We start from the raw sequence: 144,179 nt of genomic DNA on the forward strand, positions 1-144,179 counted from the left end.
CAAGGCTTTTCGCCACCGGGCCTTGAAACCCAAAAATTTCATCAAAAAGTGTGGATTATAGCCTTCAATTTTGTAATTTTTTGACCTTCTTTCGCACGGAACTAAAAATTGCCAAGATGTTTACCATGGTCCCTAATACCCTCCGGGAGTACAATTGGGTCAGTGGAACCATCCAATATGCCCTTAAACGGTCATTTTAACCGTTCAAAACTTGCAGTGATTTCGTAAACTCAAGCCTACCACGGACGTTAATGACAACATGTAATGATCATATGTGGTTTCAAACGGAATTATATGACCCTGAGATGTATCCCTAGGGGTTTCAAGGTTTTACGCCACCGGGCCCCGAAACCTCAAAATTCCTCAAAAAGCGTGGGTTATAGCCTTCAATTTTGTAGTTTTTTTTTTAACTTTTTTCGCCAGAAATTGAAAATTGTCGAGATGTTTACAATAGTCCATACTCCCTAATATCCTCCAGAGTCAAATGGGGTCGGTGGAGCTGTTCAATATGCCCTTAAACGGTCATTTTACCCATTCACAACTTGAAATGATTTCGTAAACTCAAGCCTACCCAGACGTTTCTGACAACTTATATTGATCATATGTGGTTTCAAACGGAATTATATGTCCCCGAAATGTATCCCTTAGGGTCTCAAGGCTTTTCGCCACCGGACCCCGAAACCTCAAAATTTCCTCAAAAAGCGTGGATTATAGCCTTCAATTTTGTTATTTTTTGACTTTTTTCGCCCGGAACTAAAAATTGTCAAGATGTTTACCATAGTCCCTAATATCCTCCGGGTGCCAAATTGGGTCGGTGGAACCGTCCAATATGCCCTTAAACGGTCATTTTACCCGTTCAAAACTTGAAGTGATTTCGTAAACTCAAGCGTATCACGTACATTTATGACAACATATATTGATCATATATTGTTTCAAACGGCGTTTTATGACACCGAGATATATTCTCTAGGGTCTCAACACTTTTCGCCACTGGACCCAAAAACCTCAAAATTTCTTAAAAAAGCATGGATTATAGCCTTCAATATTGTAATTTTTTGACCATTTTTTTTCGCCCGGAAATAATAATTGCTAAGATGTTTACCATGGGCTCTAATACCCTCCAAGAATCCAATTGGGTCGGTGGAACCATCCAATATGTCTTTAAACGGTTATTTTACCCGTTCACAACTTGTAGTGATTTCGTAAAATCAAGCCTACCACGGACGTTTATGACAACTAATAATGATCATATGTGGTTTCAAACGGAATAATATGACCCTGAGATGTATCCCTTAAGGTCTCAAAGCTCTTCGCCACCGGGCCTTGAAAGCTCAAAATTCCTCAAAAAGCGTGGACTATAGCCTTCAATTTTGTAATTTTTTTACTTTTTTCGCCCGGAAATAATAATTGCTGAAATGTATACCATGGTCCCTAATATCCTCCGGGAGTCAAATTGGGTCGGTGGAATCATCTAATATGCCCTTAAACGGTCATTTTACTCGTTCACAACTTTAAGTCGTGATTTCATAAACTCAAGCCTACCACGGACGTTTATGACAGCATAAAATGATCATATATGGTTTCAAACGGCATTATATAACCCCGAGTTGTATCCCTTTTGGTTTCAAGACTTTTCGCCACCGGGCTCTGTAACATCAATATTGCTCAAAAAGCGTGGATTATAGGCTTCAATTTTGTGATTTTTTTTATCTTTTTTCGCCCGGAAATAAAAATTGCCAAGATGTTTACTATGCTCCCTAATATCCTCCGGGAGTACAATTAGGTCGGTGGAATCATCCAATATGCCCTTAAATGATCATTTTACCTATTCACAACTTGAAGTTATTTCGTAAACTCAAGATTACCACGGACGTTTATGACAACATATAATAATTGTAAATGGTTTCTAACGGCATTATATAAACCCGAAATGTATCCCTTAGGGTCTTAAGGCTTTTCGCCAGCGGTCTCAAGGCCTCGCCACCGGACCCCAAAACCTCAAAATTTCCTAAAAAAGCGTGGATTATAGCCTTCAATTTTGTTATTTTTTGACTTGGAAATAAAAATTGCCGAAATGTTTACCATGGTCCCCAATATCCTCCGGGTGCCAAATTGGGTCGGTGGAACTGTCCAATATGCCCTTAAATCGTCATTTTATTCGTTTACAACTTGAAGTGATTTTGTAAACTCAAGCGTATCACGTACGTTTATGACAACATATACTGATTATATATTGTTTCAAACGGCGTTATATGACACCGAGATATATTCTCTAGGGTCTCAACACTTTTCGCCACTAAACCCAAAAACCTCAAAATTTCTTAAAAAAGCATGGATTATAGACTTCAATATTGTAATTTTTTGACCATTTTATTTCGCCCGGAAATAAAAATTGCTGAGATGTTTACCATGGGCCCTAATACCCTCCAAGAGTCCAATTGGGTCGGTGGAACCATCCAATATGCCCTTAAACGGTCATTTTACCCGTTCACAACTTGAAGTGATTTCATAAACTCAAGCCTACCACGGACGTTTATGACAACATGTAATGATCATATGTGGTTTCAAAAGGAATTATTTTATCCCGAGATGTATCCCTTAGGGTTTCAAGGCTTTTCGCCACCGGGCCCCGAAATCTCAAAATTCTCAAAAAGCGTGGATTATAGCCTTGAATTTTGTAAATTTTTTTACCTTTTTTCGCAAGAAATTATAACTTGTCGAGATGTTTACCATGGTCCCTAATATCCTCCGGGAGTCAAATGGGGTTAGTGGAACCATCCAATATTCCCTTAAATAGTAATTTTACCCGTTCAAAACTTGAAATGGGGTTGGTAGAACGATCCAATATGCGCTTAAACGGTTTTTTTACCGGTTCGCAACTTGCATCGATTTTGTAAACTTTAGCCTACCATGGACGTTTATGAGAACATATAATGATCATATATGGTTTCAAACGGCATTATATGACCCCAAGATGTATTCCTTAGGGGCTTAGGGTCTCAATGCTTTTCACCACAGGCCGCTAAACCTCAAAAGTTCTTCAAAAAGCGCAGATTATAGCCTTCAATTTTGTAATTTTTTGACCTTTTTTCGCCCGAAAATAAAAATTGCCGAGATGTTTACCATGGTCCCTAATATCCTCTAGGAGTCCAATTGAGTCGGTGGAAACATCCAAAATGCCCTTAAACGGTCGTTTTACCCGTTCACAACTTGTAGTGATTTCGTAAACTCAAGCCTGCCACGGACGTTTATGACAACATATGATGATCATATATGGTTTCAAACGACATAATATGATCCCTAAATGTATCCCCTAAGGTCTCAACACTTTTTGCCACCGTGCCCCGAAACCTCAAAATTTCCTCAAAAAGTGTGGATTATAGCTAAATCTGTCAAAAACTGACCCAACCCGAGAACCCGACCTAAATGGTCTGAACCCAACCTGTACTCGAACAATGGGGTGAAACAAGTGACCTGTTACCTGACTTGATCTTAACCGAAAACCAATTTGATCCAATACTTTATGGCCTGAACTCGAACCTGCCCCCGACCTAAAAGTAACCATCAACCGATTTAATCCGACCCGAAAACAATCTGAACCTGAACTAGTACCCGACCCAATTAAGACATGAACCCGAGTCATGGAAGGTTTAATAAAATTTTAAATATCTTTTATTCAGCTTATATACTGGTATAATTATGTAAACCCTCAATCTGATTTAATAAAATATTTTGTTGAGCTTATATAACTTTTGTTCTCTATTATTCGTATAGTTTTAATAAAATCTTGATGATGCTTGCTCAAATTATGGAAGGCGTAATTATATAGTTCAATTTGGCCACATCGATATTTATTAGAATTATTAAACTTGAACCAGAACCCGACTCAACACTAACCCGAACCCGAATGTACCATCTTGTTAACCCATCCAAACCCGACTCAACACAACCCAAATCTGAAATTGAACCCGATCTGATTTTAAATCGAATTGAACTCAACCTATATCCGAAAAGGTGAATGACCCGTGATAACTTGAACTGAAATTGACCCGACCTGAACCTGAATCTGATATGAAGCTACATTGACCCGACATAGCCTGATCCTGATTTAACCCGAGACCTAATATGACCCGATCCAAACCCGACTTAAATACCCGAATTGACAGCTCTACTGTCGTAATTGATAATTTACCGAGCAATGTTCCCAGCCATTTTAATCTTAAGAAGAAAAGACAAATGATTCAGATATCGCATTTGTGCACTTTACACAGAAAGCTCCACCAACTCCTCAATATTCTCTCTCCTCTTTTCTCCACTTTCTTCCACCACCTTCTCTTCTTCCTCATCTCATCAATTTTTCATTCGATTGCGATTGAAAACCTTAATAACTTCAATTAAACGAAGAATTAACCTTCAGAAATTGTTTCGTGATTATCATTTTCTATCATCTCATTTATCGATAGATTCCCACCACCATGGCAGGTGATTTTGCTGTTTTTTTTAATTATTTTTTTTTTTTTGAATTTGTAGTTTCTAATTATACAAGTTTGAATTTACTCTGAAATACTCTTGCAATGGTGATGCTATAGTATATATTAGTATTATTGCTATTGCAAATTATGTGTTTGTTATATTAACATTGTGGAGTTTATTATAGTTTACATTTTTGTGATGATTGAATTATGTTTTCATTTTTTTGATGCAAAATAATTGGATTAAATGGTCCGACAATACCGAGTAGATAAAATAATTGCCCTGTTTTCAATCCAGGCTATTTGTTTATTAAGGGAGTTGTGTTGTTAATGTTGATGGATTAGTATTAATCTCGTCATTGATGTGCTTCAAATGAGTTAGATTTGGATGTGTCGTGCAGCCGTGCTTGTAAATATGAGAGGGTGTAAAATTAAACGGTTACACGACTTACACCCGAGTGTAGGATAGAAATCGTATTGTGTTTGTAGGTGTTTTTATAATGTAGTCAGAAGGGACTCATAAGAGTTTATTTGCGATTTGATATTGAGTTTAATTATATTATCTGCCGCCATATTTTATAATAAGAAAGAAGTATACTCGTGATGGTTAGCTAAAATGAGGAGAACAAAATAAGGAGGATAATAGACAGAAATCAAAATCGTTTATTACTAATTCTCTGCATTTTGACTGCATAAAAATGGAATTAATTCACTGTAGATTAGTGATTTCGATATTAACAGAATTGGCACCTTTAACGCATAATCTGGTACACTTGGAATCTTGGATCTTGTGGGACTTTTCTTGTTTGTAGCAATCAAATGTTAAATCTACATTTCTACTGGAATCATACTGGTTTATAACCATCTCTGGCTCAATTTGATAATAGACCAAGTCCCATACGGCATGTCAAGTTCATAAAATGTACAGGATTTAAGAATAACATAGAAAACAAAGGATCTGCCACAGTCATTATCGAAGGTTTAGAGTTCTAATTCTGATACGAATTGTAAATTTTCATGCAGCGGTGTCAGGGAAGATTTTTCAAAATGTTTCTGTAGCACACCACTGCCAACAAAATAGACAATTCCACAGCCAATGCAGTAGAGACTCTTTTACTTCAAACTTGCGCAACTTCCTTCCATTAAAGGGAAGGAAGTCAGCATGGAATGGTATATTGGCCATGCAGTTGCGCACTTTGTCAATGTATCAGAACAATATTGTTAATCGAGGAAGTATTTGCTGCAATGGTCTGTTCTAGACTCTCATTACCAAGATTGCTATCTAGTGCGACCGTAGCGCTCTGGCAATCTTTTTAATTTTTTTTTGGGTTTTTTTCTTGTTATTGGTTTGACTTGTTCCATTATATTACCAATTTATTTTTTTTTCCCAGTTTTTTGGCTGCTTTCTTGCTTTTGAATACTAAAATTACTCGCACTTCATCTAGATTCACAATTTGTTATGCTCTTGCAGCTGCTTCATCTTCCACAGCAGTTCGATCCCTAGAAAAGAGTGACTTTCTTAAACTTCAAAATGGCAGGTAAGAGAACATTATGCATCATTTGGGCTGTATTCTTCCGACTTATCAGTCTACTTGAAATCAAGCTAAGAAATATTATACTTAACAACTTCTTAGATGATGTCATTTATCTATATTTATGACTTTGCAAATTTGAGGTGTATGGTTCCTTGTTTTTATATTTGAAGGTGAACAACTTTGAAATAGAAAAATTTCGTATGCTTAACTGGTAGCTTGTTTGGACCTTGAGTTCATTTTTCTTCTTTAAGTACATTTTTGTATAGTCAGTTTTTTATCAAATTTCAGAAATGATTGATATTTATGTTGCTAGCACGAGTTTTTGAAATATATGGTGCATTTTGCACCGTAGCATGACAAGCTACACCAGAACTTAACTTTTTCATGTCCAAAATCCTTTCATTTATCACAGTATCACACCTTGATGTCATACTTCACACCCTGATGAAACCAGATTTAACAATTAGCTCTAAGCAAGAAACTGAAAGACTTTAGCCCTGGCACTATATGTATTTATAATAAACAATTAGGGTTTTACACCAAAGTACAATGTCACCCTTAATATTACTCTATCCGATTTCATACCTACAGAATGGTTGCAAATTCACAATTTTAGGAGGTGTAGTGCTTTTTTTTTTTAAATTTTTTTTTTTTCCTTTAAATTTTTTTTTAATGTGTTAAATTGGTTTTTCTTTCATATCTTGATCGTTTATTTATATAGATATAGAAGTATTGCGAAATTGAGACTTAATGAGACACTGTTAAGTTGTGGAACTATAGTAGAGGTTAGAGGATAGTATCAGAAGTTAAAATATTGGTATTATAATGAGTGTAGATATACCGTAGCAATATGGCATAATGTTGAATGCTAGGTTAATTTGTTATTAGCTTATTTAGTAATGTATTAGTCTATCTTTAATTATTTGAGGATTAATATAAGCAGTGCAAACACTAATTCTTGTAAAAGGGTAAAGGCTAAGTATTGAAGAGAAACAATAATAGCTAATAGGTTGTAGCAGTCTTATTCAACCTACTAATTACGCCTGCAATCTTATACAAAAGAGCATAACATCGGGGTATGTTGTAGACTTTAACGGTGTTATGTTTACATTTTGGGAGGCGGCTACAATTACATAAGTCTCCTTTATTTGGGAGACAGCCAATTACGTAAGTATACATAATTAAAATAGATAATTTTACAGTTATGCCCCTTTCCTTTGGGATGGAGATGGCGAAATTCCAATTCCCCATTAAGAAAATAAGAAGCCTTTTTTTTTTTTTTTTTTTTTTTTTAAATTTTACTTGGGCAAAAGGGGTTTGCATCGCATAGATCTCGTTGGGACACCCAATTTGAAAAAATAAAATATAATCGGCCAGATTGGAACCTAGGAGCAAAGTCATGACCTCCTGAAGTTTTCCCTCAACATTTCTGAATTCGAGCCTCGGGAACCAATAAAGACCCATGCCTGCCTAGTAATTAGTAGTGGCCTTTTTTTGTCCGTCAGGAGTGTTGGAGTTTATCTCATGTTATTTTGAAGTGATGCCACTTTGATTTCTGGGCTTTGGAAGAATGAAAAAGAAGATGTAGTAGACTACAGCTTTTTATGGCGATTCTCTAGTCCTTATAAGTGCAGGATGCTCGTGTTTTCTCGGGGATTGTGCTAAACTCTGCTGACTAGTAAAATGCTTTGGGATAGAACAACTTATCTAGCATTTTTTGTCGGCTTTGGGAGCGGGGGCTTTTAGCAGTTAGTTTGGAAGATTCAAAGATACTTGTGTAAGTTCTAAAGTGTTCTTGTTGCTAGGAGGACACCTTGTCTTAACTTTTAGTAATCTGTATCTGCTGCTCCAATTTTTTCTTTGTCAATATAATGCAATTTGGAACTACCACTTTTCCAATATAAGCTTTAAAGACAAATACTACCTCCGTCCCCTTTTGATAGTCCCTTATGGACAAATTTTAGTCCCAAAATGTTCACCCCATTTGCTTTTTCCAACAACTATTAATATTAATTTTTTACCAAAACTTTCTCCAATTTGCAACAATATATGTGCAAATTTAACTTTAATTTTGTTTTCCCATGTACTTTTATTACTTTCTCTCTCTACTTTTTTGCATACCCAATGTCAATTTACTTTTTTCAATGTACTTTAGCTATTCATTTTTGTGTTTATTAATTCCCGTGAAAAATGCCCATAAGGGACTATCAAAAGGGGACGGAGGGAGTATCATTTTTAATGTGCTGGATATATTAGACCAATGAAGTTTAAGAAACTCATTTGCGCATGATCTGCCACTATTATAGTAAATATGAATAAAGTAAAGCATTTTGTAATCATTTTGTTGGCAAATTACTTTCCTATCCTAGTAGACAGAATTGGCTGAGTGCAAAAATTCTGTATCTTGTACTGCCTGCACTTCTTTCTTTTATCAGCATAATGGAAAAACAAAAGACAAGGACCAGAAAGATAAATGGTTGTTTGTAGAAGATCAAAGTATCAAATATTGTGAAGATTGCAGTCATATTGCTTCAGGGAATTGGGTTATCATGCTTTGGAGGCTGGAGATATATTTTGTAGATTTTGTCACTTGGATTAGTTTTGGTTAAAATATAAACTAATTTGAAAGGTGCATTTTACTAATGGCCAACTTATGGTTTGCTGATCAACAACCATTACTCATCTTTTGTTTATAAAAATGGCAGCATTTGTTTTACTAATGTGCTTGATTTTACTGCTGGAGTGGGGACTATGTAATTTTTCCTTATTACTAAAATTTTGGTTCTGTACACGTGTTTTCGTTTTTGATACAGTGATATCCGAGGGGTTGCTGTTGCTGGTGTTGATGGCGAACCTGTTACACTTACAGAACCAGTATCAGAGGCAATAGCTGTTGCATTTGCTGCATGGCTTTCTGATAAAAAGAAAGTTGACGCTTCTACACCCATGAGTGTTTCCATTGGTCATGATTCTCGAATTTCAGCCTCAATGCTTCAGGTAAATTACTGGATCTTAAATAAATATGTAACTACTTTCTTTATATCTCATAGGAACAATTAGGCAATTGTTTGGTTTGATAAGATGCTGAAAATCTTGCAAAATGTGTTTTGACTACTCATCTCTCTATTGGTTTGGAGTCTTTTGATTATGGTACAACACATGAGTATCAAGAGTTTGCTGAGTATGTTTGATAATAAAGAGTGTCAAAGTTTTAGAGAAACTCTCTTTTCCTGACAACATTGTTAAATTTATGATTGGTCTCTGAATTGTTTATCGAAAGATCATCTTGAATGTGAAGCTATGCTCCAAAAGCCACCTTATAAATGACTAGTCGAGAAATGTTGACATACTTGCAGAAAAAGGCTCATGGAGGGCACTTTTACTGTTCTAAATTTTTTATTGTGTCCTACTTTAGATAAGAATTACAATGCCTAAGGGAACCGAGAAAGTGTAGCCTCATCCTTAATATCTTTTGAATTAAAAGCTAGAGGTGTCTGGAAATTTACCACTATACTACTATAGCGATGTTGTGTTTGATCCATCGATGTCATCTCTTCCTATTATTGTGAAGCTGAATTCACTAATTGTTGGATTTTTCACCCACTAGTAAGGTATTATATCTTGGTTTAAATCTTATTACCCAACCAATGTCTCAATGGTAAATCAACCTAGTATGAGAGGAATTGTTGATTCACAAAGTTGGTCATCACATTTGGTTGCAGAGCTAGTGAGTTCGCTTCCTTATCCATTAAGATTCAAACCTATGTTTATTCGATTTATCCTCCACCTTATCCGTATAAACAATTATATTTGTCTAAACAAGTGTAGGATTGTGCCTTGGTTGATGAAATAATTACTAAGTGTGTGAGCATAGTCTAACTACATGGGGGCCTCCTTGAACATAGGGTATGGGCCAAAAGCACAAGCACTAGGATAAAGCAAAAAAACACCTCGCCTTAGGGGCATTTTTCGGAGAGGCATGACATCAACTAGAGCCAAGCCAAGGAATGAGCAAGAGGCAAGGCAAGGCGTGGTTAAGACATCTTAAGACTTGATTATAAGGGGTGCAAAGTCATGGGCCAAGACATGAATTAGGTGGCTCCAGACACCATATAGGCCTTTTGAGGTTCTTTACACCTCGATGATTGCTGTGAGTAGACTATATTTGAAGGCTATAATCCACAAAATCAGACAAAATGTCATAGATTTTGAGAGCCAGTGTAGAAACTCAAGTGATGGCGGGGGATGCATCCTAAAGTCAAAATATGTTGTTTGGAACCACATGCCCACTAGTTGATCACATAAAAGCATAGGGTGTATGGAGTTTATAATGGAAGATGTGTCCTTAAGTGGCTAAACTGATAGCTAAGAGTCAAAGTAGGCAACTTAAACCACACAAGTGGCCTCCAGGGGTTTCGTGGGGTCCATGAGAAGCGCTTTGTCCTCCTTCCTTTTTGCCTTGAAAAGTAAAAAATTCTCTACGATTGAAGGCTTTAATCCATGTTGTCAAACAGTTTAGGAAAACATTATTAATTGTGTGTGTGTTTGTTTGTTTGTTTATTTATTTATTTATTTTTTTTTTTTGGGGGGGGGGGGGGGTTGTCTCATGGGGATATAAAAAGTGGGTTTGGATCCATAATCATCCTACCAATAGGTTTACATTGTCCTAATAATGATATTTGGTTCAATAATATGGCTATCTCAAATATTTGTTATAGTGGGGTAATTAATAGCTGCAACAAATAGTTATAATCACCAACTAGGCATCCGGTGTCCTAGTAAGGTGTCGATAATACATCACTAGGTTATTACACCCACCCACCTTTGTTGATTTTGGTTATTTACCATTGTTCTTAGTAAAGTCTTTGTGAAAGAATCCAAAAAGGGATATTATGGAACTTTATGGTTGGTAAATCAGTATGGATGGAAATCATTACACTTGTTTTTCCCTATTTTATCAAATAAATTGCATACATAGTATTAAATTTTATAAATAAATAATGTTTTATAAACGCTAGCTTGTATTCAATGCCCTTCATCACCAAAACAAATAACCCATGAACCGCTACCATACCAAAATTTCCATGCCCAATTCAATACAAGCCCCAAAACCCCAAAAATGAGCTCTTCTTGACCCCATGGGACCCCTAGGAGATCCCAAAGTGTGAAATTCCCGTCCCAATATCTTTCACAAAGTTTTCTTATATTTAGGATTTTTTTTCTCACATTTTTCGTATTGTCCCCCTTTTTACCCTATATCTCCCATTTTTTCTCCTTCAGCCTTTTGATCAAAGTTGCCAATTAAAAGCTGAAGAGCACTACTCCATACTCTATCAGAGTATGTGCATTTAAAATTATCGGTTGACAGATTAAGTTGCATCAGAAAATAAAACACAAATGTGAAGTAGTAACATTCCATGCCTTCGTTTTATCATTAGTTGCCAATTTAATGCAGCCTATGCAGGCCCTCAGAGTTTTTAGCTGAATTTTAATTTGATACAGCTTTCTTGTTCAGAAAAATGTAATTTTTTGACACATCTTTTGCTTAAGAAATTTAATGTGACTGACATATGTGCTTATCTTTGTCAATTTAGATTTCAAATGATAAGTTTCCTGTGAGTTATCTTTGACATTTTATTGCCCCCCCCCCCCCCCCCCACCCCAAAAAAAAAAAAAAAAGTTTTTTATTAAGCAATAACGATACTATCTTTCTGAGTTGCTTCCTGCTGCATTGTATTATGTTGAATTTTCCTTACAAACTCTGTAATCCTATACTAAATGCTGTATCCCATGTTATGAAGTATGGCTTCCTCTCCACAAAATTGTAGAGCAATTTCAGCCTTCCATTTGCGCTGTTTAGCTGATAATAAATTGTTGACATTCTATTGTTAGGATGCTGTGTCTCGAGGCCTGATGAGTTCTGGTGTCAGTGTTTTGCACTTTGGGTAAGCTATCTCTATTCATCTTATTTTGCTTTCATTACAATATTTTGTTTATGCTAGACTAGATTGCCTTCTCACCTATCTCTATCTTTTCCATAAAGAATCTAACAAAGGAATACTAATACTCGGTTGAATCTTCTCTTGGAAAACTAATTCCATAAAAAGTTGTTTTCAGTTAAACATGTCTTTTGTTCAACCAAACGAAGCCTTAATATTTTTCTCCGTATGAAATAAATTAATCATTAATCATTTTGATATCTTGTCTTTATAAATAAAAGACTATTGAGAAGTTATTATACTCCTCTGTATTGTAATTAGGTGATGTGGGAATGATGCATTCAATTATAGTATTGATTCACAACTTTTGTTTGTTTTAAACAATTACTTGTTTCTCAGGGTGTATACTTGGATTTAAAAGTTCTTGGAGATAAGTTAAATCCATGAATATGATGGTTCATATATAATTGAGGAAATTTATATCAAGTCTTAAAACATCTTGATCTCATTGTAAAAAGACATTATGTTATCCTTATTGACGAAGTATCAGATAGGTAGCTATCTTGTTTCCATTCCTGTTTCTTGAATTGAAAACCATGTATGGATCCTAGCAATATACTCTTTTTAGATTTCTCATGTGCACACTATGGTTCTGTTAATGATTTGAAATGAGGTTTTTTTTTTTTTTTTTTTTTTTTTTTTTTGACAAACTTCAGATATTACATGCAGGCTAGCTTCCACACCTGCAATGTTTAATAGCACTCTCACTGAAAATGAGGAGATCAGGTGTCCAGTTGATGGAGCTATCATGATAACAGGTAGTCAATCATTTGTATGTTAATGGCATTAATGATTAATAATTTCGCTGGTGTAGTGTTGGATCTTGGCAAGATGGAAGTAATACTGATCCACTTTTTAGAACTTGTCCTAAAGTCCAGTTACTATAGTTGCATACTGAACTAATGCCTTGTCATATCAGCTAGTCATCTTCCTTACAACAGAAATGGGTTCAAATTTTTTACCAATGCTGGAGGTCTTGGTAAAGCAGACATCAAAGATATTCTGGAGCGTGCTTCTGATATATACAACAAAGTAACTGATGATGGTCTCCAAGACTCACAGGGAGCATCTTCTGCATCTGTTAGAAGTGTAGATTACATGGCTATTTATGCATCTGATCTTGTGCATGCCGTTCGAAAAGCAGCTGGAAATATAGGTGATCTTGCACTTTTGTGTCTCAATTCTTCACGTGTGTGTGTGTGTGTGTGCATGCGCGCACGCGTGTGCATGTGAGTGTGCTTGTGTCTGCATTTGTGTGTATCAGTTATTTATGCAGGTTTAATAACTAGGGCTGAACATGGGTAGGTACCCGAACAATAATGTTATCAGGTCAGGTGCTTGATAACTAATAAAACCATGAATTATGCCCGCGAACCGAACTGATAGTATTGTATACCTAAAATTGTCCTTTTAAATTTTTGTTTATTAATAATTAATTTATATCACAGACAGCTACAGTGATGTATTTTATGACTTTTTTTTTCTTGTTGAGAAAAACTAATTATTCCACTTTCCACCAAGAGTTTTATAGCCTTAACTTTTAGAATGAGAACAATAGCATCAGCATCTTCGACTAATAAACTAAGCACATGTGACAAAATTCCTTAAAAATATTTCTTCATTTCCTTTTATATATCAAGTAGGTCATGGCAATTTAATCCAAATTATGGGTGTTATAATGAAACTATTTTAGTGTAGAGAGTAGACATATCTATTTTTAGGTTATTTGTTGTGGAAAGAGCTCATATTTGCTCTCTTAGTATCCCCTTATTAGTTAGAACCTTGGACTTCTTTTTCTGCTTCGGAAATGTTTGATATTTTATTATAAGACCAGCAAAGATATGCATGTTGTCATTTTCTACTGTCATCTGTTTCTTCTTTAATTTTCTTATTCTCATTCCTTTTTTTTTTTTTCCCCCTTTTTTTCTTGTATCAGAGAAGCCTCTAGAGGGCTTTCATATAGTTGTTGATGCTGGCAATGGAGCTGGAGGCTTTTTTGTTGTAAGTATTCTATTGTTATGCGGTATCCGTTCTTGACTAAACATCCATTTATCTATCTGTCTATATTGAAACTTGAAAGTGTGTCTTCTTCTCTAATTGTATCTTAATGTCAAATTTAGGAACAACATGACTTCTATTCCTTGTTTTAAGTACTCTTCTTTTGTTGGACTAACAAGTGATATCAACTATATTCTATTGTCTATACTTGTACTGTTTACCTTCAATTTTTTAAAAATTTTATCTGAGGATATAATTTCCTATCATTGCCGAGCTTAGTGCTTGGAGAAAAATATCCCCACTTCATATTATTGTATCATATTCTCTCTTCTTCACAATAATGCTCATGATCTTTGCGAGGCTTTTATGGTCTACCATATTAAGATGGGTTATAAATGAGGCTTGATTTTTCCCTTCATGCCACAATACAATAACCTGCAGAGTTCTCTAACTTCTCTCTATCAAATTGATAGATCTAAATGGTGTGGTGTTGTTTTAATTCATCTTCATAATTAACAATGAATTTTGATAAAGGCATGGTGCTTCTGATTTCTCGATACTCATCTGCTCAATAACCTTTCCCATTAGCGTTTTCACTGGAGATGACTGAGGTCCATTGGCTTAACCAATGCTTTGCCTTCAATCTTTTCCCTGCCATCACAAGGAGCTCTTTGGTATACAGTATTGGAAGGTAGCTCTGTTATAGCCTTCCCTTATTAGATAGTCTTTGATACTCTGATGCGGTTCAGAAGGGCTTTACTATGCTGTTAACAATCCTACATGGGATATCCTGCTAATGGGTGGGTCTTAGCAAAGGATTTGGCTCTACAACACTTTTTTTTGCAATTATAAGATATTTGAGATCTAAGACTTGGATTGAAAAACATACTTTTGTATTAAAAAAGACCATTCACAACATACTTACTTAGGGGCTATTATTCTTCAACGTGATGTGACCCAAATAGCCAAGTTATGAATTTGTACTGATGATCACTGCTCACTGGTGCACCTTTTGGAATTACATTATTTCCTTTTTCTGATATCATTGAAAATTATTGGCGAAACAAACCATGTTACACCTTTATATCATAGATTTTGAAGATTTTAATCATCAAAAAATTATGAGAAACAAGTCTTAGTGAATCACCTTATGATAAAATTTGTTGGAGCCCCAATGATGATTTTTGCTAAAATTAATCATAGTAAGGAGAGAATATTACAGGAAAATTAGTTGTGAAAGCTTTTTTGTTTGCCAGTTTTCTATAATAATATCGATGACCTTTTCTTGTGAAATGAAGTCGGGCTGGGTATTAAACCGTAATAATGGCAGATATTTTATGTGGTATATTAATTCTGCAACATCTACTCTAATTGGATTTTCATATCTAAATGTTAAGGTTTGGTCTTCTTTTGAATTACTTCTAGGACAAGGTGCTTGAGCCTCTGGGTGCTGTCACTAGCGGCAGTCAATTCTTGGAGCCAGATGGTAATTCATGGTATTGTTGACTTGTTCAAGCGAGGTTCCTGATGCTTTTCTGACTACTTTTATTTGCTTTAGGTATGTTTCCTAATCATATCCCAAACCCAGAAGATAAGGCTGCAATGAGAGCAATCACTGAGGCAGTTCTTGATAACGAAGCAGACTTGGGCATCATTTTCGATACTGATGTGGATAGGTAATAATTTTCTTATGAAATGTTCTTGCAGTTTAATGTGTTTAGTTATAATATATTCCTTTTGCAGGTCTGCTGCTGTAGATTCTACTGGCAGCGAGCTCAATCAAAATCGTTTGATTGCTCTAATTTCTGCAATAGTCCTTGAAGAAGTAAGAATTTCTGCTTGTACGCTTACCAATTTCTGTTTTATACAGAATGTATTGTCTAGTAGAATGAACTTCTAACTTCATTTTTTTTCCTACAATATATCTACATTAGCATCCAGGGACAACAATTGTCACCGACAGTGTGACTTCAGATGGTCTTACTCTATTTATTGAAAAGAAACTTGGTGAGTTCAAGTCCAGCCATCGATCAACTTAATGTTCCACATTGGATTTGATCTGATTTTCTTTATTGGTATTTACTCTGAGGACTTGTAATTGATTCTGTATGCATAGGAGGAAAGCATCACAGATTCAAAAGAGGGTATAAAAACGTAATCGATGAAGCTATTCGGCTGGTAAAATTTATGTTTATCATTCGATAGATTTTTAGATGCTAGCAAATATATATAGAAAATGGTACTATATTTTATCATTTCATCTGTCCATTATGTTGACCCCTTTTATTTATTTTATTTATTTATTTATTTATTTTTACCTTATGTTTCCTTGATTCATTTCATAAGGTTTGCATATACTGCATATGTTTTTGTTACATATTAGAGCTTGAACTTTGATTTCCTTTTCTTTGCAAGTTATTATAGTCGCGTTTCAGTTGGTATAGATCTTGAACCATGTAATACGATCCTTTTTTTCCTCATTTGTGGCATTGGATCAGATATGGAACATCATTTTTCTATTAAAAATACATACTCAACCTGTAGTGCTTTCTTGATAGAACTCTATTGGAGAAGAGTCACATTTGGCCATTGAGACCAGTGGCCACGGTGCCCTCAAAGAAAATCACTGGCTTGATGATGGAGCTTACCTCATGGTAGCCAATTTCTCTAACTACTGCCTTACCTTTTTATTTTTCATTTCGATTTGTTTATTCTGTAAGTTAAGTATGCCTTTTGCAGGTTAAGCTCCTAAATAAGCTTGCTTCTGCCAGGGCATCAGGAATTAAAGGTGGCAGCAAAGTGTTGACTGATTTGGTGGAAGGCCTGCAAGAAGCAGCTGTTACTACTGAATTGAGATTGAAAATTGATCAGAATCATGTAGATCTGAAAGGAGGGTGAGCAATGGTGCCTTGACTTGCTTAGCATCTGTTCACTTTGAATTGGGTTTCATGTCATGACCTATTATCAATACATATGGGCAGATCCTTTCGGGACTATGGAGAGGCTGTGCTGAAGCACTTGGAAAACGTAGTGGATTCAGATCCTAAGCTCATAAAGGCCCCAGTTAACTATGAAGGCGTAAGTTTTCTATAGCTTCATCCACATGAATGATATCTTAGTCGTAAACAGGCTCCATATCAAGTACATTTTTTTTTTCTTCTGCTTTCACTTCTTTAATTTAATCTCATATGAGAGTTCGCTTACCTTATATCTCTTCCTGAATCTTTCTGTTCTGGTGGCATTTTAAGTCGTCACTATCAAATGCTATTTCTACCTTAGCAATGTTAGTATGCCACTCTAAACCTCTAGTTGGTTTCCAGCAATGTATGCTTGAAAATAAAATAAACTAGTTGTATCCATGGATAGCTCACACAATGAATTAAATTGCTCACGTAGCATATGTTGAACAAATGCTGGATGTAATATCCTTAAGTATCCACTTTACTGCTACTGATAAATAAATTTGAATAAATTCTATTGACAATGTATAATAGTATATAGTCTTTACTTTTCAAGAGCATAGTGCTTGTTTTTGTCCATAAAATAGTAAAAGAATCACATGGATAACTTTTTCATATAAGCAATCAGGAATGGTCTTTTGAAAGCTAAACTTCACAAAAAAAAAAAAAAAAAGTCTCAACTAGTATTCTTATTGATACGGTTGGATTGTCTTAATCAACTAATATTGAGATATATTCCCAGTATAGCTTCTAGCCTTCTACTCCCTCCAATCCATATTGTCATTCAGTTTATTTTATTTGACCCAAATTAATTGCTGTTTTAGGCTTCTAATGCAATGTTGAATGTCCCTACACAGTATCCATAAATAACATTATAAGTAAGTTTACAATGTGGATCAGGAAGAATCATATAAAATTAATTTCTTCTCTGTACTGTCTGGATGTCGTCTGATACAGATGATCTTAGGAAATTTTGGAGGTTCTTATGGTCCTGGATTTTACAAGTTTATCCTTTTCAATTTTAATCTGTTTTTCTTTCTTTTTTATATGTACTTCCTTTGTTTCTTTTTAGCTGACATATTTACTTAGCCGTGTTTTCCAATGCACAAATCAAATCATTAATATCTTTAATGTCCAATATGTACGAAGTATTTAGGTTTATGCAAGGCAATCTTTTCTATACCCCTCCCTGTACAGGAATATTTACCAAGCTTGTGTTTTCTCTCACGAACAGGTTAGAGTTTCTGGTTTTGGTGGCTGGTTTCTGTTACGACTCTCACTTCATGATCCTGTTCTACCACTTAACATTGAGGTAGATAAAATCTTAACTTTTTGAGGCACCCATTAATATTGTTAAATATGCTGTTTATATATAAAGGATTATTGTAGGCACCAAGCAACGATGCAGCAGTGAAACTTGCTCTTGTTGTGCATGAAGCTGTCCGAGAGTTTCGAGCTTTGGATACATCATCATTGGATAAGTTAATCCATGGCAATTGAGTTTACTCTACTGAGGATGTTCCTCCCAGGCACTACATTGGTGGTCTCTTGGACTCCAGCTTCAGAGAGCTGAATACTGAATACTGATCATAGTGCCTATGTGCTTGCGGAAAAAGGGAAGAAATTACCCGAGAGGTACAAGGATTTGAACAATTGAAAATTTCAGAGTAAGGTAAACATGTTAAGGCAAGCAAGGTTAACAATTTCATATAAACTTATTACTTCTTGTATCAGGTTGTAAATTATGAAAAATTTGAAGTTTTGAGATATATAAATTGAGAAGTTACTGATATCCCAGTTTCTTTGAGAATTTTTGAAATGGTAAGGAGTACACATGTTTTATCTTAACGACAGTCTGCTAATTTTTGAGTCTTGTCAAAATCTTCACCAAAGGTGGTAGATGGTGAAGCTAGCCTATATACTAATATACCAAAACCGAACACACCATGGCTCAAACTGGGTTGTGTTGTGGTTACATACTACATCCCAGTAGAAAACCAAGTTGTCGGGCTAAAATTCTAAATCGTAGAGACTGCCAGGGAATTCTGAAACATTTATATGCTTTACTTGGCCTCCACTGGGGAATGGTTATGGTTAGGTCACCATTTCTGCGGTCACTAGTGTTGAACGCGATCTGAAGAAATGGTGAAGATAACAATCATTTCTACTACAATAGAAATGTGCTATAAGAAATCAACAATATTAAGGGAAAACAAAATCAAAGAAAAACACATTTATCCATGTTCCTCTAACCATTTTTGTTTCAATATTTCTTACTCTCTATAGCTTTCATCCTAATTTTGAAGAACTCAAACAACCAAATCTCAAGCATAGCAATGCCCTCAGTAAAATTACTTGGACCCTGATAGATTATTTCACAAACACAAGTGATTATGTAAACGCAAAATTACTTGTACAACACAGTCTTACATTATTATATGTTGCTACATATTACTCACAAATTACAAGTTTTAAGATACATGTAGTATGAAGAGGTTTATATGTAAAGAATACAAGGATAGCAACTCTCACAATCAACCACCACCTCCGCCACCACACCCTGCACCTCCTCCGCAGCCACCGGAATTGAATCCACCTCTACCATGATTACGACCATAACCTTTACGATGTTTTTTCTGTTTATCTTTACCATCATCAGCACACGAAAATACGAGCATGGATATAACTGAAATGGACATGACAATCAAACCAAGCAACACCATCATACCTCCAAGACTTCCGAGCAGCTCGAAACCGCCAACTCCATATGGAATATGCCGAACAGACCTCAATAACCTCATTACTTTACCCTCCTCTCTTTCCCTTAAGCTCCTTTCTGATGACTTTTTGCTCCAAGAATTTCAGGGTCTCCTCAAAGCAAAAGGTCAAAGTATTTGTAGTATATATATAAGTACAAGTATTAATCATTCATCTCATCAAGTTGTTGTTATAAGTTAATTGATGATATTATTTTTAAAATTATTTAAGCATAGTTTGTTTACTTAGCGACGTGCTCATCAATACATTTTGTCTTTTGACAAGCTTCTAAACAGATACTTCATACTTGTATATTTTAGTGTTGATTATCTTGACTTTTCAAGAATAAACAATTTTAGTGGAGGAATACCTTTTAATTTCTTCTTGTAAGATTTTTTTTTTTAAAATTTTTTTTTTTATTTTTTAAAACACATATATACATGTATGATGGCATTGCATAAGTCTTAAGAAGAGCTATTGACTTATCTACAAGGAAATTGCCGGTGTAAAGTACCAAAATAATTTATTCACACTTTCTTTTGATCATCTTTTGGGGGAAATTTCCGGTTTCTCGTGGTGTTGTTTCTCATAATGACATTTTCATGAATAAATCAACAACTTTTTCATTATTGTGGGCTCCACAATTGAATAAAGTTCCACAATTGAATAAAGTTCCACAATTGAATAAAGTTGTTGATTTATTTACAAAAATGCCATCTTTTGTTATGTACTTATGTACATGTAAAAAAAAATGTATAATCATGTGAGATTTTGTTAGTTTCACCTTGATATGTTATTTCAAGATATCAAATTTTATCAGGAGTATAAAGTATATAATACAAAACACCTTTCAAAAAAAAAAAAAAAAAAACTAAAAAAACCGAGACAGTATTATAATTACACATTGTATACACAATATTTTTTTTTTCACACTGCAAAATCACTTATACAACACATAGACTTAAGTTGCTACATGGTACAAATGATATTGCTCACAATAATCACAAAGTACAAGTTTTACAAGACACATAGTAGGAGTATAAATGAAGAGGTATTAGAAGGAACAAGGAACAAATGCAAAGAACTCTCATGAAAAGTGACGAAGATCAATACTTTAGCATAAATATGTACGTTTAACAACCACCGCCTCCGCCTCCGCCCCCACACCCACCTCCACCTCCATAACCACCATAAACGAATCCACCACCACTAATATGACTACGACCACCACTCTTACCATGTTTTTTTGGTTTATTTTCACCATCATCACCACACGCAAATACGAGCATGGAAATAATTGAAACGGACATAACCATCAAACCGAGAAATGCCAACATACCACCAACACTTCCGACCAGCTCGAAACCGCCAACTCCATGCGAAACATGCTGAACAGAACTCAATAACCTCATCACTTTAGTTCTTTAATTTTCTTTCGATTTTTCTTTCTAAAAGAATTTCAGGGTCTCCTCTAGCAGGCAAAGGGTACATGTATGTATCTGTAGGAAAAGTCTTAACGTACCATTCTTAAAATCAAGTTGTTATTAATTATTATTACTTGTACGATTACATTTCTCAAGTAATTAAGTATAGTTTGTTTAGCGACGTGTGCACCAATAAAAATCTACTTAGACTGAGGCAGGGTTGATTTTCCACAGATTATATATAGTGTTTCGGATAATTTCAAAATGCCGCGTTGAAGGCATGGATGCTTGTGGTTCTTGAGTCCGGGTTATATATAAATGGTTTCATCAAAATGAATTATGAGTGAGCCTCTAATGCCCAAGTTAATGCCTAAACAATAGATATTTAGAGGGAAAGGGTATAAACGTTTAAGGGCATATTGGTGGTTCCACAGACCCAATGGTACTTCCCGAGGGTATTAGGGGCCATGGTAAAAATTTTGGCTATTGTTAGTTTCAGGCGAAAGAAGGTTAAAAAATTACAAAATGAAAGGCTACAATCCATGCATTTTGAGGTTTCGGACACGGTTGAGAAAAGCCATGAGACCCTAAGGAATACATCTCGAGGTCATATATTTTTGGTTGAAACCACATATGATCATTATATGTTGTCTGTAAGATTGTAACGTACGTGGTAGGCTTGATTTTACGAAATCAGTTCTAGTTGTGAACGGGTAAAATAACCGTTTAAGGGCATGTTGGATGGTTCCACCGACCCAATTGGACTTTTAAAAGGGTATTAGGGACTATGATAAACATCTCGGCAATTTTTATTTTCGGACGAAAAAGGTAAAAAATTACAATATTGAAGGCTATAATCCACGCTTTTTGAGGAAACTTTGAGGTTTCGGGGCACGGTGGCGAAAAGCCTTGAAACCCTAAAAGATACATCCCAGGGTTGTATAATGCCGTTTGAAACCATATATGATGATTATGATCATTATATGTTGTCATAAATGTCCGTGGTAGGCTTGAGTTTACGAAATCACCACAAGTTGTGAATGGGTAAAATGACCGTTTAAGGGCATATTGGATGGTTCCACCGACCCAATTGTACTCCCGGAGGATATTAGGGACTATGGTAAACATCTTGGCAATTTTTAGTTCTGGTCAAAAGAAGGTCAAAAAATTACAAAATTGAAGGCTATAATCCACACTTTTTGGGGAAATTTTGAGGTTTCGGGGCCTAGTTGCGAAAAGCCTTGAAACCCTAAGGGAGATACATCTCTAGGTTATATAATGCCGTTTGAAACCATATATGATCATTGTATGTTGTCATATACGCCTGTGGTAGGCTTAAGTTTACGAAATCACTGCAAGTTATGAATGAGTAAAATGACCATTCAAGGGCATATTGGATGGTTACACCGACCCAATCAGACTCTTGGAGGGTATTATCGACCATGGTAAACATCTCAGCAATTTTTATTTTCCGGCGAAAACAGGTTAAATAATTACAAAATTAAAGGCTATAATCCACGCTTTTTGATGAAATTTTGAGGTTACGAGGCCCGGTGGAGAAAAGGCCTTGAGCCCTTAAAGATACATCTCGGGGTAATATTATGTCGTTTGAAACCATATATGATCATCATATGTTGTCATAAACGTCCGTGGTAGGCTTGAGTTTACGAAATCACTGCAAGTTGTGAACGGGTATGTAAGATGACCGTCTAAGGGCATGTTGGACGGTTCCACCGACCCAATTGGACTTTTGGAGGGTATTAGGGACCATGATAAACATCTCGGCAATTTTTATTTCCGGGCAAAAAAAGGTCAAAAAATTACAAAATTGAAGGCTATAATCCACGCTTTTTAAGGAAATTTTGAGGTTTCGGGGCATGGTAGCGAAAAGCCTCGAAACCATAAGGAATACATCGCAGGGTCATATAATGCCGTTTGAAACCATATATGATCATTATATGTTGTCATAAACGTCCGTGTTAGGGTTGAGTTAGTCATGTGGGATTTAGTTTGATTCAACTTGGTGACCAGATTATTAATATCTAACTTTTATAATTTTTGCTAATGTTAGTTTAAAGATATTTGTGGTCAAAGATGGGTAAAAATTTGCATCGATTTACGAAACAGAAACATCATTTTGAAACGGAGGGAGTATAATATTGTGAGTGGGCGAATAATTTATTATACTAAAAGTAAGATGGGAACAATGAAAGAAAAAACAATGTGAGGGATAGAGCCACTTGTTGCCAAGTTTGAGCTTTAGCTGTGTATCTCCTATAATTTCTTTCTATCCACAAGGCATAAACAGAAAAAACAAAACATAAAGCAACTAGAGGAGGCTCCTGGTCAACCCGCCGAGGTCGGGGAACCGGAAGCACCAACTTGTAGATATTTTTATTATATAAGTGGAGACCATAGAAGAAAGAGAAATAATTAAATAATTTAAGTGGGTTTAAAGTAAGAGAAAGAAATGATAAATTAAAGTGTAGTATAAAGTTCAAAAAAAAATAAAAAGTATAGTGTAAAGTTGCCAAATAAGGAAGTGATGTATATAAAAAAAAACACCCATAAAAAGGAAGTGATGCATTTAAAAAAACAGAGGGAGTATAAATTACTACTCCCTCCGTTTTTAAATACTTGCTCCGCTTTCCTTTTTCGACGTTTTCAAATACTTGCTCCATTTCCTTATTTAAATAACTTTTACAATATTTAATTCATTACTCTCACCTAGTGGCTGGACCCAACATAAATTACATTTTATTAATATCACATTTTCTGTACTTCAATTCTCTCAACTACTTTTGCTTTTTTTTTTTTTTATATTTTTTTTTATTCTTCCCCTCTCCCTCTATATATTATTACTTCTTCCAATTTCTCCTAAAACTCTACACATTATGAAACGGAGCAAATATTTCAAAACGGAGGGAGTATATAATAAAAGAAAACCTTTCAAAAATATAATAATGTCAACTAATATAACCGAGAAAGTATTATCACATTCACACATATATTGTTAAGAATGTTAACTTATACACAATATTTTTTTTTTCACACTACAAAATCACGTACACAACACATAGACTTAAATTGCTACATGGTACAATTGATATTCCTCACAATAGTCACAAATTACAAGTTTTACAACACACATAATAATGTAGAGGTAAAGAAGAACTCTCATGAAAATACTTTAGCATGAATATGTACATTTAACAACCACCGCCTCCGCCTCCGCCTCCGCCTCCGCCACCGCCTCCGTCTCCACCAAAGAAAAATCCACCACTAGTACGATTACGACCACCACTTTTACGATGTTTTCCCCGGCTATCTTCACCATCATCCGCACACGCAAAAACGAGCATGGAAATAATTGAAACGGACATAACCATCAAACCGAGCAACGCCACCATACCACCAACACTTCCAAGCAGCTCGAAACCGCCAACCCCATACGGGACATGCTGAAAAGAACTCAATAGCCTCATCACTTTACCTTCCCCTCTTTCCCTTTAGTTCTTTTCTGTTGCTTTTTCTTCTTTAAAGAACTTAAGGGTACATGTATTTGTAGCAAAAGTATTAGTCATTCATAAAACCAAGTAGTTATTAATTATTACTTGATTACATTTCTTAAGGAATTAAGTATAGTTTGTTTAGCGACGTGTGCACCAACAAAAATCTACTTAGACTGAGGCAGGGTTGATCTTTTCACAGATTATACTGTTTCGGATAATTTCAGAATGCCGCGTAGAATTTTTGAACGTTTAAAAGATTTTGTCCATTTATAGAATGTACGCCACCTTTAATCCGTTCGCCTAGGTGGAAAATTCTGGCTCCGTCATTGGCTCCAATCCTAGTATTTGGACTAAAATGAATAGGTTCATTTTGGCACCCCAAACATGTATGATGGCGAGCAGAATTAGCAAGGAAAACTACTGACAAATATTAATAACCTGTATTAACTTCTAGCCTTTTTTGAGGAATTTACTAAGTCAGATTGAAGTACAAATTTACATAGAATTTCCAAGTTTGATTATGTAACACATGGTTAGGAATAATGACTTTTTCTAAGAGCTTAAGGACCTGTTCACATTTACTTAATTTCAGTTCAGTTCAGTTCAATTCTGCTCCAATCAGTTCACTTCAGTTCAGTTCAGCTCTTAATTTCCCTCTCACATAAAATATTCATTTCAGCTCAATTCAATTCAGTTCAGCTCCAATCAATTTAGTTCAGTTCACAACTCCAATCAGTTCAGTTCAGTTGAGCTCAATTTAGTAAATGTAAACAGACCCTAAAATAACTACATATATTGACATATGGACCATGTAATTATTAATTAATTAATATTGCAGTTTACTTTTATCTCAATGACCAACAAATAAACATAACTTTGAATCTGAACAATAAATAACACAACTTCAATAAAATCAACAACCATCTTTCACAAAAAAAAAAAAAAAAAAAAAAAAAAAAAAAAAAAAAAAAAAAAAAGTCTTGGAGGTTATCTTTACTAATGAATATGTTAGTATAAAATAGAGGATACAACAATATTATTCGTAATATGTATAACTTTTCAATTATAATGTCGACCAATTATGAATGTCGATTCATGCAAGACGAGTTCTGAGTCTCTATTCTAGCGCGTAAGTTATGAACATATAAAATTAAGAACATATACAAAGTTAAATTATATCTTTCCATATCATAGAGCTATAACATAAATTTATCATAATTTATATTAGTATTGTCATATTATTACACACATTAATTTTTATACATACAAAATCTTGATTGAGGCACACCAAACAAAATAAAAATTAACCTTAATAACATTTTGATGACTTAACATGTAGCAACCACCACCTTACAAACACTTCCACACAAACCCAAACAAAGTATTTATTGATGTATCCAAAGTAAGTGCAAAGAAAGGTTTATCCAAAGTGGCTCCAATCACTCGAACTTGTAACTTCAAAATCACAATGTGAGACCCCATTAACTCTACCAAACTTTACTTGGTGTATTTGGATCGGACTAATATGAATAGGTTTATTATGGAACTCAAACATGTATGATGGCGACTTAGTTTCGCAAGAAAAACTATTGACAATTCTCGATAACTTCTAGCTTTTTTGGGGAGATAACTAAGTCAGAATGAATTAAAATTTACATAGAATTTCCAAGTTTGATAATGTAACACATGGTTATCTTCCATTTCTTTGTTATTGAATGAATTGGAATAATGACCTTTTCTAAGAACTTATGATAACTACAACTATGGACCATGGAATTATTCATTAAAAATGCAGTAGTTTACTTTTTCTCAATGACCAACTTACATAACTTTGAACCTGAACAGTCAACAACGCAACCTTCACAAAAATGATTTGCCTGTCAAAAAAAAAAAAAAAAAAAAAAAAAAAAAAAAAAAAAAAGATTTGGAGGTCATTTTTACTAATGAATGCGTTATTATAAAATAAAAGATACGGAGTAATATTTACTCACATTCATAATATGTATAATTTTTCAATTACAATGTCGATTCATGCAAGACGAATACTGAGTCTTTATACTAGTGCGTAAATTATGAATATATACGGTTAAACTATCATATTTCCATATCAAAAAGCTATAACATAAATTTATAATAATTTATATTTTTATTGTCATATTATGACACACATTAATTTTTTATACATACGATAAGTTGAAGCACACCAAACAAAATAAAAATAAACCTTAATAACGTTTTGACAACTTAGCATGTAGCAACCACCACCTTACAAACACTTCCACACAAACCCAAACAAAGTATTTATTGATATACCTAAAGTAAGTGCAAATAAAGGTTTATAGAAAAGAAACTTATTCTTGTTGACTTGTTGAGTCTAAGTTTGATGTTTAATACTTTTAGCAACTGCCACCTCCACCTCCGCCACATCCTCCACCTCCACCCCCGCCACATCCTCCACCACCACCCCCACCACCACAGCCTCCACCTCCACCTCCTCCGCCTCCGCCACAACCACAACCTCCGCCTCCTCCTCCGCTGCCTCCACCACATCCACTGCCACTTACACCACTAGTAATGAATCCAGCACTGGTAAAGGTACCACCAACATAACCACTACGTTTTTTTCTAGGTTCATCACCACCATCAGCAGTTTCAGCACACACAAACACAAGCATGGATATAATTGAAATGGACACAACCATCAAGCATAGCAACACCAACACACCTTGGGCGCTTTCAAATAACTCGAAACCACCACCCCCAGACGGTATAAGATCACCATTTAGAGAACTAAAAAGTCTCATCACTTCACTCTAGTAGTGAGAACTGCCAAATTTACAAGAGTGATACACTTGGTGTTGTGGTTACTTGGTTTACTTGTTAAAAAAAAAAAGGTTTGCAAAGCTAGGAGGATGTACACTTCTTACAAAATATATAATAAGGGAATGTCACAATAATACGCAAATTCTGTGTCTTGTTTATCCCGGAAGTATCATAGGATCCCCTAGAAAATTAAAAGAAACAGGGAACTATAGAATAAATCAACAATACTATTTTGGACCAGTCTCATTAATTGTACTCCTATTTAGTGTTACAGTGTATGTAGAAAAAAGGTTGCTTTCTTAATAAATGTCAAGGGAATCATATAAGTTCAGAGCAAGAAATTTCCCTAATTGCTAATTTTTTAATCTAAAGACAGTAAAAACTTTAAACCGTACCCTCTATGTCTCTAATTATTTGTTCCATGCCTAAATAGAGTAAATGTCATGTGAAATGAACTTAAAAGAAAAGTGGAGTACGTAAAACTCTCCTTTGTTTCTAGACACTAAAGAAAAGTCTCCCTAGCACATTACTTAGCAGAAGATGTTGAAGTTGAAGTTTACTGATCATATCCTAGGTTTTTGGACTGTATCTTGCTTCTACATACATCAATCATTTTCATAAATATCCTATTGCAATCTCAAAAGAACTTTGAGCATAACTTTCAAAGTATTTGCATCAATGATCAAACCCCTAACAAAAATGATGCAAAAAATCTCAAGAAGTGAAGACTCGAACAACACCATATAAGCAGAACACCCAAAATGATTTTGACATATCAATCATGCATTACAGGCACATGCTCAAGCATAAGACACTCGTGAGCGAATTAACACACACAGACATATGTAGCAATCTGAATTCTGATTCATTTTCACTGTTCATAATAACTTAATAAGATGCTATCAGGTAGATGATCATAGCAGGCAATTTCATCCATATTTCGTTAGGACATAACAGCAATTTCAGGAACAAAATACGTACGAAGTACTCGTAGTACTTAAACTGCATGCATAGTTCAATCAACTTATATTCATTTTCCTTTGGATACTTATAACAGCATTCTACAACATGCTTACATATAACAGGATTAACAGCTACTGCAACAACTTACACTTAACACATTAAGAGTTACACTGCATAACTCATGCAACATAATTTCATTTTCTTTTGTCTGCTTGCAGCATTCTACATACAGTGCATATATAACAGTTACTGCAGCACACATTTTTCCAACTTAATACATAATTATATAAAAGTGTAAAGCAGTTGAAGATGCCATGATCATTATGCCTAGTAGGCTATTAGTACACCCACCGGCGTAAGAAAGTTAAAAGTCGCTAAAATAGATGGAAGCAGGCTTGAAACCAGGCCAAGGTATGTTTATAAAGAAGGAATGATCACTACCTGCAAAGATGCAACGTTCTTAATCTAGTGATTTTAGTCTTTCCAGACGTGCAGAGGTGAGTTTCCATATCATCAATCCATCTATCAAAGACGGATAGGTTTCTAACTAGACAATGATAGATTCTGTAAACCTTTCTTTTCTACATGAGGTTTCAATCATATTTTTTCTTAAGAACTAAGAAAATATATTTTTCAATGCTCTTATATATTTTTTTGACAATTAATATATTTCTTCAATCATATTATTGTTATTAAAGATTTTCAACTTTGACCTCATAATTGTTAATAGGTAGGAAAAATTCTGAGAAGCGGACAAGCTATAAATAAACTTAGCATATTATACAATGTAGGTCGTTATTACATTACTCTGTCAAATTGTCAACTATAATTATAAGTCAAAAAAAATTCACACCAATACTTTTGTGTTTTTTTTTTTTTTTGAAGCAATACTTTTGTAATTTATACTCGTATCTTTTACTTTGTCAAACAATGAACAATGATCGTGCACATATCATGTATCACTCACAAAACTAAAAGATAACATATTATAATATACATAATATTATTATACACAATAATTTTTATTTACAGTAATCCCCCTATCCTATGGCTTATAGCTCAATATATTTTTCAGATCTTCATATTCAGAAATGGGCACCCAGCAAGTAGCAGCAGCCACCTTACACACAACATTCGCGCAAACACAAACAAACTACTCTTATGCTAGTATGTTACAATGAATATGATGGTTCAAAGAATGGGAGCTTTGGATATAAACTCTTCTTAGAAATTAAATAGATGTTTTAAGACTACTCAGTCATAATCGATGTATTACTATACATTAACAACCTCATCCACCGCCACCACATCCTCCACCACCACCACATCCTCCGCCTCCTCCACCACATCCTCCACCTCCTACTCCACCGCCACCAGCAAAGAATCCACCACTAGTATAGGTACCACCACCACTGCGACTACTTCCAGATTCACCATCATCAGCACACGCAAATACAATCATAGACATAATTGATATGGACATAACCATCAAACATAGCAGCACCAACATACCTTGGGTGCTTTCAAGTAACTCAAAACCACCACCACCCCCATACGGAATATGCTCACCATTGAAAGAACTCAAAAGCCTCATCTCTTAAACCTGTTAGCAAGGACTACGAACTTTATAATTGTGATTTACTCTAAACGAATGTCACAAAGGTGTTTACTATAAAAAAAAGTTAAGGGAATCAAAATAGAGGACAATGAATTGCTATATATAGGAATAATAGGATAAGTAAATATCTCAATGAGGTCACCAAGTTATTTTTATATTTTCTGAAGGACATACTATAATCATAAATTCGATCAGCTTATGGATCAGGCTCACAACAAGTTTCTATTATTGACTTTTCACACCTTAGACTGCGTACAGATTGTTTTATTGACTTTACAAACGAAGTTGCACCTCACGGCAAGAAATCTTCTTAATCACTAACTTTGTAAGAAAATTTATTTAAACTCTGTTTTTTCACTTTAAGCCTAAATGAGACTATTATTAAGACGGACCCAACAGAAAAAAGTGGAGCAGAAAACTAGAATTAGGAAAAGTCTCCTTGCCTCAATCTTTAGTGAATGTTGAAAACCAACACTTTTGGACAGTATCTTGGTTCAAAATTCATTTGGTTCATATATTCTGACAGTAATATCTAAAGAACTTCCAACATAAAAATTGCATCAAACCATAAACAAACATGACAAAAAAAAAAGCCATCAAGAGTCAGACATCAAACAATTTCGACAAACCACAAGTTTCCAACGTAAAAATTGCATCAAACCATAACCAAACAGTACGTGTTGTGCATTAGTGCATTGGTGGTCACAGGCATACGCGCTCAAGCACAAATGCAGGTAGACAATCATCACAGGTTTTTACATCATTTGCCTAATAAGACAGAAGTTTTTATTTGGTAACAGAAGATTTTGATTGCATAGTTCATTAGTTCTGCCACTAATATCCGTTCTTCTTTGTGTACATGCAGAATACTAAACATTCTACATGTTGAAACTAAACACACTACAAAAGTTATATCCAGTTCACACTTCCTAAGCATAGTCTGTTTAGCGACGTGTGCAGCAATTAATGGTGCTTTCAACAAAACTTAGACTGATGCAGGATTGATTTTTCTGACCTTTCAAGACTAATAAACATATTTGTGGGAATGTGTTCAGGATAAAATTCAGGGTGACACATTGATGGTATGGACGATTGTAGTTGAGTCTGGGTTACTAATGGTTTCTGCAAGACGAATTTTAAGCCTCTGACGTCCAAGCTAATGCCTAAATTGTTGTATTAATCTGAAATTCTGAAGTCTGAACTATATTTGTTTCTGTTATGTTCTGAGAACTATAGTTGCTAGATCATAGAAAAGGAACCTAGCTTAGGGCTACGTTCACTTCTCCAAAAAAATAATTAAAAAAAAAAACGAGTAATTTTATTATGTCAACTAATGAAAAGATACTATTACTTCATACGGAATATCACATTTCCAAATAGAAATTTTATTGTAGTTTATATCCATACTTTCATATCATACATAATACTAGTAATTATTTACATAATAATGCTTAGTGTGCACAAAAATAAAATAAAATTAATAAATATAATAACGTTTGCAAGCCTAGCAAGTAGCAACCACCACCTTGCAAACAGTTTCACACATATAAAACTCATAAAACAAAGTACATACTTATATGTTACAATATACTCCGTACTTGGTATATTTACTTAAAAAAAAGTGCAAAAAATGGGAGTTTATAAAAAAGGAACGAATGATTATTATTGATGTTTAACTACGACTTAAACAACCGGGAGTTCAAAGAAAAGGAACGGACAATTATTGAGTCGAAGATTGATGTTAATATATATACTTTAACAACCACCTCCACCACCGCCACATCCTCCACCTCCACCTCCACCCCCGCCACATCCTCCACCTCCACCCCCGCCACATCCTCCTCCTCCACCCCCGCCACATCCTCCTCCTCCAATGCCTCCTCCGCATCCACCACCACCAGTATAGGTACCACCATTATAGCGGCTATGCATTTTTCCAGGATTGCCACCATCAGCACATGCAAATACAAGCATGGATATAATTGAAATGGACATAACCATCAAACATAGCAACACCAACATACCTTGGGTGCTTCCAATTAACTCAAAACTACCGCCCCCATACGGAATATGATCACCATTTAGAGAACTCAAAAGCCTCATCTCTTCACTCTAAGAGCTGCCAAATTTACAAGAGTAATAAACTTAATATAGGAGAATGTCACAATGGGTGTTTGGTTACGCAGAGTACCTATAAAAAATGGTTTGTGAATTTAAGAGGATATATATAATAGAGGAATGTCACAATGACACGTAAAATTTGTGTCACTGTCACTACTACAAACTCGGAATTTTCCTTCATATTTGTTTCTAACTTTCTACTTTCTAGACAATAAAGAAAAGTCTCCTTACGAGGAAGACGTACATAGATGTTGAAGCTAACCGATTTTCTTCTAAATACATTATATTCCTATACTTCCTATCGTAATCTCTGAAGAACTTTGAACATAATATTCAAAGAATTTGCATCACAACCACTAACAACATGATGCAAAAAATCTCAAGAATTTAAGACTCGGAAAACACTATAAAAGCAGAGCACCCAACGCAATTTTGACACATCAATTTTACATTACAGGTACATATGCTCATCAAGCATAAGACGTTGGTGAGCAAACACACAGACAAATAAGCAATCTGAAATTCTCATACATTTTCACTGATCTTCCATCATAACTTCATAAGATGCTATCAAGTAGATGATCATGACAGGCAACTTCAATTATGATATGTTAAGGACAGCAATTTCAAGAACAAAATATATTGTACCTAAACTGCATAGAAATCATTCTCCTTTTTGTACATGTAGAGCATTCTACATGCATTACATACAACAGTTACTGAAACACTTATCACAGTTCAAACACATTGCGGAAGTGAATTTCAAATAATTCCAGTCCATACTTCCTAAGTTCATATGTCAAATTGCCAATAGTTGACCATCGAAATTATTATTATGTAAATAAGGGTCATTGATATATGTTGACCAAAAAAGTACGCCCAAATCAATTGTCAATATCAATGGCCCTTATTTACATAATAATAACTTTAACCTTGTGTTTTAATGGGAAGAATTCTAAGAACCGGAGGATTTATAAACTTAACACATTATTATATAATATAGGTTGTCACTATTACGCTACTATGTCCATTATTTAAAACTTACAGGACATACTCATACTAATAATTTGTGGAATTCAACATTTACTATGTCAAACAAAGAACAAAAAATCAAACACATAATATCTTTCCGTGTCAAATAACTAAAAAATTACATATGTTATAGTTTACAAACTGTCAAATTATACACACTAATTTTTTTCACTTACTCTCAAATTATACACAATAGTTTTTTCAAACAGTAAGGTTTGGGCACCTGTAATAATCCCCTTATCCCATGGCTGATGGCTTAATATTTTTTTGACGCGGTATTCACAATCTTTTAAGGAATGTTTCAAGTATACACAAGAAATATGACATGTTACAATGAATCTTGTAGTAGTTTAAAGAAAGGGAAACTCATAGTAAAGAAACTCTTCATCAGAAACTGATCATGTCTTTTAAGGCTACTGAGATGTAGATTGATGTTTTATTATAATTAACAACCTCCTCCTCCACCACCTCCGCCGCCGCCACCACCTCCTCCACCACCACATCCTCCACCTCCACCGCCACTAAATCCTCCCCCACTACTATCGAAAAAACCACCACCACCAATTCCTCCACCGCTACTAGTAAAAAATCCACCTCCACCATAACTGCTACGATTTTTTCCAGGCTCACCATCATCAGCACACGCAAATACAATCATGGACATAATTGATATAGACATAACCATCAAACAGAGCAGCACCAACATACCTTGGGTGCTTTCAAGTAACTCAAAACCACCACCCCCATATGGAACATGCTCACCATTAAAAGAACTCAAAAGCCTCATCACTTAAACCTGTTAGCAAGGGCTACGAAATTTATATATGTAATATACTTAAAAAGAATGTCACAAAGGTAACATGGAAACTCAGGGAACCTATAAATAAGGTTGGGATAGGGAATTTAAGGGGATAGTAGGGTAAAATATCTGGGATAATGGTGAATTTGTGTATCACTATTATAAACTTGGAATATCTCCTCTTCACCCTTTTCTTTCTCACTTTTTTGTTTTTCCCCTCAAGATCGAAGTTCAGGGTTGGGTATTTGTAGGATCGGATAAGTAACATCTCATAAAATGAGGTCATCATGTTATATTTATATTTTCTGAAGGACACATATATACTACTCATAAAGTCAGCTTATGAACCAGTCTCACAACTAGTTTTTAGTGTTAGACTGAGTACATATTGCTTTAATGACTTTACAAAGGAAGTTACTCCTTACAAAAGAAATCTCCCAAATTGTCTACTTAGCCATTTTCTTAGTGGGTTTTGAAATCTCCCTAATTGTCTCCTTTACAAAGGCTAAGTCTCTATCTTAGTGGGTTTTAAAGTTAAACCTTACCGATTGTCCTACGCTTTTGGACAGTATCGTGCTTCAATTTTCTTTTTGTTCCTAATTTCCTATCGTAATCACTAAAGAGCATTCAACATGAAAATTGCATAAACCGTACCCTGATCGACAAATATAACACAAAATCCATTAAAAATCAGACTGGTCAGACATCAAACAATATCGACAAATCACAAGTTTATTAGATCATTCTTCAAGGTTGACAACTAATCTGCATTGGGATGCTGTGTTGTGCATTGGTGGTCACAATCATACGTTCTCAAGCGCATAAAGACAAAGAACTTTAGCAATCTGAAAATTTTATTCTTTTTTGCAGCTCTTCCATCCAAAGATGTCATTAGGTAGGTCATCATCCCAGGTTTTACATAGGACAGAAATTTTGGTAACTAAAGATTTTAATTGCATTACTGCAATTAAATCCATTCTCCTTTGTGTACTTACATCATTCTTATTGAAACACTTAACACAGTTTAAACACACTGCAAAAATTGATTTTTATATTTCCAGTCCATACTTCCTATGTGTAATATATGGGTTTGGGCCGCACCTATCATCAAGCTAGGGAGAGAGAAAGAGAAAGTGTCCACTTCACAGGTCTAAGAAGATTCCTTAGCCAAAGCCATATGGCAATAAGAGGAGTATCCCCTTAGCTTTATACAGTCTTAAAAGTGTTTTTACTGTTTCTTCCATTATAAATGTGGGATACTTACATGTGTTGTTTCGGAAGGCTATACTTCAACAATATGTCAATTATAATTTGGCCAGTAACACATACCTGCAAATAGACAAGCATACTATGCTCCTCATCAAAACCATCATCCCAAGACCGCCTTTCCTGTTCATACGCATGCATGTTTCTCTGTAGAATGTAAATGAAAAGATAGGTTTAATAAGCTAGCTATGTTGGAGGAAGAGGTGCTGCAGTCAGAAAATGATTGAATTTTAGTCAGTTGAGAATCTGTACCATAGCTGTCATAAAACCCAGTGCAAGGTAGTTTAAACTAGCACAAAATCATTGTATGTGTAAGCTAAAGTTTGAGCTTTAATACAGACAACATATATACATAAAAAGATATACTGAGCTCAATATAACAGAATTTAAGTCAATCAAGTTCATCTGAAATAAATGTAAGTCATGAAAATATATATGCTAACCTATCATCCAGAAACACAGCTTAAGAAATCATTAGATATTTGAAGTTTTCTCTCCACGGCTCTGATATTAATATCAGCAGAGTTCTAACAAGGAGAAATACTTAGAATTCCATTCAAAACAAACTAGTTCACTGCATTAGATTGATTTTCAATATCTGTCATAATCTGAAACTCCTCCTTTAGTCTCTCCTCTCGCCGCTCATACGCCTCCTTCCAGTTAGTTGCTTATTGGGAGATCGAAATCGGTCTCTATAATAGCTTTTTCTAAGATTTTTTCCATCACCCTATGGTCCATAAGATTTAGGCCACCGCACCAGGAAATTACAAGATACAAGGAAAACTAACTACAAGACAAAACACAAGTTCATAAAGGGTACCTGTGGATTTTCTTTTTTTTGGATGTGAAGTTCGCAGTTGACCAATATATACATGTTACAGACTTACAATGGAATTCCGATTCCATGTGGTCTAAATGGCTACCTTAGTATTCTCAATAAGGGTAAAATGTGATATCATTTGGGTCCTATCTGAGGAGTATTTGATGCCTGGCAGAGGAAAAACTATCCCAGAACGTGGGGGGAGGGTGAATTCTGATAGAAATAAAGGTTTGCTATAGTGTTCCTTTGATTAAAATTTCATTGAAATATCTCATGGTGATCTTATCTTCTTGCCCTTACATGAATTTTTCTTCCTCTCTTTGAATAGACAAATACTGCCAAAATTTCTCAAGGACAGACCAAACTAATCGTGGCATGAATCATCAATGATCATTTTACTCTAAAAGCATTATCATGGATAATTAAGTTATGACTCCTTTCTAGTGTAAAGAATATGCAGCTTTGAAACATGATACTCATCTCAAATGAAGGGGTAGGAAAGAGTAGATTACAAAAGGAAAGAACTCCTATCACTATCAAATCATCACTCATTTAATAAATGGAATATAGCGTCTATAATAAGGAGAATATAAGAGGTATAAATTTAAGCCAGATTGTAGGATGGAAATAGCTAAAAATTAAAGTTTAGAAAAACACCACATCTAATCCATGGAAATTTAGAAACTAGCATAGATAATTACAAATGCTGACATAATACAATGCAAGTGCTTATATTGCAGCTTAGTCAATTATCAGCCACTAGCAGAAATACATTCTATCTTGTAAATAGAATTCCCACTGCAATTAATGTAGGCTTACAGCTATTAAGTACTCAGGTTTTTATGAAGTACTCAAGTATAATATAAATAGAGAAACTTATATAGTTTCTATACAAGACAAACTATGCATGTTTTATTTATTGCTAGATTCTAATAGCAAATTCTAGACTAAATCACAGAGGTATATATGCACAACATCGTGTACACTCACATAACACACATATAGACGTATATACTATGAGGGTATACCGCACAAATTACAACAAAGCTAAAGGTTTAAGAGGGGAAAGAATACATAAAGGAAACTTATATCAATATTTTACAACATTTTAACATATGCCTCCACCACCACCCCCACACCCTCCACCACCTCCACCCCCACACCCTCCACCTCCTCCATCACCGCCCCCACACCCTGCACCTCCAGAGCGATGTTTTTTAGGTTTACCATCATCGGCACACGCAAAAACGAGCATGGATATGACTGAAATTGACATGATAATCATACACAGGAGCACCAACATAACCCCAAGACTTCCAAATAACTCGAAACCATCATTCCCGTATGGAATCTGCTGAACAGAACTCATTAACCTCATCACTAATTCACTATACCCTCCCTTCCGTGTCTTCAGTTCTTTTTTTTCCTTTCTTATCGTGTTTCTCCTCAAGAATTTCAAGGTCCCTAGGAAATAGATAAGTCACATGAAACATGTATTTGTAGGATAAGCATAGGTCATCATGTTGTAATTAGATGATGCAAATTTGTAAAGTAAATGCAACTTCTTACTTAGCATTTTGTGCAGCAATTCTGCGGTTGACAAGTGTCACAACAGATATTTTAGTTTTGAATTTGAACTTAGACTGAAAAAAGTTGTTTTCTTGACTTTGCAAGGCTAGTAACTTCACAGAAACTTCACATCAGCTATTTGCTTATTTGCTACTACATCTATTACATAATGTAAGGCAAACATGGTTGTGCAATTTCTTTGACCACTAATATCTCTTCAAATAGGTTGAGACAACCATGTCATTGATCTCTAGCAACATGTTTCTTAAATCAATTGCTTCCTAAAATATCTCTTACGTTCTTGGAGTTAACTAGCAGCATAGAATATCATTTTGTCTGAAATTACATAAATCATTGCACATGTTCCCACACATGAAAACAAACACATAGAAACATGTGGCAGTCAAAATTTCTCTTTCATTTTACATTTCTGCTATCATAAGTTGCCATCAGATAGGTGATTCATGCAACAGGTTTTTCCATCTATAAGTTGCCATTAGATAGGTGATTCATGCAACAGGTTTTTCCATCTATACCTAGAACAAAAAGCAGACTCAAAATCCAACCTCCTTTGTTTAGTTACAAAGTTCTAACTTCTGTATTTAGAGTAAGTTTCAGATGCAGAAACCACACAATTCAATTACAAAGCACACACACACATTAAGAAGTATAGTATCCCCTGGAATATATTATGACAAATGAATGATTAAGTCTTCTCTTAATCAGAAAAGTTATGTGTAATTATGAGAACTAAAAATGAAAGTATAACCTAATAATAAAGTAATGAAGGAAGATAGGTGCAACAGTTCAAGAGATGAATTGCACTAAGATAAAAAATACCTGTTCCATAGATTCTTGCAGCCATTACAACGTAAGCTTAATTCCAAAATCTGGACAAAAGAATATGGAAATTTAAGTCAAAAAATACAGACAACAGATACAAAGTCCTTGCTCAACCTATAAATTTTCAAATCAATCAAATTCATTTGACCACAATGAAAGCATGCCAACCTATGAGCTTATCACCATCCAGAGCTTCAAACATATCCTTAGATGTCCAATTCTTTCCACAGCTCTGACCTTTAATTAATGTTCATGGGAGGTAGACAGAACTCCATAAAATCAGCAGAATTTAATTAGGAGTAATAAATCCAATGCCATTCAAAGCAGGAACTTCATCAGGCTGCACTGATCATCAATCCCTGTGAAAAACACCATAGAACTTGGACAGGACTATCTAGAAGCCAGTTACCTCAACTTCATTCAAAATCAAGGTAAAATTAAGTACATGCCTACAGGCACTAAACATAAGTTTAATACGGGTCGAAAAGTAAACACACTGACATGAAAAGGATGAAAGCTCACATTTTTACTGATTATATTTGTTTTAATAGTCTAAACAATCTGACATGACCAAAAAAATTTCCACAAACTTGTAAATGTCAAGGTAGTCCTTGCAATGCACAAAATACCTAGGACATGATCCAATATCAGAAACACAACAAATACTGGTACAATATATGGTGATCAAGTACCATATTCAAAAGGCTGATAAAGGCTATCACTTTAATATCTAATTTCCCTCAAATTAACTTATTTTCTTTCAATATCATATAATCAATGGACACCGCTCACAAAATTACAAGCACCTAAAACAAAAGAATACTTAAATTTGTACAAACCTACAATTCAACATGGTACTGAAACAAAAATACCAAAAATCAAACAAGTTTCAATCAAATTCAATGATCGCATCAAAAATCCAAAATTTCCTGAGAAAAAGTGATCTATAGAAAAACTAGAAGAAACCCCAGATCTTAAATTCAATAATCTATCAAACAATTCATCAATCAATTTAAATTCTATGCATAAGGAATCATCAATCAAATCCATCGTTGAATAAATCAGCGAATCAATCAAATTAGGGTTTGAGCAAAGATCTGGGGTAAAATCAAATCAAATCAAATTGTTAAAAGAATAAATCAACTAAAACAGAATATATAATTGACAGATTGAAATTGCAAACCTTCTGTAATCTTTGAGATATGAATATGCCCGATAAAAGTGAGCTTGGTGGGAGTGGAGAGAGATTGTTGCCTTAGTTTTATTGGGGGAAAATCAAGCAACAATCTCTCTCCACTTCCAACACGCTCTCTCAAGCAATAATCTTGGTAATAATCAACCATCAAACAAGAATTGCACCAAAACCTAATGAATGATGAAGAATTTTTTTCAGATTTGCAGATTTGATATGAACTGGTAGAAATTGAATGTAGGAGTTGAGAGTGGGTGACGGGGTAAATAAGAGACTTCCAAAGTGTATCACTTCATGAGTTGGGCTTTCATAGTGTAGACTGTAGCAGTGTATGATCCATTCACTTAAATGGAGTTAAACTAGGTCGTGCAAAAAGTACGAGCAAGTGATAAAATACGGAGAAATAAGATAACAAATAGAACCTCTTTTAATAGTTACGTACTTCTGGTCAAAAAAAAAAAAAGTTACGTCCTAGATGTAAGCTCGTGCGATGCACGGTTTTTAAATATTTCATTTTGTGTATTTTTTTTTGTAATTTCTTAATATTTTTTGTTTTTATTTTCTATTCTATTATTTTAACATTAATTTAGGGTAAAATATTTTTGTTAAGTTTTAAATTATTCTTATTTAAATTTTAAGTATATATAACTTGAATTTATAAATTGAAACAAACATTATCTCATTCGGATAGTTAGATAAAATCATTAAATCAAAATCTATTTTTTAATTTCTAATTATTTGTTAAAATAATATTAATCCTAATGTAAAAGATAATATAAAAGATAATTTTTGTTTTTTTTTTTCACAATTTAAATCTTAAATTACTATTTTTTTGTTTTCAATTCTCAAATTTCATTTATTAATTTTTTTTTGTAAATGGCGAATGAAAATTTAAATTCTAAATTAATGTATAAATCTAAATTTTTATTGATCGAAATATTACTTTTGCTTATGTGGCGTGCGATGCATGAATTTTTATATACATTTTGTATATAAATATTTTTTTTGGTGATCTCTTAATTTTTTTCTTGCCTTATAAGTTTTGAAATTTTGTATGAAATTATCATATCATCAGATATTTACATAAAACCATTAACATCAAATGATAATTTATAATTTTTAAATATCAAAATATAGTTTTAGTTTTTTAAATAATATAAATCCTAATATCTAAAGATAATTTTTAGTTTTGTAACAAACAAAAATGATAAAATTTAGTGTTTATAAATAATTAAAATCCTAATAAATTACTATTCGTCTTTTTTACCTACGTGGCAAAAATTTAAAATTTCATTCGTCACTTTTGTTTAAGTGGCGAGCGATTTTTTTAATTCTAAAATAAAATAGAAATCTAATTTTTCATTGGTCGAAAATATACCTTTTCTTATGTGGCGCTCTCAATGTTCTCGAAAAATGCCTACTTTATTTATATAAATATATATATTAGATTTTTTTTACGGTGAACTTTTTAATTTTTATCGTTTGGGTACTCAACTCCATTTATAAAGTCTCAAGTCTCAACCAACCCCGCACAAACCCCATTACTCTGATATCTCACACGCCCAAATACACTTTCATGTATGTAACATAACCGAAGAAGGGATTCATACCATTATAAATTGTAAGTCTTCTTAATAGTTGTGCATCTCTTTCAATTTCCAATATTGTTACAAATTTTGCTAATTAAATTGTTTTAACGAGAGATTTTTCTTTTAATCAAGCGATTTGTAATTTTTCTTTGTCATTGATAGAATTTTGTTTTAATTCATTCTCTATTCCTTCTTCTTTGAATTATGATCATCCAAATAAATCTGTCAGGCAATCAACTAAGTTAATTGTTAAGTTTTGGAGATGATATTCGAGATTTAGGAGCCTTACTTCATTATAGGAAGGTTAATTGATCATATAAGTACAGGCATTGATTAATGGAGATCATATATTGTCTTGTTATTCCCTACTAGAACACAAATACCGTAGTACATAATTTTTTTATTAAAAAAAAAAAAGTTAACTAATTATATATATATTTTGTCACTAATAATTCACTGGTAACATAATTATTCTACTAAAATTTCGATATCACTACTTTGATCTGAAGCTGTTATTATACTAAGGGTCTGTTCACATTTACTTAATTTCAGTTCAATTCAGTTCCAATCAGTTCAGTTCAGCTTTTAATTTCCCTCTCACATAAAATATTTATTTCAGCTCAATTCAGTTCAGTTCCAATCAGTTCAGTTCAGTTCCAATCAGTTCAGCTCAGTTCAGTAAATATGAACAGGCCCTAAGCTAATCTCATCATACAGACGAGATTGCGAACGATTTTATATCCATGTTTCTAATCTATTGTGTTATGATGGTGGTATATTAGTTATCAATCAAACATCAGTGATTCAACATGAAGAGACGACGTAATCTAAGGTGCTCGAAGAACAAGAAGTGTAAACTAAGAGGAGGAATAGACAAGATTAGCGATTTGCCAGATCATTTATTGGGTAATATCCTCTCTTTGCTTCCTATAGAAGATGCAGTTAAAACATGTGTTTTGTCATCGAGATGGAGAATATTATGGACGACTTTAGTAACTAATCTGGAACTTATTTGGATCGAAAAGAAAGGGTTAAAGAAGTTTGAGGGATTGGTGGATCATGTTCTTCGCCATTGCAGATCAACATACTTAGAAAAGTTTCATTTGTTTTTTCCCGAAATAAAAGACAACCTTATTACCCGTATCAATGGATGGATATCTTCTGCACTTAATAGGAAACCGAAACAACTGATTTTGGAGATGGGTAGCAATGTTATAGATTTCGGAGTTACTAATGTTGTTCCTACATACCCTGAATGCATTCTCAATTATAACACAATGGTAGTCCTTAAATTGAAGTCACATTTCAAAGTCGAGATCATTGACTCCATAGTTTCTTTCCCATGCCTTAAGACTCTTCATTTTACGGGGTGGTTTCCTTATCATCGCTCTGTCGTACACAAACTCGTCTCCTCTAGTCCTGCTTTAGAGGTACTACACCTTAGAGGAAACCTTGAACCACAAATCTATTTAACCTTTAACATCTCTGTTCCCACTTTGAAAGTGTTGCATTTGGAATTGAGAACGGGTGATAATGAAGTTCATGAGCACTACTTCACCATTGATACACCGAAACTTGAAGATCTTTGTATCAAAGATGAAACACTCGCGTGCTATTCCTTAAAGAACTTGGATTCAATAGTTAGTGTTCGTGTTGATTATGATGTTTGTTGTATGGAAGATTTAGATGAACTTGTACATATCAACCGGCTGTTTGCACTTCATAAAAAAATTTCTTCAACCAAACACTTGTCATTATCAGCTAATTCTGTTTTAGTAAGTTCTTTATTCCTGAGACTATCTATTATGATAAATTATCTATAAGATTTAGGTAAAGTTTTCATGCAATTCATTGAAATTGTTTGTCTTGTGTATTTTAGATTCTTAATTTAGCAGTGAATTTACCTTGGCCAACATTTTCTCAACTGAAAAGCTTGGCATTGGGGGCAAGTATATATTTCGATTGGACATTGCTCGTGAAATTTTCTCAATAATTCACCTAAACTAGAGCATCTTGCATTACACAAGGTAAACTGTGTTAGGTGTTGTGTGCACCTTAATCTTATTGGACTTCTTAAAATTGTAATGTGGTGATTGATTTAGAGACTTTAATTTGTTTATAGGAGGATGCATGTAATTCCGAAGACTATGCCTTGGAAAACCAATTTATGTGGAATCCACCGAAGAATGTTCCTGATTGTTTGAAGCTAAGCTTGAAGTACGTCAAATTTGATTCATTTAAGGGACGACAAGATGAGCTTCAACTAGTAGAGTATCCGTTGAACAATGCTCAAGTGTTAGACGTTATGGAGATCATTACTCACCCCTATCCTCTGGCAGACGAGTTGGCAGAGAAGATAGAGACGTTTGTTACAGCTTCTAACACTTGTAAAGTCTACCTTTACGTAAAGGATAAGAGGAAGATCTCTGGAAAAGATATGGAAAAAATGGTTGATTGAGATATTATTTGTTTTTTTTTTTTTTCATAACAACCTATATAATCTTACAATTTTATAAGTAATATTAGACATGTTCTTTGGATTTGAACAATCTTCTTTGTTCTCTAATGTTCTTAAGGAAAGGCGTCAGGCGTCAAGTTTTATGTTTTGGAACTGTCTTTTAAATAAGGAGCATGCACTATGCAGCAAGCGTTGTACTAGTATACATATCTATTTATCAACAATTTTTTTTCGACTCAAATTATACAATTCTTATTGTATAGATTAGTGAGAATGAGGGGTGCACATTTCCACATTGACATTGTAATATATACAAGTATTGTTTATATATAGTGGCTGTGATATTCCAGCCTTCCAAAGTCAATGAGCTGAAAAGGCCATCAGAATTCAGAGCTAACAATACTCCACATCTAATAATGATTATGAAATTGAATGACACACAATAATGATACACAAAAAAAAAAAATTAATTTAAGAAAGGTACCTGTAAAAAAATTCTGAAAAGAGATCACCAGTCTACCTAGAAATGTGGTCTGGAAAAACGGCCATCTTGGTGTTGGCTGTGGTGGTGGTGCTGATGTCACGGGTATCGACGCAAGCACAAACTTCTACAGATCCAGGGACACCAATAAGCAAGTCTTGCATTAAGGCGTTGACTCCTTGTGCTAAATATTTAAACCCATCCCCTGAGTCTGATCTAGCCTGCTGTGTTTTTGCGCACTCAGACAATTCATCATGCATCTGTGAAGAACAATTTGCTGATATCAATAGCTGTTGTAGCGCTGATCTTCTAGATAGTTTGGCTTGCATTTGTGACGCGTCTCAAAAGCCGGCCCTTGCTGAGGCTGTTGGCCTCACCAAAACCCAGGCCCTTAAGATTCCTAAACTCTGCGGATGGGGTGACATTGGCTGTCGCAATGGTATGCCATCATTTATCAGAGTGAATGGTTTTGAAATTTCATATTGTTTTTTATTTTTTTGGCTAAATTATATTGCAAACAAGCAACATTTACAAGATAATCCGTTCTTATAAATTAATTGTGATGTTGTGTGATAGATTCTGCAGCTGCGACTCCAGAGGCTAAACAGACTGGTAAGGAAAGTTTTATTATGTTATACATACCTTATGTTAAACAACAAACTCACAAACTTATAAACTTATAAATAAAAATAACTGTTGAATGTCTTACTCTTGTGGTTTCACTGCACATTTTAAAAATAAAAATAACTGTTAAATGTCTTATCCCATTAATCAAATATTTTCATGTCATTGTTTTCAGGAAAGAAGAAAGTAATTATCGCAGTCATTGTTTCATCTGCCACATTAGTGGTGCTAATTGTCATAGGCATTGGTATTGGCATCTGTAGGATTAATAGGATAAAACGAAAGAAGAAACGTGATGTTGCAAATCCTCAAAATGGTAACAACCAAAACTGTAGTATGCTTTTTTTTTTTTTATTGGTTCCTGAAGTCATTAGGAAATGAGTAATTGTAGTTGTTATCTGATGAGCAGCAAGCAGCAAAGATGTTGATCATTTGATAACAGCTGAGTCGTTACAATATGACTTGGTCACGCTTGAAGCTGCCACTAACAACTTCTCAACCAACAACAAGATAGGCGAAGGGGGGTTTGGTGGTGTATACAAGGTACTTAAACACATCCCTACTCTGTTTAATGGCATAAGAGACAGGAATTAAAGACGTAGTTTTAAGACTAAGCTCGTCGATGTTTGCAATTATCTTAGGGTACCTTACAAAATGGTCAAGAAGTAGCGGTGAAAAGGCTGTCAAAGACCTCTGGACAAGGTAACAAAGAATTTGAGAATGAAGTTGTATTTTTAGCAAAGCTTCAACATCGAAATCTGGTCAAGCTATTGGGATTTTGCTTGACGAGTAAGGACAAGTTGCTTGTTTACGAACATGTGCCCAACAGAAGCCTTGATTATTTCCTTTTTGGTACGATACATAATGCAATTATAGATGAAGTTGTTAATAAGCTGTTTTACAATTTATTTCAATGTGTATAAAATACATGCTTTATTTAACAGATCAGGCTAAACAAGGCTACTTAAATTGGGCAAAGCGTTACAATATTATCAAAGGCATTGCTAGAGGGCTGCAGTATCTTCATGAAGATTCTCGGCTTAAAATTATCCACCGTGATCTTAAAGCAGCAAATATTCTACTAGATGCAGAAATGAATCCAAAAATTGCAGATTTTGGCATTGCTAAGAATTTTGATGTCCAATTTACTCAGAAGACTACAAACAGAATTGTTGGGACTTAGTAAGCCTATCTCATCAATTACTCTATTTAATTAGCTTTGAAAATTGAATGATCAATCTGATTTATTATTAGTAAACTCAATTTTTAATCTAGAGAGCTTAGTTTTAATTAACAAAAGATAATTTATTTAGAGCTCGGTTTTGGTCAGGAGAATTATGTTTTAATAAAAAAAATTAAAATAGTTATGATTAGGGATTACCTTTTTTTATTTCAGTGGCTATATGGCTCCGGAGTATGCAATGCATGGACAATTCTCGACAAAATCAGATGTATACAGTTTTGGTATACTAATATTGGAGATTATAAGAGGTCAAAAAATTAGCAGCTTCTATCAATCAGGATCTGGCGAAAGTCTTATCAGCTTTGTAAGTATTTATGCCTTTGTTAAATTAGTAGTGTTCAATTCTCATGAAGGTTTTCTTATATTATCTTATATATTAGTCTTGTAAATTATAATGAATACATCAAATTATATACTTAGGGTGATGTGATCAATTGCAATTTGTTGTTGGCAGGCTTGGAAAAGTTACAGTGACAACAGAGCATTAGACTTTATGGATCCAACATTAAGAGATTCATATGTGAACGATGAAGTCACAAAATGCCTTCATCTAGGATTATTATGTGTTCAAGACGATATTAGGAAGAGACCACCCATGTCAACCATAATTCACATGCTTCACTCTGAATCCGACTCATCTATCTCTATGGTGCCTCAACGCCCTTCATCGATGTATCTAATAGATATGGACCAAACAACATCTACTACAAAAAGTGATACTGGCTCAACACCGCCACATTCTCATATGCAGGAAGCATCTACCACTACTTCTTGTACACTTCCTAGGTAGCAGAGATCAAATTAATAATCTCTAATTGCATTGGTGTTAGGGCCTATATTTAGTGTTTATATTGTATAGCTAACGGGCCTATTTCATGAGCCCTAATTACTTGTATAAATACTCTCTCTACACTCTAATGAAACTACGGAAAAATATTTTCGTGACATGGTATCGGAGCTAAAATCACTCTAAACCCTAAAAACCCTAAATTTTTTTTTCTCTAATCTCTATACTCTAATCTCTATTCCTCTCTATACTCTATTGATTATCAACAATGGTGGACGACTCTAAGATCGATCCTTCATCCCCCTTTTACTTAGGCTCGGGTGATCAACCAGGTAACCTAATCTCTCATGTAATCTTGTTGGGCGATAATTATTTGGCATGGTCGCGAGCGATTACACTATCCTTGAAATCTAGAAGAAAATTCGGCTTCGTTGATGGCACGATCTCCAAGCCGACTGAGAAGAAGAAGCTTCTCGACTGGGAAACCGTGAACTCTATGTTGGTGTCGTGGGTCTTGCGCTCCATTGATACCAAAATTGCTGCCTCTATACCCTATTTTGAGGAAGCTAAAAAGCTTTGGGATTATTTGGAGAAGAGGTTCTGTGAGGCTAATGGACCTCGGCTTCAACAACTCCGGGCAGCAATCACCGGATGCACCCAATCCAAGTCCATGAGCGTTGAGGAGTATTACACGAAACTCATGGGACTCTTTGATGATCTGACTCGTCTTAAACCACCTCACGGTTGTGAGTGCGGTAAATGTGAGTGTGATGTGGCTGGAAAATACGCACAAGATAAGGCGGAGGAACACTTGCATCAATTTCTAATTGGGATTGATGATGATCGGTATGCCCTTGTGAGGACTAATTTGCTGTCCCAACAACCTCCTCCGACTCTTGACCGTGCCTATCAAGCGTTTCTTCAAGAGGAACGTTCTCGTGGTATTGCTCGAAGCAAGGAGAAGGAGGAAGCACATGTTTTTGCCCTGTCTTCTGATCGGAGGCCATATCAATCGACTCCAAAGGTGGATAAGTCGAAGCTCTTTTGTTCACATTGCAGGCGCACTGGACATGATACCACGGGCTGCTTCATGCTTAACGGCTACCCGGATTGGTGGCTAGAGAAATACGGGAAGAAGGGGGGGCAGCACCCTCGGGTCAGCACACCTCCGCGCACAGCAGCAGGCCCTCTGCTTCCCCTGCTGCTGCTGCTGCTCCTTCTGCTCACGGTAAACCCACGGCTCGGGCTAATGCCGTGGGCCCTACTCTTGGTGACACTTCCTCTGCCCCTTTGTCTCTATCTCATGATACTCTATCTGCTTTGTCTGCCTTACAACCTGAACATGTTCGTGCTTTAGTGACAATGGTTAATAATCAAAACCAGGATAAGATGAGTGGTGAGTCTCCTTCTTTGTCTTGGATTATTGACACCGGCGCATCACATCATGTAACCGGTGATGACACTTGCTTATTTGATGTACACTACATACAACCGTGCCCGGTTGGACTACCTGATGGTGCTAAGGCCATTGCTACGAAGGAGGGGCGTGTGTATTTGACTGAGGATATTATTCTTGACCATGTTTTATTTGTTCCTCAGTTAACTTGCAATCTAATTTCGGTGTCTAAAATGATTGATGACTCTCATTGTTTTGTCCAATTCACTGATTCTTTATGTGCTATACAGGACCAATACTCGGGGAGCCTGATTGGAGCCGGTGAACGGATAGATGGACTATACTATTTTCGACGGGTTCCTAAGGTGTGTGCGATGACAAATCCGAAGGTTTCAACATTCGAGCTATGGCATCGTCGTATGGGTCATCCGTCAGACAGGATTGTCAAGTTAGTTCCTGCATTTAGTGCTAGTTCTAGTAGTACTTCTTTGAATAAACCATGTGAAATTTGTCCTCAAGCTAAACAATCTCAGGATAGTTTTCCCGATAGTGATAGTAGGGCCAGTCGTATTTTTGAGATGATACATTGTGATTTGTGGGGGTCTTATAAGACGCCGTCTACTTGTGGTGCTCATTACTTTTTGACAATTGTTGATGATTTTTCACGTGGTGTTTGGGTTTATTTATTGAATGACAAAACTGAAGTTTATTCTTCTTTTTGCTCTTTCTTTGCTATGGTTAAATGTCAATTTGATGTTAATATTAAATGTGTGCGAAGTGACAACGGAACCGAATTCAAACACATGATTCCCTATTTTAATGACAATGGCATTTTGTTTCAAACCTCTTGTGTTGGTACACCACAACAAAATGAGAGGGTAGAGCATAAACACCAACATATATTAAATGTGAGTCGTGCATTGATGTTTCAAGGCAATTTGCCGATAGCTTTTTGGGGTGAGTGTGTTCTTGGGGCGGTTTATTTAATAAATCGTACTCCTTCCTCTTTGCTAGCCAATAAAACCCCATTTGAGCTTCTTTTTGGTAAACCACCAAACTTTGATGAGTTGCGAGTCTTTGGGTGTTTGTGTTTTGCCCATAACCAAAAGGCAAAAGGTGACAAATTTGCTCCTAGGAGTCGAAAATGTGTGTTTGTGGGTTACCCTCATGGGAAGAAAGGTTGGAAATTGTATGATTTGGAAACCGGTGATATTTTTGTATCTCGTGATGTCAAGTTTCATGAGAATGTTTTTCCTTTTGTGCGTGATGGGGACTCGAGTGATGCTAATGTGGGGAGTGAGGATGTGCCAACCAAACATGGTGGGGTTGATGATGATTTTTTGGAGGATTTGGAGTATGTGTTGGAGTTAGGTGAGAGCTCCCTTGTACCTGAAACTGAAGGGGGTCGTGGGGTGGTTAATGAGCAAGACACCCATCAAACCACACCCCAAACAGAGGCATCCGCGACCAGGCCGCAGGACACCCCTGCCAGCCGCGACCTGGCCGCGGACAAGACTGCCAGGCAGCCTTCTGTGCTGCAAACAGAACAGACCGCGACCAGGCCGCGGAGTACAGCCTCCAGCCGCGACCTGGCCGCGGACCTTGCTGCCTAGCAGGTTCGTAGCTCCTCCGCGGCTTCTGCTTCTTCTGCTGATTCGGACAGCCCTGCTACGGCTGCTCCGAACTCCTCCACTTCTTCTTCTCTTGTGTTGGACCGTAGTCAACGTCCACGGCAAGCCCCGGGGTGGCACCGGGATTATGTGGCACACACTATTTCTTTACCTAGTTCATCTATCTCTCACTGTTCACCGCCAACTCCAAGCTCCTCAGGTACTCCCTATCCCTTAGCACATTTTGTGAATTGTGATAAATTTTCTGTGCGACACCGTGTGTTTGTTGCAGCTATTGACACGATGGTTGAGCCTCGTAATTTCAAGGAGGCAATGCAAGATGAGGGGTGGAAAGCGGCTATGCAAACAGAAATTGATGCATTAGAAAAAAATGGCACATGGGTAATGGAAAAATTGCCTCCGGGTAAGAAAGCTCTTGGGTGTCGATGGGTTTACAAAGTCAAACTTAACTCTGATGGCACACTTGAGAGATTAAAAGCTCGTCTTGTGATCTTTGGTAATCATCAGGTTGAGGGTATTGATTACAATGAGACTTTTGCCCCTGTTGCTAAAATGGTCACTGTTCGTGCTTTCCTTGCTGTCGCTGCTGCAAAAAATTGGGAGTTGCATCAAATGGATGTTCACAATGCCTTTATTCATGGTGATCTTGATGAGAAAGTTTATATGAAGCTTCCTCCTGGGTTTCATGGTTCTCAACCTGATATGGTGTGTCGTCTTCTGAAGTCGTTGTATGGTCTTCGACAAGCACCTCGTTGTTGGTATTCTAAATTGGCCGCCTCTCTGAAAAGGTACGGATTTGTGCAGTCGTACTCTGATTATTCTCTCTTTACTCTGCAATCTGGGTCTATTCAGCTTAGTGTCCTGGTGTATGTTGATGATTTGATAATTTCTGGTAATGATTCCTCTGCGATTTCATCATTCAAGTCATACTTGAGTGACTGTTTTCATATGAAAGATTTGGGTGTTTTGAAGTATTTTCTAGGTGTTGAGGTCGCTCGTAGTCCGAAGGGCATATTTTTATGTCAACGGAAATACACACTTGACATTATTGCAGAGTCGGGTCTGTTAGGTGCTCGTCCGGCAGGTACCCCTATTGAGCAGAATCATACTCTGGCGAAATCAGAGTCTCCTTTCTTTTCTGATCCAGAGCAGTATCGGCGGCTTGTGGGTCGTCTGATTTATTTGTCTTTTACTAGACCGGATTTGGCATACGCGGTGCATATTTTGTCACAATTTATGCAACAACCGCGACAGGACCATTGGGAAGCGGCTCTTCGTACAGTGCGGTACTTGAAGGGATGTCCAGGTCAGGGAATTCTTTTGAGTTCAGATTGTGATTTACATATTACAGGTTGGTGCGATTCGGATTGGGCGGGTTGTCCCTTGTCACGTCGTTCCATCACTGGCTGGTTGGTTTTTCTTGGTGCTTCTCCCGTATCTTGGAAGACAAAGAAACAGGACACTGTGGCCAAGTCTTCATCAGAGGCCGAATTCCGCTCAATGTCTAAAACTACTGATGAGTTGAAATGGTTGAAAGCCCTTTTTCTGAGTTTGGGTGTCTCGCATCCCCGTGCTATGAGCTTGTTTTGTGATAATCAATCTGCTTTGTATATTGCGAAGAATCCGGTTTTCCATGAGCGTACAAAGCACATTGAGGTGGATTGTTATTATCTTCGTGATGCGATTCAGGATGGTATCATTAGTCCGTCTTATGTGAAGACAACAAATCAATTAGCGGATATATTCACCAAGACTTTGAGTAAAAGTCAATTTATGTATTTACTTGGCAAGTTGGGCATTTGTGACTTGCATGCTCCAACTTGAGGGGGGGTGTTAGGGCCTATATTTAGTGTTTATATTGTATAGCTAACGGGCCTATTTCATGAGCCCTAATTACTTGTATAAATACTCTCTCTACACTCTAATGAAACTACGGAAAAATATTTTCGTGACAATTGGAGTTGTAGTGAGTAATCAAAGTGATGCTGCCAATTCTACATGGAAGCTCAACATGAGTAATTAAACATATTTCATGATCAAACATGCGCCTTGTAATAAAAATTTTGAAAATCAAATTTAAGTATTTTTGGCATAAATAGAGAGCATTACATACAAGGCATTTACTCTTCAAAATGGGGGTGTCTTCTCTTGGCTAAAAATAGTGCAGATACATATCAAGGGATTTTTAATTTGGTAGAATCTGATAGATGAATATGTATGTTATGAGTATATACTTGTATATCATATCAATTGTTTACGAGTAAATTCAATGATTGAATGTTGTATCAAATATTGTATAGTCTTGTTTTTTAGGCCAATATTGAAGCATAAGTGTTGCATACACAATATCACAAATGGTGTATGTTATTTTTAATAAGTTTGACCAACAAAAAAATAAATCAAAAATCGGACAATCAAAACTGAGTATAGTGGTCATCATGTTAGGATGACTGTTATAGAATTGTCATGAGTGTATACAATAGATTGAGCTGAAAGCGTAGTTACTCACTTACTCTGATCTCCAATTGGTGAGAGTTAGTTGGTTACAAACTTACAATCCAACTAATTTACCAATTGGATGTTGGTGTAGTGGTGATTGGGACTACAGTTGGTAGCTAGAGAGGATCTGTGTTCGATCCCCCACAACAACAGGAGGGGACTGGAACCTAACCACCCAGAACTGATCTCCAATTCTAGATTAGCGCAAAGGGTGAACCGGGTAACACACACACACAAAAAAAAAAAAAAAAAAAAAAAAAAAAAAAAAAAAAGACCAATTTAACTAATTTAAACTTGTTTTATACTCGTATATATTACTAATGCATGTTGTGAAAAACCTTCCATTTACTCAATCTACTCAAACAGGCTGCGCGCTATGCCACAATCATAGCTATAAAAGACATTAAAAGAGAAGCAAAAATTTGAAGTTGAATGTTTGGCACTGTTTTCAGGCCTTCTGCTGTTGGCGGGCTTGGCACCTTAGCTGCTATGAGAGGATCTTCACGCACATCAGATACACCAATGACCGTTGCAGTGATAGGTGTGCCTTTTATATCAAAGATTTGTATCACGCGACCAGGTTGAACTGGTTGCATGTACGTCACGTTCATCTTCAGGCATCGATTCTCTGCATAAAAATACAAGTAAATGATTAAAACTTGAACAATAGGAAAATATATGTTGGTTAACGTATCACTATCCTGTCGGTCCAAAACTTCTCCCTTATCAACCTGACACAGGTTATTAGTGCATAGATCGAGGAGGAAATATAAGGGGATCCCCGCCCTCAAAGTGTCCCTCTTGTTGATCAATGAACCTCCAAATTTCAAAGTTGAAAGGTCCTTTGTTTACCATTAGCCTACAAGTCATATTTTCTTTATTCCTAAATAATTGACACAGTCAAACTTGACACACATGTCAATGTACGTACTAGTTTGACCTTAAATATATATGATTATATATTCATATAAATTATTAAAAAGCTAATATTAAAAATCTCTTTAAATTAATACTTCATGTAACTATATACACATTTATGATAAAAGTTATTTACTTAAAAAAAAAATAAAAAAAAACAATGGTCAAAGTTAGTATATATTTTTTGACGGGGAAAAGTTAGTATATAAATAGTGAAAAAAGATTAAGGGCCTATTTTCTTACGTTGAAATTCAGTTCAGCTGAGTTTAGTTCAATTCGGTTCAGCTGAGTTCAGTTCAATTCAGCTCAGCTCCTAATTTCCTTCTCTTATAAAATATTCAGTTCAGCTGAGTTCAGTTCAGTTCAGTTCAGCTGAGTTCAGTCAATGAGAACAGACCCTAAACGTGTCAATTATTTAGGAACTGATGGAGTAGCTGGCAATATATAACATAGATACATACAAATTTTAATAAGGTAAGAAGATGAAGGGAGCCTTACTCCTATAAGCTGCGGCTGTTTTGGGGAAATCGGTGACAACACCATCAACTTTAGCTGCCATGACATATGTATTGATCTCGACAATTGGGTCCAAAAATACGTCAAATGCCTTGCTCAGATGTTCATTTCTGAGAAATTCTACATACACGGGTAGCCCATATGAATGAAACTTTGATACAACATCAGGCATACTTGTAAGGAATCTTTCTTCTTTTAGATATGGAAGTACGGATTTGGTGTTGAGAATCACAGAATCAGCAAATGTCTTTATATATTCAATGGTATCATTGTCAGCCCCACGAATAACCTCGTCGATATCATAAACAAGTTCGTACTTCTTCCCCATCATTGCCATCAGGACTGAGCTGCTAGTAGACTCGATCATAACACGCTTTGCAGAATAACGGTTATAACCAGCCTTGTCTAAGGCATCCAAAACTGGGTCAATTATGTTTAGGTCCTGGTGTTCTGCTAGGTATTTCGCATTCTGTGTAATGACATCATGATATATAAGATGGAGTTATATTGAAGTTTCAAACATATAGCCAAGGACGTACTATACAAGATTCCTACAAGAAGTATATAAAAATTTGCCAAGAAGAACTTTTAAGAGGACGATTTTGTGAGGAAGGACCTTTTAAAACAAAAGTTGTGATAAAGAACCTTATAAGTTATGTGAGGTTATGAATGGTAAACTTTCTCACCTCTATCTTGATCAAAACACCCGAAATTGAACTCGCATTTTTTGCAAGGTCTAAGAAGCTGGCCAAGGACAAAATTTTCCCAGAATTCTTGAATTTGGGATTACTATATAGTAAATCATTGGAAAATGGGCTTGATATTTCACCTGAAAAAAAAAAGGGATACAAAACATGATACAAATGGAAGTATTTGCAAAAGATATAAGATGTAAACCATATTACAAAATGGGCAAAACAATCTTTTTAAAATAGGATTAAAGTGTGATCAATATTTTTTAAGAGACATAATAGTATAATACTATGTATTAACAATAACATACCCAAACCATGTGGTACATTAAATACTTCATATGTACGTATTAGTTACAAACACAAACAAGAGCAAGTTTTTATGATCTTGAGATTTACAGAACACAAACCATGTTGATCATGAAGATCAACCAGGAATTTCCCAATATACATATAACAAGATTAACAACTTAAAAGAAACGGAAGTAATATTTAGATTGTCCACGTAGTGGCTAGAACTACTAGTGCTACTGGGAACGAAGAGGGCTAGGCGGCTAGCAGCCAACTTCCATATATATACATAGCACACCATTCTCTCCATGCACCAAAAGTTGACTTGTAATTGATGAGCAAATAATTAATAGAATCAACTTATTAATAGTGAATGACAAGACCAACTTACGTTGAGCGTCTTTAATCTCTTCCCAATTTAGACTAGATGAAATAACTCCAGAATTATTTGTTTTAGAACAGAAAGGCACCCCGTCGTTTGACAATTGAGCAGGGCAGTCAATCACATCAGCACCATCTTCGATAGCTTTTGCGTATGCTAAGTCAGTACATGCAGGGAAATCTCCACTCGCCCCAAGATGTGATATAATCAAGACCTCAACTAGAAAACAATATCAAAAAAAATATAGTCAATCTAGCAGTAAATAAATCAACAACTTTTTTCAATTATAGAACCCATAATAATGAAAAAGTTGTTGATTTATTCAAAAAAATGCCATGTTCCATTTGATTTACATACTTATAATTTATCAATGTAGTCATTGTTGTTAGTTATTTACAGACAAGGTAAAATACTAGATAAGTTAAAAGGAAAAAAAGCTACAAACCTTCCGATGATGCATTTGTGCCTAGATGAGCAAAGCATTCTGCAAAATGAACTTATAATTAGTACTTATATACAAGTATAAAATATTAAAAGGTCACCAATCTCACTATTTATCCAATGTTCGTTTATTCTACCCTAAATTTTTACAAGTATTATCAGAAATATAATCCTCGTTGCACTAAAATTGTCCTATATGGATATACCCTTTAATTAGAGTCTGTTCACATTGAACTGATTGGAACTGAACTGATTGGAACTAAACTGACTGAATTGAGCTGAAATGAATATTTTATGTGAGAGAGAAATTAAGAGCTGAACTGAACTGAACTGAACTGATTGGAGCTGAACTGAACGGAACTGAACTGAACTGATTGGAGCTGAACTAAACTGAACTGAAATTAAGTAAATATGAACAGGCCCTTAGTCCATTATTTATTTTTTTGTTCACCTGAAAGCATCTCATTATTTTGGGGAGATTGTTTTTAATTTTGTGGTTGCGCCTAGGGTGTTAATTTTAAAATATACGCCATTGAAGGAATGGGCGGAGGAGAGTCAATAAGTCTAGCTAACAATTACTATAATATATTGTGCACTCTAACATGATGTGTTAAAATCAGAAGAAATAGTTGAGGTAATCTTTAAGGGACAAAAGGAGTATATGGGGAAAAAGAAGAACAAATCTCACCTCTAGCTTCAGATGCAGTTATAGGGAAATCAGACAACACACCGTCCACAGAAAAGTTTCCATTGTCAATGAAAGAAAGATACTCAGCAACTGGGTCGTAACTATGATTGTACCCAAAAGGAACATCATTTGCAAAATCTGCCGCAAAAACCTCAAGCCCAACTTTGTGAGCATCTGCAACTAAAGAAGTATGAGGTAGCAGGTACAAGGTTTCATCAAGGGGCCATATGTACGTCTTCGGGACTAGGATTCCAGCAGAAAATTTTTTAAGCATTGTAAGATTCTTCAAGAGAGAGCCATAAGTTTGGTTTGTTGAAGGTTCTGTTGAATCTTTGTCAAGAAATCGAAAAACCAATTTTGTTTTGTTTGATACCGATGGTAGTATAAGTGCAAGTTCTCGTAAGAAGTTAAGCTCAGGTGATGATATGTGACTAACTTGTATGTTCTCTAAAACATTTAGGACATAGTTCAACATGCTCAAATTATGTTGGGCGAAGAAAATGGCATTCTGCACAAAGAATGTCAAGCTATTATTTGCAATCAGCCCGTCTTGTATGTGGCCACTTAAAGTAACCCCTATAATATTGATTAAGTAACTCATGATCGAGTAACCCCTATAATACTGACTGAGTAACTCTATAACAATTATAACAATGACGAATTAACCCCTTTAACACTGACCAAGTAACCCCATTACACTAAGTAATTGGTCATACAATATGGCCAGCCACATATAAGACTTTGTGAATTGCAATAGTCCCTTAAGGAAATTTCATACCAAAATCATAAGGCAATGGGTGTTGTAACTCTTTATTAGCCTTATTAATTGTTTAATGTGAGACACACATGTGTTGTTTGAATTGAGAAGTTCTCATTACTCAAGTCATTAAAGGTTAGAAATTGAATATTTAGATGTATTACTCGTAGTTATTAGGTAAAATTGGTATAAATCACCTCTTTGTCCAATATTTTTTGAAAAAATCACCTTTTATTTTTTTTTATTTTTTTTTTACTGAACCACATTTTAAGTACTTAAATTTTTTATTGCACTACCTCTATTTTAAATCTAATGGATTGAATCTCAACCATCCACTTCCAAATCATCAACCACACTAACACAGCAAAACCTTCCCTTCCATCTCAACCATCCACTTTAATAACCTCAATTTAGGGTTTGAGAATGAATAAAGACTACAATTTTATATTTGCAGCAAAATTAGGTTTGGTTTTTTAGAGTTTTACTCAATTTAGTCATGCATTTATATAGAGGGAAAGGTCGAATGTTTTTTAGAGTGATAAAATAAATGATTTAGGAGGGAAAAGTACAAGTTGTGGGCCCCTTTGACGTCTCAATTAAATCTTTTTGTCAAAATTTAAAATAGGGGTAGTGTAGTTAAAAACTTAGGTACTTAAAAGGCGGTTTAGTAATAAAATAAAATAAAAACATAAAAAGTGGTTTTTTTTCCAAAAAAGTTGGTTAAAAAAGGTGGTTAATATCAACTTTGCCTAATTATTAATAAAAGGAAAATTTGTCTAGGACAACCTTTTAAAAGACAGTTTTTGTCTAGGACAGCCTTTTAAAATTTTCTTGGCAAAGTCCGACCCTAATATAATTTTTTTTTGTTAATGACAACCAACCCCCATTTTCAGGCGTTGACCCACCGAAATCCGGCGTTGACCCTCACGTGACTTGCACGTGACCCTTATTTCCCCTTATTGCACCCCACCGTCATCATTGACCACCACCATCATCACCGATCACCATAAGAACCACCAACACCATGAACACATTCGAGACCCGATCGACCACCAACACCAAGGCCACCATAAACACCTTCTACATCAGACTATTACAGCACCAATCTTCTTCATCTTCTTTACCGCTGCCGCCACCACCACCATCACCAGTGGCATTCTTCTTTGTCTCAATTAAGGATCTCAAATCGACACAAAAGAGAGAGAAATGGGTGTGCAATCTTAGAAAATCGACGGAAATCGATTAGATCTAAAGCTAGGGTTGGTATTTTTGTGGTAGATTTCGATTTGTTGTGGTCTGCGTGGAGGGTGGGTGATTGTAGGGTGCGGTTTCAGGAGTCCTGGTGGTGGGGTTTAGGGATTTCGGGATTTGCTGGTGGTGGATTTTAGGTGGTGGTGGGTTTTAGGTGGTGGTGGGGTTACTAGTTGTGGTGTTTGTGGTGGCCTGGTGGGGTGGTGGTTCAAGTGGAGTACGCATAATGGTGGTGAAGGGATGTCAACGCTGGATTCCAGTGGATTAACGCCTGAAAGTTGGAGTTGGTCGTCGTTAACAAAAAAAAAAATTAAAATAAGGTATGACTTTGCCAAGAAAATTTTAAAAGGTTGTCCTAGACAAAAAATGTATTTTAAAAGGTTGTCCTAGACAAATTTTCCTTAATAAAATTTGCAATAAGTTACAATATACACTTATAATATACCTGTACATTTAACCAGAAACCTGTTGCAGGTTGGGTTTTCATAAACGTGCCTTCAACAGTCTCAATTTGGAACATACCATCAAAAGCTAAACTTCGGGAATTAATTCCTTGAGTTACTGCAAGATGTGGGAATAATATAGAAAGTTACGCATAACAACAATGTGTTGATATATAAAACATTGAAGAAGAATTATACCGCATTATATATGCACGTCTTGATTCATGGAAAACAGAAAATGTTTGGCAACTTACAATTAATTGATGATAGTTCCTCGAGAGTAAAATCGATGGTGAAATACCCTTCTTCTTCTACACCGTTAACGACATACGTATTCGTTCTATCTTGGTACACTTTTGAAACGTCAGAAAAGTTATCTAACTTGACATGAGGGAAGCATATACCAACGCTATCCTTTGTCAACTGGACATCACACCATAACTTCACATCCGGCACACTCAATGTCGTTGCCAATTCGTATGCGTTTGCGGTAGAATCAGGATAAAACCCTGAAAATCCACCGCGAGCTATTACCAACGGCGGAGACCCTGCAAAACATTTTGGCTCTCCGTTAGAGGTCGATCAGCCAAATTGATATAAAACTTAACACCTTTTTGTCATTAAAAGCTCTTAAATAAAGATGGCTCACATTATTATATCGTGAATATGACCAATGTGGGACTCACATTAAAATAAAAGCTAGCTCAATGGGACAAGAGCCCATTGTCATATATAAATTCCCACATTAGTCCCCTATATGACCCATGTGGGACTCAAATCCCATACCTTGCAATGGATCATTAGATCCGCAATCAAGAGCCACCCTCATGTGGCCTCAATGAGAGGATCTTAACATGCTATGACTTACTTTATTAAAAATTTATTATAAAGGTAATAAGAGGTTAATTTGTTTTTTTTAATAAATCCTAATTTCGATATTTGTTGTGAAGATATTGTCACATTTTCGAATTACCCAATCAAGAATTTTTTTAATACTTCTTTAGAAACTATCGTTTGTTCAATAAAAGTAATCCGTTAATAGTAATGTATTGTATTCATGGACTCTTTGTGTCGTTAATTAATACGACCTAGCTTGTTTTCGAAAAAAATATTCGAGAAACTAAATTATAGAGGTATAGATAAGAGAGTGCATACCATCGAGTGTCAACCAAGTATGGTTAGGTTTCTGGACAGAAGCAAATGCTGAGAGCTGAAGACACAAAATTCCTGCAATAGCTGTAAGTATAAGTTTAAAACCTTCCATTGCCTAATGCACATAAATCACACGGCCGTGTGGCTTCGAGCTGAAATAATAAAGGAAGTACGGAATATATCGGAATAGTATAAATGTGAAGATGACTTTGCAATTTTATCATTCAAATTTCTTCGTGTATTCAACTAATGAATTACTCTTTTTTTAAAGTAATTATTATTGTTATTTTCAAGAGAAATTATTTAGATACTTCTACTTGTAAGACAAATTATTTAGATATACTCCTACTTGTACGGATATATTATAGTTTTGTGCCAGAAGTGGTAGTCGTGCACTAATGTCCTTAAATAATTAAGTGGATATACCAGACTTTCATCCTTGATTCTTGAATAATTAAGGGACGATTACAATTATCAATAAGAAACCCTTTAGGAGGACCGATAAATTATAGACATGTAATTATCACTAGGCAAAAAGCCGTAAAATACAGACATATGGATATTTGGCTAACAGATATATGATACACAATTGTAACACATGGGTCACCTTGACGAAGCCCCTCGAAGGAACAAGAACACCTGTGGGTTCGCCATTTATTATAAAAGAATATTGTACCATAGATACAAAAATCATGATTGTATCAACCCAAGCTCCGGCAAAGCCTAATTTAGTAAGAAGTCGTCGAAGAAATTCCCACTCAACCCGATCATAGGCCTTGCTCATGTCCAGCTTCATCGCAATAGAGCCCCTGCAACCCTTAACTCTCTTTTTCATAGTATGAAAGAGCTCAAGAGCAATCAAAGCATTATCTGTAATTAAACGTTTCAGAACAAAAGCACTTTGATTCACTTTCTTCTAACTTAATGGCCATGTTTGGTAATTGGCTTTTTAATGGATTTTTGGTTAGCTTTTGGCTTTTATCTTTTTTAGGTGGTCAAACAGCCAAAAAATGTGTTTGGTAATTGGCTTTTTAATCAGCGAAAAAGCTGGCTTTTAAGCCAAAATGAAAAAGCTGCTTTGAGTAGCTTTTTTGTTGGCTTTTGGCTTGTTGGCCCACAAATTATCTAATAAACAGCCAACAACCAACAATTAATTTACCAAACACTTTTATAAACAGCCAGCTTAAAAGCCAATTTCAATACCATTATAAACAGCCAAACATTCCAGCTGGTCAAACAAGCCAAGTGAACCAGCCAACAGCCTTGAATTTTGAGCATGTTGCCGACATGAGGGTATAGAATGTGACATGAGGGAGGTTTTAGATGTTGTCAAACCTTGTCATATAGCCAAAAATCCCACAAAAAGGGTGGAGATGATTAAGACTCTTGCGCAAGAGATCAACCTCAATCAATAAGCCAAAAGCAAAAGAGACGACCAAGATCAATAACCAAATAAACTTTCGGGTGATCCAAGCCAACGTTGATATCCGAATTGAATCTGGTAGCAACAACACAAACATTATTGAGCCGATGAGCAGGAAGTTTATTGATATAGATGATTTTTTTTTTTGACAAGAAACATAATTTCATTAAAAATATAGTCAAATGGCACTTTACAATGCAAATAATTCTTAAGAAATCTGAACTCCTAACACAAAAAATATATCACCATTAAACAAAATACATTGTAGATTCGATTAACAATAGCCTGGATAAAAAACAGTTTCCGAAGCAATACAGAACAATATGTGATTTAGCACTAATTCGGCTTAAGAACGAACCATTAATGCATAGTCGTATGGATGAAAATACTTGTGTGGTACTCTGGATACTTAGGACCTGTTCTAATTGACTGAACTGAGCTGAAACTGAACTTATTTGAGCTAAACTAAACTTAACTGAATAATTTATGAGATAAGGAAATTAAGGGCATGTTCTCATTGACTGAACTCAGCTGAACTAAACTGAACTTGGCTGAACTGAACTGAACTGAAATGAATATTTTATAAGAGAAGGAAATTAGGAGCTGAGCTGAACTGAACTAAACTGAACTGAATTGAGCTGAACTGAACTGAACTGAACTGAATTTCAACGTAAGAGAACAGGCCCTAAGATAAGAATTGAACTGAACTGAACTTATTGGAGCTGAATTGAACTGAATTGAACTGAAAATAAGCCGAATTGAACAAGCCCTTAGAGAAATTGAACTGAAAATAAGCCGAATTGAACAAGCCCTTAGAGAAATTGAACTGAAAATAAGCCGAAGAGAACAAGCCCTTAGAGAAATTTGAAACCCTATATCTTCATTATTTGTCGGACGAACAATCAAACTGCAACTACCCAATTCTAATCTTCCATAAGAGAAGAAAATAAAAGCTTACTCCAAACTCCCACAAACAGAGAGAACAAACCCAAAAATTAGGAACAAAACTCTCATAATAAAGAGAGAGAAATGAGGATTATTAATAACGAAACAATTAAAAACCAAGGAATCAAAGGAAATTTTAGGATTTACCATCATCAAAGAGAAGATGGCAAGATTGGCAGCTCCTTCTGGCTAGAGAAATAGTTAGGGGTTCTAGGTTTTTCTTAGCTTAAGGTTGTAAAAAGGATTTATTACTACGCTGTAATTTAAGTAGCATAGTAAGCAACCTAAGCTAAAGGTTCTTAATTTCTTATGCACTTCCCATCTCTAGCTATATCAGTAAAAGCTACACATACGGGTGATGAGAATTGATGAAAACTCATCAAAAAGAGGGAATATTGTCAAAAAAATACATTCTTTAAATAAAAGTAGGCATGCAATTATTTAACCCCCAAAAGGAAAGTGTTAGGAAATGAGGGTGTAATTGTGTTTGATTATTGTGGAACAAGTCAATGAAAAATAAAAACGAGTAAAGTAGCAAAGAAGATAAGTATAAACAAAGAACATAAGGAGTTACGTGATTCAGTCAAATTAGACCTAAATCCACGGGTGGGGGAATCGAGAGCTTCTTCACTATAATGGAGAAAGAACGAGAGACTAATACGAGGAGTCCTAGATCTAATGGCTCAAAAAGTATAATCTAATTTATAAACTAAAGTGTCCTTTTATAATATAAGGAAACCCTAATTATACCCTATAATTGTTCTCCAAGTACTGATACTCGATCAAATAGCCGTCATCAAAAATATAATATTTTAGGAAATATTCCTCAAAACACGTAAGCTTAAAATTGACCCAAAAACCGTCCAACTCGTCCAGGCACGAAAGTGCTATGTCAAGCACTTCGTCAGCATCGTTAGGTCTTCGTAAAACGGTCATAACTTTCTCGTTTCTTATCGGATCAAAATTAGGAATATGACCTATCGTTGGAAAGCTCTTTAACCAAGATATCACCTCTAACTTGATTCGCCTCAAAATCACTTATAGTTTGAGAGATATTCTTATTCATAGTCAGTCCTGGCCTACTAGATTTCGAATCGAATCACAATTTAACAAAAAGTAAACATGTAAATAAAGGACGAAGGGAGTACTTTATTCGAACTTAATTAATATGAAAAGGGGTAAGAAAGAAACAAAGGAAATAACATAACATGCAGAGTTAATTGGATTTGAAACAAACTAAGACAATAATTAAACAAAGGAAAAAAGTAAAATTTAATGACAATGCACCCTCAAAACAAGAAAAATTTAAAGCTTGGAAGGCCTTGGCAGGGGAAGTGGTTCCTCCTCAGTATCTCCTCTTCCCCAATCTTGTTGATGATCTTCCATTGGAGCTAGTTCGGGATCCTCTTTTCCTTCCACATCGACAACTACTACTTCACGCGAGATGGCCATTGTAGAGAGGACCTTGGTTTCACCTGGCACGATGACAATGTCACCATGGCCTATTGGCGGCCTAGCACTACGAGGAAGGTCTTCGGCTTCACCGAGAATATACTGTAATTCAAAGGTGTTGAGACCCGAGAAAAGGCCATCGTGCATAGTCTTTTCCTCGAAGGTTCCATCCATAAGGATGTCCCTTTGTCTGTAAGAGTAAGGGACGTCCATGAAACCCTGTCCAACTATCAAGGTCACTCTTCTAGCTTTCCTTGCTGGTATTGTAGCGGTTGTGGAGCCAGTCATTGATCTCTCAATTGTTTTCTTTTTGGACCATTCAACACTACCTGTTGTGTATGTTCAAATTATTAATTACTTTGTGAATCAAATTAATTAAATGATCAGACAATTCCCATAAAAAGGGAAATAATTACCTCCGTAGCTTGCAGTTGTAGTCAGTTTCCCCTGAAGTATCACCGGGATCAATCTAACCCTAATGGTAGCCTTGGCCGACAGTTTCCACGAATGTGATGAGCTGAACTTCTCCTCTATCACCTCTCTGTAGGTGAATGACACCTTTTGTATCTCATCATTATCGCCGTAGTTATACACAATTTGGCTTCTCGACTCTAGAGGAACCATATTGAAGATGCGTGCATCCTCCAGACGATACCTGTACCAACATTTAGACAAAATCATTTAAAGTATTATCTCTGTTAATTTTTATGTGCAGCTTTGAGGTATTACTTGTGAGACATAAAATATTCCAAAGTTGCACATAAAAATTAACGGAGGTAGTAGTTTACATCCACTCTATCTTATTCAATTTTTATAAAAGTCATTGTATGGAAAAAATAATGAATGCATGAATATGATAATCATTGTAATTTAAATAATGAATGTATCTTAGCTAGATTTCTTATTCAATATATATGAAAAAATTTATGTGGATATATATACATATATATGCTTCCTCTATTCTTTATCAATATTTAGGAAATGAAATACTATACGTTGAGTTATACTACTTTCGGTCCAAATTACTCACAACTTAGAAATATTTTATATCTCACAAATAATACCCCAAAGTTACGTATTAATAAAAACAATTGGTACGTGTCAAAATACCTAAAGTGATTAGATATATACCTGATATCAGAGATTTCTCGATCCCGGATTGCCTCCTCCACCGTGAGCAGCGCAGTACGTACGATGGTCGAGGAGGAAGCTCTAAGACGACCAGCGTTCCCTCCTTGGGTCCATCTCTCACAGTACCTGTTACTATTCACATTCAACAGAGCTATGGTGTTGTTCTGGCTACTAAAACCCTGCCTCACCGGGCGGAAGGTCGTGTTGGTCGTGGATGGTACGGTGGAGTTGCTTAGGAGCCAATCACCGTTCATCCTCTCCCAATACAGATTGAATCTGGTGGACAGTAGGCTGAAACGAGCAACACGAGGTGATGAGAGCGTTGCAATGTGGTGCACTCTCGGATCCGTAGGGTCGTTGGCAACGAATGCCAGATTTTTATTTTTACGTGCTCTTAAGTAATTCCCATCATCCCCTTTGAACATTACGTGCTTCGGCAAGATTACAAAGTTGGTCATGTCAGTGAATTCCAAGTTGTATACAAGGGTGCTACCTGTTTTTTTTTTTCATTCATCCATGCATCAATGCATGTCACAACTCATTAATTATTGCTCACAATAAACCCACATATATGCCTATATACAAATACAAATAATAATAATACTACTACTACTACTACTAATAATAATAATAATAATAATAATAATAATAATAATGATAATAATAATAATAATAGTGCAGCTTGTCACGTGCCGACTACTTTGCCCTAGTCACGCACCGTGCGCCACCCGCTTACAGTCCGTCGTAAGACGAGTCAGGCTTTCTCCCTTGGCACTAACTCCTTGTGCCCACATAGCACAACCCTTTGTGCTGCTTAAATAAGTTTGCTAGCACGACCCCTTGGTGCTAACAAGTCCCCTTGGTTGAACTAAGCCCTCACCCTTAGAGCCTTAGTCCGAATTTACGACTAAGTGTCGTAGATAATTGAGCACACAAGCTATCACCCTTGCTAGTATGCCCGATCACTCACTTGGCACCCTCGTGCCTTAGTTTTCCTCACACTCTTTAAGTGTTTGAAGGAAGAGATTGAGTTGCAAGAGAACACAAGTGCTTATGGAAGACTTTTTGTATTGCTCTCAACTTCAATGTACAAATGATGCCTTGGAGCCTATTTATAGTGCTCCTCCCTACTTACAACTTTCTCTAGAACGTTCCTAACCTCCTCAAATGGAGGGTTCTAGACTACAACAATCTAGAGAGTTCCCACCTCCTTAGGAACATAGATACATGGAGGTTTCTACACACATCTATGACTAGAATGTTAAAGACTAACCTAGAACATTCTAGAACTTTACAAAAGTTATGTACATATGTAGAAGAATCTAGAAGACTCCTACAATGTACCAGACCTTCCTTGATTATTCTAGAGTCATCCTCTCTAGAATAATCTCCAAAAGAACCTTATAGATAGCTCCGGAACTTTCTAGAAGCTTCCCGCGTTTTCCGGGCTACCTGCTGCCAAAACTTGTATTTCGGGACCTCGTCTCGGAAAACTAACTTCACCATCGTCTTCCTTGGCCCAAAATACGGTGGACCCCCAAATTTGGGCCCATTTGGACTTCATTTGGGTCTCCAAATGACCCATTATTGTGTTACTGTCACTTGGGTGTTCACTAGGAAATTAAGCAGGATACTATATAAAGCTCTATAGGGGGAGGTGCTCAGCTGGGCACCAAGGGCAAGCCCCCTAGCCACGATTATGCCCTGTTGCCTAGTGGCCCATGTGACGCCCATTGTTGGCAAGGGAGATGACCCGTGACAAGCTGCTCACATCTTCAATAGGATCGGGTTCGCTATAACTAGAGGGGTGAAAGTCCATATTGTATCTCGCCTCCCTATTAATTTCTAGTAAATTGATTGATTTTGTAGGTATCTTGATATTTTCTTTTATAATAATAATAATAATAATAATAGCTCCGTTATATATTAGTTACCATATTTAATATTTAACGGATTGGAGGTAGTAATTAATTAAATGGGAAGTGAAAGAACATTACCCAAAGCTCCGAGGATACCACCTTGATAAACTACCACATTCCGCTCAACATTATCGGACAGGTGGATGAAGCGCACTTTGTTGCGGGAGCTGATGACATACCTAAACAAAGTGCACGACCGTTTGGCACGGTCTTCCTCGAGCTCGTCTGCAGTGGAGGAAATATAATTTCCGGTTGGGTTGAGCCGCAAGTACTTGTTATTGTAGAGACTTGTGATGTGAACCATACCCTGATGAACCTTTGAACTCGTCACTTCAAACAAGGTAAAGTTGTTCTCACTAATTATTATATCAGATGTATTTCGCACGGTCGCGTGCAACTCCCCTTCTTCTGTTTCATACTGAAAGAAACGTGAGCTTCTCATCAACGTGATAAGCCTCGGTAATCCTGCCATAATTTTGAAATAGTAGTATACTATTATTGAGTGAAATATATTTTTTTGGTATTGGAAATTTTTTTATTGGAGTGGGTTCTATTTATAGAGTGAATTGGGCAAGATTAGATTCACTGTTGTGGACTGTGGTTGCTCCACTCTAGATATTATTAGGCTGAAATACAATTGTTGGTGTAGGGACGTTGTGACATGACCTTTATTTTGGCAACGATACAGCTATACAAGCAATGAAACAACCACATTTTAATTTAACTTAGGATTTTTTGTGAGAAACTACCTAATAAAATCAAAATTTTATGAGAAAACTACCATTAAAAAAAATTTGTAAGAAACTACCTAATAAAAGGTAAAATGTTGTAAAATGCTACCTATGGCCAGATTTCCTCCGTTGACCAAATTTTTCGGCGTTGACCCACCTATAAATACCCTTGAAACCACCGCGAGAGTTGGTTTTCAAGGTGGTAATATATTTTCGAGGTGGTTTAGGGGTATTTCAAGTTAGTGGGGGTAGTTTCGGGATACGAGATATATAATAATTCCGATGGTGTTTTGAGGTGAGTCAATGCCGGAAAATTAGGTCAACGGTGGAAATCTGGTCATAGGTAGTATTTTACAACAATTATCTTTTACTAGGTAGTTTTTTACAACTTTTTTTTATTAGGTAGTTTCTTACAAAATATGTGCTTTATTAGGTAATTTCTCACGGAAAAAAAAAATAAAAATAAGTTTGAGGTGGGTGTGGGTCCCAATAATTTCAAAACTCAACTTGAGACTTGCTTGATATTAAGAAGAAAAATGGAGGAAGTTTTAAACATAAGTCTTAAGACTTTAGATGATGATGTCCTCTTAGCATAGATATATATAGTATCTTTGAACTCTTTTTTTGGATGACCAAATGGCCACTGATGCTAATTTCCCCAACCCTTTTGTACCCCAACCCTTTTGTATACAATGAGTCCAAACACAAAAGCACATTAAAAACATTATAGGTTTAGCCGTTTAGTAATGTTCCTCGATTAAAATTGTTCTTCAGAATATTCCGGTGATCGGAATATTCGCCTCCGACGCTCAAGTTAGTGAATGGAAACGGAAAAGGCTAGAGAGAGAAAGTAGAGAGAAGTTGGAGCGTTTTTAGAGCTCTTGTATTAATGTCACATCAAATTCCACCCCTCCCATCATAAATGATTGGGGTATATATAGGGGTGGGAGCATGTGCCCCCTTAGGGTTTATGCCCTAAAATGTCGGGACATGATTGGCTGCGCAATCAGAGGTCGCCACGTGTCGTGGGGGGCGCCGTTTTTACGGCTTTCAAGGCTTTCTCGGGATTTGGGCCTGAGGTCATCAGAGCCCTTTTCTCTTTCTGATTGTAGCTTTAGGGTATTTAGACATGGCTGACAGGTGTCACCATAACAGGTGGACACGTGTCTCACTCTCATAGGGCCACGTGTCACCTGTTTATTGGGCCACGTGTCACTATGAGATTGGGCCACGTACCTGTGGTATTTTTACCCTAAACATTTGCCCCTCAGAGGGGGTGGCCCGTACACTTACTGGCCGCCTCCTCTGATCTTGCATTGTGGACGTCCTGGTACTCTGGGTTGGATTTGCTTCCCACCTGCCCTGGACGTCCACATACTTTTTGATTCAAGGCTCTTTTTGCTACGTGGACGTCCATATATCTTGCCTTGGACGTCCTCGTAGTCTGTGATGAGCTTGGCTTTTTGCTTATTTAGACGTCCATATTTTGTAATGGACGCTCTCATACTCTGAGAGAGGCTTAACCTCTGAGTTCATGCGGTCGTCCACTGGACGCCCTCACACTCTAGGAGGAGTTGATCTCCTACCTACCCAGAGTGGCCACAGAGATGAAACTGGACGTTCTGGTACTCTGGGAGGAGCTTATCTCCTAACCACCCAGAACGGCCACAGAAATGAGACTGGACGTTCTGGTACTCTGGGAGGAGCTTATCTCCTAACCACCCAGAACGGCCACAGAAATGAAACTGGACGTTCTGGTACTCTGGGAGGAGCTTATCTCCTAACCACCCAGAACGGCCACATATTTTCCTTTGGGGTGACCTGGGCTTCCTTGATTTCAGACGTACTTCTTGGCTTTCTAATCATGCTTCGTACGTCTGAATTCCTGTTTTGGACTGTACGTCTGAGAACTGGGCGAACGCTTTTCAACTTAGATTTTCTCAAGTTGTGGAGACTAAGTGTTGAAGGTGTAAAATTCTTGAATCTTCCACTTAACTCATTTCAATTCACTTTAACGTGCCGTTAATTGTCCGTCTGGTCTTTTTCACAAGTTTAACAGAACCCTAACGTCGTCCACTTATTTCTTCGAGTAATTTCTCAAGGAATTACTGTTTGAATGTTTGGGCGGGAAAAATGATTTTACCATTTTACCCCCATGAATTCATTCTATAAATATGGGAAGTAAATTCTCATTTTCACACTTTACCCAATTGTGAATTCTAGAGAGAAGGCAGAGCATTCTAGTGAGAGAAAGTGATTTTTCCCCTAATCTTCAAGAGCACCGTCGTGTGTTTGAGTTTTCCGTTGAGTTTTCCGGGCATATTTGAGTTTTCCGGTCAATCTTCAAGAGCTTCACCACCTCCTTCAAAGTTTTCAGAACGTACAGAGGTAGGCCGTCTACATTCTCTTTTTTTTTTCCTTGTTTTTCTTTTACTTCAATTATGGATCCATACTCGGCTTCGTCCGACTCTTCTCATGAGGCCGGCCGTTCGCCTGGGACTGAGGAATCTAGAGTGGACGGAGAAGAGATGTCTCCTCCTTGGAGTGAGTCTATGTCTGATGTGTACATACTCACCCTCACTTATTCTTCTTTGTCCCAACAGGCAATGGCAAGAACTATGCGTACGCGTGAGCGTTATGCGGCCAGGAACCCAGACGGCAGTCTGGTCCACCCTTTGGTCCCCTACGACCCTAACAATCCCAGTAGTATGGTGGAGACTAACTCCACCACTCAAACTACGACCGCCTCCACCGGCTCCCAACACTTGGCCGTGGAGGTCACTTCTTCCTTCGAGGAACGCCTTCAAGCTGAAGGCGCTTCGTCCGCTCCTACCCCGGAACTTAGGTTCCCTCAGTTCGCCAACTCGGTCATGGATGGGGCCGAGCTGGTAGTTTGCAGAGACAACCCTTCCAATCCTGGGGCGGACGCTGTTGGCTCGTCCGTCCCCACTTCTTCTTCTCGACCTCGGCCTCAACTGGGTGGGGCGGACAGACCCTTAACCGGAATCTCCATCCGCGAACCGTCCGCCCTGCCTACTCGCAACGCCCCTCCTTCGGGAAATGAGGCGGACGCTGCCAAGGATAAGGGCAAGCGTCCAATGTTCGAGGAGGACGTCCCTTCTTCAATGGGCGTCCCAAGTTCAAGGGGCCCAATGTCGGCCGAGGCAGCAGACTTGGACAGAGTGCTGTCCTCGGAGTTTGGGAACGCCCCTTCTCACCAAATGGAAGAAGAAGAAGTTGAGAAAGCGGTCGTGGGTGAGACGGCTGAAGGTGAGGCGGCGGCCGAGGAAGACATCGCCAATGTAGACAACTTCAGGGACCCGTACGCTTGTACAGTTGGGGAGACTGCCCTGAATTTTTTAAGGAAGGACTTTGAGAAGTACAAGGAGTCCCTCCATTTGGGGGAGGGATTCGAAATTCAAGTCCCTAGGAAGGCCTTGGCTGTGGCTACCTGGGATGAGGAGAAGCCGCGCAAACGGGCGTTTTGCGTCTATAGGGCCGCATTGGACGTGGGGCTCCGCTTCCCTTTTCACCCATTCGTCCGGACTCTCCTGGACGAGTATGACATCGGCCTCTTCCAACTGACGCCAAACAGTTGGTTGAACGTTTTTGGGTACTTGGTGACGTGCATCACCAAAAAGTTCACGCCAGACTTTGCGGTCTTCTGTGAGATGCACTCACTAACTCGGCTGGAGAAAGATGTGGACGGTTGGCTCATCTTGAGTTCAACCAGGGACAATATGGTCGTGGTCGACCGTGTCAGCAAATGGAGGGACTGGAAGCACCGCTTTTACCGCATCAAAACTCAAGATGCGGAGTTCAACCTTCGCATGAACAGGTGCCGTCCAGAGCCTATTCAACTCAGACGCGGAGACCACAAGCCTGATAAGCCGCCCATCCACCCAAGCCACGAACACCAGCTTCAGTACTTCAAGGTCAACCGAGTCAAGCGGGGCAACAAAACTGAACGGGTCCCTAGCCATTGGGTTCCTCTTGCCAATTGGCTTAGGGACCCTGTCTTCATGTCTGCGTACGGCCTGTACCAGAACATGCCCCAAGGTGGACATTTAAAAATATATATAGACCCTTCTTTTGTACGCATGTAGAATTTTTAGAAAAATTTTCTAACACTTTTGTTTTTTTTTTGTCTTTGCAGCGGAGGCGTACGCTATGCTTGACTCGGCCCAGAAAGCTGAAGTGGAGTTGTCCGAGGTGGACTTGGCCAGGTACAAAACTCGTTTCAAGATGTACGAGCAGATCAAAGAGGTAAACACTTAGATTATTTTTTGAATTTTTCATTCCTTGCCGTGGCCGTTCTGCTATATTGGGAGGAACTCACTTCCTGAGTTTGCACGGACACTTTATGTCCGTTCATGCATGCTGGAAGGGAGCTTCTTTCCCAAATCGCACGGACACCATCTTGCGCTTTGACTTTAAAAATTTTACTAACTTTGTATTTTTGCAGACCTCCTCTTCCTCTCCAAAGGCCAGGCGGAAGCAGCCGGCCACGTCTACTCCGAATGCGTCCGCACCCAAAAGGAGAAAGACGGTTGCTTCCAAGCCGTCATCCAAGGCCGCGGCAACGGCAAAGCCGCAGACTGTTTCGACACATTCTAAAGGAGAACAACCCCGGCTGATACAAAGCGGGGTCTCCAAGCCCATGGAACCTGTTGCTGATTAGGTCCATGAAGAGTCCGTCCCTTCGGACGGTGGGGATAGGTTAACCCCAGAACAAATGACCGGTCGCTGGATCGGGACGATGCTGGTCAACCAGCCGTCCAGCGATGCTGAAGAAAATCGTCCGGAGGAGGGGGAAGCTCCTTTGCCGCCTCCTCCCACCAACCTTTCTCCTCCAACCTTCTCCACTGGTTAGCCATCTTTTTCTCATTTTTTATAAGTCTTTGTTTACTTGCGAATTTTAGCTAACTTTTCTTACACGGTCGTCCGCAGATATATCAGAGGAGATGCAGTTGAAGGTACCCGGCCAGTCACTGACTGGTGCGGACAGGAAGGCCATGCGCGAGGCCATGGTTCGCGCGGTCCCCCAAGCGCAGCGTGATAAGCTGCGGGGGATCAACGAAGGCTTCCTCGGCCCCATGCTAAACTGCAGCGCCGAGGTATACTTCTATCTCCTTATGTTTTTTCTTTCCAACACTTAGCCAATTTTTCCATATTTTTGACTAAGTTTCTTCCTTCTGTCCGCAGCTCTTCCTCCGTCTGAACGCCTTCCTAGATTGGAAGGACAAGGAGAACGAACGGTTGAACAATGCTTGGCTTGAGATCAGAAAAGTCGAGGATGCTGTAACTGGGACGGCCGCCGTCCAAAGGGTACACTTTGAGACCTAGATAACCGCGCTGTCCTACAAAGCGGCGCGGCAAACAGAGGACCTGGTCAAACTGGGCAAGGCACTCCAACAGGAGTCCTTGGCCAGGGAGGCCATGAGGGTCGAGAGGGACGAGGCCGTCCTTGAGAAGGAAAAGTGGAAGTTGGGCTTCGAGGCGTCCGAGGCCTTGAAGAGTGAGCTGAAGTTGGCCCAAGCCAACCTTAAGTCTGCGCTAGATGAAGCGGACGCGCTGAAGGCCGAGGTGGAGACCTTGAAGAAGTCCCTTGCGGACTATGAGGAGCGACTTAAAGCTCCTCGGCCAATCAGCGTAGACGAAGTCATCCGCATAGAGCAGAACGCGGAAGACAGACTTAAGGCATACTTCTTTGATGCCTTCGACTTGATGGTGGACGAGGGTGAGGCCGCCTATTACGAGGAACGCTTCAAAAAGCGGCTTCAGTACGTCTGCCTTCGAGAAGATGCATTGAAGGCCGGCATGCCTCCTCCAGAGCTGGTCGTTACTTCCCCCGAGTCCGGAGAGGACGGGGATGAGGAGGAGGAGGCGGTCGACAAGGCTGCCCCGGCCAAGGACGCCGAGAAGGTGGAGGAGTCTGCCAAAGACAGCACGGCTAAGTAGAGCTCAGGTCCTCCAGTAGCCGTCTGCTCAGCTTTCAAGCTTTCCTTCTTTTTTCAGCTTACTTTGTAGTTTAGTTCATTCTGTACTTCTTCTTTTTTTTTTTTTTTTTAATTTGAAGCCGCCTGTTAGAGCGGTATTGTAAACATTTTGGCCGCCTTTGTGCGGTCTTATTAATGAAAATTTTGTCCGCCTTTGCGCGGTTCTTTCACCTTTGCTTCATACTTAGCAATTTTTCATACTTAGCTATTTTTTGCAAAATTTTTCATACTTAGCTATTTTTTGCAAAATTTTTCATACTTAGCTATTTTTTGCAATTTTGCGCTTTGTGCACCCTTTTCGTACGCTCCTAGGGGTATGCCCCTTTATTCGGTGTTCGCCTAGTCCATTTTCTAAGAGGTTTGATTAACTTGGTAGTTTTTATACCTTAAAAGGGTATGACGACTAGCAAGTTAATCAAATCATAATAATGATTGCCCTTGGACTAGGTGAACACCGAATCAATTTAATTGGCCGTTTGGCTTTTATTGTACGAGTAGTCCATTGAATTTATCGCTCGGACGCACCCTAGAAATCCTAAGTATTATCTCAACTTAAAGATTCCTTGATCGGCCGGGCCAAATGCCTAGGTATGCCCTTGCCCCATTTGTAAAGGACACTTGCTTTCTACACAAGTTTGGAATACCTTGCCTCAGTTGTCCGCCTAAAATTGGGACGGACGTAATCAGTTTTTTTTTTTTTTTTTTTTTTTTTTTGCGTGGCCGAATTGCTATATTGGGAGCAACCTTGCTTCCTTTTTACCTCGGCCATTCAAAAAGAATGATAAGCCGTGTTACTAAGTTGGAAGCAACTCAGTGAGTCACTTCATTCGGCCGTTAATCATAAATAAAAACAAGCAAATAAATACAAGTAAAACAACAAATAATTCAACAATGCCTGACTTTTCATTAATGTTGTCAAAAGTACATTGTTGTGGCCGTATGGCTTTAATTACAAGGCTCGGTCAGTAGACCTAGCTGTATAAACAACTTTTTTGGCTAAGTACTTAAAGAAACAAAACTCAAACATAATACTTCTTCAAGTTATCAGTGTTCCACGTCCGTGGGATCTGACGGCCATCTATTGCCTCGAGGCGATATGTGCCGTCTCGGACTTCTTCCCTGATTCTGTACGGCCCCTCCCAGTTTGGAGTCAACTTGCCATCCTCATTGGCACGGCCAACAGCTTCCATTTTTCTCAATACCAGGTCCCCCATTTTGAGCGGCCGCTTAGACACTCGGCGATTATATGCCCTTGTCATCCTTAAGCGATAAATTTCATGCCTAAGCACCGCATTGCCCCTGGCTTCTGGAAGGAAATCTAGGGCGGTCTTCATGGCCTCCCAATTGGCCGATTCATCATAAAGCATTACTCGCAAAGTGGGCTCGTACATTTCAATTGGGAGTACAGCCTCGGCTCCATAGACCAAAAAGAATGGAGTCTCCCCTGTAGAACTCTTTGCTGTTGTCCGTATGGACCATAGTACATTGACCAACTCGTCTGCCCATAAGCCGCCTGCTTTTTCAAGCTTGCGCTTGATCCCATTGGAAATCAACTTGTTTTAGGCCTCAACTTGACCATTGGCTTGTGGTCGGCCGACTGAGGCAAAACAATGAGTAATGCCTTGGTCTCCCAACCACTCTTTGAGTTGACGCGTCTCAAACTGGGGTCCATTGTCGAACACCATTGACTGAGGTACCCCGTACCGAGTGATTATGCTTTTCCAAATGAAGGCTGACACATCCGTCCATTTGATGCCCCGGACGGCCTCAGCTTCAACCCATTTGGTGAAGTAGTCTACTGCCACAAGTACATATCGTCTCTGGCCAGATGCAGGAGTATACGGCCCCAAGATGTCCATGCCCCATTTGGCAAAGGGAAGCGGACTACTGATGGTTGATAGACTATTTGCTGGACGATGAATAAGAGTTGAAAATCTCTGGCACTTGTCACATTTTTTCACCATTTTCATGGCGTCCGACTTCAGGCTCGGCCAGTAATATCCCAAATGTGTTGCCTTTTCAGCTAAGGCTCGTCCTCCAATATGTGAACCACAATGGCCCTGATGAAGGTCATCCAACACATCATGCCCTCTTTCAGGAGTTATACATTTAAGGTAGGGCTTCACAAAAGCTCTTTTGAATAGCTCCCCATCCTTCATCTCAAACCAGGCCGCCTTCCTCTTCAATAGCCAACTCTCTTTTGGATCGTCCGGAAGTATTCCATCTCTTAAGTAGGAAATAATTCCGTCCATCCAGGTTGAACTTCTATCAATTATCTGAACGGACTCGACATCAATGCTCCTTTTTTCCTTTACTTCCCAAAACACTGACCTTGGAGTGTCACATGATGCCGAGGAAGCCAATTTGGAGAGGGCGTCCGCTTGATGATTTTCTGAACGAGGAACTTGCTTAAGAGAAAAAAGCTCTAGGCCCTCTGCCTCATCCTTAACTAGCTGCATGTACTTCATCATGGCCGGCTCCCTAGCCTCGAAGCCACCATTGACTTGGTGGACTATCAGCCGGGAGTCCGAGCATACTTCAATTTTGGTTGCCCCGGCCGCTTTACACATCCTTAGGCCGGCCAACAATGCTTCGTACTCAGCTTCATTGTTTGACGCTTGGAACTGAAACCTCAACGCGTACTCATACTTATCTCCCTCAGGAGATTCACATATAATACCAGCGCCACACCCGGTCGCTGTTGCACTACCATCCACAAACACTTTCCAGACTTGGTCCCCGGCCGGCTGAAGATCAGGCCGTGTCATTTCAGCCAAAAAATCCGCAAAGGCTTGCCCCTTGATTGCCTTCCTTGGTTCAAACACAAGATCAAAACCTCTGAGCTCTAAGGCCCACTTGAGCATGCGGCCACTTGCCTCTAAGGTTGAGAACGGCTTCTTCAAAGGTTGGTCTGTATAGACCACAATTGAATGGGCTAGAAAGTATGGCCGCAGCTTCTTTGACGCCATATACAAGGCAAGGCCAAATTTTTCCACTGGGGGGTACTTCAGCTCGGCGTTATGAAGTACATGACTGACGAAGTATATCGGGGCCTGATGGCCGTCCCTTTCAGCAAGAAGGACGGCACTTAGAGAGTGTTCGGAGATGGCAAGATAAATATATAGCTTCTCATTCTTGAGCGGATTGACGAGGCGAGGCAATGTATGCAAGTGATTTTTCAACTGTACGAATGCTTCCTAGGCCTCCTCTGTCCACTCGAACATGGCTTTCTTCTTGATGGTTTGAAAGAAGTAACGGCATTTATCCCCTGATCTTGACAAAAATCTTCCAAGGGCTGCTAAACAGCCGATCAGTCTTTGCACTTCCTTAATTGTTCTTGGAGACTTCATGTCAAGGACGGCTTGAATTTTTTCAGGGTTGGCCTCAATTCCACGTTGATCAATCAAAAATCCGAGAAACTTGCCGGACTCAACACCAAATACACACTTCTTTGGATTTAACATCATCTTATGCCGCCTGAGTTCGGTGAACGTTTCTCGTAGGTCTTTGAGATGGTCGGCCGGCTCTTTTGACTTGACAATCATGTCATCAATATATGCCTCCATGTTCCGGCCGAGCTGATCCCTAAAGACCGTATTTACAAGCCTCTGAAATGTAGCAGGGGCATTCTTGAGGCCGAATGGCATAACCTTGTAGCAGTACAACCCCTGCTCGGTCACAAACGCTGTTTTCTCTTGATCTTCTTCCCACAAAGGAATTTGATGGAATCCGGAGTATGCGTCCATGAAGCTCATAAGGGCGTGTCCGGCCGTAGAATCAACCAAACGGTCAATCTTAGGCAAGGGGAAGCTATCCTTTGGACACGCCTTGTTCAAGTCCGTGTAATCCACGCACATCCTCCAAGTTCCATTCGGCTTTTTCACAAGGACTACATTGGCCACCCAATCTGGGTAAAAACATTGCCGAATGAAACCGGCGTCCAGCAGCTTTTTCACCTCTGCTGCGGCCGCCTGATTCCTCTCTTCTCCGTGATTTCTCTTCTTCTGACGGACAGGATTCATCAAAGGATTCACGGCCAATTTGTGCACGGCCAGGTCAGGACTTATTCCTGGCATTTCACCAACTTCAAATGCAAACACATCTTTGAAATCCTTTAACAGCTGAACCAACTCATCCCCAAGAAATTCCAAGGCTATAGTGCCGACACTTACTGTCCGTTCTGGGTAGTTGGAGTCAAGCACTATATCCTGATGGCTGCCGACCAGCTGGGGTCTCAACTCATCTGGCCGGCCGACAGTCATTAATTGCTAGGCTTCTTCTGCCCTGGTCGCCTTACGCTTCTGGCCGACCTGGTATGCTGGGAGTGAGGCTCCTTCTTCCTTAACCTCGGACAGTTTTGGGCCGCGTGCTGTTGGCTTCACGGCCAGCTAATTGCATTCCTTAGCCATTTTCTGGCTTCCTTGAATGGTTCCAATTTTTCCGTCCGACCTTTCAAACTTCAGCAACATCAAATGGGGCACTATGACCGCCTTGGCTGCATTGAGAGTAGGGCGGCCAAGGATTACATTGTACCCAGTCAACTCTTTTACAACAAGGAAACGGACGACCATGTCTCTTCCTTCACCCTTCTGCCCAAAACGGACGGGAAGGTCAATACGTCCGACTGGATGAATGATATTCCCCCCAAATCCTACTAAGGGGTGAGTTATATCTTGGAGGGCATCTTCTGGGAAGCTTAAATTCCTCAAGGCAGAGAGACTTATGATATCGGCCGAACTACCCGTATCAATCAATATCCGTCCCACCTTCAAATTTGCTATCTTCATTACAAAGACCATGGGATCATTGTGCAAGGCTCTGACCTCTCCACGGTCAGCCTCACTTATGATCACTTCAGGAAATGGCTCGGCTTTAACAGCGTCCGTCTGCATTACATTTGACAAATTTCGAGCGTCCTGCTTGATTCCTTTCATGGTAGGGCCGCCTGAAGCGAAGCCTCCTGATATGACGGCCACAAAGCCTGAATCAGTACTATTCCCATCATCTTCCTTGTCATTCTTTTCATTTTGTTGCTTTTTCTCGGACGTGTTGTCTGTCCGTTTGAAGGTGAATTTGGACTTGGTCACATAGGGTTTCAGCAGACCCTTGTCGGCCAACTTATCCAACAGTCTCTTCAAGTTGATACACTCATTCGTGTCATGACCCACATCCTTGTGGTAATGACAATACTTGTTTTTGTTTCTGTATTGGGCCGAGCCTCTCAAAGGCTGAGGCTTCTCAAACTCAAACTTGTCTTTTATCTCCATCAAAATGGAGTAACCATCCTTGTTGAACTCATACTGAGGTTCGTACGTCTTGCTTTTCTTTGACTTGGGTTGCTTGTCATCAGCTACCCAGATTTCTTTTCTTTTGTTTCCTTCTTTCTTTCGGCTGGCCGAGTCTTGCTGAGAAGATTGCTTCTTCTCAGCCCCCTTGGCCGGCTGTTCTGATTTGGTGAGCGAACAAAAGTCCGCGGCCTCAATATAGGCTTCGGCTTGCCGCAATACACCTGCGTATGACCGAATCTTTTTCCTTACCAAATCAAACTTAAAACCATTATGCCTTAATCCCCGGAGAAATTCTGAGTAAGCCATTTCGTCCGGTAGATTATGAATTTGGGCTTTTTCTTGGTTAAACCTTTGGACGTACGAGCGTAGTCCTTCATTCTTTCCTTGAACAATTGTAGCCAAGTTGAGACTTGTCTTTCTTGGTGGGATGTTGTATGAGAAGTTTCCCACAAACAACAAACTGAGGGTGGTGAAGCAATTGATGCATCCAGCTGGAAGGCTGTTAAACCAATCCTGAGCCACCCCTTTGAGAGTGGCCGGGAAGCATCTACACCATGTAGCATCATCTACACTTTGCAAGTACATTAGGTTCCTGTACGAAGTAACATGCTCTTCGGGGTTGCCCGTACCATCATAGGCACCCACTAGTATACTCTTCACTTTTGCTGGTTGAGGGGACGCTAGTATGTCTTGCGAAAACGGAGGCGGCTTATCTCCCAAGTTCAACAAACGCATCTGCCAATCAATAGGCTGAGGCTGAGCGGACGTTCCAACCAGACAGGGAGCCTGGCCGAACATCTGACCATACGGCCCATACTGCCCAAAGACTTGAGGAGTTGGTTGTACCAACCCATTGGGTACTTGAGGAGGCTGATATTGCAATGGCTGAATTAGACGGGGAGTAATAGTATGGCTCTTGCTGGAAGCAGCCGTGTTGGTGTATTGGGAGAAAGATTGGTTGGAGGCCTCATCCGGCATGGTTGGGGTAGAGGCCGTGTCAGAGTATGCGGCCCTCTCCCTTTGCTTGTGCCGAATGTAATCCCTTGCGTCCTTAAAGCGCTATGATGGCTCAGTCTCAACTCTTTTTGGCTGTCTGCCCCTTCCCCCAGCCGTCTGCGTTTTTGCCAGCAGGCTAGAGAAATTGGTCCGTGGGACTCGGGGAGACCTTCCGTGCGGACGACGGAATGGGGTGTTACCAGCATCAGTTGCATTGGTCTTGTTGTTGGCTTTCTTGGAGGTGCTTCCTCCCCCCTTTTGCTGGACAGCCGCCAACTCCTTGCGGAGCTTAGTCAGCTCAGCCATTAAGGCAGCTGGGGTAGGTTGTTCGGCCTCTTCAAATGAGGCAGTCAAAGGATTGCTTGAGTGTATGGTAGTACATATGTCCTCTACATATCCATCCTCACCTGGACGAGGTCCAGGATTAGGTGTCTGACCATCTATTGCCATAACGGACGAGTATCCCCACAGACGGCGCCAAATGTTTTGGGGTTTTTTGTGATTCCCTCGGATACTGGTCGCGCTCTGTTGACAAAGACTCGGACACCTGCAAAATAACGAATATTCCGGTGATCGGAATATTCGCCTCCGACGCTCAAGTTAGTGAACGGAAACGGAAAAGGCTAGAGAGAGAAAGTAGAGAAAAGTTGGAGCGTTTTTAGAGCTCTTGTATTAATGTCACATCAAATTCCACCCCTCCCATCATAAATGATTAGGGTATATATAGGGGTGGGAGCATGTGCCCCCTTAGGGTTTATGCCCTAAAATGTCGGGACATGATTGGCTGCGCAATCAGAGGTCGCCACGTGTCGTGGGGGGCGCCGTTTTACGGCTTTCAAGGCTTTCTCGGGATTTGGGCCTGAGGTCATCAGAGCCCTTTTCTCTTTCTGATTGTAGCTTTAGGGTATTTAGACATGGCTGACATGTGTCACCATAACAGGTGGAAATGTGTCTCACTCTCATAGGGCCACGTGTCACCTGTTTATTGGGCCACGTGTTACTATGAGATTGGGCCACGTACCTGGGGTATTTTTACCCTAAACATATGTTCATTATTTTTGTCTAAAAATGTTGGCCCGACCCGCTAGCCGGCCCGAAAATGGGATGGGTTTGGGCAAACATAAAACGCTTTTTAGTTAAAAGCCCGAACCCAGCCTGAGAAGCCCGTTTTGGCCTGACATGCCCGCTAAATTTTTACGGGTTTGGACACGAGAAATTGTGTTAAGGCCCGGCCCAGCCCGATTTTTTATCAACTCTATCTGGAAGGATCTTATATGTTTAAAGTGGTTTAAAAGGACCTTATAAGTTTATTGTATTGTTTGGAGGGACCTTATTGTGTTATTTAAAGCTCTGTCTTTGTACTAAGGAACGGAGGGAATAGTAACCTAATCCGATTGTTACAATGAAAATACAGAAAAAGTTTTAGCTAGAAGCCTAGAAGTGGTCCACTATCAGCCAAGGTCCCCACAAGGCTACAATTATTAGTGTAGGTACGTTTTAAACATCTTATATTAGCAAAAATGTGTTAAATGACATACGAAATACTCGGATAAGCTAGAGCAAGAAGTGATTCATACTCGGCTGAGGTCTCCACAAGGCCACAATTATTAGAGTAGGCAAGTTTTCTTAGCAAAAATGGAATATAACTATATAAGCTAGAAGTTGTCCTTAGTTGGCCGAGGTCCCCACAAGGCTACAATTATTAGTGTAGGCACGTTTTGAATATGTTAGCAAAAATGCATATAAGCCGGAAGTTGTCCATACTCGGCCGAGGTCGGAGACTCGGAGGTCCCCCGTCCCCGCAAGGCTACAATTATTACTTAGGCACGTTTTAAATATCTTACCACATATGGGCTATGGCATATAATCTAGAAGTCGGCCAAAGTCCCCGCAGGGCTACAATTATTTCATTATATGTATAGGATAGTTTTAATTATCTTACCACAAATGACGATGAATACATCTTGGCGCATTGATTCTATGAGTTTTCAAAACACATAATAGTGTAAAATATATAGTTATTTAACGGAAAATTTGTTAATTACTACCTCAAAAAAGGGGTCTTTGTGAATTACTACCCGCAAAAAAAAAGTTGTTAATTACTACCCTAAAACTGATGAATTGTATAGATTGCTACCCTTTTCCCTAATCAGCCCCTAATTAGGTGATTTAATCTACTAATGATATCATTATCCGGCTAATTTATAATTAGTTACTTTTAAGGCATGATTAATTGCATAAACCCTAACACCACCTCTAAACCACCACTAAACCACCTCCGGCAGCCCCCTTACTCTATCCCCACCATCTCCGGCAGCCTACCCTCGCCCCCGGCATCCACCCCACCTCTAAACCACCCATTGCACCACCTCTAAACCCCCCCAACAATCCCTCCAACCCTCGAAAAAATCCCTCCTCCCCACCCACTAGCCACCCTAGCCCCCTCCCCCTTGCTAGAGAACTCTATTAAGCCCTCCCTAAGCCTCCTCCACCCCCTTCCCCCCTTTAATCACCACCCTAATGTTTCAAAATTAAAACCCTAAAGCCCTAAAATTGAAACCCTAGTGTGGTGATTAGGGGGGAAGGGGATATAGGAAGGTTAGGGATGGTTGAGCAAGGATTTCCGGCAAGGGGTAGGGGGTCAGGGCCGCCGCGGGTAGGGGATGGGGGTATCGTAAAAGGGGGTGGGAATTGTGTGTTGGGGAAGCAGAATCGAGGTGGTAATCGTGGTGGGGGGAACAAGAATATGGTGGATATTGTGGTGGGGGAAAGGGAGGGTGGGTTTCGTGGTGGGGGATTGAGTGCGGGGAGTGGATTTCATGGTGGAGGAGCTATCGAGTGTGTTAAAGGGCCAAAGGGGGGCCGCCGAAGGTGGTGCAATGGTGGTGGGAAGGTGGTGCTAGGGTTTACCTAATTAATTAAGGTTTAAGAGCTACTAATTAGTAATTAGATGAATAATAATATCATTAAGAGCTTAAGTATGCTGATTAGTAAAAAAGGTAGTAGTTGCTAAAATTAATCAGTTTTAGGGTAGTAATTAACAACTTTTTTTTTTGCGGGTAGTAATTCACAAAGACCCCTTTTTTGAGGTAGTAATTAACAAATTTTCCTTATTTAACGTTGAAAAAATGGAATCTAAAAATCTCACCTTTGGCTTTTCTGCTTAAAACAATTTTACTTTTCGAAATCTGAAAACAATTCTACCTTTGACCCACATCTGCTCAAAACAAGTCTTTTAACCTGGCCTACAACCTGTTTATTAGGTCAATTTATTTTTTTATACCCACCATAACCACCACCACCACTTCACCACCTAACCCCCCCCCCCCCATTTTTTTCTCTCTCCTAACCTCAACCACCGTACCCCACCACAACTAACCACAACCCCAGTAACCCTGAAACTCGACCACCCCCATCCACCCATAAAACCCCCTAACACCACCCCCCCAACCCCCTTGAAACGTCGACCACCCCGACCAACCTAAAACCCTGACCATCCCAGCCGCCCTGAAACTGACCACACCCCAATCACCCACGAAACCTGCCCCTTAAACACGACCAACCCAGCCATCCAATACTCCAAAAATTGAGATCGGAATCCACCCAAAACCGCACCTCAAAATATTGCCTAACCCCTAGCCCTAAACCCACCTAAATCAGAAACTTCACTCAAGGCCAACCATTCCATTCAACCCGAAACTAGAGACGTCAATTTGGATGATCGAATCAGATCTGACGAGGTCGGGTCAATTTTTAAAGTTGAGTCATGCTAAATTATTGTGTCTACGCGAGTCCAATTTTAAATCAATCAGATATTTTGGGGTCGGTTTCGGATCAGGTCGGGTCAGGTGTGCTTTTGACACCTCTACCCGTAACCCCTTACCCTAACCATCCCATCAACGGGGAAACAGTTAGGGATTTTGACAGGGGAGATAATCAAGAAAGAGGAAGGGGAAAGGTGATGGAGTTGGCTCCGGCAAGGGAGGTGGGTCAGTCTGATAGGGGGGTGGGTCGGTCCGACAAGGGAAGGGATCAGGAGTTTATATTTTTTTTTAAAAAAAAAAAACTGTTTAAAAAAAACAAAAGCCAATAAAAAGGTGACACATGTCAAGTCACCTTCTTAAACAGGTTACTAATTTGACAAAAACCTGTAAAAAAAAAAAAAGGCTTGTTTTGAGCAGATGGGGGTTAAAGGTGGGATTGTTTCCAGATTTCAAAAAGGTAGGATTATTAGTTTCCATTTTTCCTTTAACATTCATAAATGTAATTTTTTATGGTCACAGTGATATTATTTGTGTGCTATTATACTTAATTGTATAGTATACCATTAGAGTATATGTTGTCTTAATAGTACTATTATATCTCATAGTGGTATAATATATTAATATTTGATTCATAATTTACATACTTAGGGCCTGTTCACATTTACTGAACTGAACTGAGCTAAAATGAATATTTTATGAGAGAGGGAAATTAGGAGCTGAACTAAACTGAACTGATTGGAGCTGAACTGATTAGAGCTGAACTAAACTAAACTGAAATTAAGTAAATGGTACTATTTAACGGTAATTTATACTCATGTTAATATACATTTACAACTTAACCATCCTATTTGTTTCAAAACAAACTAGTTACTGGCCTAGGAGATACCCCGGGTCATCATAAATTATTTATTACGTTAATCAAACTATATTTATTTTGGCATTCTCAATCATTATTATTTGTAAATTTTAACTTCAAATCGGACCTAAAGGTCAAAAATAACCTATGAGAATACTATGAAAGGGTTAAGTCCAGAAAGGAGGGAAATTTGGGAATTTTTTTTTAAAAAAATAATAAGTAACATGACTAACACGTGGTGGTCAACGTCGGAGACTAACACGTGATAGTCAATCCCAGAGCTCCGATGTTGACCACCACGCAAGCTCACCCAAGTGCCCCATACAAACAAAATACAACTTAAAATGTCCTTTTTCACAAGTTTTTATTTAAAAGGTCTTTTTCTTAAAAGCCGACCACTTAAAAGATCTCTTTTCACAATTTTCTCATTATAAATTAAATGAGAAATATGTTGAACGGATCCTACACTTTTTCATATAACAAGACATGAACCGAACACCAAAAAAAGTGGGTTAGTATCAAGGGGTTCTGACACGTTTAATTAACGATATAATACGATTATTAGTTTAGTTGGGTTAGTGATGAGGTTCCTCAACGCGTTTAACTTCAAATTAAATCCCTTTCCCCCTAAATCTCTCTTTTAAGTTTGAAGCTCCCTGTCGTCTATGCAACCTTCTTAGCCGCTGCCGCACCACCACCCTTCTACCCTCTTGCGACATCCATTGCACATTCTTCACTTCGGTTTGTTATATTTTTAATTAGCTGCAACACTTTTCATTTTTGACATTATTTTCTCTCTATCTCTATCGTACCCACATGGGTCCATCTTATTTTTCCCTCTATCTCTCTCCTCTTTAAAACAGATGATGAAAATAAAAGTGTAGTAAATTGTTCTATTCACCATATTTTTGCCGAACTGAACTTATTTTTGCTGAACTTAAGTTATTTTTACTGAACTGAAATTAATTTTACTAAAGTGGAATTATTTTTGCTGAATTAAAATTATTTTTACTAAATTTCTATTATATTTCTTCTTTAAAGTTACTGATTTTTACTGAACTGAAATTAATTTTACTGAATTGAAATTATTTTTACTAAACTGAAATTAGTTTACTTAATTGACTTATTTTTATTAAACTTAAATTATTTTTACTGAATATTATTTTTTTAAAGTGAAAAGAATATGGCTTTATACTTTTAAACCCCAAATTAAAAGTGATGAGGAAGTACAATATTTTTGATGAATTCCTGCTGTAAAGCCCCATAAACATAAACCCTAGAGATGATCAACATTTGCCCGACCCGATTCGGCCTGAAATAGGGCGGGTTTGGATAAGCATAAAAACACATTTTTAGTTAAAAAGCCCGAACCCGGCCCAAAAAGCCTGCAAAGCCCGTTTGGCTTGACAAGGCCGCTACTTTTTTGCATTTTAAGTTAAAAAGCCCGAACTCGGCCCGAAAAGCCTGCAAAGCCCGTTTCGGCTCGACAAAGCCCGCTACTTTTTTGTGGGTTTGGACACGAGAAATTGTGTTAAAGCCCGGCCCGAACCGATTTTTGATCACCTCTACATAAACCATTAAACCCCAAATTAAACCCCCTTTTCCCCTAATGCTTTAAACCTCTGTTTCAAGTTTGAAGCTCCCTGCTGTCAGCGCAACCTTCTTAGCCGCTGCCGCACCACCGCCCCTCCACCCTCCTGCGACATCCGTTGCACATTCTTCACTTCGGTTTGTTATGTTTTGCTCTTAATACTTTAAAATTCTAAGAAAATTCTTATTCTGATTTTTTAAGTGAAATTTGGAATGTGAATTACGACACTAATGTTGGTTTGGAATTGTCTCAAATTATTGAATTATGTGTGTTTTATGATGGCTTATATATAATCATTGAATTATTGAATTATGTGTGTTTTATGAACGCTTATATATAATCATTGATCATTCTTAGTTGTAAATTATGGGTTTATTTATGTATATCTATGTTGTTTTGCAGTGATGTTAATGGTTTTTTGTTAATTTGTTCTATTGCTTTCAACATTTTGTCAACGATTGATCATCAACGATCATAGTTGGGGAGTTGGAATTCTAATTATTAGGGTATTGATTTGATGACCACATTCTCGATTAATTGATCTTGATTGAGGCTCAAAGTTTTTTAAGCTTAGTTCTTGGCTTATTGTTAGAGCATTGAAACACAATCACCATCTAATTGTCTTTTTTTTTCTTATAAAAATGGTCAATTAATAGGAAAGGTGCAAAACTACAAGTTGCTAACTGGAAAGAAAATTCAAAAGATTTTCTTGAATAATATAGTATCGTACTATCATTAGTATGTCTATAACCGAGCAAATGTTCAACTATCATTCCTACATTCATTTATTCGTGATGGACCATTTTATGTAGAATGCATCTAGATAACCTAGGGTCTCAATAGTTAGCTCTCACAAGATTTGCTAAACATTCATTTTTTATAGGAAAATTTGTCAGAAACAACCTTTTAAAGTGTCTACTTTATTTAAAACAACCTTTTAAATTTTTTTTTGCAATTTCAGACCACATTATAAATTTTTTTTATCAAAGACAACCAAATGTTACTTTCCGGTTTCGACTCTATTTTTCCCTACATTGACCACGAGTGTGCGAGTCACGTGACCTCCTATATTGCTTAATACACCCCTTTTCCCTCCAATTAACTCCTATCAAAACCCCTGCTTCTCTTTCATCCCTCTTTTAGTACGAGTGAATTGGAGGGAAAATTGGTGTATTAAGCAATACATGAGGTCATGTGCGTTGCACACTAGTGGTCAACATCGGGGAAAATAGAATCAAGGCCGGAAAGTAGCACTTGGTTGTCTTTGATAAAAAAGTTTTATAATGTGGTCTGAAGTTGCAAAAAAAAATTTAAAAGGTTGTTTTAAGTAAAGTGGGCACTTTAAAATGTTATTTATGACAAATTTTCCTTTTTTATATATTTCAAAAAGCATCGTCAATGAAGACACAAAGGTACATTATTACGTGATATGGTTAGTCCCATAGTGGATAGTGTATTTTGAAGGGTTAAGGGTCTTAGCATCCGCCTAGACCTCCTAGAAGGAAGGCCAAGGACATATAAGGAATTGCAGGCAGAAGTTAAATATTGTTAGAATTTATTAAGTGGAAGGGTGTAGATGTCTTATGCTCTTATCAAAGTAAGTTTGCTAGAGGGAGTAATGGGCGACAAGTTAGATGCTGTAGCTGATGTATTAAATAGGGAAATGCATGTTTGAGAGGATTTATGCTGAGATTTTGTAAAGAGAAGGATTGGGAGGCAAACCACCACTCAAAATGTGGTTAGCTTGTAATTATGGTGATTACTTCGATCAACTAATACAAAATATATCTCTGCTTTCCCTCTTCTTAACTCTTACGTTCAGTTACTGTCTAAGTGCTTGATCAGTCTTTTGGCCGGGAAATCTTATCTAATTCCTAGCATAGGGCATTCAAACTAATACTTGCTCCTTCTGTTTTCAAAGAAGTTTAAAGTTGTACCATTAATTAGCTAAAAGTAGAATTTCATATAGGATGCTTACATCAGTTGACATTTAATCTCTCTTTTGTCTGCTTGTGCTGGCATACATTTTTAATGCAAACTAATGTTATTTGTAATGCGCGATAAAGTTTTTTTTTTTTGCTTATGTTATCTTTTGGATGACATTCCCTTACATTTTTTTTTAATTGTTGCAAAGGTTATTTTTTTAATCCTATTCCAACCTTTCTGTTTCATATAAAGCATGGAAGTTTCATAGAAGTCCTTGCTTTTGAGCCTCTATCCATAATAATCATATTCCTTCCCTCAAGTGAATATGTTTCCACACTAAGTCAGGCTGTCAATATTTTCAGTCCTTCCAACAAAATACTGTCTTATTATGGCACATTAAAGCAGTTCTTGTGGCAAATAAATGTCATGAAAATTGTGAGCATATACTGGAAATTATAGACAGCCTTTATCGTTGATCTTCCATGTCACTTTGGGTAGTTCCATTGTTGTGACATGCTATTAAAAATGGCTCTTTTTGAAACCGGTTTGTTCAATGCAATTTATGCAAATCTAATGTCCAAGTTTGGCACTGTTCCATTGTTCCATGGCAGGCAAATAGATTGAAAAGCTAGGCGAAATCTGACAAGTTAGCTTGTTGTATTAAAATTGTTTGGTTAAAGCCGTAAAATTAGTAGTAGAAATTTGTGAAATGATAGTAAGGGACTTGTTTATTTTAATTCACACAAAGTAGCTGGTACTGGAAAATGAAAATATGAGAATAAAAACTTTTTTGCTGGTTGGAACTTTGTACAAACTTGTAGGAATACCTTGTCATTATTCAAATATTTTTCAGCACCTTATGAAACTCTGTTGTTGTAATAAGCAGTTGCTGATATTTCTGGTGATCTTCTTATGCTAGAAAGAGTGGGAAGAAGGGAGAGGAAATGTCATTTCAAGCATGAGTGACAAGCACCTAGCATATATACAGAGCTAGGAAGTCAGAAAATGTTTGGTTGCATATTTTTGGGGTCATGTTAATCAATGCTTTCTTTCTCTAAGATAATGAGTGATTGGTTTTGTTAGTTACCCCTATTTGGTGAGAAATAGTAAGAATCACTTTCTGTCTGATAGATTTGTTCTGGCTTTACAGGTCATAATGTCCAGCAGCAATGTCCCTCCTATTGTTGAGAAGCAAGAGGTACATTGGTTTTTGGCATTTCGCCCTTACTCTTATTAACACTTTTTGTAACAAGCTGACCTTAATGAAGATACGTGAATTCCAGATTTTAATGGACAATCATAAACTTGCCTCGGATAAGGAAAAGGTATGCTACTTTTTTTTACTACCTTCTGTTTTGATGAGTGGTAATTAGATTTTGGTTTCTCTCTGATGGATTTGTTATGCTTTACATCTGATCATAAACTCAAAATATTAGAATGATTCATCCCTTCTCCCAAGGCATAGTTTCGGTGACCTCTATTGTTCATGACTGTCTGAGTGGCATTAGGTTTGTTGTTTGTCGAAGGTAAAGTAGAGCATAATGGAATATCATCAATTACACCTCTAGCAGCTCCTACAAAACTGCTGCTTACTGCAGTGGAAGGATGACTTGACATAGGATTGGGAGCAACTCCAGCCTGACCACGCAGTTCCGGGATTACAAGCAATTTCGGCGATGATGCTGGTGATTGGGAGACGAAACTCCACAAGGCTACACATTTTTTTCTTCACCAGCTACCCCCATGCATGTTTATTAAATCGTTTCAAATTTCTAATCAGTGAGTGCTAGAGAGAGCATGTGTGAAGTGAGGGCATGATAGAGAGAGAGAGAGAGAGAGAGAGAGAGGAGGCCGAACTGAATCAGAGGAGAGAGAAGGAAATGGGCGGTGATACCGGTGAACTTGGAAAAGAGGAAGGGAGGAAAACGCCAAAGGAGAAAAGAAAGAATAAAAGAAAAAAGGGGTATAACCGTCCGCACACTGCAGACCAGTTCCTCCAATAGCCAAGTCCCTAAGGATAAATCCGTTAAGGAAATATAGTGGATTAGTGGGTGAATTTGGCTTTTAAAGGGTAGAGATTTAGTCAAGGCAAATAGACTGTTTGGGTTTGGCACTGATTTAGTTGCCTGCCTGATTGGGTGGCAAATAGACTGTTGAGGATAACGAAAAGCAAAGGATGTCAATACAAGCATGTGTAATTGTTTGGGTTTTATCTTTATTTTAACTATTATTTTGCTGATTGCTTATAAACAATATTTACTCACACTCTGCACTTGTGTAGATCATTGCCACAGCAAGAAGTGAGCTCGAAAGTCAAGTAGAATTGTTCAACAAGTATGTGATGCTTGATGTTTATATACTTGAAAATTACTTTACTTTCCTTTTTCTTACCTTTTCTAAAAATCAAAATCATTAGTTAGGTAGTGTGACCTATGATCACATATTAACATCATCTTGACATTGACAAATGGTTACCTGTCTCATTTACAATAGAGGCAGCCCTGTCAAAGGACAATTCTAAAGTGGCTAATGTGGCTTTTCTTATCATGTAGCCATTATTGGTGCTTAGAACCTTAGTCTTTGTGTCAAGCACTCCAGCATTTATTTTGTCACCTTAGCTGGTACTCCCTCCGTCCCAAATTACTCACAACGTTTTGACTTTTTACACTATTCACATATCTCACTTTGACCATATTTTTTTAGCTATTATATGAAAGCTAATATAATCATGTAAAATGTTGTTGGGTCTATTTTTAGGTATAGTTTCTTAATATAAATTTTTATAGCCTATATAAATCTATAATAAAAGATATCAACAGTCAAACATGTGCATCGGCAAACGTGTCCAGTCAAAATGTTGCAAGTAAACTGGGGACAGAGGGAGTAATTTTTATTGCTATGCTTCTGGTTTGACATAATCCTGTTTCTGATCCAGGCTTAGCCATACCTGCTTCAATAAATGTGTTGAGAAAAGGTATATGTATAAAAAAAAATTCTAACATTTTATCTGTTATGGAATTCTCAAGTTTCCTAAATGAAGTTGCCTAAATCTATGACAATTTAAACTTTTCCCTATTTTATTCAGGTACAAGAAAGGTGAACTCAATCTTGGTGAAAGTAGTTGCATTGATCGCTGTGTTTCCAAGTATTGGCAGGTAAATCAGCTGCGACAAGATGGTATATTTTTTGTCAATGTGGTGGTTTAAACTGCATTACATGCCAATAATCTATAGCTTCAATCTTTAGTCAACTGCTCTTTAAAACAATTTAGCGCCATTTTACATGATAGTGAATTCATTTGTTGCCATTCATTATCGATAAAAGCTTTTGCATACATGTAATAGTCTATTAGAGTGTAGGGTTTATATTTTATGCAAGGAGGAGGTTGAAATGTGAATTGCTTCTCTAATGCAAGTTTTTTTTTGCTTTTTGATTGGATTTGAAGTTTGTATTGTGGAGGGAAGAAGGGATGTAGCCTTGCAGCCATGTTTAATTGCTTAAATCTCTCTTCCTTTCATCAAAGATCCCCAAACCCCCCCCCCCCCCCCCCCAAAAAAAAAAAAAAAAAAAAAAAAAAGAAGAAAATAATTCTCCCCTTCTTTCATTTCTTTGCTAATCGCGAATGAGTGAGGTGGTAGGGGCTTATAAGGAGAGGTATTATGGCAAAAAAAGTTTTGCCTCTTCCCCCTCCTCTTCTTGGAACTATTCATATTCATTGCAGGGTTTTTATTGGATGTTAAGAGCTTTGAATACCTGCATCTTTCTCAAATTTACTTTGTGAGTGAACTAAGTTAAGGCCTCTTTCAAAAGCTTAGGGTGAGCACCTATTCATTTATTTGGACGAAGGTCCCAAAAGCATTCATAATTCATGTGGGTTGGTTATTCTTTGTAGGGGAGTTAGATTCTCAAGAAGTTGCTCTGTTTTGTGATATGGCTGCAAGCTAAAGTGCACTTTGATCAAGGTGGAAGCCGTTTTTAGAGAAGTTAGACGAGATTGGCTATGAAATATGTTTTTGAATTGAAGGTATTGATCTTACCATAATTAGAAAATCGACCAGCAGATAGCTAGCGGTGTTGTTGAAATCTTTTTCACAATGGTAGAAATGGTTACTACACTTGTGAAATCCGCCATTGGTAGAGTTGGGGTCTATTGATTTTATGCCTAGGATGCAATTCAATCCTTGAGAGGGGAAAGAAGGGTGAAACTGTTACAATAAGCCAAAGGGCTGATAAAACGGACTATTCGGACATACAAGCATAAGAAACCTTGCCTCTTGATTTGTATAATTAATTGTCCTAGCTCCATAGAATCAGAGTAAGTGCATTGCACTGACATGGCACTAGCTGTTCAACATCCAGTAACCAGAATTTTTTAGCTGTTACTTGGAGAAGACTCCTGTTCCAGACTGATAAAACAAATTCTTTTGTTATCCCTCTCAAACTCATTGGCCACTCTCTAGTTATAGTGTTTTTAATTTGGAAACTTCCCATAAAATCCTTAATGATACTTGTAACCGAGAATGCCAAAGATGATTTGGTTTTTGGAGATGCAAAGTTCCTAGATAGTAAAGAATGATTATGGTTTTCTTTAGCTAAATTCTTGTCAAACGACCTTAACTTAAAAGATGTCTGTTGCTTTCTATCATATCTTTTTGGGATAAATTTAGTTTTTCTGTGGCTATAGGTGGCATATAGGAATCTAGACGACTAAGAAATTAGAAGGATGATGGTGTTCAAATTTGACTGACTGACTAATTGATGGCCTTTTATTAGCCATAGGATGTTTGGTTTTTATGTGGTTTGGGAGAGTTAATATATGGCGAAATTTGGATAAGATCTGTGAAATTCAATTTCCCCTTCGGGTTGGTACAACTATAATACCCTTATGAAGCTTATGCAAGAACTGAAGGCAAAATTATGGTAGATGAGGATTAATTTCTTCACTTGATGGCCAAGTCTCCTTGACCAAAATATATGGAGTTTTATAAGTTGAAATCTTCTCCAGGTTAACTTCCATTATGGGGCAAACAATTTCCAGACATTTCTAGGTTTCCTTGTCTCATATCATATAACCTTATATGTGTTTGAACACCCTTGAGTATCAAAATAGGGACGTCACAATTCGAACTCTTTCATTTGTTTTGTTTATTTGTTCATAATGTGTTATCTTAAGCTGCTACAGCTATGGGGTTACATTAAAGGGGGGAATGCACAAGAAGTCGTAATTTATTTGTTCATAATTCGAACTCTTTCATTTGTTTTGTTTTTTTTCAGGTGAATAAAATGATTGGTCATATTTTTGCATATAGTCGGCGTGGCTTGTAAATGTTGGTTACTTGGTTGTTACAGACTAACAGACGCTGCTCAAATTTGAATATTACTTGAATACATCACTGACCACCTGGGGGAACAAGGACTTGAAATTTTTGGATATCTGTTCTTTGTTTTCCCTTCTCCAATTTTTGGATATTTGTTCTTTGTTTTCTCTTCTCCAGATTTTTCTGCCACTATTGGAGGATTTTAGTTCAGACCAATTTGGATCCATTTCCTCATCCCCATCGCAGATTTCGTTGAAGGTGGTATAGACTCCTATACATTCATTGTTCATTTCTTGCAGTTGCTATATTACAGGATGATATAGCGAGCCTTACTCAGACTAACATTACTTAACCTTGATTTGTAATCATAAAAAAATTTGATAAATGTTTTTTGTTTTTTTAATTTTTTTGAATTACATTTATCATCGAAATGATGCCAAAGTCGATATTGAAGTTTTATAAGTAGCACCTTTACTGAATAATATGCTCTTTCAATGCGCGTTTATCATTTGTATTACTTTACTTGGTTGAATCTCATTGAAATGCATTCTATGTCGTCGCTACTCTTTCCTTCAATTGTTAAACGTTTTCCCATGTATCCGTTTTTGGGCATATTTCTTTTCCTAAAAATATTATCTAGGTGCATCCAAATATCCAATGGTATATTTTGCTCATTTGATAATTTGAACTAATTCAAGATATTCAAATGAGCAAAATTTTCGAATAAGCAAAAATATTCTCTTGAGTGAACCTATTTCTAAGTGCACAATTGCACATGAGTTCCCTCCCCAAGTAAATCAGTAGGTTTAATGAATCTGTATTTAAAAGATGTAGATGCACACTTGTATTTTCTCCTCTAAAGATCCCAAATTTTAATAACTTATCACATCACATGCATTTTAGTATTCAATTCACGCGTAATATTTCATCTTTAAGAATTTACCCTATAATCATATTGTTCATCAAATAGACCAAAGAACTAGTTATTCTTAAACCCAATAGACTTCTACAAAATAAGAAACCGCCATATTTCTTTAAGGATTTCCAAGTTAATCTCCTTGATAAGTAATCAAAACATTTCAAAATCTCTGATCTTATATTTAACAATTATGATTGTACATTGTATTTAACTTGAATTTTATCAAATTTTCAGTCAAATGTATACATACTATCAAACCAAACTTTTGTAAACAATATTTTTTTTGAAATTTTGTTACGAAACTGACACTTGTTAAACAATTTTATTTCTATTATAAAGTGAAGGGAGAGGAGAGTAAAAAGTATGTGTCCAACGGATTACCCAAAATGCCCTTAAAAGCTAAACAATAATATAATCATGACTTTCCTAATTAAAACTTAATTTCAATTCTTATACAAGTTCATTTTTTTTCAAAATTTAGATTTTTAATTAATTATCTTATTGCAAAACAATAAAGGAAACTAATTGTTTATCATACATCACATGCTTAGCATCAAATAAAGTATGGAACCTAAAAAAAATTAAATGAGAGAGACACTAAGCATGAACGCTCAATTAAAAGAAGGTAAGTAAGGACGTCGTGTAATAGGAAAAAAAAAAAGGTTTAGGGCCTATAACTCTATAAGACTATTCACTATAGCTCAATTTCAGTTCAGTTAAACTCAAATCAGTTCAATTCAGTTCAGTTCAGCTCCTAATTTCCTTGTCTCATAAAAAAATCATTTCAACTCTTCAGTTCACTTCACTTCAGTTCAGTTCAGCTTCAATCAGTTCAACTTAGTCCAGTTCAATAAATGTGAACAGACCCCCTAGTGTCCCTTTTGATTACGCTATTTGTCATCTAATTTTTCATTTCTATCATATATTTCTCTCATTGTATATGCTTGACAAAATTGAAGAAATAGTTGAACTATATAATACATGGCTAGTGTTTATTAAGGAGATTGATCTTTGCTCCCTCCGTTTTATATTAATTGCAACACTTTTCTTTTCAATCAATTTCTGGTTAATTATATTCCAGCATTTCTTTATTTAGAAAGGGTCAACTACTATTTTACTCCTAAAAACTCCATTTTGGTCTTGTCTTATATAATTTTTTTCTAGAAATATGAAATACTTTTTTTTTTTTTTTAACAGCTGCAATACTTATACTTTCATGCTTGTCGATGTATGTTTTCAATCGTTAATATCTTGAATTACCAATTTGTGAAAATTATAACATTTGATATTAAAATTGTATAATTCGAGATGAATCTAATAACTTCCCATATGACTATATTTTTACTTAAGCATAAATCATCAAAGTTAGTCAAAGTAAAACACATAAATAGTGTAATAGTCAAACTGGTGCAACTATAAAAAAAAAACGGAGGAAGTATATGATGATTGACAAGTTGGTGTTGCGATTAATCCAAAACTTGGGGATTATGTTCCGTCAAATACATGTCCAAAAATTGACAAATGTGGGGAAAGGTTTTGGGAACTCCTGACTCTATTTTGAAATGGCGGGATAATTTTGTTCTTGAAATTAAAAGTTATAAACCCTAACCCTTATTTTATCTCTCGATAAATCCCAATTTCCCAATTCTTAGAGGGCAACGCATTTCCTGCACATTCAACAACCAGGTAAATCACTTTCATTTCTTTGATTAATTCTGTTTTGCATTTCTTCTCAATTTTATTTTTATATGAACATTTGCCATGATTGATTTATGGTTGATTGCACTTTTAGCAAACTATTCAAAATTAGAACCCAGATTGCACTTTTAAAGAGGTCCCTTTGCTAATCGTTACTATGCAATTTTTTTTTTTTTTTTTTTTGGTTAAATTATTATGCAATTCAATTGGCTAAATGTGCTATAATAGTTATAAAATATCACCAGTATGATCTAATTACCCCGCTCTGGAGTTTATTGTCATGTTGATCGTGTAATTTGAACTAGTAATGTGACAACTCATGTAGGAACGGAGGTATTAGTACATTAAATTCGTGTTTTCTTATATGAAAATGATAGCTTATAGGAACATTGTATAGTAGCCACTTATCATCCTTGACTCCTCTTTTAATAAGTGTTCTTTATGAGACTTCAATATGCAATGGAATTCGTCAATTTTAGTTGTGCTTCATTAACTTGCCCGACATATAAATGAATTCATGTTGTATCACATGTTGAGCTACATTGGTAATTCAACATGAGTATATTGGATGCTTAGATAAATTTATTTAGGACAATATCATTCAATTTACAGATACTTCTAGCCGTGTGCATATAGTAGCTCACATGATGGTGTTGTGGTCCAATTACTTATTTGATGTTAGTTGGAATGGAAACTTGTGTAATGTTTTCATTAACATTGATCCTTCAATGTGTTAGGTTAGCAAAGATTAAGAATCATTACTTAAGTAATGGGATCCAAGTTGAAACTAAGTGCCAGCATTGAAAAGGAAGATAGGATCAGCAAGTTACCTGATAACATCCTACATCGCATTCTCTCTTTCCTTCCCATCAAATATGCTGTCTCTACTAGTTTGTTGTCTTCGAGTTGGAAGAACCATTGGAAGGGAATTGACATTATTGACATTGATTATCATCATATCTTGAACCCTAACTCTGTAGGGAAAGATAATCTAATACCATTTCTTTGCTCCATGTGTAAAGTTGTGAGGCAATGTGACTCCACTAATATACACAAGTTTCGCCTGAGTTGGCCCAAGTATATAGGTGTGCTCAGTCTCAGGAATTTTGTTACTGCTGCATTAAGTCGCAATGTACAGGAGTTGGACCTTGACATCCAGCTTGGGTCTTTCTATGAATTGCCACTTGAGCTATTCACTTGCAAATCACTGAGAGTTTTTAAGCTCAAGACAGACTATGTTTTCCATGTTCCGCCCTTGGATGAGTGTTTTCCAAATCTGAAGGTTCTACATGTTTGTTTTAACAGACCCGCTGTTGACTTTTGTGAGAGATTCTTTTGTGGATGTCCGCAACTGGAAGATTTGCAAATTGATGCAAAACCAAATGAGGCTTATGATATGTGTTTCAAGATTAGAGGAACTTCACTGAAAAAGCTAACAATAATACTTTTTGATCATTTGGATTATGTTTTTAGCTACAGGTTTGAGGTTGATGCCCCACAGCTAGAGCACCTGTATCTCAGGGATGACCCCATAGCATGCAATTTGGTGGGCAGCTTCCCGAATCTTAAACGTGCAATACTTGATATAGGTATCATTGGTTTGCGCGAGGCTCTTTATAAATTTGATGATCTCCTTCTTAAGTGCGTAAATGAAGTTATCAGCACCAGATATCCGTCTTTGTCCCTTGATACAACAAACGTGAGTATCCTCTTTTCTTTTTTCTTTTTCTTTTTGGTAAACATCTATTTCCATGATCAAGAACACTAATATATTGGGATTGGTTATTATTAGCTCAAAATTTGGTCACTGTTGACTTTTCTTTGATGATTTTATCAGCCTTGATGCCCTTGAAGCTCAGAATTGCCATACATAGAGAAACTGCGTAGAGTGCATGATTGCATGATGTTGTACATGGAAATATATGTGCCCTGTGTTCTTATATCAACTCTGTTTAGATTTTGAGAACTATTAATCGAATGGTTGTATTTCTTCCAATGTTTTCTATTTTAAAATCTACTTTTGATGCTATCCTCTGCTCTTTGTTTTCCTTTTATAAAAGAAAGTAATCACTATGAGACATGATTGTAGTTACCTGAAATCTCTAACTAACAATTTGGAGCTAATATATTATAGTCTAAAAAGTCGTTATATCTTTCAGATTACTTTGCTCAACTGAACTTGATGAAAGATTAGAGTTTTGTGCATTTTCCAGGTGCTAGTTCAAGGACATTATAAAAGGATTCCAATACGTGAGAATACACTTGTTTTAGAGTAGTCTTGGAATAGTGTTACGAACCCCATATCATAGAAGAGTTAGTGTAATGGTGCGCACGCGCCCCACACTTGCTTTAGTGGGGGTGGGGTGGGTGAAACATTTCCTTTGTTGGTTAAACTCTTAATTTGCTGGTGTGACATCTGTGGAGAAGGATGATATTCAATTAGTGAAATGATCATATCATATTGGATTCTTTCTAACATACTATTTATCCCCTCTTTCTTTTGTGAAGGGGCTTTGCAGATTTTTAATTATGCACAAGGCTATGCCGTCCTTTCTTAATTTGACTTGTTTGAGGGTCACACTTCATGATTACATGGCTCGCCCCTCGTTGTATAGCTTGCTGAAAGCCACCCCTAAGGTCCAGACTCTGATATTACAGATGGTAACTAACTACTACTATTGTAATTGCATGTTGTAATAACACTAATCACGATTGCATACTCAGTCGTTAACCTGCAACGGCTGCAAGTCTAACCATAAGATATACTCTGTCACATGATGGTTTGTGTTGATTATTCAGGTAAACATGGGAGAAGAAGGCGAGCTGAGCAGACCTTTTAGCTGGCCAAGTTATGCATATGATCGTTATGAAAAGCCTGTTTGCTTGTCCCAAGAGCTGAAGGTTGTTAAAATGCTTTCCTTCCGAGGGCAGTTCGTGGAGAGGAATGTGATCAAATATTTTCTAGAATGCGCGAAAGCATTGTGCAAAATGACCATTCTTACTGTGGATTCTAGTGTTAAAGTGAAGTTTTCTAAAAGACTATTGAAGTTACCAAGGACCTCAAAAAACTGCCTCGTTGAAATCCATTGAAGATTTTCGGAGTAATCGTATGCCTGTTTAGCTGGAATGTATGTATCATGGTGGAAGATATGATGCTAACTAATTAATACTGTATGAAGTACAAGTATTATAATGTTATGTATGGCCAACTGACGAAGTAGTTTTGGATTTGTAGTTAATCCATATTTTGCTGTTGGAGAATAAGAGTTTGTGACTGTGTTTGGCCACATCTCACCTCACCTTCATGTTGTACAATTGATTGATTAACTTCTACTCCGTAGTATTATTGATTGTGCAATTAAACAAGTAACATATTTTGGACTATAGTGTTTTCCACACGTATAATTGGTCTTACCTTAGGCATGATTGCATGAACTTAGTTAGGTAAAGATAATTTGGGGCATCAATACTTCAAGTAACACCGTTTTCGTTTGGTGACTTAATAGTTAATACACATGTATCTTAGTAAAATTGATATCTGAATAGGTCTTCGATATTCGAAATTTTCGGATCGGTTATCCGATACGAAATTAACATAGGAGCGGATATCTATATGTCGGTTCGGATATGGATCGGATTTTCGGATATTCGAATAGTTTTGCTCAGCCCTACATTTTACATTTTTACGTAGTTTCCTTTGATTTTGTCTATGCCTTTAAAATTTTGTTGTTACTTTTACCCAAATAAATTGAATTGGGGCAAAATTAGGGTTTATATTTATTAGTATAAATATTTGAATTCACAAAGAAAGTCAACAATCAAATTATTTCATCTTGCAATTTGAAGAACAATGAAGACCCTGTTCTTTTGAGCTTCTGGACAGAGTGGGACTTCTACCCACTGCAGAGCATATTAGAGTACATTTGTAGAGTAGATACAGTAAAGCAGAATAGAGCAAACCGGAATAGAGCAGAACAACTCTAAGGAACAAGGCCGAACGAAATTTCAAAGCAATTTGAAAAGGACAGGGTGCAAGAAATAGGTTGGAGTACGTACTCCTAGTGCATATTAGTATATTACGGAGTAATTTACGCCGTATAATAATTGGCGCTCATTTTGTTCTCCTTTCTTTTCAAAGTGTACGATTTCCACACTCTCATCCGCCATCGCCATGGGTACAACATCTCAAGTTTCATATCTCAAGTCGAAGCTCGAAACCTACGATTTCACTTCAATCCACACTCTATTCACCGACTTCTTGCAACCTCTCTCTCTCCTCAATTCATCCAAACCTCAAAACCCTGAGAAAAAACCCTCAATTAGTGAGGAAATTGTATCATTCTTGGATGATTCCCTCTCTCTCCTCCCGAAACGCCTCTCAGAATCGCCGAAACATCCGAAAACCACCGAATTTGTGTCGCAATTGCTCGATTCTTACAAATTGTGCTTGGACTGTTTGGATGTTGTGGCGCCTCAGTTGTCCTTGGATTCTAAACGGTATTCTGTGCATTTGCAGAGAGGTAAATATGTGCATTGCTTGATGAGATGGAAAAGGTACGACGATGCCATTAATCAGGGTTTTAGGGTTTTGGAGGATCTTGGTGTTGTTAAGCTTCTTCAATATTTAAAATGTAAGGTTTCCAAGGGCAACCTCGTTCCTCCTTCTGATGGCCTGCTCGAAGATGATGATCTTGTGAAGTTAATTGTGAATTTGGCTGTTGATATTGCGCAGTGTGTGTCGTTGAGTGGAGTTAAGGATGCCGGGACCGAAAAGTATACAAATCTTTTGGATTTGCTTGCCGTGGTTCGCCCTTGGTTCCGGTGCGTCTCCGTTCATTACACTATGCATTCTATTCAATTCTGTTAGAGATATGAGATATCGGAAAATATATTCGTCATATTGCTAACTGAATGTTAATTATTCAGCTTGATTGTTGCGAATCAAAACTGATCATTTTGGATTAGAAATTGATTTTGTTTATTCACTACTATGGCCCTATTATTGCTTACTGAATTTTAATTTTGCAACTGATTGTTTGTGGCGAAACAAAACTAATCATTTTGGATTACAATTGATTTTGCTGATTCGAATCGTTTGAAATTGATCTTTGTTGAAAGTGATTTATTTTAATTGATTTTGCTCCCCTATATGTTTGAAGTTGATCTTGGTTGAAAAAAGGGATGGAATATCTCTAGGTGTTCATAATGTATGAAATAGTATCTCGTTATCGAATGTGACTGGGATGTATAGGTAAGAAAATGAATGGTGTGCTGTGAATTGCCTGTTCTACATGATAAAAGAGTGTGGACACGATTGTTGGGGCATGAATATTGGGGACTCGGTAGACATTGGTTTACATGCTATGGCTTAAACTGATTGTTTGAATTATTACTTGATGCTTTGTCAAGAGTTTATTTTATTGAATTGGTGCTCTTAGGCATTTGAAAGCCGATGCACGTACTAAGCAGCAGTGGAAGCTATTATCTCATATGAAGACTTCTGCACTCTTTCTGGTTAGAGAAGTTGCCAATTTTGAAAAGGTTTTGGTACGTTTCTGTGCAGCTACATTTGATGAGTACATACGATGGTTGGATGCTCGAAGTCAGCAGGTGATTTTTATTTGTGATAATTATATTATTAAACTAATTTTGCTGTATTAATAATTTTAGAATTTAAGGTTGCTTGTGATTGATGATTCTAATTACGGAATAACTGAATTAAGACTAGGAATATGCTTTGCCTGGTTAATATAACAGCAAGGATATTTGCTTAGGGCTTGTTCGTTTTTGTTTTTTGTTTTTGTTTTCTGTTTTTTAGAAAAAAAAAACACAAAAAACAGGAAACCAGAAAAAGTTGTTTGCACTTTTTTGTTGTCAGTTTTCAAAATATGATGATCCTAATAAGTTTGACTAATTTTTTTATTTTTTTTTGATGAAATATATCATATGACTTTCAAAAACAAAAAACTACAATGATGCCGAACGAGCCCTTAAAGTGCAGGTTTTTTTTTTTTTGTGTTTTATATTTAAATTTCTATAATTATTTTAGGGAGGAACATGGGAAGAACTAGAAGAATTTGTAAATTTTGTATCAAAATTTACAAACAAATGCCGATCAGCATGCAAGGATATCCGCTTCTCCATTGCTATGCATCTGTACAATAGCAAATTTTCTCAGGTTCTTAGTTTGGAATTTCACAAATAATAACTTTTTGATGTATGCTTTTCCATGTTATTTACTAGCACAATTTCAATGTTGCTTGTGATTTTTCTGGGCAGGATTTGGCAAACTTCAAACTTATTCAGCAGCTTCATGCTCTAGGGCTCTATTTTTTTGAGTTCAGGTTTGAATCAAACAGCTGTTTGTCTTCAGCTTCAAAGAGCTCTACTCCTTCTGTGGGTTTCTTGCCCGAAGGCTGGGATAAACTACAACATATATCTGCTTTGCTGAGCTACGGCAAGAATTACTTCACTTCCAACTCAGAAGTCTGTGATGAGCCAGAAAGCCGTGCATTCTGGGATTTTGACGAGAAAGAATCATTATGTTTAAGCTCTAAGGCTTCAAAATTCTGTAAGTCAATTAATGGAGAAGCATATCTGTCGTTTTATCTGGATGCCTTGAAGTTCTTGTGTTGGCCCCTTGCTGAGTTTGTAACTTCAGAAAGGAAGAGGATAGTTACAGAAGACATGGAGCCCCCTTTAGGAAATGCCCTGAAGCTTATCCTGGAGCCATTTCTTGAATACGGCCTATTTTTCCCATATTGTCAGCAGTAAGTAGTGGCTTTTTTTGGTTTATTCTAGCTGTTTTGGTCCATTGTTACATATCGTCTTCCATGTTTTTTGCTATTTATCATGACAAAGTTTTTGAAGATCTATGCCCCCCCCCCCCCCTCACACACACACACACACCCCGTCTTTTCTTTTCCGTTTCTTCTGTTTTTTAAAGGAAGAGAATGTTCTTATGCGGACAATTCATTATAGAGAACCAGCTGCATTGACTTTTGTAAAGCCTTTTCTGTTCCTAAGTTGTGGTCATACACGTAACAGGAATAGAGAGTCTCGTGCTGAACTTGACATGGTTGTCCTCAGCATCTCTGTGGCCACTGTTACTCTCTCCCTGAAGCTAAATTCCAGAACCAAGGTATTTTTATGATGGCAAGTTGATGATTTCTTTAGCTAAAACTGTTATGCAACTAATGGTGACGAAGAGTACAGAATGAATTTGTTGTTTTTTTCAGCTAATTGATTATGTCCTCGTAATTTCAGGGAAGTACGAGGCTTATAAACTATATTATCTCCAATGAATGCATTCCGTTGTTACGCCCCCAAATGTGGAAGCACACCATATCCATGCTTCACAACAATTTTGTCGTATTTTACAAACTTGAACGAGTGAACGAGGTTTTTTCATTTACTTTTTTTTTTTAAAAAAAAAAAGGTTTTTAACAATTCTTGATTTATATATCCATTTCTATTGTGCTTCACAAATGGGTTCAATTTATAATCAATTAATATTGAATTCTAATTTTGATGTGTGCTCAGAGTCTTAGACTGCTCACTGAGAAAAGTTAATGTGGGATAGGTTCATCTTTTCTTGGGTTTCGAAAATATAATTGCATTTCCGAGCTTTAGGTTCTAGGTTTTTTTTTTAGGTTGGTGTCTTTACTCTTTGTTATCTACATGATCGATGGAACTTTCTTCTTTGAATTGCTGTATACAAGGCAGTAACAACTAGCAAATATAAACCCAAAATATATTGACAATGTTCTAATGCATGGAGTGTGTGGTGAGTTATTTCACTCTTCTAACTTAACAGGGTAGCTGTGTAGTTGATCCACAATTTTTTGGTAGTTATGCTGCAACTCAAAACCATTCTGGAAGTACATATCCTGATTGGCTGCTATGTTGGAAAATCACCATTTATTTTTGATGCCTGTGGTCTGTTGTTGATATGCTAATGAGGATTATGGTACCAACTATTGATGTTCACCATGTGTTAAATGGCTTTTCATGCACCGTACTTACTTTTTCATACAAGTTAGTATGCTTATATGTGGTAATTGCACATGCTTATTATCAGGGGGTTTATTTGAGCTTTGAGTTCTTTGCTTGTATGCTGCTGACATGCTCAGTACTTTACCATGTAGGCCTCAGAGGCTTTAGAAATACGTTGTAGAGCCTCATGGAGTCGCTGTCTACTTTTCTCTGAGATACTTTCAGGCAAGCGAAAGGGATTTGATGAAGAGTTATCTGAAAATAAGATTGCAGAGTATGTAAATGAGGCATGTGAAGTAAACTCCTGTCTTATGGACATCCTCCATCAAATTGATAGCTGTAAAGTGGTGGAGATAACAAAGTCTGGTCTTGAAAAGTGGTGTCTTGCTAGAAAACTTTTGGGGCAACTTCCATGTCCCGTGGTAATAATAAAGCGTTGGGCTAAGGTAATTGTAGGTGTTTATTTATTTATGTTAAGAATTATTATTGGGTCTTATTGCAGTTCACACTTCTTGCAATTGATTGCCTTTGGTTTTGCAGATACAATGTAAAATGTATAAGAAAATTGAAGGCAATGCTACAGTCTTGGGTAAAAAATTGCTTGACTCTCCGGGTATGACTACCGAAATTGTTGGGACTATTTTAGAGCAGGTTTGTGCATGTTATCTTATGCTTTCTGGTTTTTGTTACTCTTCTTCTTGATCATGTTTATTTATGATATATAAATGTGCTCGAATATCGTTTCAGGAACTTTTGGTATATCAAGAGTTGTGCAACGTGTATCCTATATTTTGTCAGAGGATGCAAATGGAAATCATTGACTTTCTCTTGCAGGAAGTGTATCATTCTAGCGAGTACATGCAGAGATCAATTATTCTAGTTCAGAAAGGAATGCTGTCAAGAACCTTTGGAATAGAAGGTCTCAAAAATTGTATTCAGTGTCTGTCAAATGCAATTAAATCAATTGTCAGTAACATCAGGCTGCTCTTCGGTTTAGTCCATCGTTAATTAATTTAATTTGTCTTAAATTGTTATTCTGACATTAATTAGTGAATTCAACAGAAAGACTCATCTGGGGTGACTCATGGTATACCTTCTAAGGTTTTTAATCAATTAGCTGTTGTGTATTGCTTACGTGCTCTTTCCACTCAAGAAGCCAATCCAACCTCAAAGGTGTGGCTTGTTTATATCTTTGAATAATAAATATATATTTTCTCTAATTGGCAGGTGTTCTTGGTTTTCGTCCTATTATCTCTTTTTAACTTTTACACTGAGCAGGAAATATTTGAAGACATCTGTGAAGCTGTGAAGCTATGGTCGAGTACTGATGCTACTGGTCACTCTACCATTGCCAGTTCTGACATGAAATTTGATTATTTGTTGCTGCTACTGTATCATGTTGCTGACTTACTATCCATTAAGGTGCCCTGAGGAATAAAATAATCAGTTATGCTGTTCTAGTTTTTTGAGATATAACTGTATTGTTCAATTCACGCTATCTCTTGAATATGACCTTTTGCTTCGTTTTTAGGGCGACATGACTCTTCATTCAGATGTTGTAAATTTGACGATTAAATTATTAAAAGAGATGAACGTTCCATTGAAGAAGTGTTTGTTATCATTGTGGGAATCGCGAAGGGTTAACCATGCACTTTGTGCTGTACCTGTCAATGAGGAATTTATAAAGGCTCTTTCGAAACATTATGATAGTGATGCAGAGTCTCTTGACTTCTGGATTGCTAGCTTGAAGGATTCTCAGCCACTATCAGTTGGGCTTCAGCAGAACTTCTCTTTTTTATCTTCGGTCTTCCCCCTGGCTTTCCATCAGCTCAAACATTCTTTACAATTAGAGATCTCCGTTGAGGAAGTGAAAGAGGTTGCGTCCAATTTCTTTTCAAATGTAAGGCTCATCATGTGTGGGTTTAAATAATTATAGTTCAATGCTTATAATGTTCATGATTGCCTTTTGATGTTTACCTTTCATCTAGGTTTCTGTATCTCGCAGTTCAGTTTTTCAAGCTGGATATATATACCATGATTTGAGTGAAAGGCTCATTGTTGTTGGAAGGACTATTGAGGTATGTTACATACATGGAATGTTCTCTTAATTCACTCAACAAGAGGATGAAAATCATCCTGCATGATGTATATGCTAAAACCCTTACTTTCTTCAGGCGTCGTGAAATTTTGATCTCTTCATGATAAGGTCTACATACTATATATGGTTTCTGGGTATTAGCACTATCTATCTCAAAGTATAAGGACTATCTCAAATTATCATTTATGATGCACAAATTTGATTAATAGATTGCCGGTGACATTATCTCTATCATTTGAGTGAAAGGCTCATTGTTGTTGGAAGGACTATTGAGGTATGTTACATACATGGAATGTTCTCTTAATTCACTCAACAAGAGGATGAAAATCATCCTGCATGATGTATATGCTAAAACCCTTACTTTCTTCAGGCGTCGTGAAATTTTGATCTCTTCATGATAAGGTCTACATACTATATATGGTTTCTGGGTATTAGCACTATCTATCTCAAAGTATAAGGACTATCTCAAATTATCATTTATGATGCACAAATTTGATTAATAGATTGCCGGTGACATTATCTCTATCATTTTACTCAATACATGTATATTTCTGTTGGTCTAACCAATTCACTATGTCTCTTGTCCTTGTAGGCTTTGTTTTGTGCAAAAGAAGCTCATCGGCTGCGTGGTAAGCTCTTGCAGGAGCATTTTTCTTTCTTAATTCAGCAGCATGAAGAAAATAATGAAGAACTTGGGGAAACTACTAGCCGAAAGCCATCAGCTTGTGTTAGTCAGTTCTCGGTGTTAAATCAAGTAGCTTTAAGACATTGGCCCAGTAATAATATCTCGCAGGATTCAGATGACTTTTTACTTACCCCGTGGAATGTGCTCCGCTGTTATCTTGAGAGCACACTGCAGGTTTTCACATTTTTAACTTGACTGTGTATGTATGGTATTGAAAACAGTAGGTGTTCAATTATTAATCTCACACCAGTTTGTATTGACTATTGGAATATATGTTAGGTTGGTATTGTCCATGAAAGACTTGGAAATGTAGCCGAGGCAGAAGCTCTGTTCATATTAGGCAAGAGTATCTCCTGCTTGCAAAGCTTGCCCCGATTCATTGTCAGTTTTTCCTCATGTCTAGGCATGTGAATAAACCTTGTGGTGCTTCTTTTTATGTTGTGTTTGGTCCTTGACCCTCTTTATTATTGGAGATATGTGATATTGACTGGGGCTTCTGGCAAATTATACAGGGAAGGTATACCATGGAATGAGTCTTTCGGATTTAGCACAAAAAGAATTAGAGACTTCAATGCAAGTTTTGGCTGTTGAAAGGGACTTTCTGACTTGCTCTAGGTGTTCACTTGTGTTGGAAAGTTGCATCAATGAGCAACTTGGTAACTTGTACAGAAAGGGTGTCGATTGTGCTTCAGGAAATCCATATGAATTATCTCTTCTAAGCTTGATCTCACTTGAGAAGGATGATCTTGCTATCTGGCTTGAAGGAGCCAGTTCAGTGAAGTATACATTTGGGGAGGAATTTGCTATCAGTGCTGAATCTGGAAATAAGATTGATCATGATTGTGCTGTAGCTATTTCAGGCATCAACATTCTATCAAGGCCTGCAAAGACAAAAGCAAAAACGGAAACTAAAAGGTCCAGGAAGACAAAGAAGGAGTTAGAAACCCTGGTTACTGCAAAGTCCTGTGCAGCTGAGCAAAATTCAACAGCAACTTGTTATAGAAAGCTGTCTTCTCATGGCAGCAAGTCTGGTTTTGTCAGAGGGGTACTACAGAATGTTACTAATAGCTACTCTAATGGCCAATTGGAAGGTGAAGCAACAATTGCTTCTAACAAAATCTCTTGCCAGAAATGTCTTTCAAGCGAACTCAAATTTTTTGGTTCATTCACTTGTTTTATACGAATGAAGTGGGAGTTTGTCCGTAGGCAACACATACTGAGACTACTAATTGGCTTAGGTACTGTTCATTTAATGTTCTTATAATTTTTGAAAATCCACTTCGTGAATTCATGAGCTTCTTTTGCATCTCTTGAACCTTTTTAATGTACTTGATTGATGCTTTCATATGATAGTAGTATTAGTTTGCATATTATTATAATTGTAGCAAAGTATCTCAGAGTTTCTCTTTCTTGTAAGAGGTCTCGGGCCTCTCATCTTGCTGTTTGAATTGTGGATTGAGCTTCATCTATATTTAGATTTATGAAATGAGAATTGTTTAAGTGGCAAGTTAAGGAGGCAGAAGCTGTGAGAATGGAGGATTGAAATGAGAGAGATACATAAAGAAGTTGAGGTAGGCGATGGATGACCTGAATCAAAGGGGTTAAAAAAGGAATGAAAGAATTTGGTACCCAAGGTCATAAAGTTTCTATATGGGGGAACATCTTGTTTCTATTTGGGATGGAGGTTCCAATTTTTTAATATTGTTGTATCATCAATCACGAAATATTTTCTACTTGGATATAGATTTGCATTCTCTTGTAATTCTGCTTTTGCCCCTGTGTTTTGTTTAGCCTTTGTATGATTATCCAGGTCAGGAGTTTCTTTCATTATCTGGATCTCAAGTGACAGGTTGTCAAGAATTGTAAATTTGTGCTTTCTAGCTTTGTAATGATATAGAAATCAACATAGTTGAATTTATTATTCTTTGTTTTTGGAATTGGTCAACAAAATTGGTTGAATGGGTAATGGGAATAGAACATGTAAAATTGTTTTGGTCCTCCAAGGCGAAATTGGCTGTCAAAACATTTACTTTGTATGATTGCTTTAGATCCAATGGTGTTCAATTGCTACTTTGCTAGCAACATGATTAAGCCTGTGGTCAAAAGTTAATTATTGCACACGGGCAGGCATGATTCACTTGAGCCACTGCTTTCACAGTCTCGGAAGAAGATTGTTCAGAGTTCCTTGCATGTTGCTAAATTTTTTACTATCTGACATAAGGTGGTGTAAGATTGAGTTACGTTGACTAACTTCAGTGTTGATTTTTAATTTCTATAACCGAGTTTCTTGGCAGGTAAATGCAAAGGAGCTTTGGCTGGAACTCATAAATTGCACATCATATATGCTAAATGCATGTCTATATTGCTGGGAGGAAATGATTGTCACTGTTCGAGTTCTAACCTACTTGAGCTTTCTAGTATTGGCAAGGAAATTCCTGGGGATAATCTGGCTGTCGAACGAGCAGAAGTGCTGTATGATCTTTGCTGGTTTTCCTGGAAAGCCTTGTATTCTGAGGGCAATGGGTATGGATTATGCTCATTATGTGATTTACCCATGCATGAACATTACATATGCATCTGAAAACTGACTTTAATCATGGTATCTTCTAGCACTTATATCCATTCTTGTAGTTTCATTTATAATTTTTTTAGATGTTAATATCTTTTCATTTGTGAGTGAAAGGTGTAAAATTTTGTGCTAGTTGGAAATTCAAAGAGTAAATATTTTCAACACGTTTTAGGACACTATTCTTGTGATTACATCTACTTTATGTTTAAAATTATGTTTATTACTTAAGCAAAGCTTTGTCATAAAAAATTCAGAGCACAACAGATACCCACAAATTACTTCTGTTTAAATCTCACATGGTTTATCTTAGGTTTCAAGTTGAGGAATTGTGCTTAATTTTTCTGTGAAATGATACCTGAAAATTTTGGATGAGTACCAGATGTAGCAATGGCTATCATTGGTTTTCATTGGTCACATTCATATCTACCCTTCTTGGCAATTTGACTTGAACATTTGATCTCTGTTGCAGAGTGCCTGAAGTTTTGGGAGTCAGGTCTTCGATTTGGCTGACCTGGAAACTGGGCACTTTTATAATGGTGACCATCGACCAATCCCCATTTCTATAATGTAGGCTGGCCTTTTCTTGTAATTCCAGTAAGAATTGCATTTCTGACTTGGTGAGGTTTTGGATAGAATCTTTTGGGAGATATTGCTATAACTAATCTTTAACTAGGTAAACCTGTTTTTATTTTTGTTTTTTTTTAAACTGGAACCCTTGAAAGGAAGTGGACAACTTATTTGGGTATGGGAAATCAGATAATAAAGATTTGGCAAGTTCGCGGAACTTTCTAAGGATGGAGGTTGGGCTATATGATGCAATTTTCAACTGTCTGCCAGTATAAGAAATTGCTTCTTTGGTTAGAATCAAGCTCTTGTTTGGAAGGTTAACTGTTAGCTGTCAATAGGTGGTGCCGGTCTTGCAGGGATGACCTGCAGTTCTAGACTTTTACCTCTAGCTTCTACTTTGGTGTTATTGCGTTCTTGGAGTAAATCTGCTAACATAAACTAATAATAAAGTGTTTATTCTCATTCATTCTATTGCAGTATAGCTGAGGCTTTGAGACATATTGTACTACCCTAGTTAAAGTAACATTTTTTTGGGTTGTGCACAAGCTGAAGTCTTTGGTTTTCCTACTGAAAGGAAATCCTATGCTACGTCGCACAAATTGCTCAACCCTTCTCATTTGATGATTGATATAGAAAATCATAAATTTATATTGTTAAATGCAGAGAGAAGTAGTTTGATTTCTTTTAGTTAAAGGACACACTAGAGGAGGCACGGAAAAAACTATGGTGGAGGAGGAGGTTTGGATTTCTAATCCAAGCTTAACATGGAAGTGCAACATTCTTGATTAAAACTATTTTCTCTAGCTTATGAGTCTTTTATAGCTTAACTTAAAGTTAAAACACAAAGTTTTTAAGACAAACCAGGAAAGGTCCTTTTAAGGTTGTTTAATAACTGAAAGAGTTTGATAACCCTTTTTCTAAGCTTTCTCTTGTACATATTTATCAATTCACTCCTTATTTCTACCTTATTGTGTTTTGGATCCTGGTTTATGCTAATCTATAGCTATGTACAAAAGGAAATTAATATGGGTATAATTTTTCCAATCGTCTAGGTCCTCTAGGAGGTGGGTTTGAGCTAGTGGTGCTCTTAAATCATTTATTTCTCATTTTGAGGCGGTCTCAGGATCTATGGTTTCAATCTGGCCTTGTCTGCCATCTTTTGCTATTTTTAAAACATGCAAAGCTGTAGCACGATATGCATAGCTGTGTGAAATTTAAGATTAGAAATTTTTAGGGTAATGGTCATGTCAATCGGCTACTAAAGTAGGCTTTTGTAAAGTTTGCGCATAAAGGATTTTACTTTTGTTCATGTTTCTTATTACTTAGCATTTACACACAAGTATCTACATTTTTTTAACATCCTATGTAACTAACTGCAGTCCTTTGTAATACATTCTTCTTTCTTATTCCAGGAGCAGTTGCTGTGAGTTGTGCTGCATCCAAATGCCTTATGTAGTCTCCTTCCTTATGCTGTCTTTTGTTCTCAGTCGTGAGGTTCCTGTGCTATTTCAGAAGGTTTGTTTCCAAACCATCCTGTTTGAATGTATTCATTGTGATCATTTTGTTTACTCAAGAGTTGTGGTGACTGAAATGTGTTGGATTATGGAGTGTTATTTAATTTTCTTTATTTTCCTTTTAGTATATAAGTGTTAGGTATCTGTAGCTCCTGTTTGAATTTTCAAATTTTGAATATGCTCTGATCAAAATTTGTAAAAAGCTAAGTTCAAGATTTTTTAAATTTTTTTTCATTTTTAATTTTATAATATTTTTGTGATATTTATTGGTTTTGTTTCTAGTGGCTTTAGTGTAAAAGGCATCAAACAAGACAAAGCTTTGGCCTATTACATGTTTTTTGTTAGGAGCGAGTGGTGGTCATATTACTCATATACTCATATCTACCCTAGCTTTGTTGTGTCGAATCTGATGGCGCTAACAGGGTGTAATGAACTAAGACTTGCAAGTAATGTTAATTAGAAGAAGGACTGAGTTTTTCATTCAATTGATAGTCAAGAGATACAATCTAGCAGCTTGAGGCTACCACTCTCCTAAGCAACTTGAGGTCGCCACTCTCCAATTGTTTCTCACAAATTTCTGGATGGATTCTACTCCTTCTCACTCTAACATACATATACTCAAGCCTAGATAATACATGTGACAATAATTAACTAAAATAGAAACCCATAAGGAACATGATTAAAGAAGTCCTGCTTCCCTTCCTAAACTACTCTTTAATTAGCCTTGTCATGTTGCTCCTTGTTTCTGGCTTCATTTGACCCTTGCTGCCCCTTCTTTGCGCGCCTCGTATACACCAAACGAGGTGGTTGACTTGCGGTGTTGACTCCATTAACCCAATTCATAACATCACTCCCCCCTTTGAGTTTCACCTTGTCCTCAAGGTGGAAGTCAGGGAAGCGTAAATTAACTGCTTCGAAATCTTCCCATGTGGCTTCAAAATGCTGCAGGCCCTTCCATGTGAGTAGTACTTCGAGCACGAACCTTGATTCCTTCTGTACCCTGCGCACATCAATGAGTTCCTCTGGCTCCACAAGCAACTCCAAGTCGGGAGACAGTTGCTTAGGAAGGGTGGGCTGACTTGGAGTGCTGCCAAGGGCTCTCTTGAGTTGAGATATGTGGAAAACCGGGTGTAGCTTACAATCCGATGGCAACTTCAACTTATACGCAACTCTGCCAATTTGCTCAATGACTTCAAATAGCCCATAAAATCTAGCAGACAACTTCTCAAAGGGCCTCCTTGCAAGGGACTTTTGCCGATAAGGCTGTAGTTTAAGAAAAACCTTCTCCCCAACCTCGAACTTATCTTCTCTCCTCTGTTTATCAGCATTTAACTTCATCACTTGTTGTGCACGATTCAAATTCATTCTCAAATCCTCCAAAATTCCGTCCCTTTCCTGCAAACTCTCTTTAAGGCTACGCACCATTTTGTCCTGCTCCCAATCGCCACAGCTTCGGCGGGTCTCGACCATAAACGACCTTGAATGGGATCATCTTGGTCGAGGTGTGTGGTGAAGTGTTGTAGGAATATTCGGCCCACGGTAACCAGCGAGCCCAGGTGCGAGGTTGTTCGGCGATGAAGCATCTCAAGTAAGTTTCGAGGCTTTTGTTCACAATCTCTGTTTGGCCGTCGGTTTGAGGGTGGTAGGCCGTGCTTCGGCGGAGGTGTGTCCCTTGCAAACGAAAAATCTCCCTCCAAAAGATACTCATGAAAACCCGATCACGATCAGAAATAATTGATGCCGGAAAACCATGAAGACGGACTATCTCCTTAACAAAAGCGTCTGCCACTTTTAGAGCGTTGAAGGGATGTTTTAACCCAATAAAATGGGCATATTTTGAAAGGCGGTCCACCACTACGAGCACGGAGTCTACCCCCTTAGAAAGAGGAAATCCCTCCACGAAATCCATGGAGATGTCCTCCCACACGGCGTCGGGAATTGGAATCGGTTGGAGCAACCCAAGAGGGCTCTTGGTGATGGTTTTGTTTCTTTGACACACATCACATTCTCGCACAAATTTTCCGACATCCTTTCGCATTCCGGACCAAAACCAGTCGGCAGCCAACCGGAGATAGGACTTAATCTCACCGTCATGACCACCCGTGGCGGTGCTGTGATACTCCTTCAAGAGTAAGGGAATGAATTTTGACGACCTAGGCAGAACAATTCGATCCTTATAACATAATCTGGACCCTTCAACATGAAACCCTTTTGGACCTTCTTTTCCCTCCTTAAAGCCCAGAACAATCTGGCCCAAGTCTTTATCTCCCTCCAATTCCTTCTCAAGTTCGGCCCAATCCACATAACATGAATGGATCAAGGCCCCAAGCTCTATCATCTCTTCTTCTTCCTTTCCTTCGATCAGTTTCTCTGATCGCACAGGCAGAGCTCCGTCCTTACGAGAAAGGGCATCCGCCACCTTGTTCGCAGCGCCGGGCTTATAATGAATGGTAAAATCAAATCCAACCAATTTCCTCAGCCAACGCTGATATTCACCTCCGACCTCCCTTTGCTCCGTGAGATATTTCAAACTCTGTTGGTCGGTACGAATTTCAAATTGACGCCCCAATAAATAATGACGCCACTTGGTCACAGCCAAAGCGATTGCCATCAACTCTTTCTCGTAAATCGATCTCCCTCTTGCTCAAACCCCCAACATCTTGCTGTAGAAAGCAATGGGACGACCATTTTGCATAAGCACCGCCCCAAGTCCGAACCCGGAGGCATCGGTCTCAACCACAAAGGCTTCTCGGAAATTAGGAACGGCCAAAACCGGAGCGGTGGTCATCGCCGATTTTAGCTTCTGAAACGCTGCTGTAGCTTCTTCCGACCACCCGAAAGAATCCTTCTTCGATTGTGAGGTAAGAGGGTTGGCTATGTGAGCGTAGTGAGAGATGAATTTTCGGTAATATCCCGTCAACCCCAAAAAACCCCGGAGCTCTCTAAGGTTCTTCGGTATCTTCCAATCAAGTATGGCTCGAATTTTATCAGCATCCATGGCGACCCCTTGCTCGGAAATAATGTGACCCAAATAAGCAATCTCTCGTCTCCCAAACTCACATTTTTTAAAATTGGCATATAACTGATTTTCCACCAACTTTTGCAACACCAATTTCAAGTGATATTTATGCTCCTCCACGGCCTTACTATAGACCAAAATATCGTCAAAGAACACGAGCACAAATTTTCTCAAGTAAGGTCGAAAGACCTCGTTCATGAGAGATTGGAAGGTAGCCGGGGCATTTGTGAGCCCAAACGGCATCACCAAAAACTCATAGTGTCCCTCATGAGTGCGGAAGGCCGTTTTATGGGTGTCTTCCGGTTTGACCCGAATTTGATGATAGCCCGATTTTAAATCGAGCTTGGAAAAAATTGTCGCCTCATGTAATTCATCAAGTAGCTCATCAATAATCGGAATCGGATATTTATCCGGAACCGTTTCTTTGTTAAGAGCTCGATAATCTACACAAAATCGCCAAGACCCGTCCTTCTTTTTAACGAGCAAAACCGGGCTTGAGAAAGGGTTTGATGATGGTTTGATGATGCCGGACTCGAGCATTTCCCGTATTAGCCTCTCAATCTCATCCTTTTGGATTTGAGGATATCTATAAGGCCTAACACTAATTGGGTTGGCCCCTTCTCTCAACACAATAGAGTGCTCATGGCCTCTATTTAAGGGTAGCCCACTTGGCATTTGGAAAACCCCTTGAAACTGGCCCAAAACCTCAACTAAGAACGAAGGTGGGCTGATTGAATTCGGGCCCAATTTCTCATCCTCCAAACTGTTGCACTCAACCCAAAAGCCTTTTTTCTCCTTTTTCAACACTCTAACCATAGCCTTGAGTGAAATTCGTGATTTTTCGAGGGTTGGATCTCCGGTGAGAGTGACCGGAACTCCACCCACGGTGAACCTCATGACATGGGTTCGCCAATTAGTAACCACGGCCCCCAATTTCTCAAGCCATTGCACCCCTAAAATTACTTCGGCACTACCTAAGGTGAGTGGGAAGAAATCTTCGGTTATAGTGAGACCACCTTGAAGCTCCACCTTGACTCCCTTACACACTCCGCTACCCCGGATAGTATCCCCATTCCCTAAAGAGACGGCAAATTCCCCACCTTGAGTAATGGGAACACCCGTTTGCTCCACCACCGAAATCGCTAAGAAATTATGAGTGGCTCCCGGATCTATCATTACTACCACTTCTTGCCCTTTGACTATCCCTCTCAACTTCATTGTTTTTGGGTTGTGTATTCCGATCACCGAACATAGTGACATTGACCCATTTTCCTCCGAAGGGGTGTCACTCTCCAACTCCGGTCCCTCATCCTCCAACTCTACTTCCCCTTCCGCCACTAGTAACACACTAAGCTCTTTCCGTTTGCAACGGTGACCTACACCCCACCTCTCATCACACCTAAAACACAACCCCTTCGACCTCCTCTCCGCCAATTCGAACTCGGTTAACCGCCTAGTGCCTCCGGTGGAACTCTGACTTGGGCCACGGTTGGACCGGCCCATGTTCACTGAGCTTTGGGATTCCGGAGCCTTGGGCCATGATTTGGGTGGCCCACTACTGCTGGGTAGCCCATAGGAAGCTATTAAGCCACCCTTACTCCCACTTGGGCCGCTCAGACTTGGGCCAGAATTGGATGGCCCAACCACGAAGCCCCCTTTCCAATTACTAACGGGTTTCTTACCCTGCTGTACCCGATATTTTTCCTCAATCCTACCAGCCATTTCCATGGCTTTTTCAAGGTTGAGGGGATTGAGGAGTCTCAACTCAGTTTTAATATCCTTGTTCAACCCGTTTATGAATTGCCCGAGCATTAGACTTTCCGGCACGTCCTCTAACGGCGCCGCCATCTCTATAAATTTCCGACGGTATTCCGCCACCGATCCCGAGCCATCTTGCGTCACAGCTAACCATTGTTCATGGAGCGTCCCTGAGTGTGAAGGTCTGAACTCGTTCAGAGCTCGGTGTTTGAGGTCCGGCCACCCAAAGAACGGTCGTCTTTTCTGCTCCCACTGAAACCATTTCAAGGCGGCCCCATCCATCGCGACCACCGCCGCTTCCATTTTCTCCCTCTCCGTCAGCTTGTAAAATTCGTAGTACATTTCAGCCCTTGCTGTCCAATTATCGGGATCCGCTCCGTCGAAAAGAGGCATTTCTAACTTACGGTGCCTCCAATGACCACCGCCATTGCCTCCACCACTACCGACCCAGCCTCGATTCTCAGGCGGATGCCACCCCGGATCGTCGAAGGGTCTGTCTTCGTGCAGGCTGTTTTCACCGCTCAATCCCCCTTCCCCTGCTGGTATGACGGGTTGTATGACTGGTTGTTGTTGCGGTTGTTGCGGTGGTGGTTGAGAAAACTTCAATTTCTCCAATTCTTCTTGAACCTTCATGAACTTGCTGCGGTCTAAGGAGGCTTGAGTATTTACGGTGGCACGGAATTGATCTAGGCGTTCTTCCAAGTGGTTGACCGTGTTAGCCATCACTTCCTCCGTCTTCCTCCTCTCTTTCTCGATTTCCTTTCGCTCTTCTTCCATGGCTGCCTTAATGGCCGCCGCCACCGTGCGTGTGAGGTTGTCGTCTTGTGGCTGTAACCTCTCCTGGATGGCCGCTAGCACTTCTTCTATGGCGGTGAGCCGTTGAGGTATGTCTGCTTCCATGTCTACTGGAATTTGATTTGAATTTTTTTTTTTTTTTTTTTTTTTTTTTTTTTTTAATTACTGGCTGGAAGTTTCCGGCACCGGCGGTCGCAGGACCACCGCTCTGATACCAAGTTTGTAATGAACTAAGACTTGCAAGTAATGTTAATTAGAAGAAGGACTGAGTTTTTCATTCAATTGATAGTCAAGAGATACAATCTAGCAGCTTGAGGCTACCACTCTCCTAAGCAACTTGAGGTCGCCACTCTCCAATTGTTTCTCACAAATTTCTGGATGGATTCTACTCCTTCTCACTCTAACATACATATACTCAAGCCTAGATAATACATGTGACAATAATTAACTAAAATAGAAACCCATAAGGAACATGATTAAAGAAGTCCTGCTTCCCTTCCTAAACTACTCTTTAATTAGCCTTGTCATGTTGCTCCTTGTTTCTGGCTTCATTTGACCCTTGCTGCCCCTTCTTTGCGCGCCTCGTATACACCAAACGAGGTGGTTGACTTGCGGTGTTGACTCCATTAACCCAATTCATAACACAGGGGTTTTGAGACATTGATCCATATTTCAATTTTTTTTTTTTTTAATACGAATACTGAATAACCAAAAATGATTACTCCCCATATATTTATGCTGCAGCTTGATGTCAAATGAATATTTTGATGCATACTAGGCCTTAAAGTTCACTGCAGTGCAAACTGTGTTGTAACTCGGAAGTTGTCGTCATGGCATCAAAATCCCATGTGAGATACCTCCGATCTTATGTTTTAGCTAATGGCTATCGTCTCCATTTGTCACCCTTGCATCCTCCCCACTGGTGTTGACTCATGAAAGATTGTGTGGAGGGGGCATATAGAGGATGTTGGTAGAGTGGGAGTATAATATTAGGGGATGTTTTTAAGTCTTATTATGAGAATCATGATTAGAGCATGATCTTGGCTTTCTAGTCTGATCTTTGCAAGCTGGTAAAGGGGCTTTTCTTTTTTCAAGTGGATATAAACATGTACAGTTTTAAAATCTACTTGCATACGTACTGGTATTGAAATGATGTTAATTGGGTGTAAAAATTACTATGACAGGTGTCTAGGCTGCTTGCTCTGATTTATGTGGTTTCTGTTTCAAGAAAGAATTTGTCTTCTCTTTCTCCTTACAAAGGGCTTTCTGAAAATTATTGGGCTGCTTATTTTCATCAAGCCTCAGTTGGCGTCCATCACAATTTACAGCTCCTTTCAGCTATTTCAGTGAAGCATAGATCTCAGATAATATCGAAAAATAAGGTATGCTTGTTTGTTTTTTCTAAAAGAAATTATATTCTTGGTGTTACTAATCAATTATATTACAGGTGTTTAAATGTTAAAAACTTTAACCCTACTGTCAACTAACAATTTATAATGATGACTCAGTGGTGCATACTTAGTTTTACTCACTTTTCCATTGTTATGGTTAGCCATGCAGCATATAGAATTGAAGCCTTGGTACCAGAGTTCTATTCCACATGGAGTAGCAGGTGTTTAATTGACAGTTCACTTCTTTCCTTTGGAAGACCTAACTTGAAACATTATTGTGTCTTCTACAAACAATCCTCTTTTGCAAACAGAAGCTTGGATAGAATCATATGTCATTGGTTTAAACTTTAAACATGTGATACAATGGTTTGGTTTGCTTAAAATTATCACTTTTTGGATATGGAAATCTAGTTCCCCTTGGATTTGATCTTTTTTTCACTTGTTTTTGGTGGTTGGGGTAGAGTCATGTCAGAAGCAAATAGATAATTTTGTGTTAGGTATTCTCAGTATCAATAAACTAAACAGTTGTAGAAGGCTTTTCTTTCTGCACGTACTACATATTTGGCAGTTGGTCATTGCACGTAAGTAGTATATGTTACGCAAACTTCTAGGAGTTATATGTATCTTGTATTTTGTGCTTTCTTACATTTGGATAATTGCATTACAGTTTCCAGTTGGCTTATGCTTTGCAAATTGTCATTCTAGCTGGATGTATTGTGTTTTAGTGAATTGTTATCTGATTATTACTAATGCAGGGTTATGAAGCTGCAGTTGAGACTAGCATGATAGAAGATATGAGCACGTTGCTTAGGTGCTGGTGGCTAGTTTATGGATGATTGATTTGGGTTCTTTTTAGACCTTCCTGAAACTAATGATATGTTGTGCCAATGTTTAATGTCAGGATGGTCCCTGAGTCAACTCTGGAGATAGAATCATATGTGGCAAAGTTTTTCGAAAATCTTCCCAGTGCTACAATTGTATGTATGAGTTTACTCGGGGCTTCGTATGCTGGCCTTCTTGAAGACCTGATGTGCTATCCCTCGGGTGTTCACGGTTGGATACTATTGTCCCATTTGAATGCTGATAGTCAGCCTGCTGTGTTGCTGTTGCCTCTGAGTAAAGTTCTTCAAGGTAACATCTTCCTTAAGAATGATGTATAATTCAAGTTTATATAGGAATATTAACTATTAAACTAAGGGCTACATATAACTTTATATAAGCATTTAATATGTTTCTGAAGATGGTAAAAATTTGGAAATGCATGTCAAAATCATGCGTCGATCGGTGTAATAAATGATTGGCTTAACTAAATATTACCATTTTTGCTCCTTATATGTAGCCCTTAGGGCTTCGTATATCATTTTAGGTGCAATTTACAGATTTTTGTTTTTTTTTTTTTGTTTTTTTCCCAATGAATTAGATGAAGAAACTGGTTCTAGCTGCTCAACTTTTGGTGAGAAGATTGTACAGGAGTGGTGCTCACCCTGGGGCTGTAACAGTCTGGTTGATGATGTAGCTCCATTATTTAAATCGTTATTGCGAGGAAATTATTTATCTTGCTCAAGCTTTCCTGAAGAACACACTGAAAGAAGCCGCAAAGTATGGTGGACTTGCAGAGACAATCTTGATAAGCGCCTGCATAAACTGCTGCGGTGTGTTCTTATTAACTTCTTTTATTGGAAGCATCATCAACTAACCCTGCTAAAGCTTATTTTTTGTTTATTTGGTAAACAGCAGTCCACTCATTACTTCTATCCTGGGTATTAATTTTCAGGGAGATAGAAGAAACATGGTTTGGTCAGTGGAAATTTATGCTTCTTGGCCGATGGTTGGATGGTGATTCACTGAATTGTGCCGTGAAGGAATTCATGCATGAAAGAGAAAAAGATGAATGCAAATGGGACTCAAACGAAAGTATTTTAAAGGTAGTTATGGGAGGCATAAAGTCTGTAAATATGGAAAAGGCAAGAATCCCAAAGTTGTTCCTTGAGAAAGGTTGCTACATTGGTAGCGTCATAGATTGTGATCGAGGAAGATCTAGTTCACTGGATAAGGCATATGATGCGGTTGCTTATCTATCGGATTCACTCATTGCTGCAGTTAACAAGGTTGAGCTAGAATACTGCACACGTAGGGAGCCTGTTGTTTTTGTGCTAGATAGCAATGTTCAGGTGGGTCTTTAGTTAATTCTTTCTATAATACTGCTTAGCGTTTTGTAGCACACTATGTAATTTTGGACAAGATAGTTATGCTTTCTAATTGGCTTTTTTTTGTCCTTGTGAGAATTATGCATATGTTATAGATATGCAGTATCCTCTTACCCCTTATCATAATTATGATGGTGTCCAGTGTCCTCACATCCTATCATTTTCTAAAATGTCTCATTGAACACTTGGATTTGCTCCCATATTCGATATTTGTGTCCTGCAATCCTGCCCTCCTTCACCTTCCATCTCTTTCTTAACCATTTACTGATAAATTAATGACTATTTTTACTTGTCTCATTATGTCACTCCTCTGGGCTCCAACCTGATGGACATCATATGATCTTGTTTGTGTTTTCCCTTTAACCTATGAATCTGAAATGATTGGCCTTTTCTCTGTAGTTATCGTAGCTAGGTTTATGTTCGGCTGTGGAACTTTGGTCAAATTGTAACCCCGGAAATTTTGATGTCATAGACAATGGTGAACTGTTTAGTTAGGTATCAGCATCATTGTAGGTTGGACTTGAGGCACAGCTTCAAATATCCCTATCTCTACCTTTGTCCTACTATATGGTCTGGTGATGAAATTAAGTTGTTGACTGACTGATGACCTCTTAGTGATTATCCGACTCTATCCTGAAATGGTTTCATATTTTTCCCTTTAAATGGCATCAAATTCCAATCTGCACCTTTGGGTATACTTAAAGGTGATGAATCTCACAACTCTTGTTACCCTTCTTATTTTCCTAGCCAAGTTTAATGTAGAATAACTAATTGCAGATGTTGCCTTTGAAAAATATGCCTATCATGAGAGAGCAAGAAGTGTATCGCATGCCTTCTGTCACCAGCATCTTCATGGCTTTGCAAAGGCGGTCTGTCCAAGAGGAAGCTGCCAGGATTGCTACTAAATTCCCATTGATAGATCCGTTGGATGCATTTTATTTATTGAATCCTAGTGGCGACCTAAGTCGCACGCAAACTGAATTTGAAGAGTTCTTTAAACATCAGAACATGCAGGTAAACTCTTGTTGCTTCTACAGTGGATAAATGATGATAAAAGACTATGGCAGTGCACAAATGATTTGACACCAAAAGTTCAAATATAAGTTGAAATTGTATTTGTGCTCCATTTTCATCATGTGCACAATGACATAGGAAACCTTTATTATGCACTGTTTATATTCTCCATTAGATGAGCATTTAATTTATTTGCAATGTTTTCTTTCTCTTTCTGTATTATTATAACTATGATTATTCTTTTGGTATATTTTCTTTTCAGGGGATGGCTGGAATAGTTCCATCAACAGAAGAGTTGAGTTCAGCTTTAGAAAACCGTGATCTCTTTCTATATTTTGGCCATGGAAGTGGTGTGTCCCTTGTGTTTACATTATCATGTTGTAATAATATATTTAGTTTTAGTTACTATTTTGACTATTCCCTTCAAATGGACTCACTATTCTGCTCTTTATGATTACACAGGGGCGCAATATATTCCCAGAGAAAAAATTCAAAAACTGGAGAGTTGTGCTGCTATGCTTCTTATGGGATGTAGCAGCGGATCTTTGAACCTAAATGGATGCTATGCTCCAGTTGGTACTTCTCTCTCCTATGTGTTAGCTGGCGCTCCTATTGTGGTTGCCAACCTATGGGAAGTGACAGACTTGGACATTGACCGTTTTGCCAAAGCTATGCTTAAATCTTTTCTGGAAGAACGGTCAATGTCTTCCACAGGCTGCATCCAATGCAGGTTATTAGCCGAAGAATTAAAGTCCATGACTGTGAAAGTAAGGAAAGGAAACACTAAGAAAGGCCGAGGGAAGAAGAAAATAGTTGATACAGTGCCAGATGATGTAGGTGAATATTGTTTCCGACATAAGTTAAGGGCTGGATATTTTGTCAGCCAAGCCCGAAAAGCATGTAAACTTCCATTCTTGATTGGGGCTGCACCTGTTTGTTATGGTGTCCCTACAGGTATAACAAAAAAACGAGATTTTTAGTCCTTTTACAAATTTTTGCTCCCCTAACAAAGTGTGCCGTGTAAATTGTTGTTCAACTTTTGACCCAGGTGTAAAACACTACTCCGTAGAAAGTAGAAACCTTAAATTATTTTTACATTTGATCATAGTTATTCATGGCTTCATCCTCGAACTTGGCCAATTATTTATTATGAAGCACCCATCAATAAGCAACATTTTAACAAATTCTTCCTTGCTAAACTCAATCTTTTCAGCATAATTTAACCGCGATTTTATTTCAAGTCTCTCGACCTCCTTAACATATTCATCAATCTCCTCTTTCTTCACTTCAGCATTGTTGTTAGCAGCCCTACGACGACAAATCAAAGCCTTGGTATAAACCATCTTGTGTTCCTCCATAATTGTATACTTGTGACTTCTATGGTGATAAGGGCCGATTGCGACGTGCCAAGGTGTGTATGCATTTTCATTGAGCTTTCGAAGATGTTCGGGAACTCTGTAGATGGATGGCCGTTTTTGACACACATTGATACACATGCTATGGATGACATTTCTCCACCTTGGTATGAATTAACAAAAGTTATGTTTGTTTTGCCTTTTATCTGTCAGGTTAATGCTCATAGACTCATAGTGGAAGACCGGAAGTAACTATAAAAAAAAAAAATTGTGGCATTTATTTAGTTTGGGAATAATGATGTGACAAATTTTAGTTACAAGGGATACAACTATCCATTTTGGATAGACCCGTTAATTCCTGACCCGCCCCAACAACCCGACCTGACCGAAATCCAAATCCGAGTATCTAAGAGTGAATCTGAACCATCCAAAAACAACCGATCCATTTATTGTATTTTTATAAATTATAATAACCCAATCCCCCAAACGACATGAAATCTAAACTGAACTCGATTCGTTGACCCGAATTGACAAGTCTGAAAATTGGGCTATCGAGAACCACAAATTCTTAAATAAACTTGGTTCACACTAATTTTATTGTGGACCACTATTTTATCAATAATAATAAAAATCACTATAATAAAAATAAGGTCACTATGTTCAAATAAAAGTCATTTTGGTAGTATATAAGCTATAAGAGGATAATTTTTTTAATGAAATATTTTATATACAGATCAATATGAATAATAGAGGTCACTATGTTCAAATTAGGGTCATAACGTCATATTCAAGCTCACAATAATATTAAACGTTATACAAGTTTTAATAAAGATTACTATGTTAAAAATAAGGTTACTCTGTTCAATATAATGTCAATTGCGTGTGTATAAATCTCGAGTCCACAATAATATTATTGTGGATCAGGTCCACACAAGTATTTCTGATCGAGAACTTAGTGGAAACCCGGCCATTTTAAAAAGTTTGTCTTGTTGTAAACTACGTTTGTGTATATACTCCGTACTTTCATTGAGCAGCCGCTAGACAATACTCACTGAAAATACAGAAGAAAGAACATTATTTCTCCATTGAAGCAGTTTCTAAGCTTTCTACCCTCCATTAAAGCAGCTTTTTCAGGTAAGATTTCTCTTCCATTTTTCTGTTAATCGTCAAATATCGATTTCACAATGTAGTGTTACTTGTTAATTTGATTCAATTTAGGGTGGATTGATTATTTTACTATTTGTTAGAAGTATTATTTAATTTTTCTTAGGTTAGAATTTTGCTATTCATATTCTTAAGCTGGAAGAATTTGAGTTAAATGGTTTACTAATTTGTTGCAGAATCTTTTAATTAAAAGCAGGAAGAAACTATGCAAATGTTAATTTTTTCTTTTCTGGGATTCTTGAATTATGTGTATATTTTATGAGACTTGTATATGAACATTGAACATTTTTTGTTATAACTTAGTATGATTTGTGTATGTGTGTTTTCATGATGAGTTTTCTGTCAAAAGATCTGAACTTGTTATTGTTTTGTAATTTTTATTGGAGTCTGGAAGACTCTGGAGAGAATGATGTATTTAGGGGTATTTGCACTTGTTTTGTCATTTCTCGAATTCTCGATTCATCCATCATATATGATTTCTGTACTATACTTTCGTCGTATTTGTATTAAAAGTTAATTTACAGTAAACATTAGTGCTACTTGCTGGACATGCCACTGAAGATTGCTCTTTTTTGAACCTAAATGTTCTGTGGTAGACAATATGGTTGAAAAGCTCGGAAAAATATGCAAGTTAACTTGGTTGTATAGAGATTGTTTGGTGAACTAGTTGTTCAAACTAGGGGTGAGCAAAAATTCAGGGTACCCTGACTTGGAACCGGAACCTGTTAGGTTCCAAACCCGGAACCTGTTGATCAGAGGTTCCGGTTCTGGGTAATAAAATTGGGAACCTGTTGCAACAGGTTCCAGTTTCGGGTAATAAAATTTTGGACAACCTGTAGGGTACCCTGTTAGTACAGATTCCCTATAGGGTACATGAAACTGGAACCTATATGGTATTAAATATTCTAGACGATTAGTGTTACTTTGTTATATTTGAAGTACTATATTAAAGTTGTAAGCTTTTTTTGTGAACATCCATTCATTTTAAAAAAATATTTGTCACAATTTATCAAGTAACTATTAAGCTTACTTTGAAAGACAGGGTACCCTGTTTAGGAACCGGAACCTGCGGTTCCCAATTCTTAGGAACTTGTTGCAACAGGTTCCGGTTCCGGTTCCTATTTTTAGGAACTTGTTGCAACAGGTTCCAGTTCCGGTTCTTGATATTTTTACAGGGTACCCTGCTACGCTCACCCCTAGTTCAAACAGTTGAAATTTGTGAAATTATTTTGATCCACACAAAGTAGCCGGTAGTGAGTGTATCAGGAAAAAATGAGGATAAAAACTTTTTTGCTGGTAGATAATTTGTATAAATTTGCAAGAATACCTTATCATTCTTCCATAGTTATTTCAGCACCTTATAAAACTCTGTTGTAGTAATAAGCAGTTGCTAGTATTGTTGGATGAATGAATGGTGCTCTTCTTATGCTGGAAGGTGTGGGAAGAAATGAGAGGAAATGTCATTAGTCATTTCAAGCAACTAGTATACGTACAGAGTTATGAAATCAAGATGTCTTTCGTTGCATATTTTTGGGGTGATATTAGTCAATGCTTTTTGTCTCTAAGATAATGAGTGCTTGCTTTTGTTAGTCACCCATATTTGATGATTGGTGAAAAATGATGGGAATCAATTTCACTGATCGAGTTGTTCTGCTTTACAGGTCATAATGGCCAGCAGCAATGCCCCTCCTACTGTTGAGAAGCAAGAGGTACTTTGGTTTTTGGCATTTTTCCCTTACTCTCATTAACATATTTTGTAGCAAGCTAACCTTTATGAAGATTATCTGAAGTTCAGATTTTAACAGACGATCATAAACTTGCTTTGGATAAGGAAAAGGTATGCTATTTTTTTCTTTTTCTTTTTTTTTTTTTTTTATTTTTAAAACTACCTTCTGTTTTGGTCATAGTAATTAGATTTTGGTTTCTCTCTGATAGATTTGTTATGGCTTTACAGGCTGAATTGGCCAACAGCAATGTCTCTTCTACTGTTGAGGAGCAAGAGGTTCTTTGTTTATGCCCATAGCTTTTATTTACATATTTTGTAACAAGCTAACCTTGGTGAAAACTATCTGGATTTTGGAATTCTAGGTCAAGATGGACGACCTTAAACTTACCTTGCATAAGCAAAAGGTGCGCTACTTTTCTGGCTATTGTTTGTTTTGATTTCTAATATACCAATGATAGAACATAGTAGATAATTTACTCCCTCCGTCCCTTTTGTTTGCCCCCCTGGGGTTAAGTCACTTTTTTAATTTTTGTTGGGGAAATTTTGATGAGAGAGAAAAGTGGTGGGACCAATGTAGTTGGTGTGAGGGTAAAGTATGAAGCAAACTTGAAGAGATGGACTATAAAAGAAGTTGGGGCAAACATTAAGGGACAACAAGTATTTGATTTGGGGAAGGGGTTAGTTTTTTTTCCTTCCAGGCTTGATGTTGACCCTATGCATTATTAATGCTGTATTGACTTGTTATCTTTTGACTTTAGTTACTGTCACGCTAATATGACATTACATGGGAGATACTTTCTTTGTAAGTTATTTAGTCAAGGCAAATAAACTGTTTGCCTGCCTGAATGGGTAAAAAAAGAAAGGAAGGCGGTTCCTGTTTACAATAATGATAAGCAAGGGATGCCATTAAAAGCTTGTGTAATTGTTACGAAAAATTGTCAATTTTTTTATTGGGTTTTTTTAGTTAATATTTTGCTTATTGCTTATACATAATATTTACTCACTCTCTACACTTGTGTAGATTATTGGCACAGCAATAGGTGAGATGGAACATCGAATAGAACTGTTCAGCAAGTATGTCACACTTGATTTTATATACTTGGAAATCACTTTACTTTTCTTTTCCTTACCTATTCTAAAAATCAAAGTCATTAGCTATAGTGTGACCTATTATATTCTCGACATTTACAAATGGTTACCTGGCTCAATTATTATAGAGGCGGCCTTGTCAAAGAACAATATGGCTTTTCTTATTCATGTAGGCATGTAGCCATAATTGGTGCTTATTACCTTAGTCTTTGACTCTTTGTGTCATGCATTCCAGCATATATTTTTGTTACTTTAGCTTATAATTGTTATTGTTATGCTTCTTATTTGACATATTCTTGTTTCTGATCCAGTCTCACCCACAATTGCTTCAATAAATGTGTTGATAAAAGGTATATGTACAAACAAAAAAAATTCTAGACATTTTTTCTGTTAAAGTGTTCTTAAGTTTCCCAATTGGAGTTGCCTAAATCTATGACAAATTAAACTTTTCAATGTTTTGTTCAGGTACAAGGAAGGCGATCTCAATCTTGGTGAAATTAGTTGTGTTAATCGTTGTGTTTCCAAGTATTCTCAGGTATATCAGCTGCGACATGTTATATTTTTTTCATTGTGTTTTAAACTGCTTTACATCTTAATAAACATCTACAGCTTCAACCCTTTTCCAATATTTAGTCAACTGCTCTCTTAAACGATTAAGTTCTATATTACATGAAAGCACATTCATTATCAATAAAAGCTTATGCATACTAATAGAGTGTAGGTTTTATCTTTTATGCTTGGGGGAGGTTGAAATGTAAATTGCCTCTCTAATGCAATCTTGCTCAAATCTCTCTTTCTCTCAACAAAGATACCCCCCCCCCCCAAAAAAAAAAAAAAGAAAAGAAAATAAAAAGAGAAAGGAAGAAAGATTCCTGCCCTTCATTCATCTCTCTCGCTAATCGTGAATGAGTGAGGTGGAATGGGCGTATAAGGAGAGGTATTATGGTTGAAGACATTGCCTCTTTTCTTTCTTCTTCTTGGCCCTAATCAGTATTCATATTGATTACAGGTTTAAGTTTACTTTGTTTCTGAGTTTAGTCTAGGCTTCCTTTGAAATGTTGTGGGTTGGTTATTCTTTGTAGGGGAATTAGCTCAAGAAGTTGCTCTGTTTTTTGATATGACTTTTAAGCTAAAGTGCACTATAATTAAGGTGGAAACCGATTTTAGAGAAGTGAGACAAGATTAGCTATGAAATGTTATGTTTTGAATTGAAGGTATTGATCTTACGAGAATTAGAAAGTTAACCAATGAATAGCACTGTTGTTGAAAAGGCTACTACACTAGTGGAATTCACTATTGGTAGAGTTGGGGAGGTCCAAATGCATGCAGCTATTCTTATATTGTGTCTAGTGGTAGATATGACAATTCTAGAATAAAATGACAAGTCAGTAATTGATGTAGATTAACTGTGTTTGTTTGTAAATTTGCTGTATAATGCTTACTGGTCATTGAGATACGGTCTTGATATATGACTCTGGTTGTTTCACCCTCCTAGCGGTTATTGTTGAAGGCCATAAAGCGATAGACAAGGATGGATTTTTGGAAACCAACCTTATGGTGCATTTAGTTTGCATGTGGGTTAATGGAATGAAATCAAGAAAGGGCTAGAAGGTGAAAGGAAAGTTAAAACCCTTTGATTTAAGGTGTAATTTTGATTTTAGTTTTCTACTCCACCTTTCCCTTCATTTGCTAATCCTCAAGCATCTCTCAGCTCTACAGCCTCCACCACTACTCTACTCCCAATGAAACCATTGGTCTGCCTATCCTTCCTTTTCACTAATATCCTACAGGCCATAGGCTACTCACTAAGGTTTTACTCCCTCCGTCCCCTTTTGATAGTCCCTTATGGCCAAATTTTAGTCCCAAAATGTTTACCCCATTTGCTTTTTCCAACAACCATTTAATACTAATTTTTTTACCAAAATTCCCTTCAATTTGCAACAATACTTGTGTAAATTTAAATTTAAATTTAAATTTCCCATGTAAATTTTGTTTTCTCATGTACTTTTTTACTTTCTCCCTCTACTTTTTTACATACCCAATGTCAATTTACTTTTTCAATGTACTTTAACTATTCTTATTTGTGTTTATTAATTCCCGTGAAAAATGCCCATAAGGGACTATCAAAAGGGGACGGAGGGAGTAAAACATAACTCATGGTCAAGTCATTTAACCATTTAAAGCCATGATTAATGATATAAGGGATATTTCTCATCCTCTCTTATTTATTTATATATTTTATAATAATTATTTATGGTGGTGTTTGAGTGGGTTTCCTAAAGGCATGGGGGTATTTTCCATGGTGCATTAGATGGGTTCTTGATGGGTGGTGGGTTTTTAAGATGGACGCAGTGTTGGTTGTGCTTTTTTGTGGAATTGTGGTTGTTGGATGAATGGGTGGTGGTTTATTAAGGTAGCTGGCTAGTTTTGTGGGAGTATATGGTTGGGGGTGGTGGGGGGGGGGGGGGAGTTAGGTGGGTTCTTGTGTGGGTGGTGGTTATTAAGATGGATGTGGTGGTTTTTTTTTTTTTTTGGTTTTTGTTGTGGTGGTTGGGTGGATAGTTGTGTGGATGGAGGCTTTTTAAGGTGAGGGGATGGTGGTTTCATGGGAGTATAAGATTTGAGAGGGGGGTTTGGTGGATCATGAGTGGATTTTGTGGATTCATTTTCGCCGACCTCAAATCATTTTGCGACTAAGGCTTTGTTGTGATTGTTATTGATGATAGTGGATTTTGTGGCAATTTAGTTGGTTATGGGTGGTTGTTGTGTTGATTTTGTGGAGGGTGGGTGGGTTTAGTGGTGGTTGGTAAGATAGAGAATCGGTGATGGTGGAGTGGTTGGATGTTAGGCGTTTTTCATGTTTGGTAAGGCGGTGGAGGAATTGAATGGCGGGTGATTGAGTGCAATGGTGGTGTGGGTGCTTGTGGTGGTCAGTGACAAAGTGAGTATGGTGGGTAGATGAGAGAGAGAGAGTGAAAACCCGGGGGATGGGGTTGGGGAAGGGATGGAGGAAGGAAAGGGAATGATAAACTGAACCTGACAAACACTGTGGGGATGAACTCTTTTGATCCCCTTACCCTTTCCTAATTGCCCCAAACAAATTCCCTTTTTGTCGGGTCTACTCCACCTCTCTAAATTGGTTATTGTCTCTCTCTAAGGCTACTGTTAATTCCATCAAGAGTTTATTTTATTTTAATTGTAATATGTTGATGACAACATGATAGTGTAGTACTTTCTACGAACAATAGTGTTATTGAACAAATTTGTCTGGCCTTTTCTATTGATTACTCTTTCTACCATGTGAGTGTATCAAAGAAATTAGCTCTAACTTGGCTGGATGTGAAACCAGTGCATGAGAATGCTTTCTTTGAAGAGTGTATTATTGAACCAATTTGTCTGGCCTTTTCTAATGATTACTCATTTTACCATGTGAGTATCAAAGAAATTAGCTCTAACTTGGCTGGATGTGAAATCAGTGATGAGATTATGAGAATACTTTCTTTGAAGAGCTGCATAGGCAAACAGTTGTCACAGGGACTAAGTTATAATTGTATGTATGTTAGAGCCGACTTATTAATTTAATTGTGGGATTTTACATTTGTTGTCATGAAGTTAGGGTCTATTGATTTTATGCCTACCAAAAAGCTGACAAATCACCAAATCAAACATAGAAGCATAGGAAAACTGCCTCTTGATTTGTATGTTAAACGCTCCTAGCTTCATATATCGCATTGACTCGCACTAGCTGTTCAGTAACAAGAAATTTATAATTAGAACGACTTGGAGGAAGACTCCGTTCCAGAATGATAAGCCATGCTTCTTTCGTAGTGCCTCTCAAACTCATTCGGCCACTCTAGTAGTTAGTGTTTTTAATTTGGGAATTTTCCCATAAAATCCTTAATGATACTTGCTTTCAAAAAAAAAAAAAAAAAAATAAAATAAAATAAATAAAAATCCTTAATGATACTTATAACCAAGAATGCCAAAGATTATTTGGTTTTTGAAGATGCAAAAATCCTAGCTACTAAACTATGTTTATGGGGGGTTTTTTTAAAAGCAAAATTCTTGCCAAATGACCTAACTAATAATGTATGTCGCTTTTCTATCATTTCTTGTTTGCTATAGTTTGGGGCTTCTATGGCTATATATAGGTGGCGTACATGATTCTAGACGGCTAAGAAATTAGAAGGATGATGTCAAATTGACTGAGACAGACAAATTAATGACATCTTGTAAACCAGAGGATGATTGGTTGTTATGTGGTTTGGGTGGGTTAAAACACTGCAACGTTGGATAAGGTTTATGAAATGCATTTTCTCCCTTACTCAAGAACTGAAGTCATTATTATGGTTGATGAGGATTAGTTGAAAGTCCTGAAACATTCTCCAGGTTAACTTTCATTATGGGGCAACCAGTTTCCTGACATTTCTAGGGTTCCTTGTCTCATACTTGGTATCATTTAAGTATAAATGACCTCTGAGTATCGATATAGGGACTTCTGACTGTTCTAAGCCCCCAGTAATGGACACTGTGAAGCTGAAGAATGCAACATGCGTAGTTTATTTCTGAGCATAAACTGGCTATGGAAATTCATGTGACATAAATTTCTCATTTTGTTTTTTTTATCTTTTATTTTTAATTTTTTCAGGTGAATAATATGATTGGTCAAATTCTTGCATATGGTCGGCGTGGCGTGTAAATTTTAGTTTCTTGTTAGTTGCAGATGCTGTTCGATTTTGAAAACTTGCTTGGATACATCACTGACCACCTGGGGAGACAAGGACTTGAAACTTTTGGATATCTGTTCTTGTTTTCCCTTCTCCAGATTTTTCTGCCACAAATGGAAAATAATAGTCAAGAACGATTTGGATCCATTTCCTCATCACTATTACAGATTTTTGTAGAAGATAGTATACACCCTGATACATTCATTGTTGATGTCTTGCAGTTGCTATATTACAGGATATAGCGAGTTTACTCAGACTAGCATGACTTGAAACCACAATTTGTATTCATCAAAAATTTTGATAATTACATTTTTCATTGAGAGATGATGCCAGAGTCAATACTGAAGCATGATAAGAAATAACTTTAATGAATAATTTGCTCTTTTTAATGCGCGTTTATCATTTTGTATTACTTACTTTTGCTGATACAGATATCGATTTTAATCTGTTTTCGTATGTCATTGCTACTCTTGCTTGGATTAGGATCATTAGTTGATGTTGTGAAATTTATAGGTGAGAAGAATGGGAGTTGGATCTCAGCTCAAAACTCCCAAAAGTCCCAATGCATGAAAAAGCTAATTTTCCTTATCATGAAGCATCAAGTATCCGACTGTGTGTTTTATGCCTCACCTCAACCGTACCAATGTATACCTTCACTCTCTTACGAGTTTTTGTTTTATCATCACTTGAAACTTTGAATCTGTATCACCTCCATCTTCGAATGTGTAACAAAGCCATTTTTTAAACCTTATATTATCACTAAATGAATTCTTTTTCTAATTTTAGCTTGGAATATTTTCTTATTCACATCACCCCTTAATCTTTATTCATATCTATAGGGTAATGGAGGGAGCCTTAATTGATCTATTAGTACAACGAGCTATGTTAATCTAATGACATTCTTGTAAAAATGAGCAAATATATCATGGTAAACGGATTTTGTTTTCTTTATAGATCAACTTATATTTTCACACGAAAATGTTACCTAGGTCGTGTGGTATGACAATTTAGATAATTATAATTTAAAATGCTTGGCAATGGATGGAGTATTAGGGCCTCTTCTCTTTAGTTCAGTTCAACTCCAATCAGTTTAATTTAGGTCAGTTTCTAATTTCCTTATCTCATAAAATATTCAATTCAGTTTAGGTGCAATCAGTTCAGCTTATTAAATCAGAATAGACCCTTAATCCTTTTACTCATTGTATTTTTTAAAGTCCACTTTGGCCTACGATCTCGTAGTATGGATAAAACTTTCATTACTTGAAATTTTGAAAACAAGTTTTTTTTTTTAAAAAAAAAAACAGAAAAAAAAAAAGGATTTTCTACATTATAACCCTCTAACTTTCCGTTTTCTACGATGTGCCCCCTTTTTTGAGAAATTTACACTGTAACCTCAAAATACATTTAGCTTCTATATGGTAACCTTGCCGTTAACTAATTCCGTTACTGGGGCCCACTCACCACTTAATAATATTTTTTAATCGATTTGCGTGTTGGAAATTGTTCCGTTAATGGTTTTGGGGGCTATTTTGTTCCTAAAGCTGCCAAATTGAGCTTAGATTTAACAAAAAAATAACACAAATGACTCGTTTTGCATATTAAAAAATGTCTCGATTTGCGTGTTTACGTATTTAATACACAAAACAAGACATCTGTGTCATTTTTTTTGTCAAATTTGAGCTCAATTTGGACTCTTTAGAGCCAAAACAGCCCCCAAAACTTTTCACAGAACTATTTCCAACACGCAAATCGATAAAAAAATATTATTAAGTGGTGAGTGTGCTCCACTAACGGAATTTGTTAACGGCAAGGTTACCGTATAGAAGCTAAATGTTTTTTGAGGTTACACTTTAGATTTCTCAAAAAGTGGGGCACATCATAGAAAACGGAAAGTTAGAGGGTTATAATGTAGAAAAACCCAAAAAAAAAAACCTTAGATGAGACCAATTATGACCGTCTATATCATTTAGATCAACGGTTGATACTTCATTCGTCTCCATATATAATCCCTTTTTTTGTCACCGAAGCTTCATTCTTACGCTGCAAAATCTCATGTTTTCTCTCTCCTCCATTGAAGCTCGTGCTCTCAATTCCTCTTGCGATTTCTGAGAATTTTCTCTCTCCTCCATTCGACTAGCTTTGAGGTAGCAATCTTGTTCTTTTTTTGTTTTTTATTTTACCTTTTTTGTAATAGTTGAATATCAATTTCTCAATTTAGGGTTTGTCGTCGATTTATTAGTCAGTATATTCAAGTTAGGTTTTGTCTAAGATGGATTATTGATCTGCATGTTTGAATTGTTTTCCGTTGATATTATTGAGAAAGATCAAGTTTTGTGATTTTTCGAATTTGATTGGTGATTGAGTCAAAATTTGACCGGCGTAGTTTTGGTTGATTTGAATAATTTTTTTTTTTTTTGGATTTTCTGAGGGGAAGTTGTGATTTTTGTTGATGATTGAATATGTTGATCGTGAAAATTCCAGGTATCCATGTCTATTATCAATCTGAAGAAGAAAAATTTGTGGATTCTTTTGTTTGATTGTTCATTCTTCAAGAGAGTACGTTGGTGGTGGGGTTCGTAATTATTTGCCGTTGACTTAATCATCGGAGAGTGAGTTTGTTCATCTCTGATCTCTCTTTCTCTCCTTTGATTATTGTTACGATCTTTGATCTCTTGATTGGTTATTGTGTTGCAAATTGCAATTGCTCTTGCTCTTGAGCCTCTGAAGTCTGAATTATATTAGTGGTTGTGGAAAATAGATTAATTGGTATAAAAGAAACCTTCTGGTTTCGGAAGTAGATTGATCGAAAAAAGAAAAAAAAAAAAAAAAAAAAAAAAAAGAAGAAAGGGGACTTTTGCTGGTGTTGAATTATGGAAGGATTGTTAGGAAGTAAGTCTTGTCCGCCAGGGTTTCGATTTCGCCCCACGGATGAGGAGTTGTTCATGTTTTATTTGAAGAGGAAGGTTTTGGGTAAATCTCTGGGTCGCCAGATGATTTCTGAGGTTGATGTGTATAGGTTTGCCCCGTGGGATCTTCCTGCGATGGCATGTATTAAAACAAGGGATCTGAACTGGTATTTCTTCTGCCCTCGAGTAAAGAGATACCCTAAGGGAGGTAAAGCCAATAGGGCTACTGAATGGGGTTATTGGAAGTCAACAGGGAATGATAGGACTGCAATGTATGCTTCTCGTCCTGTGGGAAAGATTAAAACTTTGGTGTTTTATAGAGGGAAGGCTCCAAAAGGGGAAAGGACTAATTGGGTAATGCATGAGTTTAGGTTGGATGACAAAATGCTTGCCGACAAAGGTGTGCCACAAGATTCATATGTCATATGTAAAATTTTTGAAAAAAGTGGGTTAGGTCCAAAGAATGGGGAAGATTATGGGGCTCGATTTGTGGAAGAAGAATGGGACAGTGACACTGATGATACTAATGTGCCAGAGAGAGCATCTGGACATGTGCTGCATGATACGGCTTGTGGTGGTGTTGCTGATAGCCCTGATGGTTCTGTTTTAACTTCATCTGTGGGTGCTCCAAATGCTTATTATCCAGTTGGTACTCTCGTTGCTGATGCTGCTGCCACTAATGTGGCTTCTCCAAGTACTGTTGCAGCTTCTATGGGTACTCCATACATTACTGTTACTTCTATGGGTACTCCACTTGACAATGCAACTTCTGCAAGAATACCAAATGATGAACATGTAACTGTGTATGCACCTAATGTTGTTGCAACTTCTGTGGGATCTGCGACTGCTGCTCCTACTGCTGTGGGTTCTGCTTCCGATGCTGCTGGAATGACAGAGGATGAGGTGGACAGGCTTTTGAAGAATTTCGTTGAGGATGCTGGGGATGTGGGTGATATATTCAATGGATTGGGGGATTTGGCTGATGCTTCTGGCCTGAATATTGATTGGGGCGAATTTTCTGATACCTCTACCCAAATTCCTGACTGGTCTAATCATTTCATTGAGATGGACGATCTAATTTGAGTTAGTTTTCAATGAAATTTTTGTATAAAGAACCTATTATGTTATTTCGCATAGTTCCAACTAAATGCTAGGAACTGCCTTTAGTGATATTTCATGTTATGTTTCCTTATGTGGTTTGCCATATATTGACTCTATATATGTTGCTCTTGTTTTTATCCCTATGTACGGATGATTATCTTACACTTGGTTGGTTATGAACAAGCTTTGGTGTTGTTTAGGCTTTTTAAAGATCCATAAGTTTTCTTCTCTGTGAATTCTAGATTCCAATGCAAGGTTGTTTACAGTTGCTATTAGGCTTAGTATGTATAAATTCATTAAGTTCCATTTATTTGTATGTTTATTACTGCCATTAAGTCTTAGTTTACAATATTCCCTTCTTTTTTTTACTTAAAAGTGGATCATTATATTACATCATAGTGGGAACATCCACTTGATCAAAAGAGAGATAGTTTTGGTGCATTTTCAGCAACCAGGAGTTAAATCCTATAGCATCGCAAATTACTACCTCTGTTAAGGGGTATTATTTATGAGACATAAAATATTCTTTTATTGTAATTAAAAAGCAATAGGTATTCTTTCAAAAAAAAAAAAAAAAAGAAAGAAAGAAAGTAACAGGTATTATATAGTATTTATGAAGTCTTTTAAAAGTTACAAAGTATTTAGTACTCCGTAGTAACAAACTTTTTGCGACAGGATAGAGTATTGGTCCGGGACCATGCAATAACTTCCCATGAAGCAGGAAGTTGACTAAGATGCTAAAGATCCCATGTACTTCAATTATAAGTTCTTTTTTTTTTCCCCCAAGTTTTTCTTTAATTTTAATAATGTGTATTGATGACTATATGGAATAATCACTTTTGGTTAATGTAGCCGAATCTACTTATGAGATTAAGGCTCTAATTGATTAATTGATTTAGTGTCAAGATAAATTATTTCCATTCATCCAATTCCATTGATGTATCATGTATGCCTTGCCTGTCTTTTGAAAGATAAAAGTGTTTGGTACTTTGGTGTAAAGTTCAATGTCATCTAAATTGCATTGAACTTAATTTAAGGGTTGTTGAATAAGCTTTGAGCTATACTAGGCCTACATTTTGGTATGTGACTATATTAATTGTAATTCTTTCATCTTTGCCCTAAATTTGCTTGCCAATTTGTGCTCTTGATCAACCTAACCATCATTGTTGTAAATCCTAGTAAGAAATGTTTTTCCTAAAGCCTCACAGATTCAATTATAGTTTATTGCATTTTAAGAAAAGATCAATGATCTTCAATTTAGTGATCAATAATATGACCGGGCAAATAATATGAAACAAAGGTAGAATTATAATGTTAAGTATGGCCAAGTGGCCCAAGTAGTTTGGATTTGTTAGTTGGACAAGTTTTGGTCTTGCCTGTTGGAGAATAAGAGTTTGTGACTCTGGTTTGGCCACATCTCTCTTCAGCTTTGATATGATTTTACAATTGATTATTGATTTAACTTCAATCATTGATTGTGCAATTTAACATATAATATTATTTGGACAATTTGTAGACTTGGTCTAACCTTAGGGCATGAACTCAGTTGGACAAATTTGCAGTAAGCAAGCATCCTCCCAATCAATCATTGAAGTTGCTCTTAACATACTGTTAATTTTTGGAGAAAAATCCGACACTATGGGAATTAATTAATTAATAGGAATTTGCTTTTTCAAATTTGAGGTTTTCTCTATAACTTTTCTTGTGAGTCGTATCCAAAAATTGCACAATTTTGACTATTGATTTATGAAGAATTTATTTATCTATTGGTAAACATAACACAATGTTTATTTTTGAAAAATATATATTGAGACTAATGTAACAACTTACATGTAAACATATTATATATTGTAAATTAATTGAAAATGTAACCAAAGCTAATGCAGTATATTGAAATGAAATGGTAGAAATTTTGACCATTTTTCCTAAGAAATTTTGAGTGCTAAAAGTTTTACAAAGAGTTTAATCACACATACTAGTAGTTATTCTTTTTACTTGTTAGTTTTTTACCACTCGTAATAGTTTATGCAATTAAACTATTTGACATCCACTAGAATGTTGATTGCATGTAATGATGGTATGGTTTCATTGCATGTTTAATAATAATAATAATAATAATCGTCAAAAAAAAAAAAAAAATAAATAATAATAATAATAATAATAATAATAATAATAATAATAATAATAATAATAATAATAATAATAATAACAACAATAACAATAATAATTCATGTCCAATATTCAATTCAATGTTTTTAAAATAAAATATATATGCATAAAAAATATTAAAATATATAAAATTTGTTGACCATCAAGTTTCACGAGTAAAGGATTTTAATTGGAGTATAATTATTAATCATTTTGTAATAATTATGATGGACTGGTGAGATATGATTTGTCGGTTGGACTTAGGGATTATAACTTGTCATCAACTTCATAAAGATTTTAAGTAATACATCAATACATACATAACTAGCAACTAGCTAGTGGTCATTTTTAGAACTCCTCTAATCTCTCCCCTTCATATTCTTCATTTTTTTTGGCCAAAAATCTCATTCAATAATAATGGCCAAACATGCATACGTGACCTTCTTGGCGGGTGCCCAAGGTGGTTACGTGAAGGGGGTGGTAGGCGTAGTGAAGGGTCTAAGGAAGGTTAAGACAGCCTATCCGTCGTTGGTTGTGGCAGTGCTTCCTGACGTACCAGTGGAGGACCGCCAGTTGTTAATAGCTCAAGGTTGTGTTATTAGGGAGATTAAACCGCTCTACCCACCGGAGGGCGACAAGAATCATATGGACTTCGCTCGTGCCTACTTTGTCATCAACTATGCCAAGCTCCGTGTTTGGGAGGTAACACAAGTATACAACTATATACTACTGAGTAGTATAAAAGTTTATGTAACATGCGTGTCTTGGATATATATTTTTATGATGAATTCTAAACAATTATTTGATTAATTATTATCATAGAAATTGGCTTTACATTCAAATGATAGTTTACGAGTTGATCATGCTATTAATCTATAATGTGCACAATTTACATTATACTCAAGGAGGAAATACATAGAGGCTTATAGATATAAAGATTATCTTGGCTAAACATGATACAAAAAAGTTGTCTCACAATAATTAAGTTGTTACTTGTATATTTTTGAGTAGAAATTGAAGGTTTAGACCGTATTCTTTTTTATTCAAAATCCATCACTAGACTTAATTACTACGTGTACATGTAGCACCAAGCTGTACTGAATATATTTGTTATATGCAGTTTGAAGAGTATGAGAAGATGATATTCATAGATGCAGACATGCAAGTAAATGAGAACATTGACCACTTGTTTGATCTACCAAACGGGTATTTCTATTCAGTTTTGGACTGTTTTTGTGACCCTTCTTGGGGAATGACCCCTCAATTTAAGATTGGTTACTGCCAGCACTCTCCGGAGAAGGTTGAGTGGCCGACCTCCGAGCTCGGACCACCTCCTCCCCTCTACTTCAACTCCGGCTTCTTCGTCTTTGAGCCTAATGTTCTCACTTACCTTGACATGCTTAATACATTCCAAGAGACTCCTCCCACTTGCTTTGCTGAGCAGGTATTATTTCAAAAATAAAAAAAGGGCAGGTACATATTATTATTACTAGTATTATGATAATTTGGAATGAAAAATTATTACATGATGTAGGATTTCTTGAACAAATACTTGAGGGACAAGTTCAAACCACTACCAAAAGAGTACAACATGGTGATGCCCATGTTGTGGTGGCATCCAGACAAGGTGGAGTTGAGCAAGGTGAAGGTGATGCACTATTGCGCGACTGGGTCGAAGCCATGGAGGTACACCGGGAAGGAAGAAAACATGGACAGAGAAGACGTAAAAATGCTGGTGAACAAATGGTGGGATATCTATACTGACCCTTCTTTGGACAACATCAATTATTCCTCGGCTCAATTTCTCACTGAACCTGTTGTTGATTATCCAAGCAAGAAGTTTGTCTAAGGTCATTTCCTAGTGTTTAGTCAGTCACAAGGCAAAGATCCAAAAAGTAGAGCATACAATGAGGTATAAACTATGTATCATGTCAAGCTACAAAAGTATGTACTCTGTATGTTGAATACACAATATCAAAGATCAATCTTAAATACCATATCAAGTACTCGTATAGTTTAAATACCGTATCAAGTATAGTTTAATTACAAGTATATTATACGAAGTATAAATTAATTACGAGAAGATTAGATAAAGTAATGTGGACTAAAAAACTGGAAATTAAAAATACACTAAATATGCATGAGAACAAGTCGTAGTTTCAAAAACATAATTGAATGTCAATCACCAGCATTTCACCAAAAATCAAAGCTCAAAAACATCATTTAGCTATTGTAAAGACAATCTCCAGTACCTGTACCAGACATGGGACACTGTAACATGCCAAGCTATAAAGTATGTACCTGTATGTTGAATACACTATCCAAGATCAATCTTACATACTACGTATAAAGTATAGATTGATTACGAGTATATTATATGAAATATATTTCAATTATTAGTTGAAGATTAGAATAAGTGATGTGGGCTAGAAAATTGGAAAATAAAGATACACTAAATACGCCTGATTTAAATACAATCTCAAACGAGAATTGAATGTCAATCATCAGCATTTCACCTACAATTAAAGCTCAAAAGCTATTGCATGCTATGTCAATCTCCTATGTATGGGACGATGATTCACAAGCATCTATGAAGTTTGAAACATGCTGGCCATCCAACAACGCTTTGCTAATAACTTGGCAGCTTATATATACAAGTCAGCTAATTGCAACTATCAATGGGAACATACAGTAATACTCCATCAGAGAATAAAAAAGTTAAGTTGCACAATGCTCCAGTTCCAACAGCTGCTAGTTAGACTTCTGCCCGTCAAAGGACCATCTTCAGGGGAACAGCTCAGCACATCTGCAATGCACATTCATTTCAACAAGGAAATCAACACGAAATAGCTTGTACTTGCCTGAGAAGACTTTTCAGAGGTTCTGGAGACCATATGAACCAAAGATTCAGAGTGCAAAAGGTTCTTGTGAAATTTAACTAGTTGTAAAATAATAATGGGTAAAGACTCAAAATCATCCCTTGGGAAATCAAGATCTTTGAGCCTATTGTATACAAGAACTTTGACAAAAGAAAGCTACTCCAAATACATTACTGCAAAATAATCCTACTCATAAGACCCTGTATTACTTAGAGTGCAGTATTACTCATACGAGAAGGAGCAAACACGTGCATAAAGGAGGGCAATAATCCCTTATGTTCAAACTCCAACAATTTTATTAAACACAAGGCTTAATTACGCTAAACTAACCCACACAAAATTGTTACTCTGAAAAATTATACTACCACAGCACCTAAGGAACTGGAACTCTGCTGCAGAAACAATAAATTCTAGAACACCATACAGGAAGCTATAATATTGATCTTCTGCAATTTATAGGTGCTTTTGTGGGGTTAAATACTACTTGTATATCAGAAGATACATGCAAAGACGCATAGGCGTCAACACTAAAGCTAGCTTAAGACTGCACCATCATTAACGCATCGTCACATCCTCTTTAAAAAACCAAGTTTTTCAGAAAGCAGGTAAAGGGTAATTTGATATCACATAACCAAATGGTTAAAAACATCACTGGTGGTTTATTCTGACCAGCTTTCCCTCTACGCCATGATGAAGGCAAAGGTAACATCATGGTGAAGGTTTCTACTGAAAAGATAAATATATCTAGATCAAGGGAGGCAGCAAAAGCTTTACAGTTGGATGCATTTGCATGCACCTATTAATAACTAGCAATTTTAGCATGCACCTATTAACACCTAGTAATATCTAGACCAAGGTGTTGAATCTCCCTCACAGTCGTAAGAGAATCAATTTTCACAATAGAGTCCCTGGGAATTAATATTGTTCACAAGAGATGTTTTAATAAGGAAATGAGTTACACACTTACATATCCCTGTATCAACTATTAATAATTAGCGACAACTTTTCCTAAGAAACTGTCGTCGCGGTCAACAAAGTACAATAACCATCTTAAATAAATTCTAGCAATGTAATCAAGAAATCAGAGATTCACATAAAAACATGTATGTGAAACACCAAACACAATGAATCCCAAACATTTTAGTAAAGATCCAGGTATCTACCCCCCACCCCTTTTTTAAACAACTGAAATACATACAACTTAAGTTCGACTCATTGTTAAGCAGTAAAGATATGTCTTGCAATCAAACATTCCCACTACAAGAATATGATATTGAAAATATTGATGTTTTGATGAAAACTTTAAAGTTTAAAAACACCTAATACCTTATGCACTGACTTGAATCTAGCAGCATTAGAACGAATTCGATGACTCTTCAGATTTTGGCCTTTTTCTCTTCTTGCAACAAGCGATTCAACTATGGAGCCTGTAAGCTAAAAGCATAAACTTGATGGATTTCCTCAAAAGGCAAAATAAACTTTTTCAAGAAGTTAGCCTTAGTCAAGACGGAGGCACTAGAGAGAAGGTAAGGCTCTTTTAACAGCCCTTTCTCCTTCAAAACCTGTAAGACTCGGTGTCTTGGCAATAACCTCTTCTCTATGCTATAAGTCAAAAATGACGTCTGCATTGCTAGGTAATCCATAATCCAGCTAGTTTATCAGAGAATCCAATTTTAGCCTTTCCTCGTTTGATGTCAAGCACAACGGATGTCGCCTGATCAATCCCATGAAATCAGATTGAGTCCATTCAAAGCTCTATAAACTTCCCATTTATCGTAGATATTCTTATCACTACATGCAGCAACACATTGTATTCCATAAACAAACATTACAGAGTTTCGAGGAATCCCTAACTTTTCTTCAACCCTAATCAAGAAATTTCGAAACGAATTCGTCTCCATACAGTAAATTCTAGGCAGGTGAAAAATGTGTTTCTGGAGTTTTTCACCAGAAATTCCACAATAACTTTGCAACATACATTGGGAATCAAATATGTAGCAGCTTTACTAAAATTAACCCTATTCGATATTTTATCACCCGAACAACATTCTCATCACTACCCAGAACAGTTCTAAAAGCATGAATTGCAGGACCCAAATTTTGGCGCAATATTGAAAGATTTTTTTAAATAGCTTGAACAAGATCAGACCCAGATAAACCCAGATCATTAAGAAGCTTAATTTTGGGTTTTAGAGTTTGGCTAACCCTAGAAAGTAAAATCCGAGGTTCATGACATACAATTTTCCTAATATCAAATTGCTGAAAACCAATTTGCTTAAGAAATTGAATAACAGATTCAGCCTTTTCAACCCAACTGAAATCAGTAACCAGCTTCGCTCCACCAATTCTCCGCCGACTTGCGAGTGAGGCTGAAGTAGAGAGAGATTGGTGGTTGGAGAAACCCAGATTTTCAACCAAGAAATTCACAAATGAAGAAGACGAAGAAGTATTACCTCAGTTTGATGAAGAAGATGTTGAAATGCATCGAAAACAAGGCAAGAAGAAGTAGTTGTAGAGGCGTTGGAAGCCATTGGAGCTAAACCCAAAATTCATCATTTTCTTTAACTTCAAAATCAACTCATTTGAAATGTTAATTTGTCATTATGCACAAAACAGGTCATTTTCCATCTACAGGGGAGAAAATTAGAAAAAAAAAATATCTCACACAAAAACATCAGACAATAAGATAATAAACAAACAAGATAGAATATCAAGGAAGCAGATGCAGGCAGGAGATGACATGCAAGAGACATTTTACATACAAGTCAAAATGATGAGCAAACTTGTAGCCCAATAACTAGTTAGGGTTTGAGCAAAGAACATTTTTTTACCAGCAAAGGCTCAAAACCAAAATGAACTTTCACAAATTAACCTGCTAACACAAACAGAAAAGAAACTAAGAGCAATAGGAATTCATACCCTTGCTCAGATGTCGAAGATTTCCATGTTCTCTAGGGCCTGATTCCTTTGGAGCCCCAAAAATACTTGATGAGGGATGATAGAGTGTGCAGACAGCAGCACGAAACAAGCACCAGAATTTCTAGCTATAAGATCTCTGTCAACTTTTAGAATATTGCAAACCTAGGTATTCGTCCCTAACCGGCTGCTGGTTGATTTCCCCAATAATCCAGTGAATAGACATATCCCATGTGCAAGGGGTACGAGAATGGAGACTAAGTTACTGCAGTCAGACACTCAGAGTAAACCAAAATTCTAAGAAACCCCATTACTTGGCTCCAATTTAGGGCTTTGATGCAGTCCTTTGCCTCTGCTTCCTAGGCACTGTTGGAAATACTAAAACTGCCCAAGCATCATGCTCACTTCTCATGCCGTAGTCTGCAGTACACCCTGCACCACTCTTGTTTGTGCCTATTTTCCCATGAGTTATCAAACCTAATTATGCAATCTTTTTGTTCTGTAGAGCTCCCAAACACTACCTTACCACTTTTTCTTCATGCTTGTGTGTTGCCATATTTTTGGCGCAAAGGATACAACTTCTTCAGTATTTGTAAAAAAGTGTAAATTATCAATTTTTAACAAAAAGGAAAAGTACGTTAACCAAGCCTTAACCGTC

The 144,179-nt window shown here is 37.2% G+C and overlaps 8 protein-coding genes and 2 long non-coding RNA genes across 12 annotated transcripts in view; 6 read left to right on the forward strand and 4 right to left on the reverse strand.

Moving 5' to 3' along the window:
- Positions 1-4,239: 4,239 nt before the first annotated feature.
- On the forward strand, positions 4,240-18,769 carry LOC145616511 (uncharacterized). Of its 2 annotated transcripts, XM_081671247.1 has the most exons (18): positions 4,240-4,482; positions 5,496-5,720; positions 5,944-6,010; positions 8,821-9,004; positions 11,900-11,952; positions 12,676-12,764; positions 12,926-13,162; positions 13,943-14,007; positions 15,430-15,490; positions 15,563-15,680; positions 15,748-15,829; positions 15,939-16,011; positions 16,121-16,182; positions 16,563-16,658; positions 16,744-16,898; positions 16,986-17,082; positions 18,199-18,276; positions 18,354-18,769. In XM_081671247.1, exons 1-18 carry the CDS (start codon positions 4,476-4,478, stop codon positions 18,462-18,464), a joined length of 1,860 nt encoding a protein of 619 aa, XP_081527373.1. In that variant the 5' UTR covers positions 4,240-4,475; the 3' UTR covers positions 18,465-18,769. The 2 variants fall into 2 exon arrangements, with proteins under 2 accessions (XP_081527373.1, XP_081527374.1); XM_081671248.1 differs by lacking the exon at positions 5,496-5,720 and having other exon boundaries at positions 4,241-4,482; positions 18,354-18,767.
- Positions 18,770-37,445: 18,676 nt separating this feature from the next.
- Positions 37,446-39,799, reverse strand: LOC145616348 (uncharacterized). The gene is made up of 4 exons (XR_014107629.1): positions 39,695-39,799; positions 38,680-38,870; positions 38,509-38,558; positions 37,446-37,563 (listed from the first exon to the last, which is right to left on the reverse strand). It is a non-coding gene; the product is annotated as an uncharacterized LOC145616348 (long non-coding RNA).
- A 2,302-nt stretch (positions 39,800-42,101) lies between these two features.
- On the forward strand, positions 42,102-43,750 carry LOC145617157 (F-box/FBD/LRR-repeat protein At5g22660-like). The gene is made up of 3 exons (XM_081671840.1): positions 42,102-43,067; positions 43,172-43,237; positions 43,415-43,750. Exons 1-3 carry the CDS (start codon positions 42,102-42,104, stop codon positions 43,748-43,750), a joined length of 1,368 nt encoding a protein of 455 aa, XP_081527966.1.
- Positions 43,751-52,541: 8,791 nt separating this feature from the next.
- On the reverse strand, positions 52,542-60,054 carry LOC145617158 (glycerophosphodiester phosphodiesterase GDPDL3-like). Its single transcript, XM_081671841.1, has 9 exons — positions 59,946-60,054; positions 59,045-59,338; positions 58,793-58,908; positions 56,340-56,847; positions 55,656-55,694; positions 55,220-55,429; positions 54,532-54,674; positions 53,828-54,314; positions 52,542-53,039 (listed from the first exon to the last, which is right to left on the reverse strand). The coding sequence occupies exons 1-9, from the start codon at positions 60,052-60,054 to the stop codon at positions 52,786-52,788; spliced, it is 2,160 nt and encodes a 719-aa protein (XP_081527967.1). The 3' UTR covers positions 52,542-52,785.
- A 3,561-nt stretch (positions 60,055-63,615) lies between these two features.
- Positions 63,616-65,351, reverse strand: LOC145617160 (uncharacterized). Its single transcript, XM_081671842.1, has 3 exons — positions 64,894-65,351; positions 64,179-64,417; positions 63,616-64,091 (listed from the first exon to the last, which is right to left on the reverse strand). Exons 1-3 carry the CDS (start codon positions 65,349-65,351, stop codon positions 63,616-63,618), a joined length of 1,173 nt encoding a protein of 390 aa, XP_081527968.1.
- A 31,316-nt stretch (positions 65,352-96,667) lies between these two features.
- LOC145617161 (F-box/FBD/LRR-repeat protein At5g22660-like) lies at positions 96,668-98,988 on the forward strand. The gene is made up of 2 exons (XM_081671843.1): positions 96,668-97,597; positions 98,698-98,988. The coding sequence occupies exons 1-2, from the start codon at positions 96,668-96,670 to the stop codon at positions 98,986-98,988; spliced, it is 1,221 nt and encodes a 406-aa protein (XP_081527969.1).
- A 1,081-nt stretch (positions 98,989-100,069) lies between these two features.
- On the forward strand, positions 100,070-122,548 carry LOC145617989 (separase-like). Its single transcript, XM_081672767.1, has 26 exons — positions 100,070-100,719; positions 101,337-101,508; positions 101,948-102,076; positions 102,178-102,668; positions 102,946-103,039; positions 103,165-103,299; positions 104,046-104,339; positions 104,434-104,544; positions 104,641-104,859; positions 104,956-105,066; positions 105,172-105,315; positions 105,425-105,793; positions 105,882-105,971; positions 106,584-106,850; positions 106,956-107,079; positions 107,189-107,914; positions 108,971-109,199; positions 111,225-111,327; positions 118,083-118,280; positions 119,045-119,100; positions 119,191-119,420; positions 119,710-119,941; positions 120,064-120,460; positions 121,274-121,510; positions 121,773-121,860; positions 121,973-122,548. The coding sequence occupies exons 1-26, from the start codon at positions 100,070-100,072 to the stop codon at positions 122,488-122,490; spliced, it is 6,414 nt and encodes a 2,137-aa protein (XP_081528893.1). The 3' UTR covers positions 122,491-122,548.
- Positions 122,549-125,259: 2,711 nt separating this feature from the next.
- Positions 125,260-131,967, forward strand: LOC145617938 (mitochondrial import inner membrane translocase subunit TIM10-like). 2 transcript variants are annotated; one of them, XM_081672710.1, is made up of 8 exons: positions 125,260-125,738; positions 125,809-125,866; positions 125,984-126,031; positions 126,118-126,159; positions 126,777-126,829; positions 127,156-127,194; positions 127,310-127,379; positions 131,493-131,967. In XM_081672710.1, exons 1-8 carry the CDS (start codon positions 125,710-125,712, stop codon positions 131,541-131,543), a joined length of 390 nt encoding a protein of 129 aa, XP_081528836.1. In that variant the 5' UTR covers positions 125,260-125,709; the 3' UTR covers positions 131,544-131,967. The 2 variants fall into 2 exon arrangements, with proteins under 2 accessions (XP_081528836.1, XP_081528837.1); XM_081672711.1 differs by having other exon boundaries at positions 125,825-125,866.
- A 1,644-nt stretch (positions 131,968-133,611) lies between these two features.
- On the forward strand, positions 133,612-135,788 carry LOC145618031 (NAC domain-containing protein 82-like). The gene is made up of 2 exons (XM_081672807.1): positions 133,612-133,715; positions 134,053-135,788. The coding sequence occupies exon 2, from the start codon at positions 134,442-134,444 to the stop codon at positions 135,558-135,560; it is 1,119 nt and encodes a 372-aa protein (XP_081528933.1). The 5' UTR covers positions 133,612-133,715; positions 134,053-134,441; the 3' UTR covers positions 135,561-135,788.
- Positions 135,789-140,168: 4,380 nt separating this feature from the next.
- The window catches only part of LOC145618224 (uncharacterized), a 4,289-nt gene continuing 278 nt past the window's right edge, over positions 140,169-144,179 (reverse strand). Inside the window, exons 1-3 of the long non-coding RNA XR_014107875.1 lie at positions 143,059-144,179; positions 141,932-142,974; positions 140,169-140,532 (exon numbers count right to left, since the gene is read on the reverse strand). The exon at positions 143,059-144,179 is cut by the window's right edge and continues 278 nt beyond it. This is a non-coding gene — a long non-coding RNA (uncharacterized LOC145618224). The remainder of the gene's footprint in view (positions 140,533-141,931; positions 142,975-143,058) is intronic.

Source organism: Chenopodium album, chromosome 26 (genome assembly GCF_948465745.1).
Source record: "Chenopodium album chromosome 26, dcCheAlbu1.1, whole genome shotgun sequence".
NCBI classification, from domain to species: Eukaryota; Viridiplantae; Streptophyta; class Magnoliopsida; order Caryophyllales; family Amaranthaceae; genus Chenopodium; species Chenopodium album.

Bases quoted from the DNA above. Each gene is read 5' to 3' on its own strand.
- LOC145616511 (XM_081671247.1), top strand. The intron at 6,011-8,820 runs GTAAGAGAACAT...TTTTTGATACAG, and splicing joins CTTAAACTTCAAAATGGCAG to TGATATCCGAGGGGTTGCTG. The intron at 16,659-16,743 runs GTAGCCAATTTC...TGCCTTTTGCAG, and splicing joins ATGATGGAGCTTACCTCATG to GTTAAGCTCCTAAATAAGCT.
- LOC145617157 (XM_081671840.1), top strand. From the start codon at position 42,102: ATGAAGAGACGACGTAATCTAAGGTGCTCGAAGAACAAGAAGTGTAAA. The intron at 43,068-43,171 runs GTAAGTTCTTTA...TGTGTATTTTAG, and splicing joins TATCAGCTAATTCTGTTTTA to ATTCTTAATTTAGCAGTGAA. The intron at 43,238-43,414 runs GCAAGTATATAT...ATTTGTTTATAG, and splicing joins TGAAAAGCTTGGCATTGGGG to GAGGATGCATGTAATTCCGA.
- LOC145617158 (XM_081671841.1), bottom strand. From the start codon at position 60,054: ATGGAAGGTTTTAAACTTATACTTACAGCTATTGCAGGAATTTTGTGT. The intron at 56,848-58,792 runs GTATATTATAAG...TTCTTTGTGCAG, and splicing joins GTTTCTGGTTAAATGTACAG to AATGCCATTTTCTTCGCCCA. The intron at 55,430-55,655 runs GTTTGTAGCTTT...ATTGTTTTCTAG, and splicing joins CACAAATGCATCATCGGAAG to TTGAGGTCTTGATTATATCA.
- LOC145617160 (XM_081671842.1), bottom strand. From the start codon at position 65,351: ATGACCAACTTTGTAATCTTGCCGAAGCACGTAATGTTCAAAGGGGAT. The intron at 64,418-64,893 runs GTATATATCTAA...ATGTTGGTACAG, and splicing joins CGAGAAATCTCTGATATCAG to GTATCGTCTGGAGGATGCAC. The intron at 64,092-64,178 runs GTAATTATTTCC...CATACACAACAG, and splicing joins TACAACTGCAAGCTACGGAG to GTAGTGTTGAATGGTCCAAA.
- LOC145617161 (XM_081671843.1), top strand. From the start codon at position 96,668: ATGGGATCCAAGTTGAAACTAAGTGCCAGCATTGAAAAGGAAGATAGG. The intron at 97,598-98,697 runs GTGAGTATCCTC...TTGATTATTCAG, and splicing joins TGTCCCTTGATACAACAAAC to GTAAACATGGGAGAAGAAGG.
- LOC145617989 (XM_081672767.1), top strand. From the start codon at position 100,070: ATGGGTACAACATCTCAAGTTTCATATCTCAAGTCGAAGCTCGAAACC. The intron at 104,545-104,640 runs GTTTGTGCATGT...ATATCGTTTCAG, and splicing joins TTGGGACTATTTTAGAGCAG to GAACTTTTGGTATATCAAGA. The intron at 105,316-105,424 runs GTGCCCTGAGGA...CTTCGTTTTTAG, and splicing joins CTGACTTACTATCCATTAAG to GGCGACATGACTCTTCATTC.
- LOC145617938 (XM_081672710.1), top strand. From the start codon at position 125,710: ATGCCCCTCCTACTGTTGAGAAGCAAGAG. The intron at 126,032-126,117 runs GTTCTTTGTTTA...TTGGAATTCTAG, and splicing joins CTACTGTTGAGGAGCAAGAG to GTCAAGATGGACGACCTTAA. The intron at 127,195-127,309 runs GTATATGTACAA...TGTTTTGTTCAG, and splicing joins AATAAATGTGTTGATAAAAG to GTACAAGGAAGGCGATCTCA.
- LOC145618031 (XM_081672807.1), top strand. From the start codon at position 134,442: ATGGAAGGATTGTTAGGAAGTAAGTCTTGTCCGCCAGGGTTTCGATTT.